The 123,893-nt window shown below is 36.7% G+C and overlaps 3 protein-coding genes and 2 non-coding genes across 7 annotated transcripts; 3 read left to right on the top strand and 2 right to left on the bottom strand.

Moving 5' to 3' along the window:
• Nucleotides 1-3,441: 3,441 nt before the first annotated feature.
• On the bottom strand, nt 3,442-13,813 carry LOC756938 (28S ribosomal protein S18b, mitochondrial-like). Its single transcript, XM_030997815.1, has 8 exons — nt 13,680-13,813; nt 12,178-12,331; nt 10,999-11,075; nt 9,350-9,370; nt 8,126-8,206; nt 7,409-7,475; nt 5,871-5,930; nt 3,442-5,066 (listed from the first exon to the last, which is right to left on the bottom strand). Exons 1-8 carry the CDS (start codon nt 13,806-13,808, stop codon nt 4,966-4,968), a joined length of 690 nt encoding a protein of 229 aa, XP_030853675.1. The 5' UTR covers nt 13,809-13,813; the 3' UTR covers nt 3,442-4,965.
• Nucleotides 13,814-14,040: 227 nt separating this feature from the next.
• Nucleotides 14,041-43,600, top strand: LOC575274 (serine/threonine-protein phosphatase 1 regulatory subunit 10). Of its 2 annotated transcripts, XM_030997434.1 has the most exons (20): nt 14,041-14,457; nt 19,418-19,528; nt 26,730-26,836; nt 28,151-28,237; nt 28,800-28,935; nt 29,376-29,427; nt 31,046-31,111; nt 32,143-32,505; nt 32,979-33,090; nt 33,565-33,680; nt 34,367-34,497; nt 35,642-35,666; nt 35,986-36,273; nt 36,998-37,146; nt 37,915-38,121; nt 38,746-39,057; nt 39,536-39,635; nt 40,017-40,271; nt 40,844-41,047; nt 41,810-43,600. In XM_030997434.1, the coding sequence occupies exons 2-20, from the start codon at nt 19,526-19,528 to the stop codon at nt 41,908-41,910; spliced, it is 2,814 nt and encodes a 937-aa protein (XP_030853294.1). In that variant the 5' UTR covers nt 14,041-14,457; nt 19,418-19,525; the 3' UTR covers nt 41,911-43,600. The 2 variants fall into 2 exon arrangements, with proteins under 2 accessions (XP_030853294.1, XP_030853292.1); XM_030997432.1 differs by lacking the exons at nt 14,041-14,457; nt 19,418-19,528 and having other exon boundaries at nt 26,615-26,836.
• Nucleotides 43,601-49,282: 5,682 nt separating this feature from the next.
• LOC754563 (box C/D snoRNA protein 1) lies at nt 49,283-58,502 on the bottom strand. 2 transcript variants are annotated; one of them, XM_030998180.1, is made up of 10 exons: nt 58,426-58,502; nt 57,414-57,482; nt 56,759-56,865; nt 55,585-55,670; nt 54,852-54,955; nt 54,266-54,334; nt 53,413-53,493; nt 51,629-51,709; nt 50,764-50,888; nt 49,285-50,332 (listed from the first exon to the last, which is right to left on the bottom strand). In XM_030998180.1, the coding sequence occupies exons 1-10, from the start codon at nt 58,488-58,490 to the stop codon at nt 49,905-49,907; spliced, it is 1,215 nt and encodes a 404-aa protein (XP_030854040.1). In that variant the 5' UTR covers nt 58,491-58,502; the 3' UTR covers nt 49,285-49,904. The 2 variants fall into 2 exon arrangements, with proteins under 2 accessions (XP_030854041.1, XP_030854040.1); XM_030998181.1 differs by lacking the exon at nt 58,426-58,502 and having other exon boundaries at nt 49,283-50,332; nt 57,414-57,496.
• Nucleotides 58,503-63,035: 4,533 nt separating this feature from the next.
• On the top strand, nt 63,036-63,107 carry TRNAE-UUC. The gene has a single exon. It is a non-coding gene; the product is annotated as a tRNA-Glu (tRNA).
• Nucleotides 63,108-63,940: 833 nt separating this feature from the next.
• On the top strand, nt 63,941-64,012 carry TRNAE-UUC. Its single transcript has one exon. It is a non-coding gene; the product is annotated as a tRNA-Glu (tRNA).
• The last annotated feature ends 59,881 nt before the right edge of the window (nt 64,013-123,893 follow it).

Genomic DNA, 123,893 nt, shown 5'->3' with positions numbered 1-123,893 from the left:
TCATAACAAAACAACAACAACGACAACACAAACCTTAGCATCACACCGAGTCTTCATGATGCTATCACTAATGAGTGTCATTCAGTATTAACTCGTTTGTACGCGCGTACGCGTGCCTCGCAGATTAGAGCTTATTTTCGCGCTTCTTAATTTTATTTTGATCCCCAAATCCTCAAAAAATATCCTAACGAAGGTACAAAGTATGCATCTTTTGTGGCTTCTGTCATGAGGTTTCATTTATTTTAATGCTGTAATTTACACAGATACGTGTATGATGCAGAATTAATCAAAGTTGCTTTGTGCAAGAATTTTATCAAGAACACAGTCACCGAGTGAAATTTTTCCTCAGGGTATATTTGCAGCTAAATTGTCGATAATTTTTCAGAAATTGAATAACTTAAAAGTAAGTATTCATGTCTTATTTTGGAGATAAAAATGTGCAGCAGCTATTAAAAGTTCTCTTGAATTTTTATATGTTAATAATTTAAGTAAAAACAGGCTATTGGGCGTATTGTAGGTATTTTCTTTCCTGGATCAGACATGGGGTACATAATTTGTTGTTATCTGAGCGATACTCCAAAGGGATTATTTTTTGGCATACTTTTGAGAAATTTGAGAAATTTCCATTTGAGAAAATGTCAAATTTGAGAAATTTTTACTATTTTGATTTCTACAAGTGTGCACCGAGACTTGTTTTCACAAAACTCGGTTTCCATTGTGCAAATTCGAACTGAATTGAACCGATTGCTTTTTAGTAGGTCTATATAAAACATTACACACGGTACAGCACGGGGTACAGCTAAGTACTCCTTTGCAATCTACATAAAATACTCTTTTATCTAAACAAACTACGAAGTGTGAAATCTAAACCCCATACTTCGAATAAAACGAATAAAATAATAATGGTCGGTTTTTGTATAAACTGAAGTGCAGCACCGGACCTGTGCAGCAAATAGGTTCAAACAAAGACCGATATCGTAATCACTCTTGATGTTTAATATAAGAAAATGGAGAGCAAGAAAATACGAATAAAGAAGGGAAAGCATACCGTCATCCCGTATTGTTATTACGTGTTTACGAACTAATGCCTTTGTTTTTAAGGCCTATAATATCTTGTTAGCTGAGAAGTGCACCTGGGCACTGGCTAAGCAGCCGACCCCAAACAATGAGATGGTCGACCCTTAATGAGCTCCCTTGGCGGATGATACAAGGGGCCTGACCATCATCTTCATTAACGGATGGAAGGGGAAAAATATTGCGGTATGGACAAATTACATGACTAATGATGGAGGGATGGACGGAATGAGAGATTGAATAAGCTCATCTTGTAAAACTATCTATCTTTCTCTTCATCTCTCTATCATCTTATTCAACTATATATCATTATTTTCATCTCTCTATCATCTTATACAACTATATATCATTATTTTCATCTCTCTATCATCTTATACAACTATCGTTCTGTTCACCTTTCTATCATCTTATAAAACTATCTATCGTTCTGTTCATCTCTCTATCATCTTAGACAACTATTGTTCTGTTCATCTCTCTATCATCTTATACAACTATCTATCGTTCTGTTCATCTCTCTATCATCTTATAAAACTATCTATCGTTCTGTTCATCTTTCTATCATCTTATACAACTATCTATCGTTCTGTTCATCTCTCTATCATCTTATACAACTATCGTTCTGTTCATCTCTCTATCATCTTATACAACTATCGTTCTGTTCATCTTTCTATCATCTTATAAAACTATCTATCGTTCTGTTCATCTCTCTAGCATCTTATACAACTATCTGTCGTTCTGTTCATCTCTCTATTATCTTATACAACTATCTATCGTTCTGTTCATCTCTCTATCATCTTATACAACTATCGTTCTGTTCATCTTTCTATCATCTTATAAAACTATCTATCGTTCTGTTCATCTCTCTAACATCTTATACAACTATCTGTCGTTCTGTTCATCTCTCTGTCATCTTATAACACTATCTATCGTTCTCTTCATCTTTCTATCATCTTATACAACAACCTATCGTTCTGTTCATCTCTCTATCATCTTATAAAACTATATGTCATTCTCTTCATCTCTCTATCATCTTATACAACTATCGTTCTCTTCATCTTTCTATCATCTTATACAACAACCTATCGTTCTGTTCATCTCTCAATCATCTTATAAAACTATCTGTAATTCTCTTCATCTCTCTAACATCTTATAAAACTATCTTTCGTTCTGTTCATCTTTCTATCATCTTATAAAACTATCTGTCATTCTGTTCATCTCTCTATCATCTTATACAACTATCTGTCATTCTGTTCATCTCTCTATCATCCTATACAACTATCTATCGTTCTGTTCATCTCTCTATCATCTTATACAACTATCTATCGTTCTGTTCATCTCTCTATCATCTTATACAACTATCGTTCTGTTCATCTCTTTATCATCTTATAAAACTATCTATCGTTCTCTTCATCTCTGTATCATCTTATACAACTATCGTTCTGTTCCTCTTTCTATCATCTTATACAACTATCGTTCTGTTCATCTTTCTATCATCTTATACAACTATCTATCGTTCTGTTCGTCTTTCTTTCATCTTATACAACTATCTATCATTCTGTTCGTCTTTCTATCATCTTATACAACTATCTATCGTTCTGTTCGTCTTTCTATCATCTTATACAACTATCTATCGTTCTGTTCGTCTTTCTATCATCTTATACAACTATCGTTCTGTTCATCTCTCTATCATCTTATAAATCTATCTGTCATTCTGTTCATCTCTCTATCATCTTATACAACTATCGTTCTGTTCATCTCTGTATCATCTTATACAACTATCGTTCTGTTCATCTTTCTATCATCTTATACAACTATCTATCGTTCTGTTCGTCTTTCTATCATCTTATACAACTATCTATCATTCTGTTCGTCTTTCTATCATCTTATACAACTATCTATCGTTCTGTTCGTCTTTCTATCATCTTATACAACTATCTGTCGTTCTCTTCATCTCTCTATCATCTTATAAAACTATCTATCATGTTGTTCATCTCTCTATCATCTTATACAACTATCTGTCGTTCTCTTCATCTCTCTATCATCTTATAAAACTATCTGTCATTCTGTTCATCTCTCTATTATCTTATAAAACTATCTGTCATTATGTTCATCTCTCTATCATCTTATAAAACTATCTGTCGTTCTGTTCATCTCTCTATCATCTTATAAAATTATCTGTCGTTCTGTTCATCTCTCTTTCATCCTATACAACTATCTGTCATTCTGTTCATCTCTCTATCATCTTATACAACTATCGTTCTGTTCATCTCTCTATCATCTTATAAATCTATCTGTCATTCTGTTCATCTCTTTCCCTTTCTAACAATTTCTAAATTAATGAAATGAAAACCCACGACAGAATAATGATTTACTGAGTATTCAACTTAATTTTATGTAATTGGGCAAATGAAGCATTCTCAAAGTTTATTCTTCCTTGTGCCAACATTAGACGATTTCATATTAGCAGATGATGCATATAACAATGGAGAGATGCCACTCTCTGCTTTTGAGAATAATTATTGCCAAAGTGATGGTTCTCCCAGAATACCTTTTGTTTTCCCTTTTGAAAAGAATACTGCCATCTGTATATCATGGAAAGCACCATCACAGAACACATATGCTGAATAATGATAATCTAATTTCATGAGAACCTATCCAGTAATTGTATCAGCAGATTTTAACTTTGGTATTAATTTAGAATAAATGATTAGTTCAAAGATGGGCAAGGCCATGGTATATTTTTTCCCATGTGTTAAAAACTACAGCTAAAATTATGATATTTGTGATAATTTTTTCAAGGTGAGCTTTGAGCACACCAAATTTAAAGGATAATGACAATGTAAATGTCAATTGTTTTGTTTAACCTGTATCAATTTAGTGTTTTCATAAAGTGAAAATAAACCAGCTTTACCTGTTCAAATTGGCACCGATTATATTCATTTTTCACTCATATATGGTTACGACAAATGCAAATTTTTATTGAATTAACCGATGTGAATGAGAATTACAGGATTAAATAAAACTACAAATTTTGTACTGCATTGCCAATTTAAAGACGTATTAATGATGATAATGTATAGCCTTTCCCTGTTACAACCTGCTCATGCACGCTTGTGTAACTATCAACTTGCTTTATGGACAATTGAAGTCTTCTCCATGACGACCGTTCAACGTATATCATTAGCTGATTCCTTGCATCTTTCTTGGAAACTGACTTCTCTCTGAGCTTCCTCCCACCTGTCAAGTACATGTTTGCTAGTTATCCAAGGAATCCAAAAATGTATCAATCCGATTCAACCCTGCTGTAGAGCTATCATGGTCTAGTGAATGCGTCACTAGACTGTGGATCGTGTGCTTCCTGTCTCGCCGTGGCACTAATATCCTTGGCCAAGGTTTAACTCCACATTTGCCACTCTCCGCCCAGGTGCAGTAAAGGGGACTGGGTAGGAATTCATTCCTGGAATGATTTCAGTGCATCAGGGCAGCTGGGCAAAAGCCAGGGTAATACAGTCAAACCTGTCTATAGCGACCGCCCTAGGGAAACACAAAAAAGTGGTCTTTGTAGACAGGTTTCTTTAGTACATGTTTCAATGAGAAACCATTTTCAAGGGTAACAAAAAATGTGGTTGTTGTAGACAGGTGGCCACTAAAGCAGGTTTGACTGTACAACTACTTTCAGGGCGCAATGAGAATCCCCTGGGATGGATATGTGCACAAATATACCGTAACTGCAATAATTATTAGTATAATCAATACTATTAGTTTATTACTAAAGTTGTATTACAAGTTCTTTTGAAATAAAGGCTTGATGAAACAACATTTTGCATACGATGAAGCTACACAGGGTCAGAGTTCAAAGCATCTTAGGATCATGCTGCTGGAGGTCAAAGGTCAAATGTCGACTGATCTCTTTTTATCCTTTGGTGAAGTTTCATCTTGATAGTAATCCTCATATTTGTATTCAATGTAGGGTACAGAAAAGGGTAACACTCCTAGAGAAAGGAAGACAAATGAAAGCACACATTAATCCAACCAGCTCTTAAAGATAAAGACCAGTTATGGTCATGCAATTGCATTGTGAAAGAAACGTTGTGGAATCGATCAGAAAAAGGTTGATCATCTAGCATATAAGTAGTGGTGTGTACTGCAAGGTTCTGGAGTCATCAAAATCATAAGAAATTTGGCCCAGTTTTGGTAAAGTTACAAGCACTGTACACAGAAAGATGTATATGGGACTATGCGCGACACATGCATGATATCTATCAGGTCCAAATAGATATAACATTTTACCAAATATATCAATTAGTAGGCGGTTTCTCGGCAAAATTTGTATCATTACGTATTAGTCAAAACATATTCTTTCACATGATTGGTAATAAGAGCTTCCATTTCATTTTTTTGAGAGGGGGGGGGGGGTTTCCAAAACTGGTCTTTACCTTTAATAATGGTAACAAAATTAATTATGATATAATTATATTCTCACGCAAAACTTTGAACCTAGCTGAAAGAACATACCCTGAACAAAACAAATACTTTTCCACACAAGTGGGACTGGTAATTAAACTAATGATTTTGTATCTACGGTTTGGCTACAAAATTACAAGATATACTTTAAACTATAAATACCAAAAAATTAGCATTCAAGGAAAATGTTTTGTGATCTGGAAGACTTCGTTGAAAAAAAAGGAAAAAAAACACTGACAGTAGATATTCAGACTTTTACACGAGAGATTCTCAGCCAATAGGATGCTCTCTAACAAAAGCACCATTTTATATATCCAATTAATTATACTTACCATATTGCCTTGCCTTCTCAATGGTTGCACACAGAGCCTTGTGTTGCCTCCGACATAACCCTAGTCACAGAACAAAGAAGAGCAAAATAACTAGAATGAGATGAATCATAAAGTGCTTCTTCTTTTACACAATGTGCTAATTCTATTGTAGCATTTTACATTTATCTTACATTCCTCCTGATGATAATGGTTCTGGGTTTATCTTGTCAAATATTTTTGGTGAGTGTCTGATTTTAGCCTGAGTATCAGTCATTCACAACCTATAAAAGGGGAATACCTTTAAAATCAAAATGAGTCTGAACATTGATATGGAAAATATGATTTTATTCTAAACAAATTAATAAGCACTGGACAGAAATTTACCAGATTTTACTACAAAACAAGATCGAAATAATAACTCAAGTCACCCAATCCATCCCAAGATTAAGAAAATCTACTTCATGTAATATGTTAATGTCCATGTTTGAACACAAAAACAGATTAAAAAAAATATTTGTTTTACAAAGAGCCTTGAATATATATATTTCTGCTCATCTTCTCACTTTCTAGGACAATTCACTGACCACTCATCAAACTGATGACTTTCAGCCTTTAAATGTACAAAGATTATAAGTACCGAGTATAAATTAATAAGTACATAATCACACTTTTTTTAGGCTTGTGAAGTTTAAATTTGTTGGAAGTAGACTCCCAAGCAGTGTATTTAATCCTGGGGTCTCCTAGCTCAATAAAACTTGGCCTCCACATTGTGTAGAGGCATGCAAAGATGAAAATATGTGCAAGAAGATTTATTTGGGTGGTGACACCATAAACGCCACAGAAAGAATAACATATCAGTCCATGACAGACCGTTAAATGAATTTATTACGTGGTCACTCCATAACATGTAATAAAAGTGACCCATGGACATGGTTGTATGGAAGGCTAACCATGTCATTGCTTTACACAGAGAATATTTGTTTGCCTATAATAGTCCTATTTTGGTTGCCATATATTTCATGTTTATATTTCACTCTCATCATCCAGTTCTATTCATCTATATTGTTTGTTATTTTTTATTAATTCATTGGGGGGGGGGGGGGTGGAGAGGGATTCTCTCTTCAGATGCTTGTTTTCCCTTTTCTTCTTCTTTCTTCATCCCTCCCCCTCTTTCTTTCTTTTCTCTCTCTCATCATTATTACAGTACTGATATTGGACTCTTTTCTCCCATAATTAAGTTTAATGTTCAATTCTGCAATTTTCAAGGGATAGATCAAACTTAAGAGCCTGTTGTAGCATTGGCAATATTTAGACATATACATAGACTGAAAATTTGAATAAAGTTCTCTCTTTTAGGCACTTGATCTATTCTTCACAATAAAGAAGTTTGAGAATAATCATTTCCCATTGATATATTACATTAAATGGATTGGAAAAGAATTAATACCTGACAATTTTCTGCCCCAATTTTGCACACTAACCATTTCTTGTATTTGCTGAATAAATATCATGCACTTACAGAAAATTAAGTTGATGGGACTAAGATATTGAAAACTAACCTGTCCTGTACGTTGAGTAGATATTCCATGAATGCGGACAGATGAATTGTTCCAACAGCTTTATATTCTGATCAGCAGAAACAGACAAAACATGAATAAAACTTGGCAATATGAAAAAAATATTTGATATCACATCACATTAGGCCCTGCCTTACACAACAAGGAATATAAAAACATGTATGGATACCTGCATGTGAGCATTTAAAGGCATCTTCCGAAGTTGCAGGATTAAAATGGATAAGCATATTTTTGCTACATAAATTATTGCATAACCAACAGCAGCATCTGAAGAACATTGAATATTCATGTCTTTTCACGAGTTGTGTTTTCTAATTATAATACTAATATGCCTTGTTTATATCAGTTTTTGATTCAGTTTCATTTATTTCTCCTCAAGAGATCAACAGATAAAATTACATATATAAACGGACAAATGTATAAAAATACATAAGATGAATTATAAAAAGTGAGGAAGACAGGAGCCATAAAGGAAACAAACCTTGTAAGAGGTCAACGTGTTCAGAAAACAAGATATAATATGTAACATATATGTTTACCCAGGGTAGCCTCATCGGTATTATTACTGTTCTCCTTTAGGGCCCTACAATCATACTATTATCACTGCTAGTTCAAATGTCAACAACAAAATGGCGGAGATATTGAGGTCTACACTATCCATACTTTAGACATCCATGGCCGTCATTGGAGGCTACTTACCTTGTAATGAAGGACTAGATTAGAATCTCTGCAGATTGGACATGGGTTACCACAAATTTGCTGCTTCTCTCCATTACCTCTCTGAAAAAGTTAAACAGAGGAAGCAACATTCAAAGGCAAATTGTACATTTTGAGGGTCAGCGACACAAAGACGTAACTCCATATTTTGCCCAAATGAGTATTTGATATCAAAATGTTCAGAAAAATGTGGGCTTTCCAGGAAACACAAAGACTTAACTCCACCAACACTTGATTGAAGTCGATGGCTAGTGAAACATAGACTTAACTCCTTGAGGCCCAGGTGCTCAGTGACACAAATCACTTTTTCTCAAAATGGCCCAAATGGAGTTACGTCTTTATGTCACTGACCCCTAGATTTGCAGTTTACCTACAGAATACGTAACTTCACAACATATAACATGTGCAAATATTCTACAGATTTCAAACATCACCAAACCTTTCTTGTCAGTTCAGATTTAATCATTTGTCGATTTTAAAGTTAATTTGAAATTTAAACTTTTTTGTTTTACCACAAAAGTTAAGGTCAGGAAGTAAACATTCTTGTCAAAGTTTATAGTAAGCAGTGTGCTACCATCCTGATATTTTTTCTCCTTACTAATCTTATCTCTCTCCATCTAACGCCCAAATCTTTCCTCCTTCCTACATGTATATCTATACCTCCCTCTCTCTCTCCACATTAGAAAATGGATAATACCACCCCTCACTTTATGCAGATTGGCAAAAACACAACTACAGATGGCAGTATGCAAGTAACAGAAAGAGGGAGGATAAGCCATTTAGGATGCATTTCTTGTCATGTTGATGGGACCAACAAGTTCATTAAAAATTCCTACCATTCCTATAGTGAGTATGTCTCCTTTCAAACACATGGATATGTTTTAATAAATTTAAATTGATCAAATCAGGAGAGCTTCATTCCATTGTGTTAAAACATAAGAAAGTTCCAATATACATGTTATCTCATTTCAATGTAAGGATATCAGCTCAACTGAAGCGAAGTCAATTCCGTCTTCACTAATAGCATTCTACCTAAAATGTCAACTATCCCAACTCTGTATCTCGTTTCCAAACTTAATCAGGGTTTAGTGAAGTCAGATAATGAACTTCTTGTAACTACATAGATCATGCAATATGCATGTAATTGTGTTATATCAATAGATGCATTAAACAAGGTAAAAGTTTTAAGGAAACATGAATACTTACAATGCACCTCTTCCTTGTTTCCTGTAATTACAAAAGACACAGTGAACACAATTACATGTAGGTAGTGGCAGAAACAGAAAGATTAAAAAGTTGCATATCTCTACCAGCCCCCCCCCCCCCTCCTCCACAGATATATTATTTATAAATTCCTGGCTTTTCAACCATTATCTTCATGGAGTACTGGGGGCTGTTTCTCGAAACCGTCATAAGTTAAAGGTAAAGACCAGTATTGGAAATGCCCCAATTTCAAAAAATGAAATGGAAGCTCTCATTACCAATCATGTGAAAGAATATGTTTTGACTAATACATGATGATAAAAAAATTGCCGGGAAACCGCCTACTAATTCATATATTTGGTAAATTTGTTTCTCTCATGGTCTGTGAGAGATATAGGGTAGTCCCATATACATCTTTCTGTGTATAGTGCTTGTAACTTTACGAAGAATGGGCCAAATTTCTTATCATTTTGATGATTCCAGAACCTTGCAGATGCTAGATGCTAGATGATCAACCTTTTCTGATCGATTCCACAACGTTTCTTTCACAATGCAATCGCATGACCATAACTGGTCTTTACCTTTAACTTCTTGGACATTCTATTGAAAAGTGTGTTATAGGATTAATACACGTTCTATGTGATGTCCATGAACTTAGACTTATGAGCGTTTTAAGAAACAGCCCCCTGCACACTATCATTATTAGCATACTCAAGACAAGAAGTGGATACATGCTATACAAAGAAGAAAAAAATTAAATCCATCTGTTTCCCCAACCAAAAATGTCCCGTGCCTGCATGTATACATGATAATATATATACTACAGTCAAACCTGTCTATAGCGTCCACCCAAGGGAAACACAAAAAGTGTTTTTTGTAGACGGGTTCCTTTAGTGCATGTTTCAAAGAGAAACCCTTTTCAAGGGAAACAAAAAATGTGGGTTTTGTAGACGGGTGGTCACTAAAGAAGGTTTGACTGTATAGCATAAAATTGAGATTAATCAATGCAGCTGCCTACAAATTCAGACTGTATTGAATTTCTTTGTTAGGCCTAAAAAAAAAAAGATGTTGCATTCCTCTTTGCTACCGACCACAAAATCTTGAAATCTACTGTCAGCTTTTTAAAAAAGTTCTTTTTTTTTTTACTCTTTTTTAGATAAAAATGTATTAAATGCATTAAAAACTGAAGAAAAAAAACAGCCCAAAGAGGGAGACCAACAACAACAAAAAAGTTATTAAAAAAATATATTTCTGACCGACCCATGTTTTGGCACCTAAAGGGCAATACAACATCTTTTTTTTTAGGCCTTATGAAGAATGTACTTGATCCTATAGAGTACCGAAGCTGTGAAAAATCTACTTTTAGAATTTCTCAATTTTTTCTTCATTTTCCGAAAGAAAATAAAAAATAATGTTTAGGAGCCAGAGCATATAACACTGAGTTCCCATAGGACATATATTCATTCAGATGGTCATATCTCAGCCAATACTTAACATATTCAATTGGTTTTCGACATTTGGACATTATTTTTGATGTTCTTTCGGAATATGAAGAAAAAAATGAGAAATTCTAAAAATAGATTTTTGATGACGTCACACTTCACCACTCTATGAAGTAAGGTATCATAGAACATTAGGATAAAATTATTTACCTTTGGAGGTATCCTGCCTTTATGATTCCTTTTATAATTGGCCCAAATTGGCTTATCTCCATACCTCTTTATGAACTCTGGAAAGGAACAGGAAAATAAATGAGAAAAAAAAGAAAAAGAATAGTTTATCGAATCTGGGCCCTGTAACATAAAAGGCCCATATTCTAAAAATGCACCTAACCCTGGATATAAAATAACACATAACAAAAGAAGACCTCAAACTACCGGTATGTTTCTTTTTTTAAAGGTAATACAAAGTTTTAGTATGGGGTCATGAGTTTGGTTAAAATGAACATACTGGAAGTATATGCGATTTTACAATATTAAATGATTGTTGTCGTGGTTGAAATCGAGTCTAAAGTGATGACATTGTTAATAATAAACTCTTTATCTTGCATAGCTCCCTCTCAAGACTGATACAACTTTAGCTTTAAAACAATGTTTCTTGACTACAATCGACCAATCTGCTATTCCCGTTTGGAAATGATATACCATGGAATGGCCTTAGGCGCTATATAAAATTTTTGAAATTTACCGGAAGCACCGGTAAAAAAATTATTATTCAATTTCCCAAAAGCAGAAGTGTTTTATGGGTGCTTTATAGTGCTTATTATACATCCACAGGGCATCCAAATATATCAAAATTTTAAAGAATTACTATCCATCACATTTTCAAAATTCTCAAACTTTGCATTACCTTTAAACATGGGCCCTGTTTCATTGAACTTCTAATCAATAACAAGTGCTAAACTTCTCATGCTCTCAGCCAATCAAATGCCATGATTTCAGTAACTTAGTACAGTTATTGCTAATTTTTATGATAACAAGTTTTATGAAACAGGAGCCAGATATTTTTAAAAAAAGAAGCCTAAACCCAGCAAAGTGGTTTAAATTCTAGGAGAGTGTAGGCCAAGAATTATAATTGGTTGTATCTCCCTCGACTTTATTATCTCCTTCAATCAAGTCTAACTTCACATTCTATACAATAAACAGTAACTTATAATTAATTTATAATACAGGTAGATAAACAAGCATGGTAGAATACAATTACATCAAGTTAAGAGAGGTGATAGATTATTTATGACGGATTGAAAGTCAATGTTTAACTTGTTCTACTACCAAATTATTGTCTAGCGATCCCATACATCCAGATTCAAGTAAGTAACAGCATCTATGTACCTTCACTGTTCAAGTATTCAATTGCTTGAAGAAGTTCTGCTTCTGTGAGCTCCTGCCGCTGTGGATGCTGTTCGTTGGATTCAGATTCTTCATTGATCTCATCCCATCTTATGACTGAGGTTGTGATTGTCTGCCTCCCAATGTCACTTGTGATCTGGCAAAGAGAAAGAGATATATATATATATATATAGAGAGAGAGAGAGAGAGAGAGAGAGTGAGAGAGAGATATATATATGTATCATCTTTATTCAGCATTATACACAAAGAAGTATACACTTTTGAACCCAGGTCCATGACACAATGTAGTATACAATACACAACTGTGTCACTGGCATATATAGAGAGAGATAGAGATAGAGAGAGAGAGAGAGAGAGTGTGTGTGTGTGTGGGTGCGAGAGAGAGAGAGAGATTTCAAATGTAAATCGCACGTTAGCTCATTATTATCAGGGACATGTGGAAGGTAATACAGCAAGAAAGTGTATCACTCTGGTAACTATTAAATTTCCACATTACCGGTATTGGTTAAATTCTTGACAGATTTCAAAGTGCTTTGCATGAGAAGAAAGAAGAGTCCATAAGGTTTGTTATGTGCAGGAATTGGTGATAACTTAACACATTTGTAGTTTTATTTACAGATCGCAATATCTCTAGAGTTATTTGACGATCAATTTTCAAGTTGCACCAATTGTAGTCAAAAACTTTGCCGTCCACTTGGTAATAAATAGCCAATAGGTGAACTAAATAAATTTGTGTAGAATATGACAATATGAATATGGATCTCTCTCTTTCTCTCTCTCTTCAGCAGCAGTGAAGTTATCTACCGTAATGAGGATCCGAGACATTACGGTAGATAACTTCACACAGGCGCGCGCCTGCCCACAACCCACCATCGGTATGTACTTGTATTGTGCAGTGGTTTGCCGTGAAACCTGTGAAAAAGTGTGTACCAGTAGTAGTACTAATATCAACGTTTATCCCAAAAATAACAAGAAAATAACAAGAAAATTGACACGAAACAGGTAATAAACATAATGACTTTTAACTCATGATCTTTATTTGGACATCTAAAAAATATTTACTTCATTTTGGGTATGTTTTATTAGGGTATCTCCACGCCGAAGTTACGGGTCAAATTGTGGATAGGTTTCTGAACAAGCGCCAATCTTACTCTCTCCAACTCCGAGTCTTGACTTCAGCTGTAAAATAGTCGCAAAGTTAATGTCTCCCAGTTGCAGTTGAAATCTCCCAATAATAATAGATGGTCATACATGTATGTACTTTGGCATGCCTTTTCAATATGATTACAGAGTTAATTATTGTTTTCAGTAGAATTTATAATAGCGCTGCGTCCGCGCCTGAACTTATGAAGTTTTTACTAGCTTTGGTCTAGCCTAGACCCACTAACTTGAATTTGAACATGTGGGTCCATTGCTCTCAAATTTGTCTCCAATAATACCCAGGAAAATAAAGGATCGAATAATATCCACGCATCATCACTTACATTTTTTAGTGAAGCTTTTTCTGATCTGTATAGAAATGGAATTCCTCTGGAAATAAATGGCGGATTCCTTCGTAGAACTGTATTTCCTATCGCACGAAAAAAGTAATTTGCACGAATGGAAGCTGCCATCTTGTTTGATGATTAATATCAAAATAAAATTATAAAAATACCTATCAATATATTCTATCAAATAATATTTTGATTTAAAAATAATATTTAAAGTATAATTGAATATAATTTGGTATTTTTCAATAAAAATTAGAATTTTCAAGATGAAATCTGATTATTAAAAAAGAATAATTTGGAAGGTAATACGTCACAAGCACGTAACAATCGAACGCATGCGCAGATCAATAGGGCGTGCTTCCGATTGCCATTTTAGGACGGAATCATCTGCCAGAACAAACCACGTCGACATAGAATTAGTTATAATTTACTTATATTCTCCCATTTCTGGTTTTGAGACTTAACTAATGAATTAGCTTTCTATTTGGGACTGTTATGAATTAATATTTCACCATTTTCTGGGTTCTATTTTGATATAATAGGGGGAAAATCACCGAAAGTACGGTGCGAAATAGAGACATTTGGAAGAACCACGCACCTCTCATAATCCAAACGGAAGGGAACTGGGTGGGATCAAACCATCGGGTAAATTTAGCATTTTATAGAAGATATGGCTAGGAAAGCAGATTCAGGAGCTGTACCCAGATATATAAGTCTGTTATGAACGCGGAGAGATGGCCCGAGGTTTTCTGAAAGAGGGTGATAATAAAGTGTAAGTTGTTAAAACGTGAGCAAATCTATCATGACAGCCATGTTTCTCTTCACAGGGACGTAGGCCTACATGCATAAGAATTTCTCAACGTGCTGGTTTACAACATCATTTTTCACCTAATATTACGCTAAAGTGGATTGATTTGTCTTGTGTGTGACTCTATCAGTGTGTTAGCGCATTATTCCTGACCAAGAAGATGTGGATCATGGATAGCCTTCAGGACTACGTTGGTGTAATTCCTGGAGGAAAGCGAGACAACTTTATTTTTAGTCGACGTAAATGCAGCAAGCGCCATGTTTTCCGTTCCATATTGGTGTATGCAAATCAGCTGCCTGGATATGCTAATGAGTGAAGTTGGCGCGCGGAAGTTTAGCTCGTGAGCTGAGCTAGCTGTGCATGCTATTTCGAGCTGCTGCCTGTGGAGCTGAAATGGCGCTGGCCTGGATCGAGTTGACGATGACGGGACTTTCCCTCGCCCGGAAAATGAAAATCAAGGCACTATGTTTAGTGGAATCAGGAATTTAGTGAGATTCAAAAGACAATTTTTTAGATAATGTCAATGTAAAACAACATTTGAAAAAATGACAATGGCAAAGCAAGATAAAAATTAAAATTTACAGCACTTGACTTGTCCAGATGAGAACGGCAGAAGTTGAACTTTGAAGATTTTTTTTTTTTTTTTTTTTTTTTTTTTTTAAATCTGAGAGTGAGAGTGAGAGTGAGCTGAGTTGAGTTGCCTTGTCCATTGCATTGCGATTTGTGTGCATGTGTGAGTCTTGTAAAATTATGTTAGGAGCAGTGCAGTGCCAGTGCAGTGTTTCAATTTAATTTATGATCGGACATTTCAATTAATATCAATGCTGGGCCGTGTAACTTGTTATTGAATATTGGGAAAGCAGGGTAAGCTGGTAGACAGTAAATTTCTGTCTCTTTCGTTTGTTAGCCTCTTATTTGGGTAGGTTTGGCTCCTCTCTTTAGACAGAAGCCGGCCATAGGGTCTGCTGTCGAAGGTTTGGGGACACAATCGTGCCACCAAATGTGCTATCAAGTTTGGACTAAAATGTCATTTTACTTTTAGCAGATTGCATTTACTCTCTAAGATTAGGCCTAGGCTAAGGCCTGAAAATGTTGTAAATTGTATTGCCCTTTGCGACCGACCCAAAAATCTTGAAATCTATGGTCTGCTTTTTTTTAATATATTTTTTTTTAACCGTTTTTCAGAAGAAAAAAAAATGTTTAATGCATAAAAAAAATATGTATTATAAAGCATTCAAAACTGAGTAATATCAACCCAAAGAGGGAGGGGAAAAGAAAAAAATAAAGTTAAAAAAAAAAAAAATCTGACCGACTGACCCATGTTTTGGCACCTAAAGGGCAATTCAACATCTTTTTTTAGGCCTAATAATCAGTTCCACTTACCAGATTGACTGAATGACCGGTTAACAGTCTTTTTTCCTGATTTTCTTTGTCACAATTGAACTCTTGTGTGGAAATTCTTGCAGCCGTATTTTAAACTGTTACTGTCATTAGTGTCAATTGATGCATAATAGCCCAGCTACATGTACATGTAAGATCACTTTCACTAATTGTTAACTTTTCCATTTCACCTCCACCCCCATCCCCCTCAGAATTGTTCTACCGTATTACCCTCTGACAAATGTGTCTTTGAACACTTTTTTTTTTGGGGGGGGGGCTCTTTGCAAAAGTGTGTCTTAATTAAATGGCATCCTCTTTCAAATAATACAATTTAAGTGAAATTCTGCCATCAATTTTTTTGGCCAATTTGGGGCTCCCAACACTTCAGAGGAGTTATAACAAGATTTCCAGAACCACTTGGGGTACTAGTATGACCTTCAAAGTTCAAACTTGGTGATAATACATTGTATTTGTATTAGATATGTCAGTGTTCAATTTATGAAAAGTACAGGATTTTAGCTTTGTTATCGCAATATCTCAAGAGCCATTAGAGGTATGAGCCTCAAACCTCTGGATATGGTCACTTAATGGGTGTACATGAATACCATGGAGACGATCTGATATTCTGATTAGATTTTGGGGTTTTTAGGTCAAAATACAGAGGCATAATTGTCAGCTGAGGGCATTCAATTAGCTCTTGTTTATTCCCCCTTGGTATGCATACAAAGGAGGTTGCTCATAGGAACATTATACCACTGGTTTGCACCAAACTTTCACTAATTCACTCATCCATTTATCCATTTATCTTAATCAATCCACTCCTTTCTTTAAATCAAGGTGCTTTTTCCTCTTTTAATCTTGAATTTCTATTTACATGTACCGGTACAGCTTTGAGAATCATACATACAATTTTCAGCTTGTGTTTACAAAAACTTTTAAAATTGTGCTTGAGTTCTTGATTTTATTTAAATCTTGAGTGAATTAGCTATGAGTGTGTCATGTTTTCATGCAAATCGGACTAGATAATCAAAAGCAATAGTGAATGAGGGGATATGACGTGAACATTTCTTAATGTTTTTCCATAGGAAAGCCCACCTTAAACAGCAAATCTAAAAGAAAGTGAAAATTTGAATGAAATTGAAAACAGACAGAAATTATTAAGAAAATTATTTTAAAAAATTTAAGTTGTAATCACTATACAAAAAGGTTTTTTTTAAAGAAATTGGCTGTATCTTTATTGGTACTGTAACATAGTGCCAGACAACTTCCCCTTTTGTTCTAATACATGAGATGAGATTATAAAAGGGATGACTTGGGCAAGTCTTTCCTTTGAAGAGGTCCTATAATGATATGCTATCCATAATATATTGTGAGTAGTGCCCCCCACAGAGTAGGCGATTAGGAGAAAGACGGTCAGAATTAATCACATTTTTGCACATGACAAATGAGAGAGTTGTCCATGATTATGGCATGATCCACTGACAAAATTGCGAAGTTCTGATACACAAAGATTAAGTGATCTCAATTCGAACATTTCTTATTATTGGTCTGATTTATTTCAAACTTTGGCCAATCTGTTTCTCTTGTTTTTCTGCTTTCATATAAATGAGCTTTGATATTACAGAGGTTTGATTTTTCTTCACTAAGAGTTTCTTTTAAATGCGCTTTACAACATGGTTCCACTGTACAATTGAAAATTAACTTGGCATCAAAAGTATCGTTTGCCTTGACATTTGATTTGATATCGAGCCCTATAAGGTCTATCAATAAATCAGATTGTGCTCAAATCTTTGATGTCATGGACAAATACGCCATTTTTGTGATGTAACCAAATGTATGTACACTGTACATGATAGCTTTTGTGGAGCACTATGATACAAATTATTTTATTCACTTGTTTACAAATAATTGCATTTCAAATTTTCAACAGTTGAATTGCATACATTTCTTGTCGTTAGGTAGGACAAACATTAGGGCTTGCCCTACCTAGCAAAAATTAATGTATAAGTAATTTGCATTTTGACTATTGAAATACAATTGTTCGTAACAGATCATAAAATGATTTGTAATGAGGTGCTCAACAAAGATTTGTGCATTAAAATTTGATTACCTTATGAAAATGGTATTGCTTGTGCAACATGTATGGCCTTGCCGTGGCCCATTAAACATTAATGAAAATTCTACATGATTTCAGTTTCTTGTTAAATGGATATAAAGTCAGATAAGATGAGTATGACATTATGACATTTTTTTTTCTTCATAAAAATTAGCAATCTTGTTATATGTCGAGGCTCCAAAACAATGTCATGCAAAGAAGTTAGATCTGCCAAATAACTCTATAATGAGAGTTTGTTCTGACAATATTTTGTATGACATGGTTCCAAGGTAGTTAAAATAGGTGTGTTATGAGTTGCAAGTCAATGAGCAATGATGAGGAAAGAAGTCTTGTAAATCATTGATCATGTGAATGTTTGATACTTTTTAAGCACAATTTAATATATGTATGAATCAGTTGCAAATTTTTGTCATAACAATTCTCTCCCTACAAGAAAGAAAGAAATACAGGTCGTAAAGTGAACATAAATACATGAGATGGAGAGTGCTATACCTTTGGAAAGCTCACAAGTATCTTCTTAGAGGAAAGAAGACAAATCTACATGTAGATTTCCTTTGAGAAAATTAAAAAGATATTTGAAATGTCTTCCACGCAATAGTTGTTGAACAAAGTTATGTAGAGTAATCATATTTTCTCTATATGCCATTTAACTTGAAAATGGATCTTGTAAGACCAACGATTGAATGTCGGTTTAAAGCCATTAGGATGTTGACTCATTTTACAGATTTATATTAACTGCTTAAAAGCATGTTGCACAATGTTTGAGAAAAGATTACTGTTACTTTATGGTGTTGAAAAGAAAATACTGCTTTTCTATTTCTCTGTTTTAGTGGATGTACAAACAGTCAAACACTGGTGAAAAAAGGATAACATTCACAAATTCATTTTGACAAGGCTTTAACCTACCACTTAATATTGTGATATTGATGTTTGACATAGCCTCCTAAATAATTAAAAGGTACCTTTAAGTAGACATGTATGACAAAGCTCTTGTAACAAGTGTAAATTGTGTTCTGTCTCTGAATGGATGATTAAGTATTGAAGATGTTTTTGTTTATTTCAACCAAAAAAAAGTTAATACAGGCATAACAGAAATTGATGTTGCTGCAAGAATATTTTGTGTTTTTCAGAGATAATTCATAACACGTTTTGGTTGGGAGTTTTTAATTTAAACGTGTATGATTTAAAAGATTTTGTATATTCTCTCTATTAATTTTTTCTTTGATGAAAATGTAACTATTCCTAACATACCTTCAACCTTTTTCTCTAATTTTTCTGCATTCATACAACACAAATGTTGGATTGGCCTCAAAATTTGTAAACTCATGAAAAGGCCCCTCTGTATTTGCCAATGTATTTATTATATACCATTCATAATTGACTAATCCTATTTTGTTTTCTCTCTTTGTTCTCTTTCTTCCATTACAGGTAGCATAAAGCGTTTAGTACTTACCACCAATCCCTTTACAAGATCCCAGTTGACACAGATCAAGCTCCAAATATATTCTATATTAGAATATATACTATCATTTCACAATGGTAAATTTATCCAAAGTTCATGGGAATTTTTAAAATTCCCAATATTTCAGCAAAACATATATGTGCTAAGGTTATGATAAATATGCAATTACATGTATATAGAGGTGAATAAATTTACAAGCATTTAATTTCTCTTCGCCTCACATTTCCCCCATAAATGCGAGTTGAGAAGAAATTACCCTTTCTTACTATTCAGTCCATGAATAGACAAGAAATGGGTTTCAAATTAGATACAAATCCTTTTTTTTTTTTTTTTTTTTTTAAATATGTGTGACAAGTACATTATTATTATTATTATTTTCATTTACTGCAACCTTTACAATACTGATACTTCTTACAGTCTTTATAAGTGCTAATTATGATAAATTGCATGGGCTAAGTGAAAAGATCAAGTAAGATATCGTCGGTGGGGTGACAAAACCTCGTATCTCAATTTTTTGAGATTTTGATTTTTTTGCATAATTTTGTACCTAATGGCCTACGACACCACCTGATAAATCTATGGAACGCCTCCTGTCTCGGTTTTTTCACAAATTCCAAACGAAGGACGGTGTCACAGCACTAAATCTGTTAAGACCGGAAAGGTTTTTGCGCTCTCCTGAAAATTCATGATTTTTGAGATACGAGGTTTTGTCACCCCCACCAACGATATATTGTTTACTAAAATGATGATATCCGAGTATGAATTCGACCACATGAATAAAAGTCACTGAATCTTTTTTTTTTTTTTTTTTTTTTAAGTAAAGAAAAATATAGATAAGTAAGTACCTTAAATTAAAATCTAAGTATGTAGACTTGAATATCAAGATGACTTTTTAAAAGAAGTTCATTATAAAAAAAACTCTCATAATCTACAGCACGGGTGCTTAGAGGAAAATCGTAAAACAAGGATCATGTTTCCAGTTTTAATTGAGACAGGGTTGCATTGCCCCCTCCCCTTCCTTTTGTCAACGCTGATTGAGATTATGTAAAGATTGCATTAACATGCTTCCATTTTTATTTTTATTTTTTTTTGCATTTCATGTCTTGCTTGTGCTTTCTAGGCCCACTTGTGTGGAAGTTGGTATAAAATGTCTAGAGCCTTTTACAATCATTTACAGATTTCAGTATAAAAATCGGAGGAGGAAAAAAACAAACAATAGGCCTACTGTAAAAAATATAGACCTGCATTAGTATTTCTGATCTCAAACTGTCATCTTGCTCTCTTTCTGTGTCCCCTTAAAGGTAGTGTATCCCTTTTGCAGCCAAATTTAAATTCTTTAGTACTTTGCAGGAATCATGAGTATGTCACGTACAAACTGTATATCCTATCTGTGAAATTTAAAAGTTACAAATGTAGCAGTGACCTAGTTATGCAAGGGATACCATTTATTCTCTAGATTTTACTGTCAGACACTTTCGAGTCAGTGACTGACCTTTTTTTTAATAGATAAAGTTAGCTGTAAAGGGTACATTATCATTTGTGCACATCAATGACCCTCCTCTTTTAATGACCAAAATTAAACTTATCAAGTCTTTACTCAGTCTACACATAACGCACAACTATGCAGTACAAGGGTCTGACAATCAGACTACCTTCTAGGCCTATTTTTTTGCAACACATTTCGAAAATTCCTAATAGAATTCCATGTACGGTACAGACAATTACAAGTTCTAATCTTTTAAGAAGAGTTTTTAGTTGGTTTTATCTCTTGTTTACCTTAGGATTTACATAATTTATATTTTCAGCCTGAAAAAGGGACAGACTACCTTTAAAAGCACTTTTGATCTCATTTCAATTAATTCAACACGTTAAAAAAAAAAATGAAGGCTTTTTTCAGCAGACCTGAACAAGCCTTTATTCTAAATAAATGAATATATTGGGAGTTAGAGGGCTATAGCATTTATAAGGCCAAGACCTTTATGTTCATCACCATTTTCTTTAGTCTATTACAAATAAATGAATAAATAATTAGGCTAGGGAGCTCCTGTAACACACACTGCTATGAGACTAAACATGGAAAAAAAAATTGGAGCGACAAAAATCATAGTGGCTTTTTAAAATATTTTTTATAGATTACTCTTTGTAGGTGTCCCATTTTTCAGAGAGTGCCCTTTTAGTTGGTGCACCCCCCCCCCCTCTCTCTCTCTCTCTGTCTCTGTCTCTTTTGATAAAGAAGTTTTTTTTTGTTGTTGAAATGATGTGTTACTTCATTAAAGGGATAGTTGAGTTCTGTTGCAGAGGGCGCTACTCAAAACAATTTTTTTGTGAGATTATGAAAAACCGAGTGTCAAATTTGAAAGAACATACAATTTAAATGACAAAATCGGTTTAGAGACTGCAAGAAACATTTTTTTTTCCGGCCCTGCATTGGATCAGGCTACATTTTCAATTGAGGACACAATTCAAAAGCTGATAAACTTTAGTTCATAACATTTTACTGCGTCAAATAAAAGTTTATAAAAGAAAAAATATCATTACCGGGTAGGCCTTTATAAAGTAAGCAACTGTGGATTATAGAGACATGTTGAGAAATTGCAAATTATTGTTATTTTTGAGGGGTTGAGAAGAAAAATAATGATGATAGTAATAATAATAATAATAATGATAATACAAACAGTCATGACAATGATAAACATAGAATGGACTAAGAGTTTCTCAACTTCACACACAATTTTGGCTCACTTATGATAGATACCTACATGCAAATGATTTGCTTGAAGATGCCTGTAGGTAGGATTTTTATATAATAATTTGGTATTTGAGTGCAGACAGCACTAACATCTTTAACCTTGCACACATTTTGTAAACAAGTACATAATGCAGGCCACTATCATTGCTGCAGTGCATAAATGACGTGTCTAGGGATCCCTGCCTGATGTATGCCCAAATATGGGCATATTAGTAGTTGATAGTCTAGTGCGCAGGCAGCATAAGGTATTGATACAGAAAATATAAGACTGACATGCATAGGTGTAGGTGTAAAGTGAAATGATTACCGGTACTAGTTTTTGAGACGGCAAATATATGAACAAAGGGTTCCTCTATGCCTCAATTCAGAGAAATGATTATTAATTACTAGTCAAGGTCAACATGTTGTTTTTTTGAGAAATTATTTATATAACAAAAATGAGTCAATTGTTCAGCCAGAAATAAGCGGAACAGAAGAAAATACTTTTTTTTTTTTTAAGTACCACTTTAAAAAAAAAAAAAAAAAAAAAAAAAATCAGTTACATAACATAATAAGTAGGAAACCATACATGAACATATATAGATGTTCAGATATGTGTGTACTTGTACAATCCTATGTCAACATACACTCCTCTTGCTAAAGAGGATATGACTCACACATGATACAAAGTCCACATTACAAAAGCATTTCTACTTAGTTACACAAACACTGTCATACACTCTAGTTAAACGTCTATACTGTTCTGTAGTAGACACAGTCATGTGACCAATAGAGGGATAATAAAGCTATGATGATTGACACTAATAAGGCCAATTTAATGGAGAGAGCCATGAATGCATGAAATATCTAATCATAATCGCTGTTGTATACCTCCCATATGCCCCCCTAAGTAAATAGAGTACTTCATACCTGAGCTAAGAATACAAATTAATTTAAAAAATACTGGTGGTTTTTTTTTTTTAGCAAAGGGGGCTATATTTGTGCTTTTATTTGTGCTTTTATTTGTGATTATATAAGTATTATGAACCTCCATCTCTTTAATTTTTATTTTTTTATATATTTTTTTTTTTTATAACTACTGGCTCGTAAAAGAATATCTTATTGCCTTTTTATTGTTAATTATTACATGTATTGCTTTCAATAATGTTCTCTTTTTATATTACTTACTTAATTAAATTATTATTTTATTTATTCGGTATGTAAGTTTAGTTTATATAGTTATGCATATAAAGGGACGACGATGAGCCCTGTAGGTAATGAAAAGGTACGAATAGAGATAGGAATTGGGAGTATAATTGTAGCATGTAATAACGATATAAGGGGACATCTTTATGAGCCCCGGAGTATAAATGCTACAAAATAAACAAATATAAATAAATCTGTTACTTTCTTGATTTGGGTAAGATGTATGGTGACAGTTACCAATGTGACCCCCAGCAATCGGATTTAATGTCTTTGTCTATAATATTGACCGTACTTGTGTTGTATAAATTATGAACATGTCTGGGAATCGTACATGCATTATACATGTACATGTGAATCTTTTTCGAGTGAAGACAATACTAAGGCCATACCTTTTGTGTTCGGGTTATTTTCGGGGGGGGGGGGGGGAGGAACTCTCACTTTGTTTTGAAATTGGTTTGACTCTTGAAAATATCGAAATCTATTCATTTGAATTTCTACGAGTACATTGATTATGGTACTATGAAACGGCCCTGTACAGTTTCGGCACTACTGCATTTTGTAAATTCTGTCTATACAATTACATTTCGTTGCATAACGGTTGATTGCAGCCACAAATTATCTTCTAGAAAATATCTTGTTTTTAAAAGACATGTGGACATCTCATTAGACCGATAGCCCATAACATTGACCTTGGCAGGTTTACCCGTCTCGTAGGCGGCTACTTGAGTACATGTATAATACATTTAATTAATTCTGCCACCAATCCCCCTAAAAAAATTATATATATATTTAGGCCAACTCGTAAAATTTGTCTTCACTTTGGCTGTAGATTAGCACAAAAAGAGGGGCCTTAAATATTAAGTACACTTTATGTTGCTTCATTTACTGGCTAGGGAAGTAGTGAAAATATCTTTGACTTTCCCACATGGTCTTGGAAGTACACAATTAGTTAATAATTCATTTTGCATAGGGTGGAGAATAAATTGAATAAAAAATCCATGAAATATGAAGAAAAATCATCCCCATTTTCTCTGTTTTTAGTAGGAATAACAAAAGGTTTTGTGTTGTACCACAGTATTAATGACCATTAAAAACTATCTCAGACTTTCGTCATTTGCGATACTTTTCAGTTCCCAAATATTTAGGGGAAAAGGAAATAGTCTGTATCATGATGGTGTTCACATGCATCATATTCATATATAGGGGGTATATACATTTACTGGTACTTGCCCTGGCCTGCAGCATGAAAGCACATTTACTTCCACTTTTCAAGGCTGAAAGGTCAAACTCCTCCCTCTCTAGTCTCTACCCTCCCCTCTTTCTTTTTTTCCATCCATTTTTTTTACTATTTTTTGCTCTTTCTTTACTATAATTGACCTTGGTAACAGAAAATTTCTATGTTTTTGCAAACGTAAGAACTGAGTTCGGAATTGATTACCATGCAGTAGGCTAAGTTAATTAAGCACATGTAGCCGGTGGTTTTTGAAAGCATAACAAACTTTATCCTCATGAAATATTGTACCGAGTATTTGTAATTTATGGTGGTAGTGTAAATTTGATATGCTTGATATCCTGGGCAATTATTTTATTATTGATCAGAATATAATAAGACTAAAAGGGATCATTGGGGGGGGGGGGTGGGTCAGTCATGAAAGGGGAACCTAACCTTGATAGTAAACTACTCTAGCAGAAAGCAAAAAAATAAGAGAAGCATACTGGTGAAAATTTGAAAGAAATCGGACCCAAAGAAAGAGAAAGTTCTGAATTTAAAAAAAAGTAGCAATCGTTACATAGGTTTGGCTAAATTGATAGTGGTGGACAACTTTCTCATTGGTTCCAACACACAAACTTACTAAAATTTCGACACAAAAAAATGTATGACTCCAGGATATTTTTGTACACAACAAATAGAACGATATCTGCCACTGCCTCACATTCCATTGACAAAATTGCCAATTTGAGATTCGCATACGGTAGCTGAATTAGTGGTCTCATATTTCAAACATTCATAACTTCTTATTATTCTGATTTATTTCAAACTTTCACCATTCTTCTTTTCATATCTTTTTTTTTCTTCATTAAATTAACTTATAATAAGGGTTGGATTGCCCTAGTAATGATGACCTATTTAAAACATTGTATTTGATGATATCTTTATCACATTATGTACCCTTTCCTAACCCAAGACTCTATACTTGATTTTCTAAAGGGGCAAAGGGCCCCAGTTAGAGCTTTAATAGCAATTGATTTTTGCGATTGATTGTACATTGTGATCAGTGTAATCAATCGCTAAAATTACCCACATGATCAATTGCTAAGCTTGGTGTTGCAGGGCCCATGCAGACCAAGATTTTAGAGTCTGTAGGCTTAAAAATTAACATATTGCTTTGACCATGGATAGTTACAACATTAATCTGTAAATTGCATTTTGATTAAAACTTTTCTTTTATGTCTCATATAGTCTCTTCTGACTCTACTCTCTTCCTGATTCATTCTTTATTGATATGATTGCGAAATATCTCTTACTCGCCTTGCACACCAGAGTCATTCTTCTTGCCGTCTTGCCCTTCTCGAATCCTTTTCTTATAAAGCCCCACTGCTACTAGCTTGTAACTACTTGCTCCCTCTACAGGTATATAGAAAACAATGCCTAATCGGTGACCATTGGTCCCCCATGAGACCTGAGTTGATGAGATAGCCACCTGTCAGTGACCACCCTGGGTGGTCTAATCTCTCCTGGCTAAACTAGTACAGACAGGCTTTAAACTGTTTCAGTCACCACGTCATCTTAATCTTCTACAGCTACCGTGTTGCCAAACCTCTTATTGTGAACTGTGAACCCCAAACAAATAAATATGCCCTGTTGTAGAACTGGAAGACTCTGCACTTATCCCATCTATCGCCGATTCTTCACACCAACTATGATTATAATTCTATTTGTTCTTTTGATCTTTCATCCTTTTAAATCTTTTATTATTTTCGTCATTTGTCATGTAACTTTTTTAATTAATATATTGAGGGGTCAGTGACACAAAGACGAAACTCCATTTTGGCCATTTTGAGGAAAAGTGGTTATGTGTCAGTGAGCACTTGGGCCTTAGGAGTTAAGTCTATGTTTCACTAGCCATTGACTTCAATGAGGTGTTGGGTGGAGTTAAGTTTTTGTGTTTCCTGGACAGCCCACATTTTTCTGAACATTTTGATATCAAATACTCATTTTGGCAAAATATAGAGTTACGTCTTTGTGTCACTGAACCCTCCATATATTATTTTGTATGCTAATGCATTTTATATTTATCTTTATTCAGTCATCAATGTTTTGTATCTTTAAATCCTCCTTGCAGGCTCGTCACACACCGGTGGACCCAAGCCAGCTCCTCAAGGCTCTCTCATCTCTTCTCAGTAAGGAAGGGGGCATCAAGGGTGTCACTGAGGTCACTAAAATACTCATGTAAGGCCCTTACGCTTTCTCAATTTTTCTTTTGTGATTGTCCTCTATCTTATTTTTGTTTATTTTTCACCTTACAGACACTTTTTTGTATTCTTTAACTCTTCTTCTTCAAGATAATCTGCCTCCCTAAATACTGAAGATTTTTGCAGATGCGGTATATACTCGGCCTGATTGGGGTGTGTAGGTGGAGCTGTATATTTTGTCCGCTTTCTTTGTCTGTCATGTTCATAGTGACACAGGGGTTTCCCCCTACTCTTATACGAGTAGTGCAGTGGATTCTTAACGTGCAAGGGTGGTGACTCTCCTGTACACAAGGCCTCCATTTAACGTCCTATCCAAGGGACTGTTTCATCCCTTACTTAAAAGTGGAAGTATACTGAAAAGGAAATCCAATCTTAAAAGCAAATAACTCTAAAAGAAAGAAGAGAAATCAGAGATGCAGACTGGTGAAAGTTTGAACGAAATCTGACAAAAAATAAGAAAGTTACGATTTTTCTGTAAAAGTTGTATACTTTATACGTATGTGGCACTTCCAATTAACTTAATCAGTAATGCTGGATTACCTTCCCATTTATCCCAACACGCAAAGTGACTAAAATGCTTTTGTTTGTACTTCCCCTTCAAAATCGCATTTTTATTGCTGAAAGTCTTCCGGATGGTTACGGAGTCAAAAGAATTGAAAGGATATGAATGTTCATTTGGCGTTCCATGCCAGTTGTTCACCATGCATGACTGCACTAAAGCAAAGGATGTTTGCCTGTACCAACAGAATCATTATGCTATGGTCCAAAGGTCGTCAACGATTTGTTGTGATCAATATATATGGAAAGACATGAAATGTGAAAGTTCAAAGGTCACCATACTCTGAAAAGATAGTATAGATTGAAGAGAGTAAAAACCAGGGGGGGGGGGTGTTTCACAAAGATTCCAAGTTGAACTTTTCTCTAAGTTGGACTTAACAATTATGGAAAGCTGTTAGTATTTATGAAAATATTTTGTGAAATTTATTTCGAAAGGCACAAAATATTGATTCAAATCATTCATATTTTCTATCATCAAGGAGATTTCATGTTCTTGATGTGGAATTTATAGAAGTCTAAAATACTTGGATTTTTGCTTTTTAATATATTTTATTTTAAGGCTTGAAATGGCTCTCCGTAATTTTAAGTCTAACTTCGACTTAAAATCTTTGTGAAACACCCCCCTGAAGAGTAGAAACCTGGTCACAAAGAACACAGATTGATGATGCTTAATTGTGACACTTATATATGAATCAATACAATTAAATACTTATGTCATTTCTTGTTTTGACAGATTGATGAGGGGTGCCAAAAAGATGGTTAGTCGTTGTATCTACATGAATATCCTGATAGCTACAAAGGCGAGTGCTGTACAGGAAAAGTGAGTATGCGTAGGAATCGGGATAGTCGATACTCGCATTTAAATGATTTACCTTTTTTGGCTGGGGAATTGTAAACATTGAAGATAATTTTCAAAGGTAATGTTACATGATGAATTAAATAGGGAAGAATCTGCGGAAACTTGACAAAAGAATGAAATGTAATAAGCATTACGAATGGCATTTATTAATGTATTTAATTATGAATGTTCAAAATTTCACAATTCATTAGAGTTAACATCCCATGAAAAAGAATATAATATAACAAATCATTTTCAATTTTACATTCCATTTGAATTGACTTCACATGAAAAAGAATGTAACAGGGTTTTATCAAAGACAAGTTGCAACTATTATACAGTTTGAAGAGTGAACACACAAAGGTAATGAAACAGCATATCAATATATAATATCATATTATTGTATAATCATTTCTTTTTTGTAACTTCAATTTTTGTTCTCTCTCATTGTCTCTACCTCTCTCTCTGTCTATCTATCTCCCCTCCTCTCTCTCTCTCTCCATCTCCATCTCCATCTTTATCTCTCTCTCTCTCTCTATCTCAGGTTCATAGAGGAAGGTGGTTGGGAGCTTCTAAACACCTGGCTCCAAGATGCCAAGACGGAGGAGCAGAACCCAGTCATCTTAGAACTCATTAAAGTCTTCAAAGAGCTTCCTGTTACCATAGATATACTCAAGAAGGTAAATAAAATATTTTTGTTTGTTGTTGTTTTTCATTTTAAAGAGAAGTTTAATTCATTCTTATTTCACAAAAGTTAGTCAAACCCTTTCAAGGGTTATGTGCTACTATACGTGTAGGTAACCTTAAGAAAGTTAGTTCAATTATTCAGTTAGATTGGGGCCTTATTCATATAAACTCACAGTTATAAGCTACTGAAATCATTGCATTTGATTGGCTGTGATCAAATTTGTCGTAGAAATTTAGCATTTTGTATTGATAACGAGAACCTGGGCCCAGATCAAGCCATTCATAAAATTCAAAGAGCTTCTATTTCTCACAGATATCCTGAATCAAGCAAGTTCAGTTTTGTGTTTAGTTCTTGAATTGAGCAGGTTTACCAAGCTGATATATCAAAGTTAACTTACATGTGTGATTTAATTTTTGTCCTCTCTTCTACCAGAATAATACTGCCAAAATTATCAAATCATTCAGCAAAACTGAAGGGGAAGATGGTAAGTTGGTCATTTATTTAAGTTTATTATTTAGAGAACAAATATTTAAGATAAACCCTAATGAATAATTCATGTTGTGAGATGCTCCCTTGTGTGTAGATATAAATCATACAGCATTGAAAAATATGGGTACCGGCATAAAATGTAACTGGTTCTGATTTTACATGTACATTATACATGATCCAAACAAAGCTTTGGATCACAAATTGGGGGGGGGGGGGGGGGATGCACAAAATCGTTTTTCATTATTAGTATTGTGTCATTGTGAATGTGCCTTATGAGCCTTAGTCCAATTCTTCAATCATAATTTGCTTTTAAATCTTTCTCCAATGCTTAGTTCTGCTGCCGACCAATTTGTATACATTCACTTTTTATACATCGGAAATTGATACTGCATAGTAACAGGGAAGTGATATTTCCATGAACTAGCTGGGTTTTCAGCTTTCGCTTCCCTGTTTAGCATTATGCATTATTCCAACTTCCTTACACATTGCATCATGTTATCGCGTCTATTTTTGTATGAACAGGAACTCTTTGTGTCAATATGAAAGGGCAGAAGGGCTAATTCTTACATGTTAATGTAAACCTCAATTGTGTGTAAGAATTATTAAGAGTGGCCCCAGAGACCTCTGCTTCATGAAACTTCCTTGCTTTAAGAACTGAAGTCCACTCTTAAAGGCACCGTTTAACAATGTTAAATCTGAGATGCATGGCCCTACGTGTTATCAGTGTCTGTGATATGGTGTAATATTGAAGCCCTAAAAAATTGCTCTTCAAAATGATCATAAAGTGCCTCAAAATGATCATAAAGTGCCTCAAAAAAGTAAAAATCTTTGAGTGACCCGGTTTTACCATACTAATTTTCCTGAATAGTAGTGCAAGAAAACGTTTTTTTTTAATTCTTGTAAAAGTCATGGGGTTCCTGACTGACCTAAAGGTTTATAATTATCATTGCAGCATGAGCTAAATCCAGGATCTTGTTTCAGAATCTGAGACAAAGATACCCAATCCTTTAAACCATTCACTTCTGAATTATCTCATTCCCATAGGCTTTAAGGCTATGGGTTAAGTGGGTGCCATTCCAGACAAGTTGATAAGCTGCATAGAATTGTTTTGTTCATCATTCTACAATACTTCATCTCCTAAAATGGCTTCTCTCCTCATTTTGAATCAAACATGAATAAGTACTGGCACTGTGTTCAATGTGCTTAGCCTAGGTCAAACACACACCATTGTGGGGATTGGTGTGATAATGACTAGATGGGACCTAACTCACCCATTGCTGATAGTTCCCATTGAAGTACACAAAAGATCTGGGACCCGTTTCACAAAGCCTTTTTTCAATGACAAAAATCAGTTAGAAATCTGCTGATAACCAATCAGAAGCAAGGATTTCAGTGAGCTTATATTAACAAAGACTGTCATTTGTCACTGATGATAAGTTCTGTGAAACAATACCCTTCTGTTCAATACCCTTCTGTTCAATACCCTTTATACCCCAGGATGATGGGACACTATTGTAGTCTGTTCTTAATCCCAGACATCCTTTGATTGACCTTTGTATCACTTCCTGTGGTGAGTCACGCTCTATTAATTACTTCTTGCCCCTTCTATATAGAACTCAAGGCCATGGCAGACGACCTGGTTGCGACATGGAAAGGCATCATCAGGACTTCAAATACTGGTGAGTTCATTGATAGACAGACAAGTGACACACAACAGCTCAATTCAATTTGAAAATGTTTGTTATTATAGCACAAGCATGGTTCATACAAATATAATTTTACATGAAAGACAGCCATGGCTGTAATATTCATGTTTACATGCTGGCACAATAGATAACACTTTTAAAGATATGCATGTAAAAAAAAAATAGCAATATAAAAATGGGACTTAGATTCTGTAACTAAAAACCCTAAACACATTGCACAAGTTTTCAGAAATACAACAAAAACATGAGCTGTTATTGTTTACAATCTTCCTATTATGTCATAAAAGTCGATACAAGCATGGTAAAAAGATTTAAATAGGTACATTTAAAACAGCCGACTTGGGGGGAGGACACAAGCACTTACATGAAGTATACCTGCAATAATGATAAATGTAAAAAATCAAACGAGTTTTTCAACTTTTGTTGAGTATATCAACTAAAAATGATAGTGGGCTATTTATAAACAGCTAGTGCTACAACCCCATCAAAGCATAAACTGAACAATACAGGCATTCAGACTTTCCATGTGCTATCATAGAGTTGAACCATCTAAGTTACAACATCGTTAACTCCACATCAATCAGCACATTCATGAACGCCACTCGTAGAGCCTTCTAAAACAATGGAATATAGGAAACTTTGAGTAGAAAACATTTTTGCTTCAATGGAAAAGATTCACAAATATTTGTGTATTAGAAAACTTGCCTGCTGTACTTAGGATAATGCAGAACCTAGACAAAGTTTCACTTCCTCTATACAGTATAAGCAACATTGTTTTGCCTTCAATCAGTGTAATTTTTTTTCACTAAAGCCTTCTAAAGATTTTCTTTTAGAAAGTAACTTCCTTTACAAAACTAACTTCTTTTAAAACTTAACTCTTAGATGATCTCTATGAGTTATTTTGAGTTTTAAAAGATGATTTTTATCAACTGCTATGTATATATTTTGTTCTCTGTTCTTACTTTACCATTTATCTATCCTTTGAATCTCCATGTATTCTACAGATAAAGTAGACAAGGAAAAGTCACCTAGTATGAAGAAGAAGCTCAAAGCAAAGAAAGTAGGAAAGTCCTTCAGCAATGACGGGGACGCAGACGACGAGAGCGAGGAACCGCTCGCCAAGAAGTCGCGGCTGGGTTCAAACGACGACGAACCAATGGACACAAGCGATACAAGCAAACCCTCGAGGCTGAGGCATCCAAGTGATTCTAGGACGACCAGAGCAGGCGCTGCCAACAAAGTCGCTACCAGGAAAAACTCGAGCGAGGAGCCGGTTAAGAAGGAAGGAGAGGGAAAGAAAGAGGATGTGGTGAAGAAAAAAAGGGCGGCGATTATGAGACCGGCTCATTCGAAAATGCGTTTAACAGGTATGTAAAGCCAAAATCAGGAGTTCATCCTATAAAAAGCATTCAAAATTTGGTGTTGAGTATTATGGAATTTCTTCTTTTGTTGATATTCCAACATATACATTGAATAACTTAAGAAGGATGATTTAAAAGATCTTGATATACAGTCAAACCTGCTTTAGTGACCAACCCTCTACAAAGACCACCTGTCTACAACAAGCATATTTTGTGTTTCCCTTGAAAATGGTTTCTCATTGAAACATGTACTAAAGGAACCTGTCCACAAGTACCACTTTTTGTGTTTCCCTTGGGTGGGTCGCTATAGACAGGTTTGACTGTATTTGAATTTGTCATAAAATATACATCTGATTTCAATGTTCATAAGCAAAAAGCAAAACATTAATTTTTCAACATACTGGTATTGTGATTTAAATTGAGATCTGCAGCCTCAGTGGCACCAATTTTTATTCTGATATTTGCCTTTTGATTGACAGGATTGGAGAAAGAGTCAGAGCTACCTCTGCCAAAGTTCAAGAAGAAGGCCCCCGTTGTTCCCCTTCCCAAGACGGAGAAACCTATTCCAACTCTGACAATTAGGAAAGATGGGTAAGCCCTGATATTCAATTTTGCAGTACATGCTCCTTTGACAGTTCTTTATATTAACTGTGGACCCAACAGACCTAGCCACAACCCTAAACCTAACTCCAGTCCTAGACCTAAGGCTAATGTATATACCCAATTCTTAGCCCATGTTCTAAGTCTATCTATTCAAGGGGGGAAGGAAGAAAAAAGCCCTGGAAAATTGCTGGAGCATATGTCATTGTTGCTTTAATGTGGCCAAATCTCTTTAATAGTTGCCTTGGTTCTTTGTGTACATTCTTTGTGTACATTTGTGTATATTGTACTATCTTCCAAAATATTTTTGCCATCTCATTCCTCCAGAACTACCTCCACACATACAAATATCTTGATATGTGGTATCCCTATTTTTAATGCTCTCTGTATCCCTTTGGTATATCAATAAGAGGTGATCGATAAAGAATCGAATTATTTTTATTCTCTTTTTTCCTTTTTTTTCAGTCCAATTTTCAGCAAATCCTTGTCTCCCACTGAAAAGAGACCCAGACCAGACGAGCTTACCAAACCAGGGGCTAACACTCACGGCAGAATTAAAATCATACCTGCCAAACACAAATGTAAGTATGACTGGGTTTTAATCCTTCCATCTACCCTCTATTGGGAGTGTTACATTAAGTAACTGCTTAGTCATGTAGTTCAAACGCTTGACTTGAAAAGGGAAGGTCATGGGTCAAAGCCCTGGTGCAGTGATCTACATTTTGCCACTCTTCACCAGGGTGTTAAATGGTAGGAAGGTTGTTTTGGGATGACTGAGTGCTGTATCATGGTAGCTTGGCTTGAGCTGAGTAATGATTTGATTGCAAGGCCACCAGGGAGAATGGTATTCATACTGATGTGGTAAACAAGACATATTATGTTATTGGTATCATCATTATCTTCATGAGGTGAAAGTAAAATGGCAAATTGAGATCAGCTGTTCAATTTCATGAGCCTGACACAGAGCTTGTCCAATTTCCCACTACAATATGTGAATCTTGCATAACAAGCCGTATAAACATTTAATGTCCTATTGTCCTTTAACAAGGTATTAATCTTCATTTGCCACACTCGACCCAGGTGAGGTAAATGGGTACCTGGCAGGAATTTATTCCTTGAAATGCTGGAGCGCTGTAATGGCAGCTAGGCTAAAGCCAGGGTAATAATAAATGCACCTCGGAATAGAATTTTTAGATAGACAGCGCTATAAAAATGTCTATTATTATTATTATTATTATTAAATGGTTTTGATATTTTGATACCACAGTACAAGAGAGTTCTGGCTTCCTGGATGCCCTCAACGCTCCCAGTCTGGTGGTGAAGAAGAAGATCCCCAAGAAGGTTGCAAGGACCAACTCAACCGGCTCCGTCAAGGCAAAGAGCCCCACTCCACCAGAGGTAGGATCACTGTTAAATATGGAACGTTGACATCAAAGCCCTGTTTCATAAAACATGTTACAGTCAACTACATGTATACAGGTCTGATAATTACCCAAATTAAATCGGTTTTCCGATTTTTTATTTTTTATTTTTTTTATATTCTACCCGATTTTACCCCTATTTTACAAATTTTTCTCTTATTTTCCCTTTTTTACAAATTTTCCCCTGATTTTCTTACTCAAAAGGGGGGGGGGGGGTTGTTAGATGCCATTCTTTTTCCCCCGATTCATTTTTTCCCTTCTTTTTTACTAAAGGGGGGGGGGGGAATGTCTTTGAAGACAGGTTCCTTTAGTACATGTTTCAATGAGAAACCATTTTCAAGGGAAACAAAAAATGTGGTCTTTGTAGACAGGTGGTCACTAAAGCAGGTTTGACTGTATCAATAGCAACTGCCACAGATCTCTGACAAATCAAAGCAATGGATTTCAGTAGCTTATAACAGTTACTGCTTCTTGTTATTGACAACAAGTTTTATAAAACAGGGCACTGACTGTTCTTTAGGGCACACACATAAGCATGCTCTCAACTTGCCTCCTTTCTCGTATATTTGTTTCTTCTGTCAAATTCATCCTCATTTATCTGTTTGTTCTTCTGACTCTTCATCCTCAACATTTATTTTCCTTTGGCTGTATCAGCATATTCATTTAGTTAGCTCCAGGAATCTGCTCACTTTAAATGATACACATAATCTTAAAGTCTCAAAGTCTCGCAAAGGGATTAATAACCTGTCTTTTCCAACACCTTCAGACTTTAAATACCCTTACCCAATAGACCGGTTTACTAACATATTCAAATGTATGCATACTTTCTAAACAAAGGTGGTTCTTGACGACCTGAAAGCTTGCCTGAGGCTTACCCAACACAGCAACAAGTAATGTATGCAGAGTGGATTCCAAGTTTTGTAGTTCATTCATTAATAACAGGTTAATGGAATAACCCATCACTAGGTCCCCAGGAAAGAAACATCCATAAATTGGTCTATTGAAAGGTCATTCGCTGTTATTTGAAAGCAAAATCATTGATGCATTTCTCCATCCTCTATGCATGTATGGATACATTTTCCTATTAATTTTTCTTCTTATTTCGTCCATTTTATTCACAGGAGATCAAAGTGGAACCACCCAAATGTAAGTTGAACAAAATCCTTTATAATCTTTGGATACTCTTTTTCTTTGTGATCAAACAGTTATTCATTTTGTTTAAAGAATTATTTGAGATGATAAGTAGTAATAGTGACAGTTGTTCTAGTTTATACCGTTTCAATATCATTACAAAAATTATGTGAAAGTTACATTGAATATCATGTTGGCAGTTTGGTTGACTGTTGACAAGTCAACCTCTGAAAAGGGTAAAAACATACCACAACATACATTGCACAGAAACGTGCAAGTGTCTCCTATTCCTACCACACCATAACTCCCATTTCGTCTTTACTTTCCATTCCAGTTTCCTTCTACTCCTCCAACCAACCTGCCGAAGAAGAAGAGAAGAAGGAGGAGGAGGCCGAGAAGATGACGGTGGAGACGGATCCCAAGGAAACCAAGGATACCAAGGAGCCCAAGGGAGGCAAGGAAGAAGGTGACATGGGGGACGACTGGAACGAAGACAGACCCATCACGATCGGCAAGAGCAATCTCAAGTTTGGTCCATCCAAGAGCAAGAAGAGTGTGAGATGGAAGGAGGAGACGGACTTGGTGGATGTTTATTATTTCGAGCTGGATGAGACGGAGAGAGGTAAGGAATTTGTTTTGGGCTTTTTATTTCAAAAGAAATTGTTTGCGTTGCCATGTTACATGGTACGTTGACACACTCAACCATGGTGATGTAAATGGGTACCTGGCAGGAATTAATTCCTTGAAATGCTAGAGCGCTGCAGTGGCCGCCTTGCTAAAGTCAGGGTTATAATCGGGGCAGCACCAGGAACGTCACAATGTGACGGACATGTGCGCTATATAAGAAGCCACCATTATTATTATTATTATGAATCGTGTGGTGACCCGAACCAGTAATTATTATACATATTATTATACATAGATTCCTTCACATACTGCATACAGATCATTGGAAAACGAGAATAAGATTTTTACTGGCAAACACACCATTTGATTATCTCTTAAAACAAAGCTCCATTTCATAGAAATCAAAGCAGAGATCATGTTATTGTCTAAGAAAAAATGGGAGATGGCGTTGTCAACGCACTGTCAAATGATTGCATTTTTTCTAAAAGTAAAATAAGCTTAAAGCCCCACTGTACTACTTGTAGCTACTTGCTCCCTTTATATAGAAACAATGCCTAATCGGTGACCATTGGTCCCCCATGATCTTCTTTTACTTATGTTAATTTAGAGCTGAGTTGATGAGATAGCCACTGTCAGTGACCACCCTGGGCGGTCTAATCCCTCCTAGCCAAACTAGTACAGACAGCCTTTAATATGTTTTCTGTTTTGTTTCAATCCAGTCAATGTGAACAAGGTAAAGGACTTCCAGGATGCTATGCAGATAGATAAGATGAATGAGAAACAAGCCATTAAGAACGCCATCAAGATGGCCGGACATACAGACGACGAGGAGAGGACCAATGGCAAGGTCACGCTCGAGTACTTCCAGGTAAGCATGCCCAAGATAATTTCCGGTGACGATCGCTCAGCAATCAATTTCAACTCTTTTGTCAGAATGAATTATTTCAACCGTAGACTTTACCTGACCCCAGCTCTATATATTTGATGAAATACAACCTGTAGCGCATATTGCCAGATTTAATGTTGAAGGACTGTTATGCAATGTTATGTATTTGGATTTAGAATTCTTTCTTATTTTTAAAGAAGAAAGTGGTCAATGCATTGTGAAGTTTATCCCATGAAAAACCTTTTATTTCCTTATGTAGCAATGATACAATTAAATTGAATATTAAAATGTATGTCGAAATTCATTTATGATAAATTGCATAAACTTAGAGGAACAGAAAGAGTGGATGTCAAAACACCCCTTCAAAGTTGCTCACTCTCGTTTACCATCTCTCACACACTATTTATCTCTCTCTATCTCTCCCTCCCTCTCTCTCTCTCTTTCTCTTTTTCTCTCCTCTCTCCCTCTCTCTACTTCTCTCACTACTTCTCTCTCTACCTCTACCTCTCTCTCTCTCTCTCTCTACTTCTCTCTCCCTCTCTCTCTACCTCTCTCTCTACCTCTCTCAACCTCTCTCTACCTCTCTCATTACCTCTCTCTCTACTTCTCTCTCTCTACCTGTCTCTACCTCTCTCTCTTTACCTCTCTCTCTTTACCTCTCTCTCTTTACCTCTCTTTCCCTCTCTCCCCTCTCCCCCCTCTCTCTCTCTCTACCTCTCTACCTCTCTGCCTCTCTGCCTCGTCTCACAGTGGAGGAGACCAGTGCTGATGGAGCTGCCGGGCGTGCCTGTGTCCTACGGGTGTAACAGCCAGGAGAAGACCGTCCAGACCAAGAGGGAACAGATGGTCCTCAGAGAGATCTTCTTTGATCAGATGAACCTTCCTCTCACCCCCAAGGAGCCAGACCCCGAGGTCAAGAGGGGCTTGGAGGAGACTGGCCTCATCCCCCTTGAAGATGTAAGTTGGAGAATCATTAGAATAATAATAATAATAGCTTGTTCTTATATAGCGCTTTTCTGGACCACAGGCCCTCTCGAAGGGCTTTACAGATATATATATTATTATTACTCTCTTCGATTGAGGTGTCTCATCAAATAGTTGATCTATAGCAATATTGTAGTCTTCATTGGAGTCGCGCTTTACAAGGATATTGTCTCTATAGGTGTCCTAGTCTAGCGCATAAGTCTATGAACTGTTCAGCAAGACATTGAGGGTCCCTGCCATAGCTCTTTCAGTCCATAGGTAATAGGTGTACAACATACATGTACATGTGGTGAAGCAAATGAACGAGGTGTGTAATTGTGAGATAGCGTCATGCCAGTATTTATGTGTCTTATGTTTTTATGCCTCCGTTACGAAGTGGTCGGAAGCATTTTGTTTTCGGGTTGTACATACGTCCCGTTATTGTGATCGTGTTATCTCTAGAAGCGATTGTTGGATTCTTGCCAAACTTGGGTCATGTATGTATCTTGCAGAGCTTTTTCAATGAGAGCTGTTTTTTTTTAATACTTTTTCCTGGGCTCTTTAGAGCTTTCTAGGGTTAAACCACTCACTACTCCCATCTCCTTTTGTCCCTCACAGGAGTCGAGTGCAGAGGTGCCTGATGTAGAACCCCTCTTCATCGGAGACCAACCTCCATTTATGCCGCCCCATGGTGGTCCTGGTAGCAGCGGTGGCATAGGGCACGGTGGTATGAGGGGTACTGGACTCCTGGGGCCTGCACCGGGGGGACACCCGGGGGGGCACCAAGTAGGGCACCCAGGGGGTTCCCCTAGGGGGCCCATGCAGCAGCAGCAGCAGCAGCAGCAAAGGCCACCACCAGGCCAAGGGAACACCCCACCCTCACCCAACACCACCATCAAGAACGTCCAGAACCTCCTGGCTACATTATCGGTGAGTACTTCCAGCAGGATTTTGATATAAAATCTGACGTTATGGTCACTTGCTGTCCCATAGGTTGCCTGGAATAAAGAAAATTCAACAAAAATCATCCTGTGTTATTTTTCTAGTTATTATGTACGATACAAGTTGTTGTAAGGCTATCAATTTGATAGAATTCCCAAGTATACTGTTACGATATGCGATATCCGGTATCCGTGGTACTTGAATAAACAACATGTCTACCAAAACAAACCAGACTACCGAGTCTATTTATCCTGAGTAATCTACCCAATACTAAGACCCTTAAGCTCATCTACTAGAAATGTTTTTGATGTTGGTGACATACAGGACAAAATGCCTTGAGCATGCCCTGTTATATTTTGGACTTCAAATTACGCAACAACATAAACAATTCCTTTTCATTGTGCTTTCCTATACCAGTAGTTTGAGGATTGAAAAATAACCAAATGATTTTCAATTTTGCTTGCAGGAGGGTGGAACTGACAATGCTGGAAGTGATCTTCTAAAAAAAGAAAACCTCGACAAGCTGAAGGAAATGCTGGAACCTTTCAAAAACCAAAACCCTGGTGGTATGTACTCGCATCCATTTTGTCTCCTTCGGTTTTTACAGTTAATTGTTTGAGCCACTTTGAGTAATGTATAATTCTCTGAAGAACAAAACAAAAAAAGATCCATGTACTCTTGTGAGAAGAGAGATAACAAATAAGGAATATTTTAGATGGGCCAATGTAAACAATAATAATAATAATAATATAGGGGAAAAAAAATCAATAAATGCCAGATACGGGAAAATCCAATTGACACCATGCCTCGGTCAATTCTTGAAGGACATTTTTTAAATGTTTTTTTTCCTCCAAAACCTGTAACATCCATTGGTACGATTCTATGTTGTATCAGGAATACTGTCAACATATGACCTTTAAACTTTGACCTTTTTTAATCTCCCACAGACAATCAACAGAGAGAAGACGGTAACGCACCCCAATTCCATCCTGGCCATGGCCCAGGACATGGTCCAGGTCCAGGCAACTTTGGTGGACCAGGAGACTTTGGACCTCACAACGACCATGGAGGGCCATTTCCTCCCATGGGACCAGATGGGCCAATGGGTATGGGTCCAGATGGACCTATGGGTATGGGACCGGATGGGCCTATGGGCATGGGACCAGGCCGTGGCCCAAGACCAAGAGGTCCACACTTTGATGGTAAGGGATTCATAGATTTGTATGGAATAAAACCAAAAGGGGCTGGCTAGTTTAAGATCCCCAAAATGTTGCATATCTTTACAAAGATTTTAGTTATCTTTATATGAAACTATGTTGACTTGTCCCTTTTGTACCTACCTGAAACAGATAGAGAAAGATTTATACACCTAATATGTGTTTAATTAATGCATGACCAAAATCTTAAGTGTGAAGATGAATACAAAATCTTTACTTATAGGAAATGTACATTGATAAATACACAAATCCTGAGAAATTCCTAAGGAATACTTGCTGATATGTTTCCATAAGTAAACAGTATTGTGTACAGTATATATATATTTAGGTATTGTTGTTACAGTAGTGTGTATATAATCCGGATTGTTTTAATATCAACCACCGACTGTCAGAATAGTGTTAACAAAGAGTTGAATTTTGTAGCTTTCAGGGGACAGTGTACTGTACTTGCATCCTTTCTCCCTGTCTGTCTTAACATTCTTCTATTATATCCTTCCAATTACCCTTCATTGCTAAAAGTTGATCAATAATCCCTTTGCATTCCTCTTTGGTAACAGGACCTGGCATGGGACCCGGTGGGCAATTCCATCCACAGTTTGGACCCGGTCCTGGACCCAATTTCCCTGGCCCCCGAGGCATGGGCATGGGACCTCCTGGTAGGGGCGGCGGCTTCCCAGATAGGGGACGTGGCCATCCAGGCAGAGGGATGGGCCCTAGGGGGCCATGGAGAGGGGGAAGGGGCGGAAGCAAAGCTAATGATGGTAAGTGATATTATTTTTCTTCTTTTGTCTTTCTTTGTGTACTTAGATCTGGACCACTGTTCATCATAATGATGACTCGACCTGGTCTTTAAAATGATCTTAGAAATATTCATTTTAAAAAAATGAAAATGATTTTTAAATACAACAAGACGAAACTTCCATTCACTACAAGTATCTTACCGTGATTGATCGGTTCCTCCTCAAACTGGCAGTATTCATGTGACATGAAGCTAAATAAGTCTTGATTTTTCAGGAGAAATGATGAATTGTTTTACCAAGAATCAAAATTTGAAGATGCCGTTCGTCAATGTTTTGCTCCTGTACTGTTTTGGAGATGAATAATCTCATTTCCATGACCCTTAACATTTAAGGATGAGGCTTTAAAGCTCATCTGCCATAGTTTACAGGAGGGATTAGACCGCCCTGGCGCCCTGTAAGGTCACTGGACAGGTGGTTATCTCATCAACTCAGCTATCAGTTAACATAAGAAAAAGAGGATCATGGGGGACCAATGGTCACCGATTAGGCATTGTTTGTTATATAGAGGGCGCAAGTAACTACAAGAAGTGCAGTGGGCCTTTAAGAAACCTCTGCCTCATGCCATAACAGAATGGCATTAATAAGGGAATTCCTAACATGCTTTAAGCAAAGAGGAATGTTTCCACAATATCCATTTGCCAGGCACATGATTAATTTAATAAGCACTTCAAACTTTGTAGCTCTCCTAATTCCCAATGTTTTTATTTTTATCTTTACCCATAGGTCGGAGGCAGGTGTGTTATCACTTCCAGTCTGAGAGGGGTTGCTTGAGAGGAAACAGTTGCTTCTTTCTTCATCCTGGTGTTAACCAACCTCCATTATGACGACGCTACTCCTAAGACCCCGCCCATCATCCGTCCACCAACAATGGAATGGGGAGAGAAAAGAACTTGAGAACTTATGAGAGGATGTTTTGAAAGCAAAAGAGAGTTTTGAAAGCGAAGAGATCTTGGATCATGCCTTAAAGGAAAACAAAGTTTAAAACGAGCTATGGACAAAGACAGGAGGATGTTTTGAGTACCAAAAGAGTCAAGAGATCTGGATCGTGCCATTAAGAAAGAAAGAAAAAGAGACATTCAAAACTGGCCATGAATTAGGAGAACTGTTTTGAAACAGTCTCAAATGAAAACAAAGTTTGCCAATTTGATGACTCTACTGAAAATCAGCCATCCCTTTGTGCTCTAGGATTGGATGCTTAGTATCTAGACAGCAATCTCTCGTTATAGTTCGTCATGCAAGGAAAATCACCAACATTTCTTGTGTTTTTGGTAGATTTTCTTGAGGTGTGACATTTTACCGCTTGAAGTCTATCCGACCACGATCCCACCGATGTTCTGCATCCGAAACAGGAAGGTGACCTCTTCATGCGAAAGTTTCTTCCTCTTCTGGGACTGTCCAACAAAGCTGCAAAGTGAAGATGGGATAAGAATTGATTCCCAGAGTAAATTCTTGGACAAGAAACGTATCACGGATAATGTATTCAGCAACCAAACTACAAAAGCTTCTCATTTATTGTCTTCTAAATGACAGGATGAACCAAATCTTCAAAGATGTTCAAAGCAAGAATTTGTATTAGTCTTCAAACTTTTATCCAAGTGCTATGGCGATTCAACTGTTCTTCAATTGCATCTAATCTTGGATAAACTATGTACGGCTATCTTGTCAAAATTCTAAAGGCATTTTGCTCAAAACATTTCAGTCAGTCTGGAGAACAATTATGGAAAGCAAAGAGTAACGGCATGCATAAGATTTTTCCCATACGACGTAATTTTGGCTTTTTTGTATCAAGTCCCTTTATTGTCTCCGATCCTTGGTACTCCATAGACTTTGCACGAACATTTCAAAGGTCATTAGAGACTTCTCTACACAACTAAGATGCGGTGCCCATGCAAGAAGCAAATTCATATTATGATACATACAGATGTGAAGAATAATGCAAGGCAGTGCTGTAATGGTCAGGTGTATCTCACAACCCCATTGCATCACTGTTTATTCTTAATTCTGTGATATTCAAAGAGAAAGAATAGATGGTATGGTGATATCTACAGCCAAAATGTTTTACTTTAGAGACTCACAGTTTATAGGAACTAACAATCTATTCCCATCTTGCCGATACTACCAGTCGATTGTTTGATTTATGAGCATTTTCCCCTCCTGAGTAACGTCTTCAGTCTTCACACAGCATAGCTGTTGAGTCAGGCGATATTTCTCTTGATGTTTATAAGTGCTTGAAATTCAAAAGCACTTTATTTTGTGCAGAAATTAGTCCATTAATTTGACGATTCATTATTTAAAAAATATATTCTATTGATCTAAGGGTTCATTATTGAATTTAATGATTACTCTACAATTAATTGATTTGTGGTGCAAAGTCCGGCACAAGCTCAATGTTTGCCAAATTTAACTAATGTAAGAATGAGCAGCAAAATCATTGATGATATATGTTGTGATATTTTGAAATGCTTTTTGTATGCTTATAGAGAGAGGATTATATTTTTGTACAAGCAATTATGACATGATTTTTGCTTTGTTGTTATTTTGTCTTGATGTTCTGTCGCCTGTGATATCTTCATCCTGCATCTCGTGAGAGGATACCGGTATTTAGATTTCCGTTCTCATCTTTATCTCTATGGTAAGGAGAAATATTAGATTAATGAAGTGATGTGTTGCCTCAAAGCACTCAAAGTGCAGAAAGAGAGCGAACATTTCTGAATCATAAGCTGAACCGAAAAGAAAACATGGTGAATTTTGAGAGCTTAAAGCCCTTCTGCACTAGTTTGGCCAGAGGGAATTAGACCTCCCTTCAAGGTCACTGACAGATGGTAATCTCATCATATCAGCTCTCAGTTAACATAAGAAAAAGGGGATCACGGGGGACCAAAAGGCACCGATTAGTTTTTTTTTGCTATATAGAGGGCACAAGTAGCTATAAGCAGTGCAGTGGGGCTTTAAAGCAAAAGGGGTAATGGAAAGAAAGGGTGCGTTTGATTTAGTGTGGCCTTTGATCTCTCTCCATCCTTCCCATCTCAATTAGTGGATACTGGTATGCTGACTGCCTTCATTACTTACATGTACTATTTCCTAAGGAGCAAACTTGGAGGAAGAAGTGATAATATGATTTATAACATTCACAAGACAGAAAGGGAAAGTTATTACAAAACACTAAGTCAGGAATACCAGTTTTCAGGCAAAAGCCTGAATTCAGGCCCTGGCGATTTATTTTCAGGCCATAGTTTAGGTTTTTTGTGTGCAAAATAGCTAATTCTAGGTGATTTTCAGGCCCTATGAATAATTCTAACTGGCATCTCTGACTAAGTAGTTCAATGTAGAGGAATGAAATATATGAGTAGCTTAGAAAGAAAAGGGATGAAAGATATGTAGTACAAAGTAGGTATGGGAGATTGTGAGAAAGGGAATGAAATCAAATCAAAGAATCTATAACCTCGTACAAGTGTCAGAAAAGAACGAAAACTCACACATACATTCACGCTTCAGCTGAGAATGACATTATTCATTAACTTTTCTCTAGAATTTTCACTTTCCTTTTCCATCTTTTCTCTACTTTTACTCTTATCTTTGTATCCTGTCTAGTAAATATGAATAAAACAAAGGAAAAAAACCCTCATCACACATTTTCTTGAGCACTAGAAATAAACCCTAGCTTGTTAATGTCTGTATAAAACATGCAAAGTAGTTAGGGGGGGGCATTTTTTCACATGCAAATAAAGTCGACTCAATGATAGATTTTCCCATTTTCTAAAAGGAAAACTTGTAAAACTTGCCAATTATCTTATAGACAATGGCCTTGGGTACTTCTTTAGTGGAAAGAAAAGAAAGAAAAGATTAGATGGTATGAAACAAATCCTTATGGCTCAAGCTTTTTTCTTTTTTTGGGGGGGGGGGAGATGAGTAGGGGAGTTGTACAGCAAATGGGGAAATTGAGAAAGTAATAATGAAAGCTTACCCCGCCCCATCCCCTCTCAAAAAAGAAAGAAAAGAAATAACATATAAATATTATACTACCTTGGTAGGGGAGCTTGAACATTTAAATTAACGTGATGATGCCTGCCCCCCCCCCCCCCGAGCATAAACACATCTCATAATGTACCATCACTCAATAAAGAATTAAATAGAATATAAATGAAACCAATTAATCAGTAACTAGGACTAGTTAGAGCTTTGATTATTAGATAAAAAATAACGCAAAAAGTATCACTTCAGAAAACTTTTAAAAAATCTTCTACTTCCATTTTGTCTAAGCTTTGAAAATCATGCCTTTTCTTTTTCTATTTCTATTCGTTCATGGCGTAAGGTATTGAGTCGTAAATGCTGTTCTACACCTCATTAGATACTAAGTATCGCGTGTATATGTTACCCCCCAATCTCGGTCTTTCAATTCTCATATCCATCTCTCCTCTCACATTTTGTTCGTAGATTGATATTACGTCATACTTCTTTCATGACTATTCGAAATGTGAATGCAATTCAATTCACAAATTACATAGGTTTAATAATGTTATATTGTTCCACGGGCTGCACAAGAGTCAATCGTAAACAAAAATAGATCGCCTTGTAAAGGCTTGTATAAATAAAAGACTCAAAATAGATACAAGATGACAATTATGTCATTACAAGGAATATAAGACCTGAAAAGCCTCGCAAAGGACGGTATGAACGGGGAAAGAAACGATGTAACAATGCTGTTCGTTGTGCGCAGTTTTGCATGGCAGTCACAGTAACTATAGGGCTTCTTGTAACGTAATATAGTCTCGCATATGTTATGTATCGTAGATTTGGCTTCACAACCCCCAAAACAGCTATGCAGATTTATAGCACGTTTAATTCATCTGTTTCGATATTTTGTTTGTTTGTAAATGTTTAATAAATATGTAATTGTTCTATTTTGTGAGCTGAAGCGCCAATCATTTGCATGATTGTATAAATGTCACTGAAAATGTTACAAAATAAAGAAATGACATTATTTGTACTATACATTCTGGTTTTGTATTCATGATTTGTTTTATTTACATAGCCTACTTAGAGAATGAGAGAGGAAGAGAGAGGGAATGAACGTGAAATGGAAAAAGAGAGAACTGAAGGAGAGCTGGGAGAAGATAATGTGACATGAAAGTATTCTAGAGGTCGAAGATCAGCAAAGTCTTTAAAAGAAAAGAGAAACGTTTCCAACTTGCGTCATTAGGCTGGCAAACAAAACAGAGGAGAGGTCATCTATACGATCCGTTACCAAGGAAACGACACTCATTGATGCGATTCTCCATAGCATACTTGGTGACAGTGTTCGATTACAGGAGAGTGTAAAGCAAGAGAAGCGAAAATACTCAGAAAGTATTGGAGCGAGACAGAAAGCCATCGACACTGGCGTAAAGTTTTCCTCACAGCTCAGTCATTCCTGCGATTGATAATTCATAATCTTTTTCTAGAAGAAGGAAGATTCGTTCTTCTGTTCTTTAAAGAACAAAGAAGATTCTTTACTCGCAATTTTTTAAAAGAAGAAAGACTTTTGTCGAGTCGTAGAAGCTAAATGCGTTAAGACGTTGTTTCACAGTACAAATTTCGACGTTTTAGTCCCTTGTTTTGTTAGTGTATGCTTTGTTGTTGTTTTAATGGTCTGTTTGTTTTCCTTATTTTGCATACGAAAACTACCGTTCTAGTTATCATGAATCCTATACGATATTTTCATCCTTATTAATCGAGAAGAAGTAAGTTTGTCCTCGTTCTAGAAATCAAGTGTCACAGCAGAAAGACGATGAAAGAGGAAACTTTATCGGTAGGAACATGCAGACAAATTGAAGATCGAAACAGCATTAAGGGACAGAAGAGAACCGAATAATTTAAGTTTTTCAAGTTTCAAGTTTTATTTATCCTACATTTTACAAAAAAAATAAAAAATAAAGGTAAGAATATATGATGGAAACAAAAAGATTGAGGAATAACATGATAAGAATTTAGGAAAATGTCGGGTATAGAAGCAAAACGAAGATGCATGCAGGACAAGCATAAGTGAGTTATGTTAGCTATAGGAAAAGCAAGATAAAAGCAGAGGGATCCCTTGTTCAAACAATAAACCTCATAAATCGGGAAAATGAGGATATAGGGAAGCGATGAAAAGGTCGGGAAGAAGAATGGTAAGAAAAAGGCAGTAGATGAGCTAAGAGAAGCAAGAAAAGAGCTTATTAAACTTTTGTTCAAACGATGAACTCCATAAATCCGAGAAAAATAAATAAAAAGGAAACATTGAGGAGGCTAAGAAGGAGACAATCTAGAATAAAAGCTAGAAAAACCACACACAAAAGAGCGCCAGGAAAATGCTTTTCAGACTTTTGATCATATGAAAAACCTCATAATTAAAATCGGATTTTCTCCTTTTTTTGTGGCGGAAGTAAGCTAAAAGGGTAACGGTAAGAAGAAGCTATGGATGTTTGCCAGGAAAAGCAAATTATGAGCGGATGGGCATGATTTTTAAACTTATTTTTGATGAACTTATTATCGTAAGTAGGAAACAAATAAGATTTCAGGAAAGCAATAAAGAGGCTAGGAAGTAATATCGGTAACAACAAGACAAAATGAACGGCAACCTTAATCGCCTTGACCCAGTAATCCAACCACTAGGGGGCGAACGAGTACCCACTTGGGATTAAGATTGGGGACACGAAGACACCCTAACCCACGCGTCAAGTGTGAATCTCGAGTCTTGTAGAGTTGATCTTCCGTGAATTCTATGTCTTCTTGGGCAATGATAGCTTATCCTAAGAGCTTTTGAGAAGATCGTGTCCCCATATCAGACGAGGGTTCTCTTTCATTGTTCCCGCGGACTAGGTTTTGAAATGGAGTGCTATGCCTCGATTTTCTATTAAAGAGGTCGATTATCTCTCCTTGAAATTATCATGGTTTCTATGCAACGGGGTATTTCAATATTCAAAAGCTCTCTTTTCACCTTTCACTTTAGTTTAGTGTTTCTTGAAAGTGGTCACATGGATCTGGATATATTATGCTTTTTCTTAAAATGTTCTGATTCAAGCAGATTCAATTCTATATCCTTTCCTTGCTCTCAGCTTTTACTCTTTCTCATGCATTCTCTGTCTGTGTCGGTCTCTCTCTCTCCCTCTGTATGCCTCTCTCCTCTCTGTCTGTCTGCTCCTTCCTCTGTGTGTGTATATCTGTCCTTCTCTCTCTCCCTCTCTGATTCTTTAAATCTATCTTAATATTTTCCATACTTCTTCACATTTCTTTCACAGACTAGTAATTTCTCGCTCCATCTATGAACGCATAGGTCTTCAATTTCATTGACCCTCTTTATCTATATTCATGTCTATAAATTGTCATCTATCATCTGCAGTCGTCTTATCCCTCACTCTTGTATTATTGTCCTCGTAATCTATCATCATTCTTTGCCTTTACTTCATTTATTCAAATTTCCATCATTATTTTTCTCTTTCTATCCATCTTTTCTTGGTCCCCATCTGTTTTCTGTATTAATTCCACCTTTCTCTTTCCCTCTCCCATTCACAGAACCTCTTCCTACATATTATTAAAAAAAAAAAAAAAAAAAAATTATCTCTCTCTTTCTCTCTCGAACTAAAGACAAATTAAGTTGGGCTTAACTTTGATAATGAAGCATTATAAGCATTTAGATAGTTATGCATTACCAGATACAAACATCATTTTGCTTGAAATAAAAAGTTTATTCCTCACATGATCCTTGTTACAAACATAACATGAACAGCATATCAATATTATTTTTTACGACTAATCATATGTGAAGAGAAGATGAGAGGGTTGTAGAATTCTCTCTAGTTTCTCTTGACAACTCAAAAGCTTGCCACACATAGCAACAGTTAATGTATGCAAAGTGATTCCATTAATAGAGATGCCATTATACCAGTACATCGCAGGTGAAAATAAATGTAAACCACGGGTTCTGGAGAGAAACATGTTAAAATAGCAATAGATTAGTGTACATGTCTAATGGTGAGCACTTACTTTTTGGGGGGTAATTCCAGAGACTAATAGACCAGGGGGGGGGGGGGGCATTTCACAAAGACTAAATGTGAATATGTCAGTATACTAGGGCCTGTTACTCGAAACTGTCATAAGTCTAAGTTTGTGGACATCCCATTGAAATGTCTGTTACAGAACTAACATGCCTTTCTATGGGATGTCCACAAACTTAGACTTCTGACAGTTTCGAGTAACGGGCCCCTGGTCTATTGCACTGATCAGATCAACAGTGTCAAATGCCTTGGTGCTTAGCTACACATGTAATCATTGTAAGGGGTTGATATAGCTGCGATGGATTGGTCTCATTATATTTCTAGATTTGGTGAGATTCATCTGACTTTATCTTTTGTTTTGGTTTAATTGTGATCTCTAAAGGGTCGTTCACATATGCCGCAATAACCAGTTCACATTTTTGTGTGTGTACTGAATGAATGGCAAGTGGGGATGAAAGGAGTAACTGCATTCAACAGTAGCCTTACACATACTCACTTCTCTGTGCGTTATGTGTTGTTTCATCAAGTATTTATTTCAAATATGGATACCACCAAGTCCATGGTCCATTAAGGACTCTTTACCGATTTTTAGAACACTAAATAAAACTTAAAAAAGGATTAAAAAATAGACATTTATATAACATACTTTATGTTACAGTTGCAGTTGGGTTACAGATTATGTTTATAAGCTATACATTGTAATTTAGTCAATTATAAAGAAAAGTAAGTGTAGTACGCTTAAGTGCGAATAAAAAACCATCACAGTTCAAGTTAACATGTGCAAACAAGCCTCAATTTGGTAAGTTTTATCTGGTATTGTTCATTTTGTGTGATGATATCTCTTCTGGCAGACCTTCATCTGCATCACCGTCTTTCCTTTCTTGCTCCATAGTACTCAGAGACTGAGGTTTTAAATCATCTATTTGACGTGATGTGGTTTCTTCTGGCGGGGTTTCATCTTCTTCGTCCTCCATCCCTTGCTCTACTGTACTCACAGACTGCAATTTAGCATCATCTATTTGATGTGATGTTGTTTCTTCTGGAGGGGTTTCATCTTCACCGTCCTCCATCTCTTTCTCCACTGTATTCACAGACTGCGATTTAGCATCATCTATTTGATGTGATGTTGTTTCTTCTGGAGGGCCTTCGTCTTCTCCATCTTCCTTCTCTTGCTCCAGCGTATTCACAGACTGGGAGTTGTTTTCAACTGCAACACGTGACTGGTCCATTTTTTCTGTAATAGAAGTAGGAACAGATTTGCAGGTTTACTTCAAATCCATGGTACACTTTTTGGCGACTTTAAAGTTACCATGTCATTCACGTCTTACATTTGTTCCTGAAGAAGACTTTTACTTGGCTCTATCTTAAATTGTTCGAAAACAGAAAGTTGCAAGCATATTGATGATTATCATTCAAATTTGTAAAATGAGGATTTTTACACCTCTTTCTGTAAGCTGCTGTAGTATATCTGCTTGGGAGATACGGTCTAGATGAAGCATGAAACATACTTTTAGTATCAAAATATTCTACTTCATTAAAAAAAAATCAATATGTGTTTATTTTATTGGTACTGTTGTTGCCTAATGAACAACAATTAATTTTATAAGTCCAACTAGATCTTTGATGGAGTGTTAGTCAAAGGTAAAATCTATTGTTGCTACTCACCGTGGTCAAGCAGTTGATACTGCTCAGTGTCGTCACGCAGCGTGACGTGGAATGTAGGGTACTCTACAATGATCTTCCCTTTCAGGTTAGCACCAAGGGTCTTGTCTAAAGCCAGGCTGTAGTACCTGAGAAGAGAAATCAGTAATGAATGCAAGATACAGGGGATATGGTGTATGATGCTTTGACAGAGTGACTAGGGCAGGATACTTTGCTAACGGGGCCAAAACTACTAATGATACATCATGTTCCACTACAACTGCAATACTGCCAACATCATTACCAGCATCACCACAACACCACTACACCACCATCATCATAACCATTAATATCACCACCACCACCACCCCCTACCACCACCTTTATCATCACCACTCTCCACCCAGGTGAGGTAAATGGGCACCCGGTAGGAAGAAATTTCTTGAATGCTTGAGCACCTTTTCATGGTAGCTCAGTTTAATAAAGCCGGGGTAATGATATGATTGCAGGGCCTTAGGGAGTACAGTATTAATACTGATGAGGCTAGCCTGGATAAACAAGGCATATTAATTATTATTATCATAATGGCTACCACCACTACCACTACCATCACCATTATCAAATCAAACCCACCACTAACAACATCAATAACAATAACAACCCCACTACCATTACCAGCACCGCTACCACCCCTACCACCACCATCATTACCACCACCGCCAACACCAGCAATAACAATCTCACTATCTCCAACAACACCATCACCACTATCGCCACCAGCCCCTAAATACTACCATTACACCTGTTCCATCACCATAACTCCATCTCCCTACAACCATTATGCTTATATCAACTAGATGATGGAAAATGTTATGCTGTTACAACATACCTGACAGTATTAGCAGGTTTGTCCTCAACCTTCATGTACACCTCCACATCATCAATCCCTTTGGAACAGTACTTCTTTAGTCTGTCAGAGATAGATATGAAAACAAATCAAATTACATCCATGTCATGTATTCTACTGGGCACTGCTGTCTCTAACTGTGGTGTGTTTTCTATTTCCAGCTTACTTTGTTACACGCATGAATTGCTGAGTTAAATTATTTATATTTATGTCTTATGTACCATTTATATATATATATATATATATATATATATATATATATATATATGATAACATGATATTATGAAATAAAAATCCATGAGAGTTCACTTCTTCGCTATATATTACGGTGATGGAGGATTATCCAAATTGAATCATTTGCTATATAAACATATATTGTAATATTATTCCCATTTGTGATTCTATGTTCATACATGATTTTATTTAACATTTTGTATTTGTATGGAAATAGCAGGGAATGATATCTATGCCAGTTGTACTTTCATTTTCGTGCATGGTTGATGAAATTAACTAAACTAAAACTAACAAAAAACAATCCCTTATACATACTACATCTATCATTGATGTGCAGTACATTTTGAAAGTACATTCACCTGTGACTAAAACATCAGGATGAGTTATAAACTAGGGCAAGGCCAGGATAACTTCCCACACCAATATGTAACAAAGCTCCTATACTAAACAATCAAATCAAAGTTCACAGTATAATCTTCAAACTGCAAAAATGATCTTGATACTCATATGACTATAAGATAAACAACAAGGAAGATTTATTATGTTTAAAGCTTCATATTATAATACAAGTATCTTCTAAAATAAGATCATTGTCAGATCATATAGTAGACACAGGTTTAAGCTGCAAACGACAAGATCCTCCTTCAGGTAAAACTCTTTCAAACATGAAAATGAACGTCAAGTAGTAGAGGACTGTCTCCATTTCAAACGTGACCTGAGGGTTATTGAAAGGTGATCTTATTGACCTATAGTTTTGGGGACATTGTAACTGTAGGACTAGGGGCGAAATGTAATATAACTTTGTCAATGGTTAAGCTGCTCGAAAAATGTGGGCCGAGATTCAGAAGAAATATTGTAGTTTGAAATATGATCAGCCTCCAAAATGGGGGTATATTGTAACTGTAGGGGTGGAATGTAACATAACTGTGTCAATTGTTAAGCTGCCTGAAAAAGGTGGGCCGAGATTTGGAAGAAATATTGTATTTTTGAAATAAGATCAGCCCCAAAATGCTAAGACTTCAGAAGAAAAAAAACCCTAGGAGATAAAAAGAGAGTGGAGAAAGGGAAAATATTGATCTTTGAGAGTGGGTCAGTATTATCAATCACTTGGAAGATATCAAGCCTCTGTTCAATTATTACTGAAGATTTTGTGTCAGTACTTGGCTTAAAGATTGACAACTGTAAGGTACTACATGTAGTTAACATTTCACATTGCTGTTAAAGAAATTAAATTGTGTATTAAAGAAAACTCCTGTGAAAGATTAGAATGGAAGAGAAAAATCACTGAGACTTTTTATGAAAACTTATCAATACAAAGTAATTTAAAAAAAAAGGAAAAATTACAGATGATTCTAAATACATGAGTAATCTGATTTTTCTTCTCTAGGAATGTGCGGTGACATGATTTCTTTAAGGAGACTGCTATCAATATTGACCGATATTCCTGCCACAGTGGGTGCTTCGTAAGAATAAGGTTGCGTAAAATGTGTGGTATAGTCCCACTTGTGTATTTATATGTGGTGTAGACCTACCTTTGACGTATGACTGGATCGGCTCTGTCAGGATGAAGGTACTTATCTAATGCTTCTCTCAGAATGACTTCCTCACTCAGCCTTGAAAAGGATGATAAACATGAAAAATATACTAGATATTATTAATAACATTTTTTGGTGCTAATTGCACATCTGTATAAGTAAGATAAGCAAAAGCTTACAACAGAAAATGAATCTGTTTCTTTTGCAATATGGAATAGAATTGTCTTGATAGACAGCGCTATATTAATGCCTTTTATTATTATTTTATTATTATGAAGTTGAAAAACATTTTTTTTTAAATATTAGAAACAAGTCCTTAAATCTTCAAATTGGCAACTTGTAAATGGAAGAGTTACTTTTCCCTGTACAAATGTTACAAGATGCAATAACATTAACTCTGGAAACTATTTAATACAATCAAATAGAGTTTTGAATCTTGAAACTATCAATGAATGGCTGTTAGTTTCAATAAAACAATCTCCCACATATTTACAGTTGTGTTAATCATAAATACACAATTTCATTAATTAAGATACATAATTGTGTTTCAGTTTTCCTGTCTAGCCCATCTTATGGTATATGAAGATTCTTATTTCTTAGATGATTAATCAATTAATCCCTCTCCCCATAAGTAAATGTGGAAAGGGTTTTGCTGTGTGTCTGTGCCATGGAGAAGGTTCCCAAGACCAGGGGGGAAAAAACTTGTCATCAATGACAAATGACAGTTTTTGTTATAAGCCACTGAAATCCTTGCTTCTGATTGGTTATCAACAGATTTGTCACTGATTTTTATAGTTTGTCATTGAAAAAAGGCTTTGGGAAACAGGTCCCAGAAGAGGTAGATTCTTACCTTGTATCTGTGAATTCAGCACTGGATTTAGGAAAGATCCACTTCACATGCCATGCTATCAACTTGGTTCTGGGGGAAAACAAAAATATAATAAAGATGTGAAACATCACTCTTTCAATGAGATTTTAGAATACTCTCACTTTTCAATTAACACATTGCCTGCGGGAATCACCCGTTTCCTGTATCAAACCTACAGGAATGATAGAAATCAGCAGAAGTCAATGGGTTAGTATGCAGAGCAACATTATACAAAATAAAATATAATACACAAGAACCTTGTTTTATTGTATTTAAAGCCTATCTGTACTACTTTAGCCTGGATGGATTAAACCTCCCTACGTGGTCACTGACAGGTGGTTATCTCATCAAATCAGCTCTCAATTAACATAAGAAAAAGGGAAACATGGGGGGACCAACAGGTACCGCTTAGGCATTGTTGGCTGTATAGAGGGCACAAGTAACTATAAGAAGTGCAATGGGGCTTTAATTGTATTTAAATACATTCATGACTTTTTATGAAATATCTTTTGATTTGAGATAGAGCCATTAGCAAGGAACAGTGAGAAAGAGAGTGGTAGCAACTTACTTCTTGATAAATGTGGTGGAGTTTTCTTTGTGCTTAGAGAAGAAATGTGGTAACAGTCTGAGCCTCACACCTCTATCAGCTGCCTTCTTACTAACCAGCTTCCACTGAAATATAATTATTACATTTTGTAAACATCATTGGAAATTTCTCCCTCAATTCTTTAAATAATTAATAAACTCTTATTTTCTTCCTCAACTCTTAAAATATGAAAATTTCAATCATAATGCTACTTCTCATGATGTGGCTTGCCGTCTTTAAAAACAAGAGCTGTCAAAAACATTCTAGTTACATCCACTTAGCATTAGGACTCATGGTCAAATCCAAGACAAAGACATTACAAAAATCTCTTACACTGAGACGGGCCCCACTAAATCACTGTTATTCTTATCTACATAAGTACTGGACTGTCTGTACTCATATAATATACAGTTAATCGCGGTAGAGGTTTACGGTACACCATGTGTAAAGTCCTAGAAGGACTAAGGAAAGGTTAAATTAAATTTAAGTTAAATTATGATCTTTGTTAATTACTTTAAGATGTATGCTTTAATATGCCACATTCTCAAGAAACATAAATTGAGAAAAATCTTCTTTTTTTTCTCACATACTTAAAATTCGGAACTTGGTAGGGTATGAATAATTTAGTTGTAAATTATTAGCATTCTACAAGTCTTCATTGGGAACAATATCAAATTATGCATTTCTCCATTTCAAATACTGTTTTGAAACTCACTCTGAAGTTGAGGTAGCCTGGCTTGTTCTTTACATCTCCATTAGCAGCATAACGCTTTCTGTCCATGTCTTCTAACAATCGGTAATCTGCCAATGAGAAGTTAAGATGAAGATCGGATATGAATGAAAAACAGAGAGGGGTGGGGGGGGGGGGCAAGGAAGAATCAATTTGAGTATGAAATAGATAAATGAAAATAACTGTAAGAAAACTGAAAAGAATTGTCAATTGTTTATAAATAAATAGTTCTCATACTAACATCCTCAACTAATAAGAAGTGAACATTTCACAGGGGTTGGTCAGTATGCCAGAGCAACCGACCTTAGATATTGTCCAAATAATCCCTTAAAATATGTAAGCCTCATCTTATGTTATAAAGAGTTGTGATTGATCTGCAGTGATACGAGTCCTCCAATCTCCTTCCCCTCATATATAATTGTAATCAATATTTCATGAAACAGCCATACACAAACATAAATACTCTTGTAAATTAGACAAGTATTAAACTCAGGCAATTCCAACGATCCTTAATTTCATGGCCACTGTCCTGCAAGCCCAATAAAAGAATAATTGACTAGTAGAAATTATCAACATGCATTTTCCACACCCACCCAGCAGACTCACTTGCCTTAAAGCCCCTCTAAAGTGTTGGGAGCCACAAATTTGATGGCATAATTTCACTTAAATTGTATGATCATGTGAAAGAGGATGTCATTTAAGAGACACTCCTGCAAAGATTTTCCCCCAAAAAATGTGTTTGAAGACAAATTTTGATAAAAGAATATATAACTGGGGTTTCTGTTGTACGCAGAAAACCTAAGTTTTGTATTCTTTCATCAATATTTGTTTTGGTAATCCTTGCAGAAATGTATCTTAAATGACATTCTCTTTCACATTATGATAAAATTCACGTGACATTTTGCCATCAAATTTTTGGGGCTCCGAGCGCTTTAAAGGGGCTTTAAGGCCACACTATACTACTTGCTCCCTCTATATAGAAAACAATGCCTAATCAGTGCCTCTTGGTCCCCCATCATCCTCTTTTTCTTATGTTAATTGAGAGCTGAGTTGATGAGATAGCCACCTGTCAGTGACCTTGCTGGGTGGTCTAATCCCTCCTGTCCACACTGGTATAGCCAGCCTTTAAGACAATGGGCAAAAAAACTGCTCATCTTACCGTTCAGAAGATGATTCTCTGTGAACTCCTTGATGGGAACGTAAGGCGTCTTATCCCTCACCCCTGAGCATCCTCTCTGTGACTTGTGGTTCTTTACGCAGGAGAGGCTGAAACACAGAATGAAAGGAAACATGCATTTTCATTTCCCAACAGCTGCAAAGTTAACTTGGGAATGGAAGCATATTTAGAGGGCACAGACAACATGTGGACAGTTATTAACCATCTGTATATTAGTCAGACAAAAGTCATATTGGTTTGGAGAATAACAGTTTGAATGTTTTACAGAAGAGAATGGTATAATGATAGTGTAGCTTAGCGAAAATGAAGTGGAACGAAAACCAGCGTCTAGAACCTAAAATGCCTAATTGTTGAGAAGGAAACAAATTGTATATTTATGCCATTGAGGAAGAATCATATCATCAAACTTAATATCACCCCAAAAATGTTATTAAAAAAAGCCAGATTACAATTTTTACTTCACTATTGTCAGTCGTCTACTACCTTTTTGTGTTCCAAAGGCATCTTTTCATGCAATGGCATTTTACAAATTAACCAATCAAGTTGTTTGTATTAGCATCATTATCAATAAGAAATTTGGTTATAAAAGCTAAATTAGATAATAATGCCCAGTTGAGTACAAAAAAAGTGATCTTACCAGCACGTCTTCATCTGGCATCTTGGACAAGTGTACTTGGATGAATCCTGCTCACACATCTCACATTTCCTGTAAAAATACATTAGACAATAAATGTAAGGTTAGAGGAAAAGTTTGCTCAGGCATTTTGGTTTGATGCATTTAATTGTAGTCACATATGCAATAGTATACAAATGATGCATGCGCATGAGTTCATTATACGATCTATCCGCACTTGAGTTGAGGCTGATACACACAGCATCAACGAGGGCGGATAGATCCTTGTAATTTGATGTAAAAATAATTAATTCAAGATTGTTTCGTGACAGTGTATGGCTGACGAATAAATCTCAAGTTTTAATAAGTTTCATTTTAGTGCGCACACATAAGTATAGATATAGCAAGCGCACTTACCTCTACACCCATTTACGCTGAGTGCTGCGCAAGAATAGGAAGAGGCACACGCAGTATTAAGCGCGCTCTGAAAACGAGTTCAATAGTACTGGAAAATATTGAACTCCTTTTCATGAAAACGAGTGCAATAGGCTCAGTAAATGAATCACACGTGCCTCGCATGACGAATCATTTGATAAGGATCTTGGAGTGAGTTGTATAATTACAAATATTGAATGTGTATGAGTTCAACTTCAATACAATAGAATGTTAATCTTTCAACTCATGAAAATATTTGCACTATTGAACGAACGAAAAACATTCATTATTTGTTTTATATAACATCCTCGTTGAACAGCACAATATTGTTGCTTTTAGCGGCCACCATGATGACCCAGGTCGTCTGCTTGTGAATGTACGAGTCAAAAACTATGGCAAGCAATACAGGTCGCATGATTACCTAACTAACATGGTCATAAATAAGGAAACAATCGCCAAAGGCCAAACAGACTGTACTTTTCCTAACATCTTTTGCTATGTGTGGGGCTATGCTTACAAGTCAATCAAAAAACTATATGCCGATATCTCATTATAAAACGACAATTAAGAGTGAAATATTCGTCTTAAATGTGCTACATACTTATCTACATTCTTGGTAGGTATCGGTATCAATGGTGAGAGGTTATCTCCCTCTGCAGTTCCCATTTTGATGACAATCTTTAGTCGCCGGTAAACAAAATCAGCTGTTCACATGTGCGCGGCGTGCATAAAAGACCATACACGTGAAATAGCATAGGCGTGCGCCTGTGAAAATGCAACACACATGGGAGCGTGCTCTCCCCCCCCCCCCCCCCCCCCCCTCCCCCCAAGGAAGAAAAATGATAAGAGAGGGGGATGGGGAGGGGTGGGAGGGGCTGCGGCCGATGACCGCCCATGTTCAATTCAATTCATATTTATTTTATTTCCAACAGAAATATAAACAAAGGTATTGGTATTACATATACAGAAAATATGAAAAAATGGATGTAGGCCTACGTATTCATTTTTATACAAATACACTAAATCAGTTCAGTTCAGTTCAGTTTATTAAAAAACACCAGACATAATGGGGGATCCAGTAAAAAGCAGTGCTTGTAGTTTGATCTGAATTACAGACTATCCTTCAAACAAAATCACAAAAGTTACAAAAAAACATGAACAACGAAGGACATGCACAATTCTGTGAAAAAGGACTCTTTTCAAAATATGTTTTAAGTACTAGGAGAAAATGGAAAGTACAGATTCGATGACTGGTATATAGGGCTGTATGATATAATATTAATTAATTGAAAAGAACACCATGTATATTAAATGAATAACAAATAATGACACGTGGGTACTAGGCTTTGTGCGCCTCGAAACGCCCATATTGACCGCCCTATAAAATAATGTAATTATTATTATTTCAAAATGTATACGTACAGGAAAACCGCGATATCGAAGATGAAAAATGGCAATATGAAATACATAAAAAGTAGAGGTATGTGGAAAGACTTTTGACATATGTGAGAAATTTGAAAAATAATTATATTTAAAAAAAAAAAATTAAAAAATATTAAAAATTATTTTAAAAAAAGAAGAAAGGTATGTGAATAAAGGGAGGGGGAAAACACATTTGAAGAAAGAAATTTAAAAGAAATATACGAAAGGTATACAGTGGCGAATCCAGGCATTTCTTACCGGGAGGCACAAAATTGCATGGGGTGAAATATATGAAAAACGATGGAGCGAGGCGTCAGCGGCGAGAGAGCGGGGGCTGGGTCTGGGTGGGGGTCAGAACCCCCTTTTTGAGTAGGAAGCATTTGCAATTTTAAAACCACAGTAGGCACATTTTCCGTATATAACATCAAATACATACAAGAATACAATTTACAAATATAGTACAAATCCAGAAAAAGATAATCAAACATAGATATAAAACACAACAAACTACGAAAATATTTTACATTACCAACGCACTATCCAAACCCCCTCCCAAACCCTCTATATCACATTATGAATACGACTCGTACCATCCCACCCCCTCCCCGTTCACACCAAAAGTTTATACATCAAAATCTAAAAATGACTTAAAATTGCTTTCTCCTACCCTTTCCAAGAGTAGGGATCTTTTCCAATTTGAGAACGACATTTGGCGCATTAACGTCCACCGGCACTTCCTGGAAAACAAACGAGGCCTTCTGATTGGTCAGAAGTTAGAGAAAAGTGATCTTTCACGTCGCGAGACGTTGTATGCTTCGTTGCTGCACAATGCACTAAAACGGTGGTCTGGTACTTTCCCAGTTGTACTTGCAAAAATTCTATCGTTGTTTAATCTCTTTCATTTTTTCCTTTCTCCTTTAACTCTCTTAACTTAAATCTCTTTTTCCCCTTTTTTCCATCTCTTTTTTGTTTATTCTTCTTGCCCCCCTTTTTTAGGGGGGGGGGGGGGGGGGAGGGGCTACACGCCTGGCAAGAGGGACCCCATATTATGTATACTGGAAAATTGCGTGTCCCACCCCCGCCCCTTTCCTGGTAAAAAAACACCTTCGTATAATATTATCCCCCTTTCTTTCTTTCTTTTCCCTTCTCATTATTCTCCTTTTCCCCCTTTTCTCTCCTCTCTCTATTCTTTCCCTTTTTTCCTTTCGCCCTCCTTTTTCTTCTTTTCTCCCTTTATCTTCCCCCTTCCCCCTTCCCCCTTTTTTACCGGGGGGGGGGGGCACGTGCCCACTGAATCCGCCACTGGTATAACTGACTCCCCCCCCCCCCCAGCTTACTTTTGAAAATGTTGTTACACAAAAGTGTCGCTCAGCTTCATTTGCACTACACACAATAGGAAACATTCGTAATTTTATTGATAGATGTATAGTCGAACGTCTTGTTCAAGCTTTTGCTATGTGCCATTTTGATTTTTGTAATAGTCACCTTTTTCGGCACTTCGCCAAATTTAAAGATTACAAACCATCCAAAATTCAGCAGCACGGCTAGTTACAAGTATACTAAGAAACATAATTCAATATCCCCTGTCTTACAAAATTTATTTTGGTTACCAGTCCAGTCTCGCATCCAATTAGAAATATTATTATTAGCTTATGAATGTTTTTTATGAATTAGCTCCCTCTTATTTAGAAGAAGAAGAAGAAGAAGAAGAAGCTAGAGAAGGAGAAGAAGATAAAGAAGAAGGGGCAAGAAGATGATGATGATGAAGGAGAAGGAGAAGATGAAGAAAAAGGAGAAGAAGATGCAGAAGAACTTAGAAGGAGAAGGAGAAGAAGAAGAAGATTATGATGATGTAGAAGAAGAAGATGAAGAAGAAGAAGAAGTAGAGTAGAAGAAAAGAAGAAGAAGAAGAAGAAGAAGAAGAAGAAGAAGAAGAAGAAGAAGTAGAAGAAGATGAAGAATAAGATGAAGAAGAAGAAGAAGAAGTAGAGGAAGAAGAAGAAGTAGAGGAGGAGAAGAAGAAGAAGAAGAAGGAGAAGAAGAGGAAGAAGAAGAAAGAGAAGATGTAGAAGAAAAAGATGGAGAAGAAGATGAAGAAGAAGAAGTAGAAGAAGAAGAAGAAGAAGAAGAAGAAGAAGAAGAAGAAGAAGAAGAAGAAGAAGAAGAAGAAGAAGAAGAAGAAGAAGAAGAAAGAGAAGAAGAAGAAGAAGAAGAAGAAGAAAAAGAAGAAGAAGAAGAAGAAGATGATGAAAATGAAGCCAAGAAAGAGGAGAAGAAGATGAAGAAGCAGAAGGAGAAGAAGTAGAAGTAGAAGAAGAAATAACATAAAAGAAGAATACATTAATCTACCTCACATCGCTTGCAATCTTAAGTACATCAATGAGAAGCATTGTTCCAAGAAAACGAAAAGTGTGGTCTTATTTACAACCTTCATGCAAGTTTTAATGTATAGACATGAAACAGTGAGGGCGTACTCACGATTCTGTCCTGAGCAGTGCCGTATATCTGTCTTTCCTGGTTTCGGTTATATAGGGCGAGTGAGCGATATATAGATTCAGGTCCCCATAATCTTCTATATTTTATGCATTAAAAAAAAATCACTATGTGAATGCCATTGTCAGGATTTTTGCTGTTGTTTATGTATGCAACTGTGACATCATGCTTTGGCTAGCTATTTGCTTGAGGACGAAGGATATCCTTCGTCCTCAAGCAAATATAGCTAGCCAAAGCATGAAAAACGCGGGCAGGGAGGCTTAAGGTTGGATATAAGGTCTTATGTTGAATTTTTAAAAGATCAGTGTATAAATTCATTGAATAATTCACCAACAGCATTAAAGGTTCATATGAAATCTCCTTCTAGGCAAGATTATATCTTCTCGCCCACTCTTGCATCTGTGTATAAAATGAGCATGCCTGTTTTTCTTTATTATCTTTTAAAATATTTTCTCTTGATCATGAACAAAACCCAAACTTTTTATTATTTTGTATTTAGAATAGGCATCATTAAACTTGCATACGTGTTTACGAGTTGTGGTGCTATAGGGGCTGCAGTCCTCCGAGAATTTGAAGAAACTAAATATTCAAACAACCGTCTTCTAATTTTGGGACAGCGATGTGCCCAAATGCCTCATTTAATCTTATTTAGTGTACATAATACATCTGTTATCTCCTGTATATTTCGTGTGCGTATATTTCGATGCGAAATAACATTTTTATTAGAAACTAGACAATTTAGATTCAGGATAATAAGGCGTCAGTCTCTGCCCTACCCCGCTGCGAAAATATGCCCGAAAATATACCCATATAAAGCTTTTATTTTATTTATTTTATTTATATAAAAGATTTTATTGGACCCGTCTGCAAAGAAAGTATGGTTGCACGCAAGCAAACAGTGCGCTAACTGTTATCATATCTGAGGAACGCTGGTATAAAGGATATAATAGCGCATCGAACCTGCTTATGCGACCCCGCTATTATGCTTACTCTGTGATCGAATAACCACACCCTGAATTAAATCAAATACTAGTAGATACTTTTGGTGAATATATTTATGGATACGTCTGGAATAAGCTTTTTAATTAGTCTCCATAATTGAACACACAATCATCCACTACTGAACTTGCCAGGGGCTGCATTAAGAAAAAAAAAATACATGGAGATAATTCCTTAACAACGGTTGCTTTATATAATAGGATCCCACGTCATAGCTCGATCATGATCAGTAGGATTATAATCAACACACTTTTTTATTCAATAAAGTTACATGTTGAACCATCCACGACATGGCAATCCCGTGTGGTCTAGTGGTTAGGATTCGTGGTTTTCACCCACGCGGCCCGGGTTCGATTCCCGGCACGGGAGACCTTCATTTTTGGGGGTCAGATTTTGACAATACTCTCTAAAAAAATCGAGTGATCACCGACGTTACTCCTCTGGAGGGTGAAAATGTAGTGAAAATAGAGTGAACATTCACTCTTTTCTTCTTAGAGAGCACTCTAAAATCAATCGATTTTCACTCCTAAACAAGTGATCACGGACGTCACTCCCAAGAAAGAAAAATAGAGTGAAATTCACTCTTTTTTTTAAAGAGAGTAAGTTCATAGTTGCAGTTTGAGCATGTCTTTGAGCAGATAAAGGTCATTGCCGACTAAATTGTGAAATACACAGAGACAAAATAGTGGATACCTGCCCATGAAAGTAATCACTTTATGCGCAAGCAGTGAACTCTATGATACACAGGTGGAAGTATAATTTGAAGAGGGGAAACAAAGGCTATATAGTAACGTATCATCCCAATCGATGTATAGGAGTGATTATTTCAAAATGTACAAAGTGGGACCTCTTCGTGTTATGAAGATCATTCTTTGGATATTTGGGGTCATATGGGACAATTTTGTGTTAACCATGAACTGGTCTATTAAATCAAATAATAGTAGATAATTTTGGCAAATATAATATATTTGGACACGTCCGAAATTAGCCTTTTCATAAGTTATCATAATTGGACACATATACCTATTATTAGAATTGGTTGCATTTAAGAAAAATTGCAGTAGCAGATTATGAAATACACGGAGATACAACGGTTGCTCTAGTATGGTGGATCCTGCGTCATAGCTCAATCAATAGAATATATTTAACAACCTTTTTTTCATCTAATAAAGTAGAATGTTGTACTCTCCATGACATGGCGATCCCGTGTGGTCTAGTGGTTAGGATTCGTGGTTTTCACCCACGCGGCCCGGGTTCGATTCCCGGCACGGGAGACTTTCATTATTTTTGAGTCAGATTATAAATAAAGACATAACTCATTGTGTTGTCAAGTATATAAGAAATCGGAAAAGAAACAGCTATAAAACTGAATACATTATTTAAAAGGTCTATAGGCCTACATGTGTTTCAATGTTTTATTTTCGATGAGTGATCATATTTTCTATTTTAACACACTTTGCCCGAGTCTTCGGTTTTGTTCTTTTATGCCGACTTGTATACAGGGGCGGCCGAGCGACTTCAAAAGTGGGGGGGGGGGGCACCAAGAAAAAGGGGCACTTTCTGAAAAAAGGGCACCTACAAAGGGAAATCTCAAAGCGAAAATATACAATCTTTTAGACATAGGTATATACTCCTATATTGTGATTACATTATCAGGGATGATTTCAATATTTGTTTCACTTTATACACCATACAAGATATTGCTTAAGCATCATGCTTGCAGTCGGGTTTGATGGTCCGAAAAATGATTTGCGAGGGAGCGAAGTGAGCAAGGAAAATTGTTAATATTTGTGAGATCGCAGTGCGAAAAATTACATCTTATAAAGAGGAAAAACCCAATCCTGATGGGGTTATAAGCACATTCTCATAACGGAAGACTGAATAGACCTTTGATAGGTAACATAAGTATATCATCTATAGATGCGTGCGAGCATAGCGAGCGAGCTTTGGGAGAAATTGCTCTTAGTCGCTTTAAAATTTGGGGCGCGTTTAATGATGAGAGGAAAAGGGGACACTTATCTGAAAAGAAAAGGAGCATTTGTCAAAGTACAAAGAGTAATTATCAGAAGTAAAAATGGGGCAATTCTTACACCTTGAAAAAGAGGCACTCAATCAGGGATGAACAAAGTCAGTCATGAAAATAGGAAAAGGGGGCCCCATCAGATTTTGATAGGGGCATTTATAGGAGGTGAAAAGGGGGGACAGGTCCCTTATTAGAAAGGAAAAGGGGCACGTTTCATTGTTAAAAGGGAAATTATTAGAGGTGAAAAGAGGAACTTATCGCACCTGAAAAGGGACAATGACCTGATATGAAAAGGGGCACTTATAATAAAGGAAAATGTGCATTAGTTGAAAGAAAATTGGCACCGATCAGATTTTAAAGAGCCATTATTTTTATCGGAGGTTATCAGGGCAGTTATCTGAAGTGAAAAGGATTATTTTCTCGTACCTGAAAAGGGTCATTTACCAGAAAAGGGGCACTTATGGGAAGGGGCTCTTTTTAATGGGGCACTTATCGTTAGGAAAAGGGGCACATGTGAAAATATAAGGTGCGCTAATCCGAGTTAATATGGGGGTAGTTATTAAAAGGGGGTAGGGGCACTTATTACAAAGGAAAAGGTGCACTTGTCAAAGTAAAAGAGGCACCTCTCAGATTTGAATAGGGCAATTATCAGAGGTGAAGGGGGCACTAATCAAAAGTGGAAAGAGGCACTTCTCGTACCTGAAAAGGGGCACTTACTAGAGATTGAAAAGGGCACTTATGAGAATGGAAAATGGACACTTATTGAAAGGAAAAAGGGAACTTGTCGAAGGAAAAGGGGCACGTTTCCAAATAAAAGGGGCACTTATCAGAGTTGAAAAGGGGAAGAGGCACTTTTAAAATTAATAGGGGCACTTGTCAAAGTAAAAGGGGCACTATTCATATGTAAAAAGGGGCACTTTTTCTATGAAAAAACGGGCACTTTTCTGGTGCTTGAAAAATTGGGGGGGGGGGGGGCCGCCTCTGCTTGTATTATATGTTAATGGAAAAAAAGGAAGGAAGGAAAATGTATTTTATCTTGAATTTATCTTGCGCAATATTTTTAGTCGACGAAATAATGCGTCAATTATAATTGGTACTCTTCTAGCTATTATTGCACGTATGTTTACCTGTAACGCCTGGAGCTCGTAAATAGCTCGAATGGTTATCAAAACCGTACTCCCTCGGGAAAAAACGTGTGCGCCAATGGATGGGAGCTATAAAAAGCGCGAAGTCCACCAGCTGGCAAATTTTGTGTGCACGATCACCGCTTTGGATACGTGCACATTGCGTATATCGTAGATTTGACGATCGTACGTGCATCCATTTGCGTGACGCCCAGTGCATCATTTACTGTGCGGTATGTGAGCCGCATCACCAATGCTCTCATTTCGTGCACCAAATCTGATCCCGTTTCCCATCTCGGTTTTTTTTTTGCTCTCACTCTCATTTTGGATACATCGGTAGAGGCCTGTGGAGCGACCAATTTACTCGGAAAAAATACACTCCTGTGGAATTCAAACGTACGTTGCACCTGTCTGTTCGGCATACGCCAATCTAAGCTCATCTCCGGTTGTACCCGTCTAGCGCTTGTCAGCTACGGGGACAGGCGGCCGGTATACGGCGCATATATTGGGTCGGTTTGATACCCAATGAATCGCTTCTTCGCATATGATTTATAAACACGTTGTCAGTCTGGAAACGTATACCACCGCATATCTGCAGACGATATCTATATTCGATGCGTGGATAAGCAAGGATATTACTGTGCGTGATCGTAAAACACCAACAATTGCCAAACCCTTCTCTCTCTCCTTCTTGTCAGTCTAGTTCATCAGGCTACATCTAAGGAAGATACGAAATCACTCTGCTGGCGAAGATCGATACGAACTGACCTCTGCGAAGCAAGCGTTTCATCCCCAATGTCCTGTCTTTTTTTATTCGATCCACGCAAGCATCTATCGACTTTTTCATAAATATAAGTATTACTGCTCTACGGAAATTTATGATCTCAAATGAAAATGGCGAGGCATAAAAGTGTTTTTCATCGGGTACTTTCAGTGCTACTCGTTGTTCTTATTCTGGCTTCATGTTTGGACTCCGGGATGGCTTTTTTCGTGTACAACCAATCGAGCCAGTATGCTTCGCAGGTGCACCCCAGCCAGGCCGATATCGCGGCTTCTCAGGCGGCCTCGGGCCTGAAGGATCTGTACTTCGGGGGGATATTTCCCATGCGAGGTGGTACGTGGGATGGGGGACAGGGCTGTCTCCCGGCCACCATGTTGGGCCTGGATGACGTCAACAACAGGACTGATATCCTGCCTGGGTATCATCTAAGGATGCTCTGGAACGACAGCATGGTAAGTGCCACAAATATATTCCTTAATTATTTATTTTTGTTTTCAGAAGATTTTCCATAGGGTCTAATATTAGATACCATTGTTCTGTAATTGTTTTGATATTTGCCCAATAAGCAGCATCTCATTCCCCCTTCAAATCATATTAAACAAAATGAAAAGATATGGTTTATAATATTGTAATCCAACAACTAGAAATAATTTTGTTGAAATGCATTTAAGGGGTAAATTATTCCAAGGAGTCCTACCATTCTTTACTGTTTGAAGAATAAATAATTCCATTTAAATACTAATTTAAAAAATACTCACATTCTGTATTTACATTCAAGTTTTGTTGCTTTGACATTAGTATTTTTTTAATGATAATTTTTTTTCTGAATAAAGTTGGAACTTAGAAGTAAGATTAGTCATGGAGAATGATGCATGTGCATATATGCTAGTAAAGATCATATTCCAGAACAATAGATAAGTTAAATTTTCCCAACACCTTAGGAAACTAAGTCTATATGAAAACAAATTGAATTGCAACTATATTATGCATACTCATCAAAATGGTGAAATTGAAGATATGAATATTTTACAACGATTTAAAGGACAAGGTTATCAATGAAGAAGTAGTAATGGGACACACAAACAAATTTATGCAAATCTAGAATTTATTCTATTGGATAGGAAGCAAACCAGACTAAGTCACGTTCAAATAATCATTTCTCTGGCTGATTCTTTATAAGATCAGGAGGCCTTTAGTGAAAGGATAAAGAGGGTAAAAGGCTGCATTTTAGAAAGCAATCCAATTAGATTGGGAGCAGTGGAAAGGCAGAAATCCTGTCTGTCGCCACTAGGACCTTTATCGTGTTTGATATGTTCTGTGCACACATCTTGGGCAAATCTTTTTCTAGCCGGACGACGAAGTAAGAGGGGATTGATGGTCGTTAATCAGATCAAGGCATGGGAGATTAAGCTCACACCCATCTTTCCATCCCGGTCATCAGAAGTAGAGATGGAGAAAGGTGGTGGAGGGGTTACTAGAGATAATTCATGAGATATGTCCTTTGCTGAGAGCAGCAAGCGTCAGGGCATTAAGTTTTGTCTTCAAGGATGGAAATGGAAGTTATCATGAAAGGGACAGAGGAGAGTGAGAGAGGGAAAGAAAGGGGTAGAGAAAGAGGGGTTGAAAGAGAGGGGATGAGAAAGAGAAAAGGAAAGAGCTCTAGAGGTGGAGGGGGAAGAGAGGGGGCTGTGAAAGAAGGAAGGAGGGTGGGATGGAAAGACAGACAGAGAGAGAGAAAGTGAAAGAAAGAGAGGGGGTGGGATAGAAAAGATCTAAAAATATGTTTTGGGAATGATAATGGAGATATAATGATTCACCTATATATCTAAATGAAATACATTAGTAGCTATAATAATTGACAGAGTATTCACCACTGGCATCACTACCACAACTAACAACATCATAGATACTATGCTTCGATCAACAAAAACATATAGTCACTACCACCATCATCACCACATCACATTCTTCCTCATCCCTACCACCCAAACCAAAAGCTCTAGCTATATCTGTCACTATATTCAATACCACAAACACTTTCACTGTAATCTCCAACACCATGATTGTTTTCTTCTTCATTTCTTACAATCTTCACAAAGTTTTACACAATATTGACCATGACATTACTTATATTCTAGATCAGAGCTGAGAAACAGATCGCTAGTCATTTGACTAAGTATGCCTACGAGACCAGGATATCTGTCATGCCTGTTGGGACATCTCATTCTCGACTGTTAGCTCCATCTTATGAAACATCTTTGATGAATAAAAGAGAGCAATTTCCTTAATGTGTTTCTTTCTTTGATGCTCAAGACCTACAAAAACGTTGGCCAATTGGGATAACATGTGTAAAGCTTGTTCTTGGAAGAGGAGATAAATGATTTGCCTAAATATTTTTGAAAAGAAAATGTTTGACCATGATCAAAAATAGATTCTTTGATAACTTTTATGTAAAGCGCTGTGAAACAACAGTTAGTTTGTAAGAGCACTATAGAAATGACTTTATTGTATTGTATTGTAGTTCTGGGAGAAAATTGTGTTAGAGAAATACGTTTAGGGACTGTAAAATCCCGTTATTGGATCAACTTCTTCTTAAGAATTGAAAGAACATTTTAAAAATTAGATCAGAAAAAAATTTCTAAAAAATTATATGGTTGGTAACAATGGTATGAAATTCCTTTAAAACTACTTCTCTAGTAATATTTTGTACTGCAGTAATTTATAATGTTTTGGTTGAAAATAAACTTTAATATCAGTTATTATTTGAAATTCCAAGTAGGCTTTCCAGTACATCCAAAGCCTATTTGACAATTTTCCAATTGTATCACTATATTCTTCAATTCAGCAGATAAGATACAATTTTTGCATCATTATCTTCCTAGTAACATCGAAAAAAAAATGTTTGTTTTATAACATATACAACAGAAATTAACCAATATCTCTTAAACTTCTAAAGTGCAAAAAAGTGCTTTTAATTTTCAACATAATACATATAGTAATAGTTCATAATTATGAAACCTTACCAGCCTCATCTATAATTAGCTTGACAGAATAGTCAACATCATATTTTTGTAATGAAGTAATCTTACTGAAAGAAAACAAAAAGAGAAAGAACAATAATAAGGCCTTTGTATGTTGAATAGAAGCACAATTGCACATTAGATTTTGCCTCACTATTGCATCTGTTTAGCCATATTGAATCCATTTTATTTCGTACATTACCCTTTTTCTTCGAGGTAAAATGAGGTTGAGCTGCTCCACCCTGTATGTTCTTTAAAGATGCGCGAACGGTTTCATTTTTCTCTGCGCTCACACACATTCATTACCTAAGTGGTTTGTTAATGAGCTCCTCAAGTGAATTGGAATGACCCATCATGTATCATTTGTCAGCGAAGAAACGCGCCCTCGGTACCTCCCGTTCAAAATGCTAACCGAAATCATATCTTCGCCTCTGTGCTGAGGTCTCTGATGATACACAGATGTTATGCCTACATTTTCCCCGTATAATATAAGAAACTAAGCTTTATAGTATCTCTAGCTCATTGTGCGTACCTGGATCAACTTCAGCGTCTCTGCTTAGGTCCCTGATCGCTGTGCACAGAAGAGTAATACGTTGCTGTTTCTTGGTAGAATGTGGGAGGAAAGAGAGATAAGATGTAGACTCACTTGATTATAAAATTGCAAAATTGATTTTGACTGTAGGCGACAAGACAGAGGGATTGTAGGATAAGGACTTTACATATAGATCGCAAAATAACCTATTTAGTATTTTGAAGAAGTTTTATTATTATTATTGAAATAGGCATAGCCCTGCTTTCAGCATTCTTACAATGTTTTGTCATTTCAGGATTGTATGAAAAGTGTGTTCTGATTCGGATTTGAAGTTAAAATAAATTTTTGATTAAAATGTGATAACTTGTTCAACTTGCAAAGAAGTGAATAAATTGTTTAAAAATAATACTGAGAGAGATGTGGGGGAGGGGAGAGAGACAGAAGGAGAAAGAGAGAGAGAGAGAGAGAGAGAGAGAGGAGAAGAAGAAGGGGGGGGGGGGGGGGTGAGGCAGAATATAATGTCACACAGAGTTACACCTTCTGACTCTCAATTGATGAGACCTAGACTTAAATTCCTTGAATAACATTAAGTAGAAACTCTAGTATAATTATATGGAACCTAAAGTAAGACCATATGACTATTGAGACTTCCTTTTGTGTTTCCTTTATTGGCCTTTTCGCTTACAGATCTGAGTTTATTTTTCCCAATCAAATTCCTTCTATAGCAGTGTTTATGCACGTATCACAATATTGATTGACGCGGACACAAGTTTTCATTCTTTCAATTAGCTAGATTACATAAGTATATTTTATCTTTCAATAAATCTTTTAGAGTTTGCTTATCCTATCTTGCACATTTGTAGCTCCTGTTAAAACGTGCCAAATGGAAGAACAAGTAGCATCATTCAATGGTATTGATCGTCCCAAAATTGATATGAGCTTTGCAAACACAGAAATTGAATTGAATCTCAAGAGCATATTCACATACGTCACAGTACTAGTAAGTTGCCCTGTATGCAGTTCTATCAGTCGAGTTTCTCTCATTGTTTGATCAGTCTATTGTTCAAGCGTGTTGAAAATAAGTCTGTCTCTGCGTGGCTCCATGTTGTTTCATAAGTGCTGCTCTATCCGCTGTCCATGTACACCGGTCCTGGAGTACAGATGTTTATGTTATTGTCTCGGAGGTGTGAAGTCCTGTTGCTCGTAGCATGGACCTATGACGAATTTGTCCTCCAAACCTCAACTTTTTTTCATAGTTTAAAAACCCAAAATATTTCCAAGGAAACATGCAACTTTTATGGGGAATTCCCTGACTTCTATATTTCAATTCAATTGATATTATTTTAAACAACCATTAGTTCTTCGTCATCTATAGAAGTTCATGAAAAAGAGGGTACCGGTAATCATTTTTAAAATGATTTAATTATTTTGTCTGCTGGATGCAACCTTAACAGTTATGAATCAAGCAATACAAAGAGTGAGATAATATTTGAAAAGACTGTTACTCTCGTGCCCTTTTAAATGCTGATAAGCAGTTCAAATCGTCAAGTGTTTTATGATTTGCATATCAGGCATACATTTTATGTAGGTCCTTTGGTGATTCAACGTTTGCTTCAACCTTTAATATTTCATCAAATTATAGGATCTAGGCTTAGGGTTGCAATTTTGTGTTAAGTTTAGGTTAGGATTATTAGTATTGGGTCTAAGGTTGGAGTTAGGAATTAAGGTAGGCTAAGAAATTACTGCGGGGCAATTAATTGTCACCAGAGCGTGTGCTGTACAACGGGTTCTCCCTTCTATGACAACTTTCATAACAACATCTACTAAATATTCATGCAGAACAAGTTTAGAAATAGAAGAAAAGAGATTAATGAATAGTGAATATATTGTGTGTTTGGAGCTAGAAGGGCATTAACTCCTGTAATTTATCACAAACTTAACCACCTTATGGTACTGAACAGATGATGAATCGGTTGTATTGAACTAAATTGTGGGGGGGGGGGGGAGCCTCATCACTCATAGATCAAGTTCAATGCTCAGTCAGTGGCATATCCTGTGTACTTTACAGTCCAAACAAACAAGGCCTATGTACTTTGGTTTTCAAGAAAATGGCGGTTACAGTTGACCTGCTTTGGTTTCCCCGGGAGATAGTGTTGGTATCCTTTTGGACCTCAAGTAATTCAGGCAGTGATCTTTGTCACTTGTCTATAATTTGATTGATTAAAAGGCTTATGAACTTTACACCCGATAGAAAGAAACAGCTCTACAGCTCTGAATTCTCTATGTACAGTGAAAGCTGTCTATAAAGACCACACAAGGGAGACAAGAAAAGTGGTCTTTATAGGCAGGTGGTCTTTATGTACACGTTCCTTTAGTACAGTACATGTTTCAATGAGAAACCATTTTCAAGGGAATCAAAAAATGTGGTCTTTGTAGACAGGTGGTTGATATAAAGCAGGTTTGACTGTATCTACATAGTACAGAACACATATGGCTATGTAATGTTATTACAGGAGTGTATGGGTTGAATTCACATGAGAGGTATAGATTTATTAAACCCAAAGTCTAAATGAGGGTTGAAACTCCCCCTGAGCTAAAAAAAAGCGTAAATAGGTGTATACAGCAGCGTGTTTATTGCCAATTCATAGAACATGATATACATAAATTCATGGAAGTTTATATCATTGGTTAATTCAGATAAACCACTTTCGTGAATTCGGGCCAAAGATTAAGGTATATCTCAAATTATGCAGTGATTTTTATGATCTTCAGATCCTCAATAAAACCTGTGGGAGTGCGACTTTGGCCAAGTTATGAGTACCGGTATGATATAATATCAACATTAATCAATCATGGTTAATATGAAGTATTTATGTACATATCAGCAAGTAAGTAATATAGATTTATCTGTTGAAGGCATAGGCCCTAATACGGAAGTGATGTTTGGAAATGATATGTCACTTTTAGCTGAAAAGAAATCAAATCATGTGCACAGTTAGTTCTTCAGGAAACATCTATTTTTTCCCTCTTTGAGTCTTTCCAATTTATGTCATCTGTTCAGAGCCAGAAGGGTGTTTACTCTGTGTGAAATTAGATGAGATAATGCCCTTCTGTTTCCAAACAGACAATGTCTATTTTTTCAACTCCTCTGTATAGTTGCAAGCAATGTATGCAATACTCTTTAATGACATCATAATTCAGTACATTCAGATGTTTTTTGCACAAACAAAACAAAAAATGTAGCCATGGATACACATGAACTTAACAGTTCCAATTACCTTCAGTTCTATTGGGTAGAAATATTCCAACACCTCCCACATTAAGCTTGCAATATCCAATATTTTTGTAGCAGAAAGGAAGTGCAAATCATTAGCCCCAATTTTTTCTTTTTGTAATGATTTTGTGTGGGAAAATAGTTTGATAGCACCTCCCATGTTAAGCTTGCAATATTTGTAGCAAAGAGGATGTTTAAAGCGTAAGCCCCAATTTTTTTCTTTTGGTAATGATTTTGTGAGGAAAAATAGGTGTAGTACTTAAATTTTTGAATGTTGTAGTTGTCAAATATCCCAGCCATGATACATTTGTTGTGGGTCACTTGTGAATGAAATATGGTGGGAAGATTAATCTATGATCATTGTTTCATGATATTTTTTCTATAGAATACGCTACATTTCTTTGAGGGTGTCACTGCAAAATCAGCCAATATTTACCTCGTATCATAGCAACAACTTCATGTACAAGTATACAAACAGATTTACAGCTCTACAAATCCAACATTTCTTTAAGTTAGTAGGATGTTTAAAAAACACAATGAACATTCATACATGTACATCAAAAGAATAACAATTAGAAGTTGTTATCAAACTGTTTGTACCATCATTGTTGCATTTTATTACCTACTTCAGTGGCACCCATATATTATTCATCAGGATCAGCATTTATTATATGACTGTGTTAATCATATCCATGACTGTGTGAATCATATGCATGAGTGTGTAGAAATGGCAAATATGTAGTCTTCCACTTACTTAGCTAAATAAAAAAGTTCAAAAACCAGGAGCAACACCAGAATAATGAAAACAAAATTCGTGAACTTTGATCAACGTTTGATCGACTCAGCTCGACAGGCTGGTACTTGACTTTGATGCGTTTAAAGACAAATTCTATCAATTGGCCATATCGTGTTGACTAAGGGTCGTACATAAATTATTGCAAGTCCAAGGTAGTTTGCCACACACGTTGCGGGCTAGGTCAGAGATTTAAGTATGCCTTGTGATTACATCGAGTTGATAGCTGTCAGACCAAATTATCAATTAAAATTTATTATGTTTGTTATTCCAAGACATGTGTGCCACAATAGACAAATGATAGGATTGCCCTTTAATGTACTTTCTCCCCCCCCCTCTCTTTCTCTTTCTTTTTTTCTCTCTTTCTCTCTCTCTCTCTCTCTCTCCTAATGTAATAAAGGGAAACTCTTTTTGATGGGTTAAGGTTTGCCCCCTTCCCCCGTTGCTTCCCCCATCTCCTTCTTTCTCTCTCTCTTTCTCTCTCTCTCTCTCTCTCTCTTTCTCTCTATATCTCACAGTCTCAGTCCTTCAAAGTATTTGCTTATTTCAATATTTAACCTCCCAGCAAGAATTTCAATATTTTCAAGAAGAATTTCATAATATTAATTGCTCTAAATATGGCCTGTATACATGTTGGTGTATATTTATCTGTATATTTACATGTGTTACAGACATGTATGTCTCTCTATACATTTAGCATCCTGAATCATATCATATTAATAAATCACAAAAGTATACATTTTCACTGATGAGAGGACAAACCTTACATCAGATAGCTTGAATTATTAATTATACAACATGTGGCTAGTATACCTAGAGCTGTTACATGACTGAGCTTACCAGATTGAAGTCTGCCCTTTTGATGTTCATGTGTGTATTCCTATGTAATGTGTCCCTGAGCACAGCGTAATTTAAACCCCTATCACAAGGCCAAGAAGCAATGAACCCAATAGTGCAACTCTCTTTGCGCCGGCCGAAGCACCTTCCTAAAGGTGATGGCCTATTCACGTACAACCCCAGCCACACCGAGCCCACACCGACTGATAAACAACAAAATCTTGACCATAAGGGGTACCAAGCTCACGTAATATTGAGTGGTCTTGAATGGGATACAAGGGTATATAACCATTTCCAATCAGCTGATGAGCATTTTTCACGAGCAGCACAATGAGTAACATATTCTCAAAGCAAGTGCGATATACTATTGAGTCCCACTGTAGAAAAGGCATTTAATATTTTTGTTATTATTTGTATGAAACCTTCAAATTTCATATTTTTTATAAATTTTATCTTGCACATGTAACATAGACATAGAGACCATATTTGTCCTTGAACAAGCATTTGCAAGAGTTGTGTGCATACATCCATTGTCTTAACCCTTTTAAATGGGTATTCACTTTTTTAAGTGAAGATATTGAAACGATATTGCATGGTCATCGGGGTAACTTTCCACAAATCATGACATTAAAAAAAAAAATTAAGTCACACGGTCATCTCGGTTCTTTTGCACAGAACCCTTCGTGCAAATAATAATGTATATTTTTGCTCAGGTTGGGGTCAGTATAGCGTCTATTTGGGGTCAATTTGGGGTCAATTTGGGGTAAGTTTGGTGTCATTTTCGGGTCGGTTTGGGTCAATTTGGGGTCAATTTGGTATCATTCTAATCAGTGTGACTTGGTTATAAGCCCTCTTGTGTGCCTGTGTAGTGGAAACACGAATGATCGGTATGTCACATACTCGGAGGAGACATACCTCTAGTTAAGGTATGATGTGCCGTTCAATCTTTACTCAGCTTCGTTAAAGGGGCCGTCTGCTCATTCTTATGAGTGTTCTTGACATTATTTAAAGAACATTTTGTCTGCTGAGAGCACGAAGTTGGTAACATGTAACTCACAGAGTTAACAATAAATGTGATCTGCGGAGAGTCTGAGTTGCGTAAACTTGTGTAATTTTACCAAGAGTGAATAACAGCCTTTTGGCTCTTAGCAAATCACATTTAAAGTTTTTTCTTTTGTGGTTTTACTCTGGTATTTATGTTTAATTTGGGTAAATTATTCCTCTTGACATGTTTTAACTGAGAGATTGTTGTACAAAATCAGTGTCATGTTTCATTATGATACTTAAATTTAGTTAAAATTACAGCTTTAAAAAAAAAAATTGTAAATGTACCTCTTCAGTCTTCATGTTCTTTTTTTATTTTTCACTGTCAATTATTATATGTTCACGTACTTTCCAGATTTTCAGATTTGTAGAGAAGATAATTGGTGTTTGCGTGAAAGGTAACTAAATTGAATTCATGTTACATAAATCTAAACTTGCACCGTGAAATAGAAATCACTGTTCATCCCGGTTTCTTTACTATTTGATAGTGTTCCAAGAATTCCAAACATAGTATCTGTGTCTACTTGATGATTAATTACATGTACCGGTATGAAAGATCATATAAAATAAAATACAGTTATGTCATGCATATTTTGAGGAAATATTTTTAAAATGACCTTTCATCAAATTGTGCATGATTGAGAGTATCCATATACTATATGCCGGTTAGTAAGCCTTATGTTATGGCAAGCCAATTAATGCACATTTTACAAGAAAATTTTAGCATAATATCTTCTTCAAGGCAAATTATTCATAACACGCTTGTTTCATTAAGCAGTTAAACCACCAAAATACAATCTCCATTATATATTTAAATCTCTAGGTCAACCTACTTAGGAGGTGTATCCCCAAGCTCAAAGGAGAGAGTGATTCTTTGATGAAGGCCTGTATACCAATCACGTTAAAAATCACCCAAGATGTAGATAATTATTATGTAAAGGGGGCAATTCATGCAGCTCATCTTGCTGCCATTGAAGAAAAAGGCAGAAGCTGGGAGCCTGCCTCTTCCTTAGTATTGCTTATCCTACGAATATCACTTGGCCCGTTCGTTATACGCCGGTACATCTTACACTGCACAGAGCAGCGGCAGTGTTGTCCCAGTGTAAGATGGGGGTATACATGAGCGAGCATAGCTCGTTTTATGTGTATCGGCTTACCTCGCCACCGTCTGTGTGCACTCGTGTATGCCTGACATCCGTCCGAAGATAGCATTCAGATTTTTTCCCCTCTATGTTTTAGATTCGAGAGCGTAGTAGTTTAAAGGAGGTCAGCTGTCGTGGGACGGAGATGGCTGGAGGTTTCGGACTGTCATCGTGGACGGACGGGTGGATGTGTGTTTGAGGCAGTAAAATGAACTGTGCATGTCACGTTTCTCTTCTACGGTTACACCAGCATCAAATTTACATGAACAATAAACAGTGTTGGTCTTCCCCCTCTAGATCTCTCCTTCTCAGTCTCTTTTCTATTCCATTCATTGCCCGCCATCTCTTCTCGTTCTGTATTATTTCTTGTTCTCTTTCATCTCTCATACTCTCTCTATATTTCCCTTTTTCTTTCTAACTCTCTTTTCGATCTCATGCATTGCTCTCTATATCTCTTTATCTCTTTATCTCTTTAATTTCTTGCTCTGGATCTCTTTTCTTGTATTTTCTCCCCTGTACATGCTTTCTTTGAGGGTTGACCCCCCCCCCCTCTCCAGGTATATAATTTTACTGTCTTTTTCACCTCCCTCTCCCCCCTCTCTTCCTCTCTCTCTCTCTCTCTCTCTCTTCCCCCTCTCTTCCTCTCTCTTCCTCCTCTCTTCCTCCTCTCTTCCTCTCTCTTCCTCTATCATCCTCTCTTTCCTTCTCTTCCCCCTCTCTCTCTCTTTCTCCCTCTTCCCCGCTCTCTCATGTGTGTGTGTGTGTGTGTGTCCCTCTCTCTCTATCTCTCACTCTCCTGCCACTTCATGCATCCTGTGAAGGACTGTTTATCCAAAATGCTCAGTATATTGAAGGTTGGAGGATATTGAGGATGTGCTATATCCAATGACCGACATTCAGTGTATGTATAGTCCACATATCCATTAGCATCACCCTTTTAAATTAATGGGGAAAGTAAAAAAAGGTTTGTGATAATCACAATTACAACTCTTCTCCCTAGCTCCCATCTCTCTCTTTCTATCTTTCTATCTCCCCCCTCTCCTTGCTGTCTCCCCTATCTTTCTCTCTCTCTCTCTCTCTCTGTTTATAATGTCATCCTTGTGAATGGGTGTTTACCATACAGTGCCTAAATAATGCTGTAGGATACTTCATCAAGGATTACTGTACAGTGTATACATATAATACCAATGACATCTCTGTGGGTGTCTAGTACGTGCAATAAAGCATAGGCTTTTAATGAAAGCCTGGTATGTAGTGGTCATATAAACATAATACATCGCTCCTTTGTTTTTCTCTGTATCTCTCTCTCTATCTCTCTCTCTCACTCTCTCTCTGCCTGTCTCTCTGCCTGACTTTTCGTCTCAGCATCTCGCTCTCTCCCTCTCTCTCTCTCTCTCTCTCTCTTTCTCTTATCACATTTCTCCTCTTGTGAATGATTTTTACACCATAATATAATATTAATTGACATGGGACTGTGCACATATCGTCTATCTGGAGCAAGCAGTGTGTTAACTCTGTGTTAAAGTATAATTAATGCCGATCTGGCTCAAAACATACTGTATGTCATGGTATAGCATGCCGGCATCTCTCTGATGGATAGGAAGATTGAAATGGTCCATTTAAACTGACTGCCATGAGCGCTATACAAGAACCCACTATTATTATTATTATTATAATATATTATTTGTTTGAATAGAAATATTCATACATACCCAACCAGACAATCAAATAAATACCATTTATGTAATCCTAAAACAACAATGGCTATGAAATCTATAAGACATTCTGGTCCGGATATTTGGAACTCACTGTCCGTTGACATCCGTAACTTGAAGTCAGTATATACTTTCAAGAAAAGTGTGAAATCAATTTTATTGAGCAAATATTGACAAATCTCTTAAATTAACACATGATATCATATATGTTTGTCAGCATTTCCTTGATATAGCAGGAAAATCCCCCTCCCATGCACCCTCTATCCCATTTTTTTTTTTTGGTTGCAAGTCACTGTTTATTTTTTGTTATTTTCCCCCAATTATGTTCTGTAATTTACTTTACTTTACAATCGTTATGATTTTAAATGTTTCTGGGCTGCAAGCGTATCAAGCTGTCACGCTTAGGCTGTAGCCCTTCTGTATCATCACCTCTTCGAGCGTATGTATCTATGATTTACTGAATGTGGAAATGTAATTTAACTTATGTTTTATACTCATGTAAAGACATTGTCACATTATTGTTATAACCTATGATGATTCAGTAACCAATAACCAATAAAATTATTATCTAACAAATGAAATAAACCTAGAATGAATATGTCTTTTCTTGGTAGGAGGGTAGTAGGGGGGGGGGGTGGTGTACTTCTTGACGATGTCCTTTTCATTATGAAATGGGGCATACATCAAAGAAAGCCACTGTTTGGTTTCCAGTTAATTCATTTGTAAGGTTAATGCATGTATGTATAGGGTTTGGACTTATATACAGTTTATGGATTGGTGATTTATGACCGACAAACCTCGTTTTCTAATTACTCACATATGATTCAAAATATATTCCTTTCCCATATATTGAACAAAACAGATAGATGTTCCATATATTTAATTGTATTTATTTATTTTGTATAAAACCATGATACCATATGTTAATCCTGATTTGTAATATCCAACATCTCAAGTGAAATGATTCTGGGAAACCCGGAGGTCACATTTTCCCTTGTGTACATGTACATTAATTCAAATGCACAATTCAGTTACATGTTATCTATTAAAGTAGGATTACCCTTTAATCAATGATGTCATAATAGCTAGGACAGATCAAGTCTAAATGGATAATCATGTAATGATCTGCAGAAGATGAGATCTCAATGCATATCCATCCAAGGTTGCAATAAAACTCATAATGATTTTAATGTGATCAAGTGCCCAGACTGCAGTCTGTTTGCCATTGGTATTTACTCCTAGACAATGGCCGACGACTTTGTGAATTGGCTTGGCTTGGCGGATTTGTGCCGAGTATTTCCAGTGTTTGTTTTATCCCCCGGTTCTGGTGTACACGGATCGAGAACGGCTTTGCGGGACAATATCATGATCGGAATATGTTTGAACAGGACGAAAGTCACTGTCTGTGTTTGTAGAAATTCCTTGTATGACACCCGAGTCATTTTTGTCATTCTATCTCATTTAGAATAGCATTGAATTTGCAGCCTTTTCAGTTATCACATTAATGTAATTCAAGGCACATTTTAAGCCTTCTGGTTGGGTGATTTGAGAATCATAACAACACAATTGCTCAATATGTTTAATCAACCCAGGCAATTCCACTAGGCTTGTAGGTCACCTATATTAATATGCGAACACGACATTGACATCATTATCACCTACACTGTAATTCAGATAGATAGTAGTAAACTTTATTAGATAACTTGTTTAGCAAAGGGCTAATCTCAGGCTGCCAATGTAATAGATAGATAAATAAATGGTATTTTATTGCAGCTTGAATGGCAGTTTCACAACTGAATTACACAAATTGAAAATGTATACCTTGCAAAACATTACAGAATATTTAAAGTTAAACATTATCCAAAAAAGTCATGTCACTACTGCCTAAATACCATAAACAATTAAAAAACAGTTAATGAACATAATTTAAAAAAAATAAAATGTATAAAAATAAAATATATGCCAACATATTGACTAGGAAAAATTATATAACACTTCTTCATATATTTCAATATTGCATTTGTGGGTATATAGTGTTATTTTAAATAATTATACAAATTTAAAAGTAAATAGCAATTAAATATGATTGATCTATCATGATCTATAGGGGCAGAACAATAGGCTATTGACACTGCCCTTGAGTTGATTTCTTGAGAGTCTTCACAATCCTATTTGTCTTATCTCTATTGCTTTTGTTCGTGGCTGACTCCATTATCATAGTGTGACTCATAGAGCCCTTATCTTTTCTAACCTGTACCTTGAACTGGACTCTGATGATTTTGATGAATTATGATTCTCGAAAAACACCTTCAAAATATGTAGGTGTTTGTTGTGGTATGTTATCAGAAGAATATCGTTTATATAGACTTTGACATGTGACAATTAGAAATTAGACAAAATATGTCTCATGGACTTTGAAATTTGCCATGTGGTCTTCTGAGGAAGCATAAACGTAACTGCCAGGAGGTGATTAACTATGAGAAATGTTTAAAGAACATTAGTTTGATACGTTGCATACAGGACTTGGGGAGTTCATGTATTTAAGTCTATGGGAATTAAAGATTTCAGCAGTCAATATGTTAAGCTTCATCTTGACTTTTGAAGAGTTTAGTCAGAGGAAAAGGATGTGGTCTTTAAAAAAGAAAGTTCTTAAATTGGTAGTATTATCCACATGACATGCAGGTTCATGTTTTGAAGTGAAAATAAATTGTCTTTCTGTAACCTTTGCAATCGAGATTACAGTATTTGGGAATGAGGGATTTCAGCAGTCAAGCAGTCAAGAAATTTCTTCTTGACTTTTGAAGAGATTATGAAGAGGAAAATAATAAGGCCTTTTTAGTTACTTAAATGACAAAAACATGTTTTTAAATTGGAATTTAGAGTTTTCATAATCCACATGACATCCAGGTACTTGTATTGAAGTGAAAATAACCTTCGTGATAACCTCTGTAACCTTCGTAATTAAGCCCGGCAAAATATGTCTGGCTTGTCTGGGAGTTATGAAAAATATCGGCCTGAAGGCCATAACTTATTCATGTAAATGCTAACTAATTCAAGAGGTTTGGAAATGGAGGATCGTTAATGCCAAGGAACGATAATGCTAGACAGGTGAAATCTGTCATCTCCGAGAATTTGAGAGTTGGAAATTAGCTAAGTGGTTTACGTTGACTACATTAAAGCACCGTTAACAGATGATTACGCTCAGTTATACGCAGTTTAGTTGTCATTCAAATGTTGATCAACGGGTCCATTTCATTTATGCTTAGTATTTTTTTATTAAAACACTTCAGGATGTTAGCCACTCCAGACCCAGGAGTACTAAAACTGGTAGGATACAGGAGCCGTTGCAAATTGAGCACGATTGTTTGCTGGTATGAAAAGCGGGCTTTAATGATTTTCATTCTATTTTCATCATCATCAATATCATTATCGTCAATAATTTTTTTCCTTCTCATTACTGTCATCTTTATTGACACTGCCATCATTGTCTTCAACATTCGTTTTGCAATTTTTATCATTTAATATCACCATCATCATCAACATGACCATCATAAAAATCATAATTATTTTTACCATCACCATCATCACTATCATTGTCACCATCATCATCACCATCATCATCACCATCGCCATCATCATCATTATCATTGTTATCATAATCATCATTGTCATCATTGTTATCATAATCGTCATCATCATCATCATCATCATCACTATCATCATTATCATCATTATCATCATCATCATCATCGTCATCATCGTCATCATCGTCATCATCATCATCATCATCATCATCATTATCGTCATCATCACCATCATCATCACCATCACCACCATCACCATCGTCATCATTATTATCATCATCATCATCGACATCATTTTCAGCAGCATTGTTATTTGCATTATCTTCCACATCATTTTTTTCTCCAAAACTTTATGCAGTTTTTCCCAATGCTCTTATTGCAACTATTTTTCACCCCCCCATATGTTACATTCAATTATTCATACAGCAGATGCCCTATTACAATCATGTGCCCCCATGAGAGGCACACATTTGACAGTTTTACCCTTAATATTCTATAACTGCTATATATACTCTTCTAATAATTTCTGACAGATAATTTTCCCACTATATGCCTGTAGCATTCTGCATTTTTAAAAGTTCATTTGATAGTTTTTATATTATAAAGTGCCCTATGAGGGTCACAAATCTGTCAGAATTGATTTAAGAATTCCATTCAAAATGCCAAGATCTTAAATCATCAAATGCTCAGTTGACAGCAATTGACAGATATCCATAAATATTGCAAAGGGGGAAATTCCCTCTCTCTCTCTCTCTCTCTCTCTCTCTCTCTCATCTCTAGTATTTATTATAGAGATTTATATGATTCTTAATTGTCTTGTTTTTTTGTAAAAGACAGGTTATAGTAAATTTATTTTAATTAGGTTGGAAGAGGTATTCACCAATGTTTGTTTTCCTTTAAAGAATGTATGTGTAGATGCCAAATAGACCTTCTGTTTTTTAACACACCATAAAATTTGATGAAACAATTACAAGATTTTTTTAATTCTTTAAAAGCATTTTCAAACCAGCACTTTTTAACTTCATATTTTTTAAAGCAATAACTTCACCATGTCTAGTGAAATAGCAGGCCCGGCATCTCAATCACATTTGAAAGGAACTTTTCCAAAATGCATCAAGTATAAATGTTAGAGTGGGAATTGTCTTGAGTTACCTCTCTATCTGCTCAACCAAATCCTCTGATTGCTTTCTAATCATGCTTTTCTTCCTGTTCTGCCTATTTCCATTTCCTTCACCATATTCCTTTCTTTCTGCCACTTATTTTTTGCCCCCTCATATTGCCTCCCCCCCTCAATGTCCCTTCCCCTCACATGTGCTCTCGATTCCTGCCCTCACCTACCCTTCACACTCTTCTTTTTCCTTCCCCACCCCTTCCCCTACCCCTTCCCCTACTCCTTCCCCACCCCTTCCCCTACTCCTTCCCCACCCCTTCCCCTACTCCTTCCCCACCCCTTCCCCTACTCCTTCCCAACCCCTTCCCCTACTCCTTCCCCAACCCCTTCCCCTGTCCCTTTCCCTTTCCCTGCTCCTTCCCCACCCCTTCCCCTACTCCTTCCCCACCCCTTCCCCTACTCCTTCCCCAACCCCTTCCCCTGTCCCTTTCCCTTTCCCTGCTCCTTCCCCACCCCTTCCCCTACCCCTTCCCCTACTCCTTCCCCAACTCCTTCCCCACTCCTTCCCCTACTCCTTCCCCTGTCTCTTTCCCTGTCCCTTTCCCTGCCCCTTTCCCTTCTCCATCTTCCCCTTCCCCTCCTCCATCTTCCCCTTCTTCCCCTTCTTCCCCTTCTCTCTCTTTCCCTTCTCATCCCCAATAATATCAGAAACATGAAGCTTTCTTCAAGGAATTATTTCACGATGAAGCCAGTGCGGTGAAATCTGATAATCAGCACATGCTCCTTTTTGATATCCCCCATCCCCAATTAGAGTGTCCGCCACCGATGTAGGCCAAGCATTCAGCCTATGCAATAATAATGACAATGTTTACGTTCAGTAGCCCATGTCCATGGCCTGTTACGCGTATCTATGAATTCTAGCTGGCCCCTGATAAGATGCAGCTCTGATAAATGAATCGTGCGCCATATCTCGGCTACTATGCAAACAAGTTTCATGGACTGGGGATCTTTCTGAAGATGTGACAGGATTTGTACCCTGTTTTGACTGGCAAAATTCATTATATAGCCTCATGACAACCATATAGCTATATGATATGTAATTACTTTTATCTATTCTAAGCATAGAAATGTTGCTTCAGAAAAGCCATTGGAAGCAAAATTTCTATGTAATGTTTGCATGCATGGACCAATAAAATAATCTTTATTCTTGAATCATATACATTTAAAGAAGTGTCATGTATAGCAAAATGCATGATTCAGTATTGTTTGAGCAAAATTTTGATAAAGAATAAGGGTCGTTTTCTAATGTGAATGTTGTGTCAAACGAGAACCGTATAACTGGGCGGGGCTTATATCGTCAGCGTGCACTAATGATTGGCCAGCAAGCATCTTAGCTGATAATAAACATATATCCGCTGACCTCTTCAAAACTAGTTTCTTTATATGATACCCTTTTTATGAGTCTATGCTCCTTCTACGATACGATACGATACAATGATTCTTTATGAAACGTTACGTTCAGGTAGCACGGGTGAGGATTTATGAGTCCCACGTTTGCGATAATCACATTTCTCAGTGACATAGTTATTCTGAACTTTGATAGATTCAGAAATCGTGCAGTGTATCTGAAGCACATGTATTTTCGATCGAGCAGTCAGTTCACATAGCATTCACACTCACACTCACACTCACACTCACAATAATACAAACCAACTTGATTCATGACGGCTACAGATGCACATGCTGTTGCATTCTGGGTATCGGTCAATCATAGCGAAAGTACAGTTCTCCCAGTAAGTCGTTGGACTATTACGATGAATGATTAATGAGCTTGTAATGGCTTCTACATGGGCTGTTTTAGGATGAATTGACATCTTGGAATCTATATAGCTTTCTCAATGGTTCATGTGGGCTGGAGCATGCATTGAATATTATCCCATTTTTTGTTGTATGTGTGCATTAAAAAGCGTTTCCATGGAAGAAACCGAGGTGTTTTTAATGATAGGAGAATTAGTTTGAGAATCAGTTAAAAAATGGGTTTAAAAAGTAATGCACATAGATGATGAATGAATATCATTACCAGAATGATCAGCGTTAAAGGGAGATGGATGAAAAACTCATTACCGAATGAGTCTCGGATTGAAATTTAATCCCTTGTTTTAGATAAGGAGGTTCTTCTTATTCTCTCATATCTCTAATGATGTACTATCTATTAAAGGAGAGAGCTAATTTGACATTATTCATGCATTATGTGATATTTACAAAAGAATTAACCATATTATGTAGATATATGTATGAAATGTACTTTTTGCCTTTTTATTAAACTTAATGACATACATGTATAAATGAGAAATTTAAACCTGAACGACTATTTTAAAGAAAGAGGAAGAAATCTGAACACAAGTGGAGTTGTAATATTGTAGCAGGGTTAAAATTTCACTGAAACTTACGGGTTTCTGAATAAGGAAGTCTTGTTCTGTTTTCCTCAATTGAAGCTGTGAATGTAATTCACACAGCTGTATGGTAACTTAAACCCATTCCACCCTGGAACCGAATAGCTCCTGTATTAAGCCTATGGGAATGAAAGAACTCAGTTGTCAACAGGTTAAGCATGTTAGTTGAGTAAAAAAAATTGACTCCCATATAGTTATGCAACATCCAATTTATTCCATCTCATACTTCTGTCTAAATTATGCATGATGTACATGTAAGTTGTCTTATTTTCATGTATTAGATTTATGCATCCCAACGTTATGTTGCATATAGGGTTGCTTGGCAATTAGCAAACAACGCACTTTGCGAGGCTGAAAGATGGTAGAAATGATTATTTAGCCTGAAATCCAAAAGTTAATGCTAACAACATTCATCATTAAAACCAAAGCAACAACAACAACAACAACAACACAACAACAACAACAGTTTTGCAGCACAACATGGCACTGCAGAGCAGGAATCATTTTGCGTGAGGCAGTCATTACATCACAATATAATCTTCCCTGTACCTGAACTTGCATACCTAAATACATCAGAATCCTTCTTCTTTTTTATAAGTCCACGTATTGGATTCAACTGCAGCTGAAACTGTATCCAGCCGGAGATTATGCGCCAATCCCTCTGTCATCCCGCCTGAATTTCTATTTCTGAAATGGCCAAGTACTCGCAACCCTGGAGCGCTCCTCCTTTCAAATCCAAGCAGTTTAAAGGGACGATCGATATTATCATAAAGACTTTAGAATTTCTTCACATGTAAGGTAATTTAAACACCCATGAGCATCACCTGTTGACATTTATGAACATTACATGTAACTAAATGCGAAGATGATAGACAAGACAATGACAGTATGAGAACATGCCCCCCAGTTGATATATTGAAAATAGCTGAGATCATGTTAGTCCTGAGTCTTTTTGATCAACAGTAAAAACCTCCTAGAGTCCAGTCCATTCACATCATCATCATCTTATTTAGATATGCAATATCTGTAAAATGAATTTGATTGAAAACATATACAGACAACTTAATTATTCATATCCTTACCAAGTTTGATGTTTTTTTGTTTTTTTCGTAACTGAAATGAAAGGTGGACTGATTGAATCAGGGCCTTTGTTCAATACTTTTAGATATAAGCTTTAATATATCACATTTTCAAGAAGCATATATCGGGCCAAATCTAATTTTCACATACTTAGAAAATAAGTTAGAATAATTCATTTGTTAACTGTACATCTATGAATTACAGAAGAAGAAAAAACGATTGGATATTTTAGACGTGTGTGGGACTCCAACCATGTGCCAAGCATGAAGGGAATATCATCAGGGAAATTCCTAATACATTAAAAACTATTAGAGTTCCCCAGCTAGAGCCCTCCTGCTGTGCACAAATACATACCTGCATCATTTATTTTTTTGGTCATGGATTTAATTGTCAGTGTTTGTTCTTCATTTTTGTTGATCCAGACAGAGACTTGATATCAGGATTCTTGTAATGTACTAGTTAAATAATTGAGTCAGTATGAAATTTGCTTCAAAATGCGTTACATGAAATACATTTTTATTACCACAATTCATGATTCCCTTTAACATATTCTGCCCACAAAGCGTTCAAGTCCTTCACCTTTCCCCATTATTTTCACATCAGTCCCTGTAGTCCCACCCATCCACATACAGGTTAATGAGGAATAGCTGAACATTAAGTCGACATCAATGTGCTAGCTGCTTGCAACGTCCTTCGCTGTTGCTTCCCTTGCATCCCAACGTCCTTCCAGCTTAATTGCACGAGCTCTAGCGCTCGCTAAGCATCCAAATTTGCGAAATATTAAATATTATCGTCCTTTGATTGACGGTCAGGGGCAGGCGCAATGGCAACCGGGTCGGCCGGTGCTGAGCTCATCTTCGTGCGCTCTTCCTTTTTTTCCTCTCCTTTTTTCTGAAGATTGGTTGACATTGACCGGATTAGTAATGTTGAGTCGTCGTCCGTCGTCTATATTGATGGTGGCCCTCGGTGGGTGTGCATATTGCATGCTAGACACGTTGGCATGTATGTGCATGGAGGAGAGTGTGATCTATGGTGAATTTGTAATGCCGTGCTGTAGTAGCCACAGAAAGAAATATGTTGCTCTGGTTTTGTGCAATGGGGGTTATTTCATTTGTAGATGGAGAATACATCTATTGTAGTGTTGAGAGACAACCTGTAAAAACTGGGGCTGGATTCTGAGCACAATTTTATCTATGAAATATTTTATTTTTATCTTTATGAAAGAATCAATATTCTTAGACCACTTTTTATATTATATTTTATCTTTATGAAAGAATCAATATTCTTAGACCACTTTTTATATTATATTTTATCTTTTATTTTTATCGCAATCACATCTTTATGAAAGACTTGCTATTCTGAGACCAATTTTTATTTCATGTTTTATCTTTCATTTTTATCTCAATCTCTTACTTCTTGTGGTGATACAATCTTACTTAGATGTGAAGTTCTTTATGAACCATCAACCGTATACTGCAAATTAAGGTGAATAGGAAGTTAGGAACAAAACATGGAAATGTGTTTTTTTACATAAAACCCTCCCAGGGATGATGAAGACCCTTGTCACTTCTGCTTACCATAAACAAATATTTAAAAAGAATTATATTCCATCTAAGTCTTTAGGAAAACTGCTTTTCTGATTCATTTTCTAATCAGCCTGTTTTGTTGTAGCTAAATTATACCATGTTTCACTTTGTTTGTTGAACAAGTGACAGAGTAATGCTCACGACATTCATTTAGCGAGTCAGAAAATTATTTGCGATGATGAAATTTACGAATGAATGATATTGACCAAACAAATTTCGATGAGAAAAAAAAAATTAGTAAGAAGTGAAGCATTTAAGATAGAATTTGTTTGGGCTGCTTTGTAATTTGTATTAATGCTTTTCAGCATTGCAAGTTTTTTAGTGAATTTCACTTTGTTTCATATTCATAATTCTACTGGTCCATCAACCCTAAGATAAATGAGAATTTGGTTTGATACTTTATCAACAATTCATTATATTTTGTCAGTTGAGAATGAGAAGGGCATTGAGTCTAATGTGTCCTGTAGACTTAGGGCCTTGCTCATTCTCAACCGACGATATATAATCACTTGACAAAGAGTTTCACAGGAGTATTCATAACCTAAACCCATCTTGTAGAATATATTATACTGTGTGAACACATCATTCCTTCAAACAGATCAAAACAAAAGGACCATTGAGGTGTTAAGGAGCCATTAAGAAGTAACACCAAAATCTATTTGTGTAGATTATATTTTACAGTGTGAACACATCGATCCTTCAAACAGATCAAAACAAAAGGACCATTGAGGTGTTAAGGAGCCATTAAGAAGTAACACCTAAACCCATTTTTGTAGATTATATTTTACAGTGTGAACACATCGTTCCTTCAAACAGAACAAATCAAAACAAAAGACCATTCAGGGGTTAAGGAGTCATTTAATAGTAACGCTTGGGCACTAATGGGGGTTTATTGGGCGCCAAATGTCCCATGACCTCTGTCCTTTCTATAGCGATACAGAACATATATAGTGCTGCTCAGGGATGCATGTTAAGGCTTGATGCAATAACTGGTTCAAAATTGACTATGAATATTGTGTAAATTGCATGTGCATTTTCATGCCCAGGGCTGCATTGTTAGGACAAGAGCTGGACTAAAGATAGGGATGATATTTTTAAAATCATGAGATGGTAATGAACTGAAGGGTGTGTTTTAAAGGCTAATTCATCTTTTGCCGATCTATGGCTTCCAAAATATCATAACATCATATTGTCTGCATTTAAAAAGAGAACATGGTCATCTATTGGTGTACATGCATGTAGTATACAAAGTGGTATGAAAATGTTTTTATTAATTTTTGTCAATGTATAAGCTTATTATAAGGTGGAGGGACTTGCCTTGATTCTGCATTGTAAAAGTTCAAACTGATTTAGTAATATGTTATAGGCTTCAGCAAAAAGAAATTTATTTTATACTTGCATATTGAAATGTATGATTTTAGAGATTTATAAAATGGCAACAAACATTTTATATCGCAGGAATATTCATAAATAGGTGAATATTTAAAGATAAAAGCTAATGATCTTTATGAAATTGCTGTTAGTAAGAGATGGGGCAATGGGAGAGAGAGAAAGAGAGAGAGAGAAAGAGAGAGAGAGGGGAGAGAAAAAGAGGGGGTAGAGATAAGGAGAGGGAGAGATAGCGATAGCCGGGGGAAAGGATCTTACTGACAAGTCGCTGACGTGAAGTTGTGACGTTAATGATATAAATTCATGTGACAGTAATCAGCCTGTGGGCGCATCAATGGAAACGGGAAATAAATGTAGCATGTATATATCCCATGCCCAATTAAGTCCCGTGTTTGCCCAACCCTACTCAAAGCCCACATCCGAATCTAATACCTTTCAATTTTCAGCCACTTGTATCTAGGATGTGACCTAATTGGAATTCAAATATCGGGGGAGCTGCGTTAATTAAAAGAAACTCACATGGTCAAACGGTTCCCCGTCGGTCTGTAGCTATGACGCTAATTGATTGACCCCTTGGCACACATCTAATATTCAGGAGGACCCTCTTTTAAGTATTGATATCCCAACAGCGCTTCTTAGATGGGAGTTGTATTCTGAGCGCACCATCATCATCGAATGGGCCTCATGCAAATAATCACAAGGGAAGCATTCCCACACTGCCATTTAAAGAATGGACAAAATGCATGTGACGTTCATATCCGTAAAGGATGTTTGAAAGATACTCTTTTTCATAATTACAACTAAAGAATCTACAAGTATGACTATTTATTGTGTTCATTTATATTTATTGTAAGAAGCATTTCCACTCTGCCATTAAAGAAGGGGGAAAATAATGCATGTGACATTCAAATCCAAAAAGGATGTCTAAAGGATAATCTTTGTCATAATCAGCTTGCTAATTTACAAGTATGACCGTTTATTGCGTTCATTTATATTTATTGTAAGAAGCATTTCCACACTGCCATTAAAGAATGGAGATAATGTGTGTGACGTTCAAATCCAAAAAGAATGTCTGAAGAATAAATCCCTTCATAATCACAACTCAAAAATGTATGATTTTTGTTATGTTCATTATATTTATTGTAAGAAGCATTTCCACACTGCCATTTAAAGAAGGGGTAAAAATGTTTGTGACATTAGAATCTGTAAAGGATGTCTGAATGATAACCCTGAATGATGATCACAACTAAAACAATTTACAAGTATGATTTTTTTTATTGCGTTCATTCATTGCGTTCATTTATATGTATTGTAAGAAAAGTTGTACAGAAAATGAAAGAATATGAGAATGAAAAGTGATTCCCATAATTACTGCTAATTGTAATTTCACTCAAATGTTGTTGTGCTACTGTTTCCCACAATGTATTTACTTTGTAATGTAATAACTTTATGTACATTATTTTCCATACAAACAAAACATTTTTCCATGCCAATGGCAGCTCAACACAGACTGCTGTACAAAATGCCTTTACACAGACATATATATGGACAGACCCATTGCAATGAAAATATAACCCTAAAGGCTAAACTAAAAGCTACAATATTCTCTCTTTTTCCTCTGAATGCATAATGAGATTTGTCCTCATTCAATAACTATGTAAATCTTCCACATTCAAGTACGGTATTAAATCATACCTTATTCATCAGTACTGTGCCCCTTTTATAAACCTCTTCTGATAAATTCTATTTGTTCTGCTCCCCACAGAGGTATGCCGGCTAAGACCTTTCCAGTAATGCATTTAAGTGCTGAATCAGATTTAGGCACTTCAAATGAAGAAGAAATGTATTTTGATATTTTTAGGATGATATAAGCTTTCTCAAATGCATTTTTTCTGTGCAACTGTTTTGTCAGTATTTTAGCTTCAAACAGATTCTATTTTTTTTTCCTCCTTTCATATGAATTTACCCAACGGTGGCATTTTTCAATTGTCTATTTCTATGATTTGCTGGTTGGTTTTTATTTTGTCATGAGATGTAGTAGAATGTCTAAGAATTGTATGCCACTACTGACAATTTTGAAGAAAATGTCAGTACTGAAGAAAACACAAGTAGGACTTATTCTGTCTATTTAGGCCTAAATCACTGAAAACACTTTTTAAAATTCATCCTTTCAGTTGATCATAATTGTAAGAATATGAGCTATGACGCATAAGACTTCTTGAAGGCTGTATTGTGAAAAGTCATGGAGATAAATGTAATGTGTATGTAAACACGCCTGTTTCGTGATAGAAGAGAAATGTGATACAGATAATGACTCGGTGAAGAATGTACTGGCTCATCAGATTGGGGTTACGGTAATCTACTTGAATAATGAGTACAGAACACACACATCTTTATTAGACATCTTGTTTCCACACACATTCTAGTTTATGCTGTCTGTTCAGGGCTAGAAAGGCATCAACTCTGTATTACTGTTTATGAGTTAATGCCCTTCTGGCTCCAAGTAGATGATGTCTGTTTTGCTCTTTCTCGTCATTCATACCAAAATATAATTATTCACACACTGTAGTCAAACATTTCACATTCTTGCTCATCTTAGCTTACAGTTTATCATGTAGTTTTGCTACTCACTATGAACATGACGGACAAAGAAAGCTACAAAATATACAGTTCCTCAGGTAGATAAAGGAACATCCCTTCACTGCTATTATGTAAAAAGTGAATATGCATGTGACACCTGTTCTACACATTTTTACATAATAGCAGTGAAGGGATGTTCCTTTGTCTACCTGAGGAACTGTATATTTTGTCCGCTTTCTTTGTCAGTCATATTCATAGTGACTGCTACTTTTGCTAGCTCATTCATTTTTTTTTACACACAAAAAGAAGAAGCATATCATAATCAGTCATGTTCACAAATCATTCATTTTTGCTTCATTTCCTACAAGAACAGCAGCATCAGTCATGTTCAGATGTTATTCAAATTTAGTTCATTCATACCAAGAAGCAGGATCATCATTCATTGTATGAGATAATTAGTTTTATTACCTGTCATATCACACAAACATTACCATCAGTCACCTTCACACTAGACAATAAGCTCTTGAGTATCTGGAAAGTGTTTTATTTTTGTATATATATATTTTTGTTTTTAGGGGGGTGGGGTAATATTTTGATTGAAATAGTAGGGGTATTTCCAGATATTGAAACTATAATTTGTTTTATTTTCTGGTAATATCAATGAGTAGACAATCTGGATTTTTTAAGAAAGGTATATACCAACATTTTAACTGTTCTCCAACTGCATCTGTGCACCACATTAAGATCTGTATGTGTTCCAAATTGATTACAGTCTTATTATTGAATAAGCAATAAAAACTAAGATTATGAGAAAAAAGGGTGTTTGAGCCCTTTTGCCAATCATACAACAAGGTTTTTATAGGGCTCCCGGATTCGACCCTCTTAAAAGAGCAGGAGTTATGATTTTAATTTTTTTCTTCGAGAAGGATTCCTAACATATTTCATCGCAACTTAATTTGGATTTAGTGTTGAACAGGTTAAATGATCTTCATCTTTAACCTTTTGGTAATACCATTTTATGATGTTCAATCATCTTGGTAGAATTTTATATTTTCAAAATTTTCTAATACAATCAGCACAGAAACCACGATTTATATCTCCCGCATAATTGGATCTAGACAATATTTCAAAACAAACAACATGTGTATTCATATAATTCTTTACCTGAGCTGATGTGGGAGGAATTGAAGAATCCTGTACAGAATTTTGATTTTCCCTTTTTTGCTGTTAAATCTATCTAGTTCTACTTCTACTGCAATCACTGTAATTGCAAACCACCCCCTGGGCACAATTTGCAACCATGTAATGATCATATATTTAAAGCAGGAATTATGGTGGTAATGACGTATACAAATTGTGATAATCTAGTTTCTATTACAATAATATTTTGATGATAACTGTTTGTCAACTGCAATCATGTTCACTGTGCTAGCTGCGTTCATATTTGTAGTCACTGCTGATTGTGATGATGTTAAGAATTGTTATAGTGTAGAAATTACCATGGAGCAAATATCACAAGAGCAAGTGTCGTACAACCTCCAATCTTTACAAGATACAGACATGGAAGCTCACAACGTAAAGGCATTTAAAAAAAACAGCAATATACCATCGTTTGTCTAAATGTGTGAGAGCAATCTCCTATACACCATTCATGGGTCCTGTTTCATTAGAACTTGTTATCAATAAAAATGTACAATAACTGTTATAAGCTACCAAAATTGTGGCATTTGATTGGCTGAGAGCAACTTTGTCATAGAAATTGAGCATTTTGTTATTGATAACAAGTTTTATGAAACAGCTAGGGCCCAGAGCATTATCAGATACAGAAATGCGAAGATTATTTTAGTGCAGCAATTATTTGTTTAACACAGTTATCATCTTTTGTCTAAATGAACATGTAAAAATACAATGGGGGATTTCACATTGTGTGTACAGGGAGATATGATTTCAAATATGGCTAATCAAACATGAAAGTGAAAACATGTATACATGTAGATGTATCCTTTGAGACACACCATGTAATAGCAAACAGTATCAAAACCTCATATATTCTGTAATCAACCCCCACACCCATTCACTGAAATGACTACTTTAGGCCCAATAAATGTGTATGCCCTATATACTTCCATCAGTGAAAGCCTAATTTTCAGTAACATTCAAGGAATGAATGTACCTGCATCATTTTTTTCTCCATATTCGGTGTCTCGTGTTACATAGACACTGTTGTTTTTCACAAACATAGACCGCAAACAGTCGACATTAGTTCTATATTGGCAACGTGCGTAGATTGCATAACGACCTGTCTAAGGAGTAATGGTTCTTATTGAATTATTCCGATCACCCCCGGGGAAACTCGATACCCATTGACAAACTCGCGCATGATCCTGGGCATGACAAAACCAGGAATTGCCAAGTTTTCTCACGGAGCGTCTAAACCTGGGCTTTTTAAGCAACTCACATGAGAGCGTGAGTGTGAGGGAGGGAGGTTTGTCGACTAAGGTCGTGAAAGCTTGCTGCGAAGAAGACGACAACGCGAACGTGTGTGTGTTTTAGGAATGGACCGTCATTGTTTGGGGAAGATGAGTAAACCGTGGAAATGACAGAAGCTTTCTATCTCTCTCAGTTTTTTTCTCTCTCTGTCTTCATTTAACTGTTTCCATCTCTCTGACTCTCTGTCTCTCTTTCTCTCTACCCATCCATCTGTCTCGTTTCATCTGTCTCTGTCTCTCTGTCTCTATATCTCTCTGTATTTCTGTTTCTTTCTCTCTTTCCCTATACATGTATATATATTTGTATCTCTCTGTCTCTATTTCTATCTCTCTTTTCTTCTGTCTCTCTGTCTGTTTCTCTATCTCTCTCTACCCATCCATCTGTCTTGTTTCATCTGTCTCTCTGTCTCTCTTTCTCTCTGTCCCTCCATCTCTCTGTGTTTCTGTCCTATCTCTCTTTCTCGCTATATATATTTGTGTTTCTCTCCATCTCTATGTCTATTTCTCTTTTCCTCTGTCTTTCTGTCTGTCTCTCTATCCCTCTTTCACTATATCTTCCCGTTTCCACCGCTTTTCCTCCTTCATTTGTGCCTCACCCCCCCCCCCCACCATCTTGTTTACCTTTTCTCACTGTCAGGAGATAGCATTGTGTGAGTTAACAAAAATAATTATTAATAGCAAAGAAACTTGGTTTTGAAAGCGAGAGGACTATTTGGAATAAGAATAACCAATGAAGATACTAACATTACAAAAACTGTCTGTTTAGTGCCGTAGGGATGTTTTAAACTCTAGGTTGAGGATTTTATTTCATGTTGTTATGGCTGTCAGACAATATTTTATGAGAGAAAAGAGAGAGAGAGAGAGAGAGAAGGTAGAAAAAAGTAATTTAAGCAGACAGATTCTGAAGAGCATAAGAGAAGACAGAGGTGGACAAGTTAGAGAAGAAATTGAAGGGAAATAAAATGCAAGTGTGACTGACTGAGAAAGAGAAAGAGAGAAAAAATGAGGATGAGAGTGAGTGAGAGAGATCAAGAGAGAGAAAAGAGAGAGAGAGAGAGAGAAAAAAAAACCTCATAAAATATTGATCGAAATTGAAAAATAAATGAGTGCGTTCTACTCCACGGCACTTTCTGAATGGATAGAATAAGCCTTATAATGATGAACGAAGCATGTTGAATAATTGATATTCCTACTACCTGCACTGGCCGATGGAGCTTGGAACAAATCATGAATTTCATTTCATTTATTTCATATATATATATATTCTAAAATACAAGTTACTGCTGATCGTTTACAAATTGACCTTGAATTACATCCACTACCATGAAATGACTCACAAATAGAGATCACATCTTTATATTTTTTAGAAATTGCGAAAGTCATAGGAAATGTTACATAAAATGTCAAAATTTCATTATTTAAACTTTGATTTTTCTTTCTCCCTTGTATGTTTTGTAATGGTGTTTTTTAGTCTGCTCAAAAAAGCAATTTACTTGGGACTGTGTATTCTGTGTTCTTAATGTTTATTTATGATCTGACTTCAGAAATGACTCATAGAAAATCGAAAAATACATCTAAGTGTTTCACATCTCGAGTAGATAGCTTTTACCATTACAAAAAATGATGTCAGCAGAGAGCAATAAGTCTGATATCTTTAAAAAAGTGTATGTGTAAATGTCCTTATATATCTTTCATTACTAATTATGAAAACTAAAATAAAAGGGATAGGGTCCCTTGGATGAGAAGTACTTGTTCTTGAAAGTGTTACCTTGTATAAAGAATGCTGAAATTTATAATAAAACAGATTTTTTTTAAATCCCCACAAAATTCTTTCCCCCTGATTCTTGTCTTGAAACTATTATTATTTTTTTTTTACTGATGTATTTTTCATCTCCATTCCTTCTCTCTCCCTCTCTCTCTAATTCAACTATCACAAATTCAGCCTCAGAGAGCAGGCTCCCTTCAGTATTAATACACCGATTCTGGTTTAAGAGAACCAGACTCCCTTTTGTATTAATGCATGAATCCTACTCGTAATGAAGTCGCCGCTAAGAGCTCTGATCAGACAACAGTGTCATCAAGAGAAATCATGTCTTATTTCGAATGCCAGTCAGGGAAGGCACGTACGTCCCTTGCATAAAGGGTTGTGACACAAACCCGATGCAGCTAGCTTCTTCAATCTCCCCTTCTACACTCTCTAACCTTGTCAAACTCTACAAAACCGCCAAGAAAACAGAAACAAGCGGGGATATGGGGGATGCTTCTCCGAAAGCATGGATTTTTGTTCGTGGCTGCATCTGGAAGTGACATTGATGGTTAGCATAGGAGAATTTTGTGCGGAGAGAAGATCAACTCGACCTCTAGTCATGGGTCATGTCCGGGTGAATCAGTGGAGTAATGAGATGAGTCACATGATGAGATGAAAAGTCCTTGAGCTTGGATACTGAGTGAGAAGAGTATTAGTGTACATATGGAATTGAAAAATATATCATAAAACATTGGTATATCCAAGATTCTCTCTTGGGGAGAGGGAGGGTGGGGTGGCATAAGTTCTATATAATAGAAATCTGACAACCAAAGCCAGAGAAAAGTTCTCACAGTTCTCACTCATGTTGCATGCCTTTTCTGTCTCAAATTTGTAGTGGAAATGTACAAAGGAACAATTGCATATTTTTCTATTCACTTTGGTATTGAAGTCATTGTTGGTTTTGATGGGGGGGGGGGGGGGGGAGGGGGCAGTGCCACCTTGATCTGTAGAGCCTGAAATATTGGTTATTGAGCATTGAACAATTTGGTGGTCTAAGACTGACGAACTGGAGGTCAACTAGATGAAAAACAACACAATTCTGTCAAATTCTCAAATTTTCTTTCTCCTTCAAGTTGTGAGCGCCAATCATTATGTTATGTACGCTGTGTATTCCAACTGGAAATTTCTTGATTTTTTTCTATTTATTTTGTGCTTTTTTTAGCGTCGAATTGATAATAAAACTCCCAGGTTGCTTCTTTGATAGGCAGATGATGGCTGGTGAATTTAGAGTATTTATTTTTTTTGTTCATAACATATAGACAGGTGGTCTTCATAGAGAGGTCGCCACTAAGACAGGTTTGACTGTACAAATAAACACCCACAGAATGGTCACTATTAAGGTCGGGATTGGACTGCATCAGTGGCACATACCTTAACTCTGGCTAGTTGTATCAGAAACGTCATCACCTAGTAATATCCCCAAACTTTTGTGTTTGCTGACATTGCCTTAAAAATAGATCTATACCGGAGGGGGTGGAGTATGTGATCGCACGTCAGTGCCAAAGGGAGCTGCATGACACTCGCAAACAAGGAAAAAAAGGGGGATGGTTGCGCAGCTCGGAAATGGTCTGGCCATGGATTGGCGCCCAGGGCGTGAATACGTCCCGGCTGGTTAGCTATGCTAAATTATGCATCAATGTCGGTGCCCTTGGGATAGGTGATTCAAATGAAATCTGGAGCTTTGTAAGACAAGGACGTACCACAGGAGAAGGTCAAGGACAAGGTCGTATCTCAGGACGATTGATGCGCTCAGGTTGAAACCGATACAAGTTTTATGCAAATTCTTGGGTTTAAGTCTGGTCAGATTTATCGGTTTAGCTCCCAGAGGCTGTGTACAATTCTGCTTCATTTCTATTTGTGTAATTCTTCCCCAAGGAACTTGCGGATTTATATTGCGGAGAGCTTTAGACATGAGATGATATTGAAAGGGAAGAAAGAGTAATGGGTTTAGATTACACATTAAACGCCTTCTCTAAATGTCTTTTCCTTTTCTCTTATAAAAAAGTTCATTCTCTTACTTGAGGATGTTCTTGATTAGTAAAGGGCCCTTTTTATTTCGAAGAAACCAAAATGCATGAAAGGTAGCTTTAGATCTTCTTAGAGCTTCATTGGCACTAGGATTATTTTAGATAGCTCTCTATATTCTCATTTAGCATTTTGTGAACAAGTTTGTTTTTATTAGCAAGTTTAATTTATGTAGAGATATCTCTACATCTAAGATACCTTCCCAAACATTAGTTATTTGTTAAAAATATTGTGCCTTCAAAGAGTGTCACTGTTCTAGCTTCCTGTGCACGTATAAACCACCCTAACCATGCAAACATGGTTGATTATTTCATTACCTTACGGAGAATCATCGGGACTCAGGCCTACAAAAAGATTTCCGCTAATCTGTGTGATTTCGTCTTTTGTGTTGTATCATTTTGACAGGAATCGTTCTTCCTTTGATTCCTCGATTCCCGACGGTCTCGGGGGGCCACCGGTTCACAGATGCCGCAGGGCAAGTTGCAGTCTGGCAGAAATCAATTTCCCTTTTCGGGATACCCCAGGGATAATTGCCAATTCAGTTGTTATTTTGGTGTGTTTTTTCTCTTGCCAGATTGTATTATTTTTTTCTCTATGAATCAGCTCATATTAGTGCTGTCTTGTTGCAGTTGCTATATGAGGTGATGTCTTTTTGAACAAGAATAGGTTTTCTTCATCTCTGTACTAACCGCTATTGAAATGCCCTATTCATGCTAAGGTATGGTATAGGCTGGGTGTTGTTTTCAGGCACAGACCTGTGCCAGTCATAGTGTGTACCAGAGTGTCTGAATTAAGAGACTATGTCAACTGCACGGTCTAGTGCACCCATAGGCTCTGTACTAAAGCTGCGCCTGACACAACTAGGCTCTGCTCAAAACTTTATGGAATTGTATTCAAGTGTAAATTAGAATCTGGGCCTACAGGCAGGTAAATTGGGCTGAGGCTTAGGGCTGGGGAGGTTGTTGGTGGTGGTGGGGGGGGGGGGGGTTGATACTGAATCTTCAGTTGGACAGGGCTTGTGGTGATGGGGGGGGGGGGGTAAACCCTGACACCCTCTTAACCTGTTGACTACTGAATTATCTCATTCCCATAGGAGCTAACCAGCTCCAGTAGACAATGGGTTATGCCTCAGTCACACCTTTGCGTATTTGGCTTGCGTATTGCTGCGTATTGCCCGAACGCAAACATAGGCAGTCACACCCAATACAGCGCAAAGAAACGTGCTAACTACGTACTCAATACGCAGAATAGCGCATAAACCTGCGTTGGTCGCTCGCTAGTTTTAACATTTTCTAAACTATCGCAAGCAAACGCAAGGTCAAATCGCCTACGAGCGGATACGAGTGGCAACCAGTGAATGCGAGCAACAGCGAGCGACAGCTAGTGGCTTAGCGCCTCTTCTGCAGGGGAGCGCGTGTCACTGCCTTTTTTTTGCGTTCCCTGCACGATTGATCTCGCTTTAGCTTGTTGTCGTTCGCATGATTGGCGTATTGTTGCGCTGTTGCTCGCCTTACGCTCGCAGCAGAAAGAACCGTTGCGATTGCCGCTCCCTACGCTGCGAGTCTAGCTCGTACGCCGTTCGCTTCAGCTTGCAGTCGCTGATTGCCACTTGTTCTAGCTCGCTATCACTGCGATTAGTTCCCTATAGCACCGACCACCATCGCTGCGTTGCATATCGGCAATAAATAAACGTTAATCGCCTCTGCTTCTTCCAGCTGAACCAAAAGTTTAAGCTTTTGCAAGGCAGAGCTCTGCTGGAGGGCAATTTTTGTCATTTGATTGATTTTTGCTTCAGATGTAGACTCGTCAGAAGCTAAGATGCTTATGCCCATGCCCAGTCCCGCAAAATGACTAGTATGTATACTTAGTCGCAGCCCGAGTCAGCTGGTACGCTGTAGAGCGAGCTGGCACGCAGTAGTACGAATAGCAGACGAGCTAAAGCAAGCAAACACGCATTGAGACGCAACGAGACCAACTGGTGCGAGGGGCTAGCGAGCAGCAAACGAGCAAAGAACGAGCTACATACGCAACGTGGCGAGCAAACTGCGTATTGAATCGTACTGCTATGAGCAAGAGCGAGCTAAAGCGTGGTCATAGGAAACCATAGGCAACCATAGGCAACCATAAGCAACCTTAGGCAGTCTTTGTACGAGCGGCTTACGAGCTACCTACGAGCTAGATACGCAATAGTGTGACTGCTAGTTTCAAATTTGCTGCGTATTGCTGGGCACGGCTGCGTATTGATATACCCCGCATAGCGCAGTAATACGCAGCAACATACGCAAAGGTGTGACCAAGGCATAAAGAAGCTATATCAAATCCACCTGTTACAAGCATACTTACTCTCAAAGCAATCAAACAAAACAAAATCATCATCATCATCATTATGGTAGATAGATGACAGTTTGTCTGCTGTATGGTCTCAGAAGACATTTTGATCAAGCAGTATTTATGTTGAATGGGAATGGCAGATGTAGATCTTGTTCATCATTTACATACTCTTTAGGAGGTTATCATCTACCTTAGATTTCATAATGCCTAGGTTCTTGGCAAGTGGGTTCATTCGTGTGACCTAGTTCATCCTATTGTTGTGTTTTTAATCGAGCATTTAGCCAAGCGTGCTCAAAACTGATTTAAATGCAGGAAATATAGATGCAGGGATTTTGTTGTATATGCTCTGATTGTAATTTTAACAGACACCTATAAATATTGAACATGTTCACAGTGTTAATATACCATTTTTAAAGAGTGGTCACTCTTTGGCCCTTTTAAATGGTGATGTAACATTTCAGTTTTTAGAGTGTAGTTTTCATTCCTGATGACAGCTTTTATCAATTACCCATAGTCCATCTCTTATTTAAGTTATCCATTGCTCCACAAATTGTTCTGTTTTTACACTATGTACATGTGCAAGCATACAATCATTGCACAAACTATTGCCTTTCTTTCTCCACCGTACATGAACAGAGATATAACAGCTTACCAGAATCTCCTCTTAATCAGCATCCTATACATCCAATTAATTCTTCTTCCGTCCATACTCCAAAAAATTCATCTGATCCCTCTCATCAATCAACTTAGTAAATTGAAGTTCCATTGCGTGCTTTGTTAGTCTTTGCCGAGCTTACACTTAATTCAGCGCATTAAGCCTCCACTTGTCATAATTTGCTCAACGTTCATCAATCAAGGGACTGGTATTATACTGGGCAAAGAAAGCACTTGGGATAGTGACAAGCGCGGCCCTAATATCGTCTGTGTTTGCCGTTGTAATTGGACGTATGATGAGTTGATTCCTTTTCCAAGGGCAGCATGTTTTACGTCATGTTCGGGAATCGAGAAATAATGAGTTGATTTCTCCATTTTGATAATCATAGTGACAGCACCTGAATGTGCACATTCCAGTGTCTCGGATGGTCACTGGTATGTTTTCAACAGTATACTGTAGGAAAATTTCAATACTTAAATACATTGCCTGTGTATCTGCAGGTGCTTTTCATGTTTCAACAATAATGTGCTGGAATTCGCATGCTCAGCAAAGCTCATAAATGGTAAATTTATTACATTGCCTGTGTCTGTCTGTGTAGGTGCATTGCACATTTTATTAGCAATGTGATGGAATTTGCAAAATCAGCATAGCATATAAATGGTAAATTGATGAACATGATTATTTGCTACACTGTGTTGACTATAAGTCATGAAATAATGATTTCAGGTATAAATGGTTAACTGAAAAAATGTGTGAAAATCAGTAAAGTATGTCATAGATGAATACTAAAAATAGTGTGGGTGCTATGATGCTACCCTGAGGTACTCCACCCCTGGTGCATAGTATTTGTGAAATTTAAGAGAAAGTATAGAAAAATTTAGAAATCTACACAGTTAGTACCATGTAAACATGAAGAACAAAAATGATTGGTGAACTTGAGTCCATTCTTGCTGCATTTTCAGAAATTGGTTTGAGAAATAGAATGTTCAGAAGGAAATGAGCATGAAATCTTCAATTTGTTACATGTCGAATACAATTTCTTTTTGTCCACATACAAATTGGCAATTCCTTTTCCATATTATGCAATATCTATTCATACAGTTTCATTAAAGATACGTGATATTTGGTTTGAAAAATGTCCTGGTGAAAAGAAAATTGAAAAATCCTTTTGTAGGTGAGTGGAAAGACTCATTCAGGTAACATACCCCCTCACTAATGTGTAAGCAGGCTGATACTTCAATTCAAATCCATCCTAAATTAACATTGAATGAAATTGAAATGGTCTCTAACTGTTTAATGGAGTTTCAACGTTGAAGTCGATCTTGAAATCTGCGCCCTCCAGGTTTCGTGTCTCCAGCACGGGGTAAAAGGCCGAACCATTCGGCAACAATCAACGCATTTAATTGATTGCTAGTCATATCGGAAGTGACATACCATTCAGGTTAGCCTCTCTTGGGGCATCTTAGTGTAATGTGTATCGCTTTCAAACATAAACAGCGTCTGGTTTTGAAGGAAATACTGTATATTTTCTGTGGTTGAAGGTTGATTAAAAGTACAGGATTTATTTATGATGTGAAATTATTGAAAACAGAGAGAAAGAGTTGGGGAGGGGGGGGGGGGAGGGGAGAGGGGGTAGTAGATAAGTTGAAAAATAGGTAATTACATTGAGGAAATGAAAGGGGGAAAAGGATATACAGAAGGAACCATAGAAATAAGACAAAGAAAAGAGAGGAATTAAGAGAGGAAAGAAAGAAATGGAGAGAGAGAGAGATAGAGAGAGAGAGAGAGAGAGAGAGGGGGGGGGGGAGAGAGAGAGAGAGAGAGGGGGGGGGGGGTGGGGTGGGGGGATAGGATGAGAGACAGAAAGGCAGAGATCAACAGGAGGTGAGACATTAAGAAGAGATAGAAAAGTGAGTGGGCACAGACAGAAAATCATGTGCTCATGTCATCAAATATTCAGGATTAGATAGATAATAATCATTAACAAATCCAATAGAGGTGTGAAAGAAACTACAGAATTTTTCTTTCATCTCTATATATTTGACTGAACTTTGAATGACCTTTGTCATGGAAGCTTTGGATGAAATAAATCAAATTAAGGATTTTTATCAGTTTTAGCATCTGTTTTTTTCCTCTAAATCCATTCTGTTTCCTTGTTAATTTGTAAAATTCCATGAAAGAGAGTGTTCTTCCAATTGCAGCATTGACATGATTTAATATGATTACTCATGATGGGATATTCTTGTGATCCAATTAATTCATTTTTTTTCCAATTCAATTTATTTCCACTTTAAATTTTTTTTACAAATCAATAACATATACATATGAATAAACGTGGCAGGATCATGAAAAGCACTAAATGGCTCTTGGATAAAACACCTTCAAAATTTGAATAAAATTGCAAATGAACAACAGTCTTCTATAATTTAAACTATCTCTAGCTCTGTGTATGCCATGCACACAACAACAATAGCAAACAAACATCAACAACAACAAAAATTAAAATGAAAAGATCTAATGAACCCCATTCGTATAATTTATCATGATTTGACAACTAATGGCAATGGTAGTAGAGGAATTATTTGTGAGTTATAAGAGGAGAATTAAGAAATTAGTAATTACTTCATTTAAGTCTATAAATCTTTACAAGGGTGAACCATTTGTTGTATTTGGTGTAACAGATGGAATGAACTTGGCCTTTATTTATTTCGCAAGTTTACTTTGATAAACCACCTTCAAAATTTTGAATAAAACTGGGTTCAATTTTGTCCTGCCTTTTTGAAGTGACAATTGACATGCATATTCATTGAAGCAGAACTAAAATAAATTATTCCATCAAGACAATCCAATTACTACTTCAGAAATATCTATGGTTCAGTGAGTTTAGCAACTAAAAAAAAAACCAGGAACAAAAATGATGACAATCATCATTGCTTGCATTAAATATCAACAAGGCACTAAGTGCCTTCAGACAGAAATGGTGTTTGTGAATAATTAATACCAGGATCACTGAATACTCCCACAATTCTTTTATCCATTTGTATTAGTGATCAGCAGTGCGTGCAGGTCAAATCGGCAACAAATAATTTCATTAATAGAGTAGAGTACACTTAGTATTGAGTATCTCAGGTATTCTTCTTCCTCCAATTCTACTTTCAAAAGCAGGATGAAATTGTTGTTTATCCTTTTTTATGATTGCAAAGTGATGTGTAGGAACTTTTTTGTTCAAGGCATAGAAATTGTCTGTGTTTATAGTATGTCTGGCAAATACTTATCCATTAGTATGGAACAATAGACTGTGTGACCACCCTTGTCAAAATAAAGTAGTCAAAGACTGGTCAAAATTAGTGCCAAGAAACAGCACAAATTCATTTTTTTCCATAAAAAAAATAGAAGAATTTACGAAATATAATGAAAATGAAGAGAAAATAGCCAAAATATACATTTTTCATATATGAAAATAACCAGGGCAGAAACAGGGAAATAATGTTCATAATTTGCAATTTTAAAGATATATTAAAGGTAAAAGACCAGTTATGGTCATGCGATTGCATTGTGAAAGAAACGTTGTGGAATCGATCAGAAAAGGTTGATCATCTAGCATCTAGCATCTGCAAGGTTCTGGAATCATCAAAATGATAAGAAATTTGGCCCATTCTTCGTAAAGTTACAAGCACTTTACACAGAAAGATGTATATGGGACTACCCTATATATCTCACAGACCATGAGAGAAACAAATTTACCAAATAATGAATTATTAGGCGGTTTCCCGGCAAATTTTTTATCATCATGTATTAGTCAAAACATATTCTTTCACATGATTGGTAATGAGAGCTTCCATTTCATTTTTTGAAATTGGGGCGTTTCCAATACTGGTCTTTACCTTTAAGAATTGGAAAGTTACATGACTGACATGTTTTCTGTTTAAAGCCAGAAGGGCATTAATTAAGTGTTAAATGATATGAGTTATACAACATGCTTCTGGCTCTGAGCAGAGGATCTATGTTGATCTGAACGATGTGTGTTCACATGAACTGCCTGAATCGAACTATCCACAATGCAGATGACGGAATTGACCAAAGAAATCTTGTCTGCTAGCTGAGAAGCAGAAAGGCACTCAATTCTTTGCTAAATGATCTGATTTAACATCCTTCTGGCTTTGAACAGAGGATCTATGCTGATGTGAACGATGTGTGTTCACATGAATTGCCTGAATGGAACTGTCCCCAATGCAGATGATGGAATTGACCAAAGAAATCTTGTTCTGCTAGTTGAGATGCAAAAGGGCATTCCATGCTTTGGTAACTGATCTGATTTACATCCTTCTGGCTCTGAACAGAGGATCTATGTTGATGTGAACAATGTGCGTTCACATGAATTGCCTGAATGGAACTATCCACGATGCAGATAAAGGAAACCAAAGAAATCTTGTCTGCTAGCTTAGATGCAGAAAGGCAGTCAATTCTTTGCTAAATGATATGAGTTAACGTCCTTTTGGCTCCATACGGATTATCTTTATTCATGTGAAGGATGTTCATGTACTTTCACATGAATGGCCTAAATGGATCTATCCACAAAGCAGATAAAGGAAACCAAAGAAATCTTGTCTGCTTAACTCATATACCCTAAGAAAGAATTAACAGCCTTTTGCTACTCAGCAGATGATAGGTGTACTCTGTATTCAGTTACCCATTAAATCACACCATTAGCAAGTAGACTTTCACGAAACTTCACAGTCTCTAGGCACCATGTGTCGCAGCCATCAAAGGGGTCTTAGAACTAGAACCTATTATATATTTATTACCAATTAATTACAGCTTCATCAATACATTAACAAAATCATACATTTAAATTGAAATCTAAACCACTTCATTGCCTTCTTAAAAATTTAGGTCATTGCATGTAGATTGCAGAGTAATCATACAATGAGAAAAGGGGGGCAGAAGTTCCCCCCTCAACCCCCTCTCACCTTAAAGTTGTACCCTTTTGTGCATTCATGTTGCACTTTACAGGATCCACATATGAAAGGGTACTCACTGAAACGTAATAATTGAAGGCTGGATCAATTGGGGTATATCAATTGTATAAAGTCCGAAAATACATGTGAATGTCCTATTTTACACATACACAAACAGAAAACGGTAACTATGGATATAGAAAGAAACTTCATGCTGTTTTATGAAAAGTAGTTTCTATATGTTTGTTATTATAATGTCACTTGGTAAAGTGTTTTGTGTTAATACTACCTTGTTTTGATAGCTTAAGGCAGATCAACGGGCAGTTAATACATGGGTTAATTATGCAAAACTGTCATTCAAGGAATATACGCTTTCTGTGCCTATTATGAAATTGCAACTATTTCCTTTTTTTTTACCTGTAGATTTATCTTTTCTTAGAGTGATGAAAATGTCAGCATTAATCTTTGTTTATTTGAGAATGGAGAGGATAATCATGACGGAGAGCCCGTGCAGCTGTGTGAAAATTAGGTCGATTGTCGCGAATGAGTTAAGCCTTGACACCACACGATTTGATAAACTGCTGACAAAACGAAAAGCAAGCAAGGGTAAAAATGAAAGTTGCTGTAGGCAACTGAGGCACCTAAGCTAACCTACTTATTTGTGCATTATTAGATACAGAATATTAAGCGTGCTAGGCTCATGTCATCTATTTTGCTGCAGTACGTTTTGTTTGTAAGAACACAGTTTATCCCCTTATGTGTGAACAAGGCTTTAGAATGGGATAGAGCGCAAGTCCCGGGTATATCATGTTACCGTTCATTAGTTCTGTGTCAACTCCGCAAATATCAGTGCAACCTGTCGCGTGAAAGAGAGCCCCATATCTCTCAGTCAGTACTTACATTCCGTTCAAAGCAAGAGAATCGGGCCAAGTGACTCCACATATTACCAACCCCCTCTTTTTTCCTCCTAGTATAATGAGGAAGGAAAATTAACTTTTGAGGTGTGATGAGAGAAGGGTTTCGTGTGGGAGGAATATCTTCCCCCACTCTCTTCTAGTGCAAGTAATGAAAAATTGACTCAAAGTGTATTATTCGGGGTGCATTAATTGTGTGCGTAGAACACCCTCAAACTCTTGCTTTCTTGCAGTACAAATTTAATAAAATTAAACAATGAGATGTGATTTAATGGAAGATGATGTGAGAGGGCTGCTTTCCCCCTCCCTTCGTCTATTCTTCCAGTACAAGTAGGGGCTGAATTAACCCTGAGAGGTGTATATAAGAGGGGACCATGCACCCCCTCTTTTTTCCAGTACAAATAAAAGCAACATTTCTTTAAAGAGTTGCATTTACTACTAGTATAAGGGACGACTTCTCCTCCTTTCTTCCAGTACAAGTAGGGGCTGAATTAACCCTGAGAGGTGTATATAAGAGGGGACCATGCACCCCCTCTTTTTTCCAGTACAAATAAAAGCAACATTTCTTTAAAGAGTTGCATTTACTACTAGTATAAGGGACGACTGCTTCTCCTTTCTTCCAGTACAAATAGAATCAAAATTGACTCGGGGAGTGATGCAGTATGAGAGGACCACCTCCCCTTTCTACAGTACAAATAAGACGGAAATTAAATCCCAGGTACGATACAAGAGGTTCTTAATGGGGAAGAGCGGGTGAATGTTGGAATATAGGTACAAACACTTCATCACTTGTTCCTTTCTAATTTAGAGTTAAAAGGCAAATTAACGAAGAGTAACATGAGGGAAGTGAGAGACAGATGCTGTGCGGCAGGGATAATTGAGAGAAACTAGGGTAAAGGTGATAATGTAGTGATGAATGATTGAGGTGAGTCTCGTCTCTTTCAGCCATTTAGAGAGGAGAGAGTGGGGGAGAAAGGCTGAGGGAGAGAGAGAAAGGGTGAGGGGGAGGGAGAGAGAGAAAGAGATATAGTGAGACAGAGAGAAACTGAAAAGGGGGAGGTTTGGTGAAGAGGAGATACAGAGATTTTAGGAAAGATTGAAATCACAAATGAAAAAGAAAAGATATTTTAGTTGAGATAGATGTATTGACAGATATTTGGATGGACGAATAAATGATAATATTGAGGAGTGGAAATATTACCAATGCAATCAATTTGAGTTGTTATCTATTCACAAAATTGTACCTGCTTCTGGCAGTTTCACAAAAAGGCAGTGGATAACTTTACTGTGGAAAAGCAAGACAGTAAAAAGGAAGGAATCAGAGCACTTTTACTGGTAAGAGTTAAGTAATTGAGGAATAGAGAAGGAGAGATGAAAGTAATAAATGGAACATTTCTCATTCATGAAGACATTCTCAACATTTGATCCTCATCAGCACCTCATATTATACTTGCCTCCGCACGTAGTCCCACTCTTTCATAAGATGACCCCTCTTACCGGGCCCAAGTGTGATGGTTTTAAAGGGGAGCAACTCCCCCTCCCGCGCGCCCCTCGTTTTGAGTGCACGATGCCCCGCGGCCCGGTTTTGTATCCAGTGCGTATCGAAGGCTCTTAGTGTATCCCCACCAGCGAGTATCGGCTTCTGTTTCTCCTACTTCGTCATGCAGACTCCCAACGAGGAAACACAAACCCGCTGGTTGGAATTGAAAATACATCCGATCATTCCCCAAATTAACCACCTCGTCAATAAACTCCCACCAGACCTTAACCCCATTCTCTCAGCTGTTCTCTCTTCCATCTCTCTCTCTCTCTCTCTCTCTCTTTTACACTCTTTATCCTTCTGTACTTTTCTCTTGTTTTAAATTGCTACCTCCCTTTGAAACCCTCCATTTTTTCTCTATACATCATCTTCTTTCCCTATCATTCTCTCTTTATACCTTTCTACCCCCTGTATCTGTTGCCAGTATTGATCCTGCTATCTGTCTATTCCTTTCATGTAACCAAATCTGTAACTTTTTTTGACGTTGACTCATTCAAACATATTCCACTCCTTTCATTTCTTCTCTTTGTAACAGAATATATCAATGTCTCCATCTCTGTATCAATAGTCATATATTTTTCCATTTGATAATTTCTTCTGCTATTTCTTATTACCTGATCCAATAGATCAGAACCATGAGGGCATTAAGTCTGCTGTAAAGGAATTCTTCTTCTTCTGTTGTTAATCTTTAAAGGGCTATGCAGCCTATCACGAAGATCTGTAAAAAGATTACCAGATTCATATGCAGGCACACTAAACACCGGGGCTACACCCTAGCCGTTGCAAAAAGTGTAGCGTCTTAATGTGCATACAGTTGCACACAGGGCCTCCAGTTAATGTTCTATACTGAGGAGCAGAGTGTTTTCCCCTGAACTGGAGCCTGCAACCAGAACAGAGGGGAGGGGCGCGCTTACACACAACTTGGGACACTAATATTTTGTCTGCTCATTTCAGGACTAGAACCCAAACGCATGACGAAAGTCATGAGAGCCAGACAATGGTCCAGTTGCCCCACACCGCCTCCTACCTAAATGCCCTCATCCCTCTCGTCGATAACTGGTCCATTACAATACTGCATCAATCTTATTCAGTGTCTTGTCTTATAACTCCTCCTTGTCTTAGTGCCTCTGTATCTTTCTATATCTTATTCTCAAAGTCAGCGACTAGCCCTTCCTCTCCATTGGTATCCCATTACAAATTGTATTCAAGTAAATCTCTTTCTTTCTCATTTCCCTTTAAAAGCTTTTTCTTTTCTCCCGATCCCCTCTCTTCCTCTTTCTCTCTGTCATCTATCATCCTCTTTTTGTCTACTTGTATATCTGTATCATCCATCTCTTGCTGACCCCATCTCCCTCCTTTTTAATCTCTGTTCGTAGTTTTCTTTCCACCTCTCTCTTTCTCTCCCTGCCATCCTTGCCTCTCATCTTGCTCCTTATCTGCATGTTTCTTTCTATCCAATTCTTCCTCCATGTTCTATTTATCTTGTGTTTCTCTATATCTCTTTCTCTCTCGATCCCTGTTTCCTCTCTTTCCCCATTGCCCATCTTCCTTCTCTCTAATGCATTCTTCTGCTCCTCTTTTTTCCTTCCTTTCCCCTTCCTCTCCCCCTCCTCTCCTCCTCTCCCCTCTCTCGATCCCTGCTCTTTCTCTGTCTACCCTCCTCAATCTCACTTCTAGAGTTCTATTTGTATCTCTCACTTCCCTTCCATCTCCCTCTTATGATATCCCCTTTCCTTTTCTGCATATTCATACTACTATAGCTATTAGCCCTGATCAGATGTTCCACGCTTTTCTCTTCCTTTCTAACCTGGCTCATACCTAGTGTGTCAATTCTAATTCATCAATACTTCACTTACTGTTCATTCCGTCTCTCGTTTCCAATCACCATTACTGCTACCTGGCTTTTAGTTGATATATTCGGATGTTTCCGCATAAAAGAACCCAAATTTGAGCCTAATCCCATCTCTTTTGTTTTTCACAAACACATCCTCTTTGTCTGTTTCTGTCCCTTCTTTATTGGCCTGTGTTCATCAGCTCGAGTTTGCCAAATAACCTGCTATTTTCAGACTCAGGATATTATTCCAAAGCTCAAAATCGTGTCTTTACCCGGCCAATACGCTTATCACAAACTAGCTCAGACGGGCGCAAATTAGCCTGCTTTTTCCCCAAATAGCGGTTTAATTTGGAAACAAGACCAAGATTTCTCTAGATATTTTCTCTACCAAATATCCTGCTAATTTCAACTGCGGCTGATGAGGACGCAAATTAATTGCTTAATTTGCGAACGGGGTGGTTAAAATAGCGGGTTATTGGCAAACTCGAGCTAATGAAGACAGGCCTGATGATACAGTAAGCTTGAAAGGAGCATTTTGTGTTACAGGGTTTAAGGGGAAAAGTAGACCATGTGTGTAGATAGTAAGAAAAAAATGGTAAGAAGAGAATACAAGAAGAGATAAATGAAAATTTAAAAAGTCATGATGATTCCATCTCTAATCTCTCATTCCTTTACTGTGTTCCGGAAAGAAAAGGAGGAGGGATTAAACATGAGCGAGGGGGGAGAAATAGAGAAGAGATAGAGAGAGAGAGATAGACAGAGAGAAAGAGAGAGAGAGAGAGAGAGAGAGAGAGAGAGAGAAAGAGAGACATACAGACAGAGACATAGAGACAGAGAGACAGAGAGACAGAGAGAGAGAGGTAAGAAAGAGAACCGGAATGATTAACGATGGTGACCATCCTGATAAGTGAGATCCTGTCATTTTAGAGTCAAAAGGTGTTAACTCTGCAAGGTATATTGAATTAGGAACCTTTTAGCCCCCAATGTTATCAACTTGAACTGGTATGCAAAATGGAGAGTGAGAGGGAAGGGGAGAGGAAATGGATGAGATTCAAAGAAAAGGAAATATGATGAAGGTAAATAGAAATGTAGAATAGATTTAGCAGAAAATTGAGCTATGATAGTCAAAAATTGGAGAGTGGAAGAAAGAGAGAGGGACAGAGAAAGAGAGGGAGATCAAGAGAGAAGAAAAAGAAAAGTAATGAGGGGAGAGGGGGAGAGAGAGAGAGAGAGAAAGAGATAGGGAGAAGGAAAGTGGGGATGGTGAGTGAGAGAGAGAGAGAGAGAGAGAGAGAGAGAGAGAGAGGGGGCGCATAGATGAGAAAGGGGAAGGGATAGAGATAGAAAGATGGGGAGAAGGAGAGGGGAAGAAAGTCAGAGAGAAGGAAATAGACAAAGTGAGAGATTGAAAGGAGAAAAGTGAGACGGAGGGAGATTGGAAGAGATTGGGAACCAAAATAGTGAATGAAATAGAGAGAAATAGAGACAGACAGAGAGGGTGAGGGGTGCGGAGAGAGTGAGTGTGTAGGGTAAGATGACTAGAAATGGATAGATTTATAAGAGATATCTTGTCTGAATCAATTCAGACATCTAGTTCTAGTATCTCTAGTGAGGGATCTCTTGTACATTATTGATCTCATTGGGTTGTTGTTGTGGAGGTAGCGCAGTCTGTCTCTACTATCTATCCATTTTTCATGTTTTTTTGTCAGCATCAGTATCACTGAGTTTGAAATCTTATCGTTGTATCCCTATGGCTGGTGTATACATGTTAATAGGAGAACATACCCAGTAGGTAGAAAGAAAATGGAAGAGAAGGGGGAGAGAGAGAGAGAGAGAGAGAGAGAGGGGGGGGGGGGAAAGAACGGATGGAGAGAGGAAAGGAGAGAGGAAGGGAGAGAGGGAAGGAGGAATGGATAGACGAAGGAAGGAAGGAATGGAGGGAGAGTAGGATAGAGAGAGAGAGAGGGAGGAAGGATTGAAGGAGTGAGGATTGGAGAGAGAGAGAGAGTTAAAAATAGTGAATAGAAAGAGAGGTTTACAGGAGGATTGGACAAGGTACACAGAGAAGTATGATACCTTGAGGGATGAAGATTCAAGGAGGGGAGGATAGGAGAAGGGATTGATTAACAGTTTCTTATAACTATTACTTTCTAATTTTCAACATACCCAATCTTTGCATGGTGAGAGCCAGTAGGACATTAATTGACTGTAGTTTACATGGAGTTAATGCCCTTTTAGCTCTCAATAGATGATTTTTGTTCTGTTTCAACCAATTATTTGTTTAACTATCAGTTAAATGGCCATATCTAGCTTTGGTATACAGTACATGTGTGTATTTATTTCTTTTGTCCTAACCTTCTTTCTGTTCCTTTTCTTTTCATGCAATCTTCTCTTGATGTGAACGTACCTTGGTCTCCTCCACATGTCTGCCAACTATCAACTAACAGGTGAGTTCACACTTATGATGTTAATGGGATTTACACATTGGAAAAGTGAGAGGCAAGGAGGAGTGTTAGAGATAGATTTCTGAGGATAGAGAGTGGAGAAGAAAGAAAGAAAGAGAAAGAGAGAGAGAGAGAGAGAGAAAGAGAGAGAGAAGGAGAAGGATAGAGGGGAAGGAACAGAATGTGAAGAGGGAAGGAAAGGGGGAGAAGGGGAGAGATAGGGAAAAATAGAGACAGACAAACAGAGAGAGAGAGAGAGAGAACGAGAGAATGAGAGAATGAGAGAACGAAATAATGTGGAAAGGGAGGGAAAGGGGAAGAGGGGGAGAGATAGATAGAAAGAGAAAGAGAGAGAGAGAAAGAGAGAGAGAGAGAAGATGAGACAAGTGCGTCAAGAGAGATGGAGCCCTAAGAGATCTTGTCTCTCTTGAAGTAGGGCAAAGTGAAAACCGATCACCGACCTGTTTTCTTCCTGCCTCTCTGCCAGCAAGCGAGTATCCATGCACTGCATCGATTTTTCCTTGAGGTCACTGGTTTGTCAATGAACATCAAAGCTTGACCACCGATGAATGATTTCCTCTGCCGTCCCCACCAGTTCACTAGTTCACTAAACCACACCTCCTTCAGAACTATCCAACCTCCTATCAGTTTTCGACAGCCAATGTACCAATGTACATTGAAGAATTAATAGCTTCAGTCAATTCAATTTGGACTGAAAAAGGAGATTTAACAATGTAAATTAGAGAATAAATGTTTTTATGCAATCCATGATCTTCATTGTATATGTAGAGACCCTTGCATAAACATGATCTTCGTTGTATGTGATACAGTAATATAATATTTGTCATACACACTACACTACCATGATTTTATTTTGCTGCTGCATTTTTTTAAGAAGGTGGTTTACCATGCATGCCATCTTTAAAAAAAAAGACATCACTTTGCCAGCCAGTGTGGCCCCTTCACCCTGCAGGGAAGTGCCACTTAGTCCAGCTCCTCCAGCTAGACTCCCTGAAAGCTATCAAAGGTCATTCATATCTAAACTACCTTGTTAAAGGTAAAGACCAGTTTTGGAAACGCCCCCCCCCCTCTCAAAAAATGAAATGGAAGCTCTAATTACCAATCATGTGAAAGAATATGTTTTGACTAATACGTGATCATACAAATTTTGCAGAGAAACCGCCTTCTAATTGATATATTTGGTAAATTATTATATCTATTTGGACCTGATAGATATAACGCACGTGTCGCGCATGTGTGTGTAGTCCCATATACATCTTTCTGTGTACAGTGCTTGTAACTTTACCAAGACTGGGCCTAATTTCTTATCATTTTGATGATTCCAGAACCTTGCAGTACACACCAATACTTATATGCTAGATGATCGACCTTTTCTGGTCGATTCCACAACGTTTCTTTCACAATGTGATCGCATGACCAGAACTAGTCTTTATCTTTAAATCTGCCATTGTACCAGGCAGTGTGGCCCCTTCACTCCGTAGGGCAGTCAGTGCCAGATTCCCCGAAAGCGTTCAAAGGTCGTGTCCACACAAACTCTCTTGTCGACTCTTCTCGAGTTCACAGCCGGGACTGAAGAGGGTTGTTTATCAAAGGTGTCGGCAGGAAGTTTTCCATCTATCCTGCGCTATTTGATCGTGATCTTCAGTTTTCAATTACCAAAGTCAACCTCATCAACAATGTCTCATTGGGCCTGTCTTCATCAGCTCGAGATTCCCAAATAGCCCGCTATTTCGGATTTGGGAAATAATCCCGAAGTTACAAGTCGCGTCTTCATCAGCTCAAGACTTGACTACGAAACTTGAAACTCGAGCTCGAGGAATTAGCTCATCGTTCGCGCATAATGCGAGTCTTCGCGGGCTGGTCAGTGATAGTTTGCCAAATTTTCAAGATATCTTAGAATGACTATCTCAACCAAATATCGTGCTAATTGCAACTTCGGGCTGATGAAGACGCAAATTAACTGGATAATATGCGAGTGGGATAGTTCAAATAGTGGGATATTTGGCAATCTCAAGCTGATGAGAACAGGCCTATTGCTCTTCACTAGGGTCCCAATTTATTTCATGCAGCTTGCTTTCAAAGCCATATTTTTAGACCTGTATTCTTTACAAAAGCCTATACCAGTAGTTGTTTGTCTAATGAACAATTCATAGTTGTCATCTTTTCCTTTTGTTAGGGTTTGTGGCCTCATAATTCTTTGAGACAAGTCTGTAGGACCACTCTTTTCTACATCATAAGTTTATGGGCTTAATACGTCTGTCTGATAGTTTTAAGAGAATGTTTCTTTCAGCATTGTTTTTAGTGCCTGTCTTTCTTTCGGGCAATTATTTTGTGCTCGTCTTATCTTCTAGAAAAATGTTGTTATTCTTTTTTTATTGAATTTCATTTTGCCTCTTAGTTCTTTCCTGAGACCATAGAGAAATGTTGTTCCCTTATCTAATGCTCTACCAACTCATCATATTTTTGTCATTATTATCGTTGTCATTTTATTGTCCCAATTTAATAGTTCCAGCGGTAGTTTTTGCCGGAATGGCATCACTTGGGTATCATCAATTCAAGCATTAGAATTTTGCAACCTACTCAGGAAAAATCATTATCATCTATTATTTACCATGGCTGAGGCAGCTATCAGTTTAGCCTGTATCATCACATTAGAATGTTACCAGTGAGAATCAAGTATGTTTGGAGCATGTGTGAAGACTCTATTGCTGTCCAAAAGTATTTCCATATTAGATTTGTAATTTTCCTAGTTTCCCCAATGCAGGGTTAAAATTTACCCCTTAACTTTGACTACTGAGTTCTTTCATTCCCATAGGCTTTAGTACAGGAGCAACCAGGCTCCAGTAGGAAACAGGTTAATTTACATCCACATGTATACAAATATTATCTGCCAGTTAAGACTTTGCTTCTTATTTCCTCTAGATATACATGTATCATTTGAATAGACAGCGTTGACAATAGGATTCTCAGTTAGTTAAATAGCAGAGCATTGCTTCACAAGATGTCATAAGAGTTTGCTGACATTCCATTGAAAAGTTAATTTTGATACACAAGTTTTACAGGATTTTGGCGAAGTTTTATTTATGTTTTCATGAGATGATGCCCAGATCTAGGCAAATAAAATGCTCAATAGCATAAGGCCTGTGCAATCACGTGAAAGAAATAGGGGTGCTCAAACCCCCTATAGCCCCTCCTCCCCTCCTCAGTGAATCTCAAAGTAATAAATATTCCATTATGTCTAACCATGTTATCCTTTAGCTTTTATTCTTTAAATCTGAAATGTGCTGATGATACAGCAATGAAGTATAATGTTTCAAGTTTTCCCTTATTTCAGCCAGCTTTTTGCGAAAAAGAAACCATGAGCTATAAGCTTCAAGAATCACTGTGGTATTTCCACTTTATATATCTGTACTTGAAACAGTCAGTGATTGGCCAAATTTGTCTCATCTAGTTGGTGGTTTTCCTTCACATTTACTCCTCTCTAATGGACAAAAAAAGTATTTAAAAAAAGCTTGAAGTATCATGTGCTTTATGCCACCTCACGTCTTGAAATCTCTTGATCATAAAGACATTAGCGGGTAGATTTTGAAGTGCCATTTTAGTGGTTTTAACATTTCTACCAAGATGCTTTCAAATAATACTTCACAGATGTCCAGGTACTTGAGAGAAAAAGAACCCATATGTTTGAAAAACTCTTAGAGATGGGTTATAAACAAGAAGAAGTCGTAATAGAAAATGCCATTTGAGTGTTTTATGGATAAGCATAATTGTAATAGAAAATGTCATTTGAGTGTTCTATGGATAAGAATAATTCATAATAGAAAATGTCATTTAAGTGTTCTATGGAAGCATAATTTGTAATAGAAAATGTCATTTAAGTGTTTTATGGATGAAAATTAAGTTTTATATAGAGGATGTCATTTAAGTGTTTTCTATGGATAGAAATGTAATGGAGCATGCCATTCTCACTCTTTAAGAATAAAATTAGTCTTAAGAGAAAATTATATTTTTGAGTCATTATCCTGTATTCAAGAAAATGTCAATACAACATTACCTGTCATCTAGAGATCTAGATACAGAGATCTAGAATCAGTAAAATGGAAGGTGATATTTTATTTTCTGCATTGCCTTTCTATACACCAGCTGTTGATATGACAGGGATATCTTATACAACCTCCATAGCTGTGGAATGCAGTAGTCTGAATTAGACATTAAATACAAAACTGGACGAGGAAAATATGGCTTCCAATGTTCCGTCAGACGCTAGAGAATTAAAGGCAATGTAGAAAATAAAATATCAGCTGTTGATATGACAGGCATATCTCATACAACCTCCATAGCTGTAGAATGCAGTAGTCTGAATTAGACATTAAATACAAAACTGGACACGGAAAACTGCTTCCAATGTTCCGTCAGACGCTAGAGAATTAAAGGCAATGTAGAAAATAAAATATCAGCTGTTGATATGACGGGCATATCTCATACAACCTCCATAGCTGTAGAATGCAGTAGTCTGAATTAGACATTAAATACAAAACTGGATGAGGAAAATATAGCTTCCAATGTTCCGTCAGACGCTAGAGAATTAATCAAGAGGGAAACGTGGGACGTCCGTATTGGCCCACATCTCGCTGCAATAATGTGATTTCAATGTGAATTGCCATTTAATTTGTTTGTCGAATCTCAAGAGCTGGCCAAATATTTATTCTTTATATCATGCAGCTTCTCATCAGAGGGGCCATATCTATCGCGAACACAGCCCGGGAAATTGACAAGAAATCGATAGGAATGTTGCAGCCAGTGTCCTGCTTTATTTCCACGCTGTTTAGATAACACATATAAAAAGAGAATCTGTGATGTTATTTGACCATCGATTCGAGACAGGAAGACCTCCATAGATGTTATGATAGCACTATTTTGAGACCATTGTTTGGTGGAAGATTTGATATGAAGGTGTTATTAGAACACTATAGGGTGTCCAGAAAAAAGGAAGCCCAAAGCAAAGACCTCCAATATCAATTCATTCCAATGCAATCCATAGATAGTTTTGTATTGCCTTTTCTTGTCAGTAACAAAGCACTCCACAATATGTTCCACATTTATTTAGGCCTTTTAGGCAAATTATAGGGTAAACGATTGAAAGTATGTAAACAAGTATTTGGTTGGATGTTATGAAGGCACCATTCTGTGATTTGCAACTATTAGAAATATGAATTCAAAGGTGTATTTTTTTTGGGGGGGGGGGAGGGGGGATTTTATTTCTGCATTTTTCCAAATATGATATAACTGAATAACAAAGAACATATAAATGTAAGGTATAATACAACATATACAAACAATAATTTCTTCATGTCAAAATGTTTTTTACGTAATATATGTACATGTAATAACAAAACTTAAATATTTCCATAAGATATCATAAATTTAAAGTATTATCCGAACTATCTGTTGGAAAAGTGCAGGAAACCGTAATCATAAGCGGTCAAAAATGAAAAAGCGTTTAAACAATCTTTGTGTATAAGTTGGTGTGTGAGTGTGTTGTATAGAACACAATAAAGCGTCAAGAAAAATGAACATCTTAAATTTGACCATCAGGACAATTAAGGAAGTTCTTATTGCTTCATTTTTTCATGGAACTGTCTTGAGACTTGTAATGTAATGGCGGAAATATATATGAAAAGGTTTCATTGGAAAACATCAAGGTGTCCCAAAATGCAGATTCAAATTTTATCATCAACTGAGGACTTTTTTTATTCAATTATAAATGTTATATCAGGTTTTTAGGCAATAACAGGACCCCCAAAAGAAGCAAAACAACAACATATTAACAAGTCAATTTTATGAAGGCACTATTCTGTCACTTGCAACTAGTGGAAATAAGTATTAAAAGGTATCATGGGGAAAATGTCAAAGTGTCCCAAAATGCAGATCTCATATTTTCCCATCGATTGAGGAAGTTGTTATTAATTCATTGATGTTATGATGGCATTCATTTGGGATGTTCAACTGGTGGACAAACAGACACTAGAAGGCGTCGCAAATGGAAAAATCTTAAATTGACTAAATGTTGTTCATGATTATTTTAATTTTGAAATATGATATTTATCAAAGTAAAGAAAAAAATCCTCATGGTAGACTTTTATCCTTCTCAGAATGATCGTCCTTGTCAAGACAATAACATTTCGAGGAAACAGAGAGGGACAGAAAGAGAGAGAGAGAGAGAAAGAAGAGAGAAGAAAAGCCACATCCGAATGTAATGAATTACTAATGTCAAGTATATATGCATCATATGGCATTTTAAACATTCATTAAACCGCAGTCGGATGTATGTGTTATTGATTTTGTTGCATTTTTGGTCCCATTATCGGTCACTGACCATATTCACTATGGCTTTGGGTTAGGCATGTTTAGACCGAACATGATAACAGTTTTGAAAAAATACTTTGTTGCATTTCACTGACCATCTCTGCTATGGCAGATGCTAGGCATCTTCAGATTGAACATGATAACATTTTGGAAAATATTTGGTTGCCTTACACTGACCATCTGTACTATGGGCTGATCGAGGCTAAGCATGTTCAGATTGGATATATTAACATAACATACAACAAAATGTTTTAATCAAGTTGTGATGTAAGTTTTGTGAAGTATCGTATTCTAAATTTGTCTTTGTCTTGCCTTTGGTAATCAGTAATTGACCATGCATCTAATGAGCGTTACTAAGTATGTTACGATGAGACATGTTACCATTTTGCAAAATGAGTTAATCCAGTTGTGATGAAGATCAGAGGAAAAATACAATAGTCTAAATGTCATTGAGTTGGAGACCGATGTAGTAGAAAGAGAAATGTGAACACAAGTTTATTGACGTTAGGCCATTATGCAAATTTATTCTTGTGGTATTTTCCCTGGGTCCAGAGGTTTAATACTACATTTTTTTCTTTACTGTTCTTTACTATTCCTGGCCTTAATAATATTGTCCTCCACGATGGAAAATAAGGCCCATTCACACAGAGCCCCAAAACCATTTTGAAAAACCATTGGGACTGCCATTTACACAACTGAAAAAAGAAACATTACTTGTCGCTGCTCTTCCTGCGATCATCGCACGGAAGCGAAAAGAGTCGTGTGACCACAAACCGGAAGGATTCACCAATGTTTTAAGAGGGAGCATTTACACTGCACAAATTGGAGAAATTGCCACCAACATTTCAAAAAACCACACTCCAGAGATGGGTTTTTCGTCCTGTTTTACTGGTAGATGCCTAGCAACTTTTGACAAAACATTGCATTGTGAAAAAGCAATGATTTTTGCATGCAGTGTAATGCAGCTGTATTGTCATTTTCTGTTGTGAGTCAGAACTCATGTCACTGTACACAGAGTGAGCACCTTTCTTGCTCAAAAAAACAGCATGAGGAATCCAATATCTAATCCTAGAACTAAGCTCTAAATGCTAATTATAAATTTCATATACAATAGCTAGTATTCTTTTTTTCATATGAAGCAGCAGAATAGAAAAAATAACTATTGCAAACATGAAAAAAAAACATTGCTATACCGGTATATCTGGTTTGGAAACTGGTTTGAAAAATTGAAGGAGTTTCAGAATTAATGTGTTGTGTGTTTTGTGACTCCAAGAAAAGTATTAGAAATCAATTTTTAACAAAACTTTTGAAACTGTATCATAATACTTCCACATATCTTTACTATTTCCATGTATTGATGTTTTATCTATTGTTATATTTATATTTCCCCTTTTTTCATTTACATTAACATGTTTCATTCCTTTCAAGGTATTTGAGTAAACTTAGATTAGGTTTAAAAATAACCTCTTCATATTCCCATCACCTTTGAATAGCCTTTGATTACCAAGGGTCCATGTATGACTGATAATTCCAATCTTCTGATCACTTTCCACCCATGTTTACCATCACAGGTATGAAGGCATGCTATATATACTGTATACAATTCACCTCCCCATAAGGTTGTGAAAGAAACATCCCTGCAAAGGCTCTATGATCCTTGGATGAAATACACATGGATAAAGGAGCTTTTATACTTTTTTTCTTTCAGTTATGATATTTTCTTCATATTACCATGGTATTGGAATCCCCAGGGTCCATGTGTAACTGATAATTCCAATTTCGCTGTCTTTTCCCATCCAGGCAAACTAATTCAGGTGTGATCATGCGGCTACAATGTTGCCACATTAGAACATAAATCTCTCCAAATGAGGACCTAAATAACCAACTTTTTCGGTGGAATAGGTATGGACTGATGAGCTTCAGGTGATGCAGGATATTGTTTTGCTTTTGATCAATAGCCCTGTCTACATCAGCTCGAGATTGCCAAATAACCCGCTATTTTAACTATCCCGATCGCAAATTATCCAGCTAATTTGGGTCTTCATCAGCCCTCAGTTGCAATTAGCGGGGTATTTGGTCGAGATAATCATCCCAAGATTATCTTGGGCTAGTTTGCAACATATCCTGCCATTTGGCAAATTTATATCCTGCTATTTGTCTGGTGCGTCTTCACCAGCCCGCAAAATATCTCTGGCTGATTTTCGAGTTTCGAGGTTGAGTCTCGAGCTGATGAAGACACGTTTTGTGACTTTGGGCTTATCTCCCAAATCAAAAATAGTGGGCTATTTGGCAATCTCGAGCTGATGTAGACATACCTAATGGTTGCTCTCTAGTATTCCCAAGGTCTCTGAGCCTCCAGGAATCACATAAATCCAACTTTGCAATCACATAAATCCAACTATGCAATCACATATATATACCACCCAGGGCAGCCAATACATGTGTAAATGTGTGCTGTAAGAATTAGTTAAAATACAAATCTTTGAGGGGAGGTTGTCTCTGAAAGAACTTATAAAGGATCTTTATGGAAATTAGCGTCTGCTGTTAGGGATTTCCATCCCGTGGTTAGAAAAAAGATAAACAAAAGAAAAGAAAAGAAATTAAAAAGGAGGAAACTGGGATGTGGGAGGAATTTGATTATTTGACGGAATACTTCATACCTTATACATTTTCTACAATGAAATGTTACAAGGGGTAGGCATTTTGAGGTTGTTTTGAAGAACATTTTCAGACAATCGTAGTCCTAAATGGTTATTCATACAAATAGGTGATTATCGAAATAAACGTGACAATGACTGCCATTTCTAAAGATGCTTGTAACATTGAAATGGCGTTTTGGCTTCAAGCGCATTATCAGTTCTGAAATTAGCATGAGGTTACTGTCTGAGGTTATTCCTTTGGGTGATGCTAATTAGATTTGCAGATTGAGTTAGGTGTTTGTTTCGTTCTCGAAGGGATGATAAAATAAACCATTTTACTACTAGATATTTCAGTCTGATGCGGCTAATTATTCCATGCCAAGATTTTATTGTAAACCATAAGGAATTGTGAAAATGAAGATCAATACGACAAGAATTTTAATCATTTCAGCACAGGAGATATATGAACGCGAAAGTGATGTTTGCATTATTTTCTTGGCTTCAACACAAAATCAGCTTTATTGACTGCAGTTAAGATAACAAATGATAAAGACACTGAAAAACTCTTTTAGAAAATTTGAAAATATCATCATTTTGTATCATTGGTATGTCTTATCAAGTGCAGAAATTAACGGAATAATCCAAGCAATAGTCATAATAACTATAGGATTGTTAGTACACAGTTTCTCCACAATGTCTTATATCAATGTATTCTCCTGTGCGGCTATCATAGACCTTCTTGGGACTATGAATAGAAAGCCATGATTTTGTCTTGTGCCATCAGTCTTGTAAGTTGTTAATTCTGAAATAGCAAATCTCCTGGACTAACTTGATACCTCCTTCTAAGGACTAGGAATAAAAATCTATGATTTTATCTTGTGCCATCAGTCTTGTAAGTTGTTAGTTTTTAAATAGACATCTCCTGGACTATTAACTAGATACCTTCTAAGGACTATAAACAAAAATCCATGATTTTATCTTGTGCCATCAGTCTTGCAAGGTATTAGTTTTGAAATAGACATCTTCTGGACTAACAAGATACCTTCTCTGGCTATTAACAGAAA

The sequence above is a fragment of the Strongylocentrotus purpuratus genome, unplaced genomic scaffold, assembly GCF_000002235.5.
Source record: "Strongylocentrotus purpuratus isolate Spur 01 unplaced genomic scaffold, Spur_5.0 spur5_scaffold_4, whole genome shotgun sequence".
Classification (NCBI taxonomy): Eukaryota; Metazoa; Echinodermata; class Echinoidea; order Camarodonta; family Strongylocentrotidae; genus Strongylocentrotus; species Strongylocentrotus purpuratus.
The sequence above is the reverse complement of the archived record's forward strand: the minus strand, read 5'-3'. Positions and strand labels throughout refer to the sequence as shown.

Bases quoted from the DNA above. Each gene is read 5' to 3' on its own strand.
- LOC754563 (XM_030998180.1), bottom strand. From the start codon at position 58,490: ATGGGAACTGCAGAGGGAGATAACCTCTCACCATTGATACCGATACCT. The intron at 56,866-57,413 runs GTAAGATCACTT...TCTGTGTTTCAG, and splicing joins TGCCAGATGAAGACGTGCTG to CCTCTCCTGCGTAAAGAACC. The intron at 53,494-54,265 runs GTAAGAATCTAC...ATCCTTTTCAAG, and splicing joins GCTGAATTCACAGATACAAG to GCTGAGTGAGGAAGTCATTC.
- LOC575274 (XM_030997432.1), top strand. From the start codon at position 26,661: ATGCTAATGCATTTTATATTTATCTTTATTCAGTCATCAATGTTTTGT. The intron at 39,058-39,535 runs GTGAGTACTTCC...TTTTGCTTGCAG, and splicing joins ACCTCCTGGCTACATTATCG to GAGGGTGGAACTGACAATGC. The intron at 39,636-40,016 runs GTATGTACTCGC...AATCTCCCACAG, and splicing joins CAAAAACCAAAACCCTGGTG to ACAATCAACAGAGAGAAGAC.
- LOC756938 (XM_030997815.1), bottom strand. From the start codon at position 13,808: ATGGCAGCTTCCATTCGTGCAAATTACTTTTTTCGTGCGATAGGAAAT. The intron at 12,332-13,679 runs GTAAGTGATGAT...TCTCTTTGCCAG, and splicing joins AAAAAGCTTCACTAAAAAAT to ATCACAAGTGACATTGGGAG. The intron at 11,076-12,177 runs GTACATAGATGC...GTTCCTTTCCAG, and splicing joins TGAATACTTGAACAGTGAAG to AGTTCATAAAGAGGTATGGA.